Genomic DNA, 108,459 nt, shown 5'->3' with positions numbered 1-108,459 from the left:
AAGTCCATGTTTATATTAAGTTTAACATTTTAAGGATTGTAACCAGTTTTATGAACCAATAAAAAAAAAAAAAAAGTTGTAGCCTTTAATTTTAAAACTCGATATGGTACCGATACGTATAATTGTATTTAACTAAAATGACTGTATTTTTGGATATTGAAAAAGAGTAGCTACTGAGTTTCTTGCCGGTTCTTCTCGGTAGAATCTACATTCCGAACCGGTGGTAGCTTTACTTTAAATAGTTTGTTAAATGACGAATCAAAAGTGCTTGTAAAAGCCTACTTGAATAAAGTATATTTTGATTTTGATAAGGTAATTGGTTTTATTGTAATTATTAATTGATACAATATTACGATTACTACAGCTATTATAATGCACTGGTAATAAGTCAAGTAAAAATGTTCAATCAGAAGCTCAAAATCTACTAATACGGCATTTAAAAATAGATAAAAGCTTAAAGAAACAGTATTTCCCCGAATGAGGGCAGACAGACATCACTTGTTGCAAAAACAAATTATCTTATATGTGCTTTCGGGTCTCAATATTTGAAAACTCATCGAGAAAAGCATTTTGCAAACGTTGTGTCTAGAAAAATGAGAGAGCTAGCAAAATTATTAATTGAAATAAAAAAGATTGACCCATCCATCAGTGACTTGTTTTGTGTCCTTCGACCAAACCATTACGATATTATTGATGAGGCAACCAAAGTATTAGGAAAATATGCAGCGAAAAAGATATATTTGAAACACCTACGTTCGCAATGAATATGTCAACCACTTTAAAACAGTGGTGCCATATAGCAATTATAAAACAAGAACCTTATATGGATGTTGATACCGGTAAAATAGAAGCAGATTTAAAAACCACCAGATTTTAAAGATTTACAACTCATACAATCAAACTGGAAATATGATATATCTAGTCAAGCTGCGACAGATCTAAACAAAAAAAAAAATGGAGCAAAGTGACTATTGTTCCTTTAGCAAATGATTTGAAAATTCTAAAAGAATACCTAAATAAAAGATCTATGGAAGCGGCTAAAAAAATTAAAGAAAGCTTACATAATATTGCAACATACATAGAACTTTTAGAAACTGTGTATTGTAGAGTTTTATTGTTGATCAGACGCAGGCCTGGAGAATTACAAAGGATTACATTGTACGACTATTTAGAAAGTGAAAATAATGCATCTGATAAGTATGAAGAATTTGATCGTGCGCTTACTGCCTCTGAGCGGATTCTCGTAAAGAAATTTAAGAGAGTTGGGGGAAACGTGGTCGTGGAGTACCCGTTCTGTTTAGTCAAGAGGTTCAAGATGACATAAAACTATTATTGTCGGTTAGAGATATTTTTTTACTGCTACACCATATCAATTTTTGTTTGGTAATCCAGGTTATGAAAACACCATTTATGGCTACAAAGTTTTCGAAAGGCATGCTTGATTATCTGGTGCCAAAAACCCAAAAGCAATCTCGGCTACGAGACTTCGAAAACACTTGGCTACCTTATCACAAATATTTAGCATGTCTGAAAATGATAAGGAGCAGCTAGCTATATTCATGGGTCATACCAATGAGGTACATAAGAAATCGTATAGATTGCCAGATGACGTTTAACAAACCGCCAAGATATCGAAACTTTTAATTCTTATGGAAGACGGCAACGGAAGCAAGAAGAAGTTCTTAATAATGATAAAATATTAGACTATGATTTTGAGCCTTTTTTTTTTTTTTTTCACCCTGGTCATGTGCTGAACGAGGCGACTGGCGATGATTCGCTCGAACATCTTACACACCTCGTCCAGCAACACGATCGGTCGGTACGCAGATGGTGAGTCCGCGGGCCGCCCCTCCTTCCTGATCAAGACCAGTTTCCCCGTCTTCCATCGGCTTGGAAACTGGCCTCGCTCCAGACAGGCGCTCAGGAGCCCAGATAGTCGTGGCCCGAGGTGCCTCATGGCGAGGACCCATGCACGGCCTGGAATGCCGTCGGGGCCTGGGGCGGTGTTCTTGATGCGGGCCGCCGCGACTCTCATCTCCACCAGGGTCACTTCGGGCACGTCGTCGTCGTCGTCTTCCGCGTCGGGCGCATTCCGAGGCGGAACCATAGCCGGTGGTGTGTGCTCCGGTCTTGTTGGAAACAATACACTCACCACTACCTCCAGCAGCTGTGGCTGGAGACTCCGGGACAGTGGGGGAGCCCACTGGCGCAACTTGCCCCTCACCATCAGGTAGGGGCGTCCCCATGGATCTAGGTCCAGAGTCTCCAGTAACTCGCCGTTGGCCTGGGCGATGGCCAGCTGGAGTGCGCTCTTCGCCTCTCTGTAGCGAGTGTATAGTTCCGCCTCTTCTCTTTCCTGTTCGACCGCCGCTGTAAAGGGGCGGCGGCGGCTTGTTCGTCGTCGGCGGCACCTTGCGTACCAGCGTCGCATCTGTACACAAACGGTGCGCAACTGAGCGATCGACTGCGCCCACCAGTACACTTGGCGTCTGGATGGTATCGGCCGGACTCGGGGCATGCCAGCGTCGCAGATATGCGACATGCTCTCCTGGAACCACTCCGCCTCCTCGTCGATGTCGGTAGGTCTGCCTGGAGCATCCAGCCAGGCCTTGACGATTGAGGCCTCCAGGAGAGCCTCCCTGTCGAGCCGTTTCAGCGCCCAACGTGGACCGTCTCCGACACCTGCCGGGGCCGCTTGAACCGGCCCGATCGAGGTTCGGGCGGAGACGCTTAGTCGAATGTATCGATGGTCGGATAGCGTCTCGACGTCCTCCAGGACGTGCCAGTCATGGACGGTGCGCGCGAGAGCGGGGCTAACGAACGTGAGGTCCACTATTGACCCACCCCGCTGCCGCACGCACGTCTGCACCGAACCTCGATTCAGGAGAAGCAGGCCCTGCTCGACCGCCCACTCCTCCACTAACTCACCCCGCGCGTCCGTAGACGGGGAACCCCAAGCCGTAGACTTGGCGTTGAAGTCCCCCAGGACGATCACGGGACGAGGACAACTGCGACGGACGACCGTGCTCAACTCCAGGGTGATACTCTCCAGATCTGCGAGAGAAAGGCTGGGGGCGAAATATACCCCCACGACCATGATATCACCCCAGATTGCCGCGACGTAGCCCCGCCCTCGGGTGACAGCCTCGAAGGGAAGGATGTCGGCGGCAGACCTCCGAATGAGCACTACCGAGCGGTTATTGTCGCACACCCAGTCATCCCTGGGTGGCACGAAGAACGGGTCGGCGACGGCGGCCACTTCGATTGACCACTGCGCCATGCTCTGGAGCAAGAGATCCTGAGCCCTGGCACAGTGGTTTATGTTGGCTTGGAGAAAACGACGTAGGGCCATTATAAGGTGTCCATGGCCGTCGCCTCCTCCCCAGTCCTCGGCTGATCTTGTGCCGCAGCCGGTGGGTGAACCGGCTGCGAGGAGCTGGTTGCCTTCTTCCTTTCTTTTCTGGCCTTAGCCGGCGGATGAGCCGGCTGTGTCCTGGTAGTGGACCTCGCGCAGGCCTTCGACCCGATCTGGTGGTAGGCTGGCTTGTTGGACGCCGCACAGATGACGCAGTGCGGCGTTTTGGCAGGACAAGTGCCAGCCTTGTGACCGGGTTGACCGCAGCGGAAGCACATTTGGCTGCGGTCTACCCCAGCGGTGCACCGTGCCCCCGCATGTCCTCCTTCTAGACAGCGGTAACACCGATAGGGTTTTGGTGGTAAAAGCGTGACCTGCGCCGAGACCCAACCGACTAATATCCTGCCGTCCTTCAGCTTGTTGGCCGCCGCTACGGGACAGGTGACGTGTGTCGTCCCGAGACCGGAGACACCCCGACGTATCGTGCCCGCCTTCACTTGATCCGTCGGGCATCCTCCGGTCCTGGAGATGGCAGCGACGACCTCATCCGCCGTCACCGAGTCATCCAGGCCCGAAATACGCAAAACCGCGCATTTAGTAGGCCTGGACACTCGGACGTCGTCTGGTCCTAGTGACGCCCTGAGCTTCTCCGCTAGGGCGTCTGCTTTGGGACCGCTGGTGGTCCCCGAGATCTCGAGGAGGCGACCCCCGGTGGCAGTTGTTTTGCACCGGAGGCCCGTTATGCCGAGATCACTCAACGAGATCTCGGCTTTCGCTTTGGCCAGGATGCCAGCGTACGAGAGACCCCGCTCCTCCGCCCCCGGCTGCAGAGTGAGAGCCACTGCGGTAGAGCGAGGGGTCCTGAGCCTCGCTGTCTGGCGCTTGGCCGCCGCTTTCTCCTTCTGGCGCGCCTTCTTCGATTTTCTGGCAGCGCCCGCAACCGTCCACTCCGCCTCTTTCGCCTCACCGGCCTTTCCTCGAGTGCGCGGCGCCCGTGCCGGTTGGGCATCACGGGGCGCTGCGGCCTGGGCCACATCTGTCTTTTTGGCCACTTTTCCCCTTTTTTTGATGTTCGTAGTTGCTGCAGCAGCCGGTTGTGCCGGTTGGGCGGCATGGGGCGTTGCGACTTGGGCCGCATACGTCGGCGGCGCCGGTGCGCTGCGATGGTCTGCAGCTAGGGGAGGACGTAGAATCCTCCCCTCGAGCACCGAGAAACGGGCGTTGAAGCTCGCCATCTCCTGACGGATCAGGCGAGTCAACTCCGTCTCCTGCGACGACTGCTGCAGTTGCGGTTGTGGCGTGTCTCTCAGAAGGCCCACCTCCCGCCTGAGATGTTCGCGGCGGAAGTTGGCCATCTCGGCCTTGAGCTCTTCGTGTTCCTTTCTGAGGACATCCACCTGAGCTGCGAGCTTGGTGTTCTGGGCTCGCAGCAGCTCCGTCTCCTCCGTGTTGGTGCGGGTGAGTAGCACCTGGGCGCATTCCAGTATCGAGGCCGTGGCCTCTTTGAGCGCCTTCTGGCTGCAGCCGCTAAGGCCCTTCGAGACCTTGCCCACTCTTCTGATGGCCGCAACCGCGTCTGTCATTTTCCGATTGAGGTCAGAGGCAGGAAGCTCATCTGCCTCGACCCCTGAGAGGGCAGACTCTCTCGACTCCGACAGGGGGGTGGCTCTGCCTTCCACCACCCTTTTCGTCAGAGCCGCGATCTGCCGCTCGTCCTCTTTGAGTTTATCGGCGGCTGCTGCGGCCTTCGTTGCAGCCGCAGCCTCTCGCCTGGATAGGCCGATACCGGCATACTTGCCGGTAGTAGCGGGCCTTTCTTTCCGTCTCCTCTCCGTGTCGCTCAGTGCCGAATCGGACCCTGAGTCTGCGCCCTCTCTCGCGCGTTTGCGTGAGCGTTTGTTGATGCTCACCGCGCTCGCCACGCTCATGCGGCTCGACACGCTATCGGTGTCCGAAAGCGCGCCCAACCTCTCCAGTCGTACCACAGGTACCCTCGTCAGATCGGTGTCCAGTATGCTCGCGGTATGGTCGTCAATGGAAATCGGTAGTGCGACTTTGATATGATTTTGAGCCTACCTCATCTTGAGCTATCTGCGAATGACTAAAATGGCCTGATATCTTCTTGCATTTTGTGATTAAGTCTTTTAGTTCAGGGGTTTCGAGCGCAGAACGAGTGCCCTCTTAATTGATAATTTGGCAAAGCCGTTTGCATAACACGTCGAAAACCAATACCTTCAACAAAATGAAATGAAAGATTTCTTAAAGCGATCATTTTTCCGATCACATTATCCATTTTCTTTGCCTTGGGATGTGGTGTATCCCAAATTTGATTTTTTTTTGAAGATTCTTCTAAGGATATTTTTGCCTTTTGGCTTGTTGTAATGGTGTAACGGACGTAGACTGTTTTGATTTCTCTTGTTCTGTTTCTTTTTCTGCCCACAGTTCTTCGTATTTTTCGTTATGAATAGACTTCGAGTCCGAACTTTCCTTGAATAGTTTTTGCCACAGATTTTACATTTCGCAAAATTACTGTCTATTTCTACAAAAAACTGCCAAATCTCACTTGTTTTCGGCTTCATCATGTGACTTAATTAAGCAGAACAATTATTTTGCACTTATTCACTTAAAACAATCGCGGTTCAATTAGAATTTGATATATTACATAGATGAAATATTCGCAACGTTCAACTCGTACAAACAATTTGACGACAGGTTGAATGACATACGCCCGCCTGCGCCCCCACCCCAACGGCGTTCCCGCCGCGTACTCGATATCTTGATCATTTCACGCGTAACGCGCGAGTGGACGGCTGTCGGCATCGAGTATCGCTCGCGCGTTATTTCTCTATGATTTTAACGTAAATAAACCTCCGTTACAACTCCGCAAATTTTGTACGGAGGCGAAGGTACGATTTCTTGCAGAACTTCCGCAGTAACGGAGGCGGAGGTGAAGTTCCGTTACAACCCTAATTTGAACCTACCTATATGCACTAACTTACCAAATGATGTAACTTATCTTTCTACTAACCTGGTCCAAGAAAAGCAAAACGAAATTTTAAACAGTTTAGCTAATACAGTAGTCAATTTAATAGAAATTTTACCACAGTTGAGACCATCATCACTGCCTTCAACAGATATTATCCCATAAAATATCAATGTAGTAATAATGATCTCAGCTGTGGCTTACGTACATTTCAAATTGCCTACAGTATTAGTTTTTTTTTTAAGTTTCTGACTCCGCAAAGCTAGTAAATCCTTGGTGCAATGTATCCGTTTGTATAATAAAATTCTACAGCTATTTTTAATTTTGTTGATTCATACATTCATATTCGTTTGTATTTTAAATGTTTGAAAAGAGTAACTATTGAGGTTCTTGCCAGTTCTTCTGTGTAGAACCGGTGGTAGCCACTTAATATAGTTTTGTAAAATAATGTTTCAAAAGTCTACTTAAATAAGAATAATTTTATTTTGATTACTTTAATTTTGTTGTAGCATTTAAGAAACCTGATTTTACCTAAATGTTCTTTTTTTGTTCTTACCTACACAATAATACTAAATTATTTATATTATATTATATTTTAACGGTGTCTTTTATTTGATTATAAATGTTAGTGTTTTAATAAAAATTTTGTTGTAATAATAAATATTATTAAATAAATTACTTTTAAAATAATGGTGCTCCCACATTGCCGTTAGAAAATGTTTGCAAACATTTTCTAACATAATAACATTTACTCACAAATGTTGTCAATTGTTACATTTTGTTAGAAACTGTTACATGTTATAAGTGCTCCTACACTAATAGAAAATGTTTACTAACATTTTATAACATTAAAATCTGGTACTGGCTCGCAGTTTGTTTGCGTTCTGAGAGCGTCTACACGAAAATGGAAGAGGATTTGCTCATTGGAGTAGCTTTCATTTTTTGTTTAAAAAAGAAGAAAAAGCGCTCTTATTGGATGCGCCAAACGCTAAAAGCTAGAGGAAAATATAGTGCCACAGACTATCTCAAGGATTTGGGCATTGATGGTTGCTTAAAAGATTTTATAAGAATGAACAGTTCCGAATTTGAGTATCTAGAAAATTTAATTGGGACAACAATAGGCAAACGAGACACTAATTTTAGAAAATCTGTAAGTGTGACGGAAAGACTTGCGGTAACATTAAGATTTTTGGCAACTGGTAGCAGTTATAAAAGTCTTGGAAATGTGTTCAAGTTGTCAGACCAAGTGATATCTATAATCATACCAGAAGTGTGCGAGGCTATCAATGAGGTTTTACAAGAACACATACAGGTAAGTCAAACAACATTTTTATTTATTTTTATTTTTGATTACTTTTAATATGATCTAACAAAACTTTCTGAGCTGTTGTGGTGCGAGGGTGGGTACCTAACTACTACGTTGGAAAAAAACACACACATTAACAAAAATAATTTGTGTCTTTACAAACATATATTAACAAAAAATGCAACACGAGCTTATTTTTTTGCACACAATTGAGACAAATCATACTTTACTGATATTCACCTTACTGATTAAATTTTTAATAATCAACAAATCAAACATGTATTTTTTAATTTTGGATTGATCCCAACAAATCGTTTAATGATTGGGTCGAATCTTGGCTTGATTCCGATAAATTAGACGGACTCGGTGTTCTTGCGCTGGTACGAGGATGTGCAGTATTTGCCCTTGAGCTATCCGAAGAACTGGTTTCAAATGAGGGACTCGATGCGTTGTAGTATCCTCTCGAGCTACAGACAGCATTATTTTCCAAAAAAGTGGATAGATTTGGTTCAGAGTTGTATCCCCAGGAACGATTAGCAGTTGGGTTTGTAGGAAAATCATATTGTCCTATTGATGCATTGTACAAAATATTGTTAATGTGATGTTGAGCAGTATTCCTAGCATAACTGTGTTTTATTTGTTTCAGTTTCATAGAGACATACTCTCCAAATGCGTCACTTTCATCCCTGCTCTTTCTAGTTTCGTACATGTTTTGTAAAATCTTTACAGCTTCTTGTTGTATTGTATCTTTTTCAACTGGCAGTCTTCTTTTGCGAAATGGTTTTGGGGTGGCGAAAAGCGTGCCCGGAGTTTCGTTTATAGTGACAGTATTTTCTGTTTCGTTTAAACTGAGAGTGTTTTCTGAATCACTTCTGTTTTTCGTTACCGCGTTTTCTTCGTTACTCTGAAAGAATAGAAGTAAACGATAATTTCAAGTTACTTAATCTTCTGGTTTTGTTCCAGATACCAACAACACCTCAAGAGTGGCTACACGTGGCAAATACATTTAAAAGAATTTCCCAAATTGCTTAGGAAGTATCGATGGAAAGCACGTAGCCATACAAAAGCCAATTGATAGCGGCAGTGAATATTACAATTATAAAGGATTTTACAGCGTTGTACTTTTAGCGCTAGTGGACGCAGAATATAACTTTTTATACGTGAATATTGGCTGCCAAGGACGCATAAGTGATGGTGGAGTTTTCGCAAACACAAAATTTCGAAATAAAATTAACGACAATAGCTTAAAAATACCCAATGACAGCTCACTACCAGGCAGAAACAAACCTGTTCCTTATGTGTTCGTAACAGATGATGCGTTCCCGTTAGAAAAACACTTGTTAAAACCTTTTCCAGGACCACAGGATAGCAATTCTAAGGAAAGAATCTTCAGTTATAGACTGAGTCGTGCGAGGAGAACAGTAGAGAACGCATTTGGTATTTTGTCGGCCAGATTTAGAGTTTTACGAACTACAATATTATTAGATCCAGAAAAAACTACTACTTTAATTATGACATGCGTGCTACTGCATAATTTTCTAAGAAAAACTGGATCGAGCATGATTTACGCTCCATTTCAATACTATGATAGCGAAGACGAAATAACTGGTACACGTATCGATGGACAATGGAGATTAGAACAGCAGCAATTAACACCACTTGAAGCATGTGAATCCCAGGCAGATGATGGGAGAGAAATAAGAAAAGAATTCGCTGAATATTTTTCAAATGAAGGGTTATTGGACTGGGCATGTAAATACTATTAAAAGACGTTAAAATAAAACTCACCTGCAACCCTCCATCGACAGTTGAACTTGGGATATTTTTGCCCTTAAGGAACATGAGTTTTTTAAATGCAAACCATTTACTTGATTCATTAGCTCCTGCACCAGATTTAGGTTTACATTCTCGGTTAAATTGGCCTACGAGTGATCGATTTTTTTTTTCAATTACTTTTTTATCCAAATTAAATTCACTGGCAATTTCCATCCAAGCATCGTGTTTCTTATTTCGGTTTTTGTAGTCCTCTGATATCGTGTTCCACAGTACTTCTCTTGCTTGAAACATTTCAATCAATTTGTAAACATCTTCGTTATTCCAATTATAACTTGACATATTTTATTGCTTGGCGCACGCGCAACCACTAATCTATATAGGTACGCACAGCGACGCACGCTTAATTAAGCAAAGGGACTGACAAGACACCAGACAGCGCGCAGCGACCGGCATACTCTAACCCCCCCGCATCCCCGACTCACCGCATACCCCGCCGTCACCTTTATAAAAGGTTTACAAACAAAAGGTAACACATGTTTTATTTTGTTATAATTTGTTTTGTTATAATTTGTTAACTTAACGTTAATAAACATTTTCTAACATGAAAACATTTTTTAACATTTGTTATTTAATGTTAGCCAACAAATGTTTACTAACGTTACTAAACAGTTTCTAACGGCAATGTGGGAGCACCATAAGATCGCTTAGTTATCGATCAAAAACTTCGACATCGTTTCGTCAGTGCTTGTCAAAACTGTAACTTGGCTACCATTTTGTATGGAGTTAGCGATTATCGTTGTAGAAACGATTATATTCAATTCTATCACTTTAAATGATTGTCAACTTGTCTACGACTTTTCTATTCGTTTGTTTTGATCACGTGACTTAGCGCTGAGATGACGTCATGCCCATACATTTGTTTAGTTTTCTATTAGCGATTACGATTGTAGAATGTCAACTTGGCTAAGCCCTCAGGAACTGTTGAAGTGCAAAAAGTATAATAGCGACGTGAACTTTTTTAAAAAATCGATTCGCGGATTGGGATTTAAAATTTGTGTTCAGTGTTCGTGTCCAGATCCGGTCGAGATAGATTCTTGTCCTTTGATAAAAAATGCTTATGAAATCAATCGTCATTTCTGCTTTGTCATGCGAATGGTCGGCATCGGCATAAATGGAATTAGAAATTTTATCGCCTTGATGGATTTAACTGCAAACTTCAATAATAACACCTATTATGGAATCGTGAAAATCCTGCAGATTGCAGCAAAATTAATATACGAGGCCGTCGTGAAAAAAGCAGTTACCGAAGAGAAGGAAAAAACTTTGGAAGTAGAAAATCGGGGCGATATTCTGACGGTATCCGGTGATGGATCGTGGTCGAAACGCGGTTTCACGTCGCGCATGGGTATCGTGTTCGTGATTGGAAAATATACCAACAAAGTTTTGGATGTTGCTGTCAAATCAAGCTTCTGCAAGGCTTGTGCATTCTGGAAAGGACAAGAGGGAACACCCGAGTACGAGGCGTGGTTTGAGAAACATGAATCCGAATGCAACGTCAATCACGAAGGCAGCGCGGGAAAAATAGAAGTCGACAGTATAATCGAAATACTCAAGAGATCAGAAGAATTGCACAACGTGAAATACGGTTTCTATATAGGAGACGGCGATACAAAAACATTCAAGATGTTATCAGAAGCCAAGCCGTACGGTGACGATTTGACGGTTAAAAAAAGGAATGCGTTTTGCATGTGAAAAAGCGAGTATATAAAAGGGGAAACGAAGCAAGAAAAAGGTTAGTTCAACTAAAAAAGGCCAAAAAGCAAATCGAAGACAAAGCAATGGAGAGTGAACCGAAAAAAAAGGATCTCGTTCGACTACTCCGAAAACTAAAAAAAATCAAACAAAAAAAACTGCTATTGAATCGAAAAGAGCGCAATTGACGTTAAAATTATTGACAAATCTCTCCGAATATTATGACTTGGTAGTTCGTCGAAATTCCAATTCCGTGGAAAATATGGGGAAAGCCATATGGGCTACATTTCATCACAAAAACTCAACTGATGAAAATCCTCAGCATGAGTTTTGCCCTCCGGGAGAAGATTCGTGGTGCGAATGGCGCAAGGCCGAGGCCACAGGAGAGGAGTACATCCATCCACCAGCACTCGACGAAGACGTACAACAAGTTTTAAAGCCGATTTACGATGATCTAACAACGGAGGATCTCTTAGAACGATGTACGGGCGCGAACACTCAAAACAATACCGAGATCTTCAATCATTGTGTGTGGCAACTAGCCCCAAAGCACGTATTCTGCGGCAAGCAGATAGTAGAAATCGCTACGCAGTGTGCTGTGTGCACCTTCAATGAAGGTTACGACCCAATTTTAAAAATTTTGGAGACGATGGGATGCACGATAGGGCCGAGCGCCGCAGATTTCGCCGCTAAGTACAAGAATGCGCGCATCACCCAAGAAAACCGCCGGGCGTCCCTGGATAGCAAAGAGGCGAGGACAGCTCGTCGGACTGAACAATCCATTGAGCACGATCTTTTCGAAGAAACAGAAGGGATATTGTATGGACCTGGCACCGTTGATTGACCGTAAGTAAACGATTTACCTAAAATTTCCTCACTTGAAACTTTGAACGCGTTTTTCTCGAAACAGCATTTTTCAAAACGGTGTGCAACTTGGAGGGCAGAGTTTTAAAGCTATCGAGCTGTTTTTTTTACACAATATTCTTAACGTCATTGTTTATCGTGCTATGGAAGCTTTTTTTTTTTTTTGACATCTTCCTAATTTTTTGTAAAAAAATCAATATCAAAATCAATATCAAGATCAATAATCTTTTTGTGGTTTTTGTTTCAGATCAAAATTGTGACCCCTAACGTGGACACCACATAAAAGTGCATTTTCTGCAACAATTGTTTCATCATTTTTATAGATATTAATTAATAAATAAATCGATCTTTAAAAAATTGTTTTGTATTCTTCAATACCCAATTAATATACAAAAAAAAAACCAGACCGATTAGATTATATTTTCTTTAAAAAAAAATCGCGAAAAACAGCGATTTTTCGGGCTACCACACTGGAGACCTCCCTTAAATTACCAAAACACTTTTTCTAAAATTAAGAAAAATAGCAGGTAGATATTATATGTAAGGATGAACTATTTTTATTGTGTTTGACAGAAATAAGACTTAAGTCCCGGATACACTAGGGAACATTTTGTCCCGCAACATGACGCGCAACACAAAATATACGTGACGCTGCAACGTTGCAGTGTCCCACAACATTGTACGTGACGCGGGGCATGTAGCTTGCTCCCGCCTCGAGAGCGAGCGCACGTGTCCCGCGTCAGTGTTGCGCCATTTGTCACTGAGTGTAATCGCGTACGCAACGTGCCTTTAAAATGTCTGTAGTGTGGGGAAATGATACCGTGCTTTTGCTTATAGAGCTTTACGAAAGTCGTGACTTGTTGTGGGATACTTCACACCGTGACTATCGAAATAAAATAAAGAAAACTGATGCATGGGAGGATATTGCCAAGGCACTTAAATTGCCTAGAAAATAAATAGAAACCAAAGTTCATACCCTGCGTTCGCATATTGTCCGAGAAAGGAAGAACGTGAAATCGTCAAAAACTACTGGTAGTGGACGAGAGGACGTGAAGTCCAGTGCATGGTTTGCGTACGATGCAATGAAATTTTTGCTAAAGGGAGCCACAACTTCTGGAAGCTTGGACACTTTGGACAGAAACGTAAGTCATACTTTAGTTATTTTGTCATTTGTAATCAGTAATCACGGTCACATCACCTGCGACAAATTTAGCGCAAACGGGTTTATTTTTATTTATAATTTATTTATATTTATTTATTTATACACACCTCACCCACAAAACTTCACTTCTAAAAGGATTGACGTTGTTCAGTAACATTAAAAGAAAAAATATAGTACAATACTAGTTTATTCATTTAAAAATTATTCTGCCAGGGAACACGTCCTTCTTCACTCATGAAATATTCAGCAAATTTGTTTCTTATTTCCATAGCAGATTCAGGGTAGCGTCTTCCCATAGCAGTTAAATTCGACATATTAATAGAGCCAGTTTCTCTGCGCCAAGATCCTTCTAAAATATCGTGATCCACATTTTCAGAATCAAAAGTCCCATGTGGGTTGTACAGTGATCTCGATTGACTATTTCGCCTTAAAAAATTATGGAGGTATACGCACGCCGTTACAACAACTTCAGCATTAAAGGGTAGGATGGTTATGGGAGTTCGGAATATACGAAATACAGCACCTAAGATACCGAACACATTTTCGACAATTCTTCTAGCTCTTGACAATCGATAGTTGAAAATGCGTCTTGTTGTACCACGTCATGATTACCGGGATATGGCTTCATCATGTTTTCTGTCAGTGCAAAGGCGCTGTCTCCTACAAGTACGTAAGGCATATTCGGCCCATCTTGTCGTATTGAGTCTGGAGTTGGCCAGTTGAGTTGGTTATCAGCTAAAGCTTTATAAAAAGCAGTCTCTTGGAATACTCCACTGTCAGAAGATTTTCCTTTAGCACCACAATTTGCATAGATAAAATTGTAATTTGCATCGACAATACCCAATAGGACAATACTAAATTATTCCTTATAGTTAAAATAGTCACTTCCCGAATTCGAAGGAGCTTGGATTAAAACGTGTTTACCGTCTATAGATCCAACGCAATGCAGAAAATTCCATATATTTTCAAAGCTTTTAGCCTTGGTTTTCCATTCATTTGCAGTAGCTGGGACCTGTAAAGAAATAATTATACATTAAATACTATTTTTGCGTACTAATAATTAAACATTCATGTCTAACAGATGTTTGATATAATACAATACGTGTTTTATACTTAGTATATTCTTATTATAATAATTGACTTAATATTTATATTATTAATTTTTCAGAGTCCACAAAGCCAAAACTCAATTTCGTCTCCGGATGAAGATGTCGTTCTACATTCTCAATCTACCGTTCCGGAATTTCAATCTCCTCATCAACTAGAATCGCAATCTAACATTGATCAAGCAGAGCAACCCACAACCCCTGCACCAACACCTTCATCGTCGCGACCAACTCGGAAGAGGAGCCACCCCAATGAAGATAGATTGGAGGAGGCTTATGAAGTTCTGCATGCTGCTAAAAACAGAATGATGTCCCGAGATGAATTCGATGTTTATGGACAGTACGTAGGAACTGAGTTACATGCATAAAATGACGAACACAGTGTAATTATGGCTAAATATTATATTAATCATATTTTATTAGATGCACGCTTAGGAAAATACCGTACAAGTTATAATAATCAAAGCCAGTCAGTTGTATCCAGTGATATTAGCCCCGAGCCTTCTGAAGAGCATATTATACAAAATATACTTGCAAATATGGATTCCCCGAGCACTAATAGTATTGATGGCACTAATACTAATTAATTTACGTTGATCGCTATATCCATCTTGTACTCTTTAAAATTTATTTTACTGAAGATTAAAATACAATTATAAATAAAATGTATGCGTTTTCTTCAACTTACCTTTACAAATATCTTCAATTTTTTTATCAGTTCTTTACAAACTTCTGGTACTATTTTACGTATTAGTTGTTTTGACACTCGAAAAGTGTACGACAAAGAAGCATAAGAATCTCCAGTCGACAAGTACCTCAATGTAATGGCTAGTCTGATATGAGGACTAATAGCGTTCTGTAATATTGTATCCTTTTTGGCTATGGAAGGTGCGATCATTTGCAATAAAGTTTCAAAATCAGATGATGACATGCAAGTAAAATTCACAAACGATCCGTCAGACATTCGGAGATCACTTAGAATATTAACTCTTCTTTCTCGTTGTAATAAGAAATTCCGCATCCACCACCTTCTCTTTCTCTTACGTTTCAACACACTCGATATAATTACTATGTACGCAGCACTAATAGCCACAACCTCCTCGGGCGACATTTCTATAAACACTGAGAAGTGTGGTCGACAAAATGTTCCGCGACATGTATGTCGGCACATTCCACGTAGTTGTTGAGGAACATGTTCCGCAACATGTTGCTCCATTTGTCCCCTACTGTATCCGTGGACTAAATAGGACATTTTTACTATTGGCTTTTGGTTTTGGGTTATCACTTTCATAAACTAGTAAAATCCTGTATTTTGTATTAAACACTGGCCTACCCTGTATTTCTAATTGTGTTACCGCTGACAAGCAAGGCACTGTCTCCTTTTATAAAACGTCCTGAAACCGATTTCACAAAGTTACTTGCATCATAGTTTGCTTAGAAATTGAAATTCAGAAGCAAACTATAGCTGTACGCCAGCAATGACCGGGTCTGAATATAAGAAACAATTAAGTATTTAGTTGCTTGTTCACCTGATGGACTGATTAGTTTTGAGCCTGCTGAATAAGGTGGTAAGATTAGTGATGTGAATTTAGTTGAACATTGTAAGTTTTTAGATAGGTTAGAACCTAAAACTTGTACTTTAGCAGACAGAGGATACAAACATATTGAACTCTATTTAAAACAAAGAAATTTTACTTTGATGAGGCCTCCAAGTGGCAATAATGATCCAAATTTACGCAATTGGAAGTCGAAAGTAACCAAACAACTAGCAAGCCTTAGAATTCACGCAGAGAAAGTGATTCGCAGAATTGACTTTAGTATAGTGAAACATTATTCAGTTGTCAACTCTTAACTTAATTCCAGTTCTCGATAAGTGTACTGTAACAGCTTGTGCTCTTATAAATCTACAAGATACTCTAATCAAATTTTTAATTTATTATACAAATGATAGATAGCAATATTGATATAACCTCCTGAGAACCCCAGTATCTGCTCTTTGAGGAGATTAGGCACGATCCGGCGGAGAAATAAGGGAGTAAAGGGGTCTAATATTAAACAACACGAGGAAGGAACGTGATAGATACAAGCGCAAGTTTCCGTAGTAATAGTGGGCCGCCTTACGCCTTTAGTCACACGCGCGACCTTTCGGCACGTGTGGCCTCGTTACCTCGATTAGATACATGCCCAAGAAGAGTACCCTACCCTTGACCAAAAAATTACCACATCTCCGCGAGCTCTATGTAGGAAACCTAACAACAGAGTTACCTTGAACAAACTTGAATGATATTTTTTAATTTCAAATTAATTTCAAAACAACCATTCATCGCTCATCTTAGTGCCATTACTGCTTAGTGATTTTTTTTTTATTTTTGTAAATATATCAAGAAATCCACCTGTGTAAGCAAAGGTGAAGCGACAAGCTGGAATAGAATTTCTGCATTCAACAAAGAAGAAATAACACATTTCTATGATAAGCTTGACGACTTAATGGAAAAATATAAGCTAACAACATTTACAATGCTGACGAAACTGGTATCACTACGGTGATAGACGCTAGACGTTACGTTAAACCTAGATTGGTATTCTCAAAAGAAACAGAACATAAATTAGCTTCTTATCTACTCAAAAATTCATAAATATATTTTGGTTTACTACCAACAGAAGTACGAAATCTAGCTTACCAATGTGCTGAAAAAAATTCGATTTAAAAAATATTCCCCCCAGGTTGCTGAAAACAAATTATGGCTGGGCCGGACTGGTTTAAAAGTTTTATGGAAAGAAATCCTCAACTATCTCTACGAACACCAGAGCTTCATCTTTGAGTAGAGCAACATCGTTCAACAAAACCAACGTTAAATAATTCATGAATGTGAAACGTTGACGAAACAGGTGTCACGACGGTCCAGTAGCCTAACAAAAAGTTGCTGCCCGTGGTTAAAAACAGGTCCGTTCGATCAAATCTGCCGAAAAAGTAGGTAACACTTACAACATTTGCATGTGCCATAAATGCTGCTGGAAATTCAGTTCCGCCGTGTTTCCCAGAGTGAGACACACGGATCTTTTTCTTCGTGCTAGACCATTAGATACATTTGAAGCGGGCAATTCTTCTGGATAGATGACGGAACTAGAATATTTAAAACTTATGGATCATTTAAATCAACATGACCAGCCTTCTGCTGAACAGCCCGTTCTACTTCTGGATAACCACAGCTCACGTCGAGAAAGACAAAATAAACAACATAATCATGCTGTCATTCCACCGCACTGCTCTCACAATTTACAATAATTAGATGTAAAAGTTTATAGTCCTTTTAAAAACCACCTTAATCGAGTACAGGCAGCCTGAATGTAAAATCATCCAGGAAAAACAATGACGATTCATGATCTCCCTGCAAAGTGGTGATAGATTGTGGTGAAAGATTCACAGCCTTCGGCCCTAAATCCTGCAAATATCATGAGTGGATTCTTATCAACAAAGCCCTTCAATCCTGGCATTTTTTAAGACAGTGACTATATACGTTCTGATGCCACTGAATGCCCCAATCCAAAAACCCTCGCAGAACATTTCCAATTTGACACTAGACCTGGAAAATCCGGAATTATTAGATTCTGCAACTCAACTGAACATAAGCACCACTGAAATCATACAGGCAATAGAAACAGCAGCAAAACCAATACCTGACACTACTAAAAACATTACTGTTTCACCTTCTCCAAATCCCGTTTGTTCGCAAGATATAGAATGTTTAACTGGATTACAGACACCAGATTCAGCAAGTTTTCAAAAAGAAATAGAATTATCGATACCTTTTGTTGTAATCTGTGGTAAATTTATAATTATAGTCTGTGAACGTCTAGCGCCACCTATAGTTAAAAGGTGAAAATCTATGTCTGTCATGGCCTTCGTACCGATGTAGTCGATATTTTTTAAGTCTCTATTAATTAAAGTATAAAACAATAATTTCGCATTATTTATTAACATCACCAATCGCTCTAAAAAATCAAACAGAAATGGACTAGGTTTAGCCGACCCCAGTTCGAGACTTTGTTTAACGAAGACTGGATTTCAGACACAAGTTTATTTAAATAGAGATTACTGCTTTTACTATGAGATTTTCGTTTTAAATTTTGCTCGTCATTTATTTCGACACCATATTTTTGAAACTGACGTCCAAAAAATTATATCAAAACCTAAGAAAAGGAGAGAATTTATTGCAGCACTACGCAAAAAAAGGAAACTATCTTGTAAATTCAAAAGAGGTCACTAAGCATATGAGAAAACAAAAAATTTACTGAACATCTACCTTGTACAGATTGATACTATGGAAACAAAAAACAAATGCACTGATAATAAGTCAAGTAAAAATGTTCAATCAGAAGCTCAAAATCTACTAATACGGCATTTAAAAATAGATAAAAAGCTTAAAGAAACAGTATTTCCCGGAACGAGGGCAGACAGACATCACTTGTTGCAAAAACAAATGATCTTTATATGTACTTTCGGGTCACAATATTTGAAAACTCATCGAGAAAAGCATTTTGCAAACGTTGTGTCTAGAAAAATGAAAGAGCTAGCAAAATTATTAATTGAAATAAAAAAGATTGACCCATCCATAAGTGACTTGTTTTGTGCCCTTCGACCAAACCATTACGATATTATTGATGAGGCAACCAAAGTATTAGGAAAATATGCAGCGAAAAAGATATATTTGAAACACCTACGTTCGCAATGAATATGTCAACCACTTTAAAACAGTGGTGCACTATAGCAATTATGTTTGCCTTTAAAAAACAAGGACCTTATATGGATGTTGATAAGTTGTTCACACAAGTTTGTTCCGGTTTTCTTCGACGTTTCCCGAGAAATATTAGCATGGCCGGTGTATGAGGTGTCTACGGTGCTGTCATCTGCATAGCAGTGAATGTTACTGATTTGCAACAAGTCATTGATATGCAGAAGAAACAGAGTGGGTGATAGAACGCAGCCTTGTGGAACACCAGCATTGACGAATTTGAAGTCGGAGCATGCACCGTCGACAACGACCTTGATGCTCCGATCTGCCAAAAAACTGGTAATCCAATTGCATAATTTCCCGAGAAGCCCATAGGAAGGAAGCTTCGAAAGAAGCGCTTTGTGCCACACGCGATCGAAGGCCTTCGCTATGTCCAGACTGGCTGCTAATGCCTCCCCCTTGCTCTCAACTGCTTCCGCCCATCTATGAGTAAGGTAAACTAGAAGATCACCGGCTGAGCGACCCCGACGGAAACCGTACTGGCGGTCGCTAATCAGCTGGTACTCCTCTAGGTACCGCAGGAGCTGGCAGTTTATAATGGACTCCATTACCTTGGAGAACAAGGAGGTGATAGCTATAGGCCTATAATTGGACGGGTCTGAGCGGTTGCCCTTTTTAGGGATCGGATGAACCAAAGCAGTCTTTCAGGAGTTCGGGACGACGCCGAATGCATAGGATTGCCGGAAAAGACGCGTTAAGACCGGCGCCAACTCGGGAGCACTAGTCCGTAGCACGATTGGAGGGATGCCATCGGGTCCACTCGACTTATGAATATCCAAGGAAAGAAGTGCTTTACGAACTGCACTTTTCCGGAATTTAACCTCCAGCATCGGGGTATCACACCGCGGGATTGTTGGTGGTGACTTTCCTCGGTCATCCAGAGTCGAGTTCGCCGCGAAGAGAGAGCCTCAAAGATCAGCTTTCTCCTTCGCTGTATGGGCCAATGACTCACCGTCTCTGTGCAAAGATGGAAAAGAGGGCTGGCAGAAATTCCCTAAGACAGCCTTAGCGAGAGACCAGAACGCACGTGTTCCTGAAGGGAGGCGCACCAGTCTCTCGCCAATTCTGCCAATGTACTCCGTCTTCGCCTTAGCAGTCACGTTTTTGAAGGATCTAGAGGCAGAGTTATATTCCTTTCTGAATGCGCTGGTATTTACATCACGAGACGCCGATGCGTTAGCCCAGTCTTGATAGCGATCCCATTCAATAGTAGTAATAGTACTTCAATTTCGACTCTTTTTATTTTTCATGTCTAGTCAACAGAATTATGCTCGTTGGACAGTTAAATACAGTGATAATTTACAAAAGGTTGCCCAAAGTCATCCTGACTTGTTTGAACAGTTTCAGAATGGTTTTTTTAGCATTCAAAGAACTAATAAACCTTTCTCAAAGCAACCAATTGACTTGGTACTACAACAAACAATCAATGCAGATCCAGGAGACTTACAGGTAATAAACTCAGGGCACAATTAATTTACAACAAACGTAAACATTTACATGAATTTATGATAACTTTCCATTGATAAAAATTTCAAGCATAATTTTTAACATTGTAAAATTTATATTTTTTCAGGTATAATACAATTTACCAATTCCATCTCAGCACGTCAACGATGGGCTCTAAGTCATGATATAAGATCAACTGTAATTAGTAGTGTATATAAAAATTTAAATTTGCAAAAAGAACAAGATGTGACAACAGAGTTATCAAATCATAATATGAAAAATAATAGCAAGCAATTGCAACAATTTGCTGACACATTTAACCAATTTATTAATACGTTCAGTGCTGAAATCCATCAAGATATTTTACTAAATATTTTATCTGGAAAAGCGGCCTCAGAGAAAATAGAAAAAATTCTCCTTAATATTGAAAAAAAATGGTAACATACGGCGTCAAACATTCATTACAGAATATAAAGAGGATGAAAATAGATTTGAGAAGAGCATAAAAAAAGTACCACTAGACAACTTTTCTGTAGATTATGTTAATAACAAAATCAAAACGAAGGTAGGTGGCAAGGTGCAGGAAGTACGTATTCAGAGAGATCTTTTTCGGCGAATGCTTGGTATATCGATTGATCACAAAGTGGATATGTCAAAAATCTTATCATACCCCGTAACTCCAATGCCATTTTCCATGTGGCATTTCAAGGGTGGCAAATGCCACTTTTTTGAGTCTTACAAATGTAAGACTCAAAAATCCGTATTAATGAAATCTTTGGAATAAGCCGTACAACACGATCCACCTTCTCGCATTGATGTTTTGATTATTGATGGTTTTTTCTTGCTTCATGAAAAATCATGAAAAATGTGCCAAAACTTTTGGAAGTATCTCAAAAAAAATGTTACAAATGGCGACCCAATTGAAAGCAACGAGATATGATGTCATTTTTTACCAGTATTTTTCCACTTCTATAAAAGATTATGAAAGATCTCGTCGACATGAATCATCACAACTAGAATTTAATATTACTGGACCAGATCAAGTTCGTCCATCAGATTTCGCGAAAGAATTAAAAAACATACATTTCAAACAGTCTCTTGTTGAATTTTTTATACTACACTGGGCTACTGATGAGATGATTCCATTCATTGGCAATAATAACATTTTTATAAATTTTCGACAACGCCACTCTTTCATCGTGATCAACAATAAAGTTATACCTGAAATCCATGAAGATTTATCGTGTTCCGAGCATGAGGAAGCTGATACAAAGATCGTGTACCATGTATGCAACATCGATGTCCAGTCTAATTTTGTGATACGATGCTCAGATACTGATACAGCAGCCATAATGCTGGGAAATATGCATCATTTGAAAAATGGTGATTCCCACGTTTGGATTTTGACCGGCACTGGTAACAAGCAGAGGTATGTTGACTTGAATACTATCTGCAAACAATTCGGATCGTCGTTGTGTCGAAGTTTACCAGCATTCCATGCTATCACAGGATGTGATTTTAATTCAAAATTTTTCAAAAAGGGCAAGCAAAGGCCGTTTAATATTTTGAAGAAAAATGAAGAATACCAACAAGCATTTCACCGTTTTGATTCCTTGAATTTTGTTGGTGATGTAGATGAAAAAGAACTTGTATTCAACATAATACAAAAAATTATCAGTGATGTATACAACGTTCCTGGAATAATTGATGTAGATGCTGCCAGACTCCAACTGTTTATTAACAATTATATGGTTTCTGACATTAATGAAGAATTCAATCGGAAAACTTTGAAAAACTTCGATGCTAGCAACTTACCACCTTGCAAAAGTTAGCTTTGGCAACAGTTCCGACGGGCTAACTATATTGCTAGTCTTTGGAACAATGCAACTATGAAGAAGATAAATATTTTCAAACTCGAAAATAATGGCTGGACATTAAAAGATGGTACATATGATTTTCATTGGTTCCATGGAGATAAATTACCGGGTTGTGTCAGTGAGTCGCTGGAAGAACAATCAGGTAATTTATTTTCGTTTCTCATATATTTTGTGCCTCTTTAGGTTTTTTAGATCTTCATTGTTTGAATTGTTTTTTACAGTGGAAGGAAATGAGGATAATGCTGATGATGACGATGACGATTTAGATATTCAATATCAAGATTGGCTGGATGATGAATTGTCTAATTTCAATGACGATGATAATGAAAATTAGAGGAACTACTCAGAAATGTTAAAAGCTTTTTTTTTTTTTATTTTGTTTTTTTTTTATGATTAACTCCCAATAAATAATTAATCTAAAAAAATTGCTGTTATTCAATAAATTTGTTAACACTATCGAGTTTTTGATATTTCTTTAAAAAAAATATTGAAGTTTTTTCGAATTTATCAAAACAGCCTGCAGGATAAAATTCTAGAATTATTGTAGTGAAATGAGCATTTTTTTACAAATTAATTTTTAATTATTTACCGGATTTTGTAATTTTTAGCAGATTATTTTTTAATATTAATAATTAATTGATATGAGTAAACTGTAAGAGAGTGAGAGAGAGAGAAGTCAATATATCCTAATACATGACTCAATCAGTCTCATGCGCGTAGATAATGCTCTCGCGCTCCTACCCATAGAGGCATTAAAATTGAATTTAGGGGATGATTGGCCCCTTGGATCGGTCTGTCTTCTTGTAAAAGGTTTTAAAATAGTTGTCTGGTGGACATATGTATATAAAAATGGAGCATCAGAATTTACGTGAAGTTAAGTAATTATTTTGGGATCTTTAAAGCGTCTGCAAAGCAATACGGCCGACGGAAAGTGTCTGGGAGTATTGGCGACTTATTTTTAAGGATATTGCCTAGAATATACGTAAAAATCAGCTTGGAGAATTTACGTGAGGTAAGTAATGTTTTTACGTACCTTGATTACCTGATACCTGAAAATTGGCCGTCTAAGCAAGCTTTTTTTATTTTGATCATTAAATAAGGTTTTTAAAAATAATGCTATATGTGTCTGTTATAAATATAATAAATATATACATAAAGATAACCCCAGAAATATTAAGAAGTAGTTACAAATAAACTAATTTATTTTTCGTATACTTTGTAAATACTGGCGCTCGAGCGCGAGTCGAGCGTCGAGTTCCGCGCTAAAATTTGAGCTTTTTTATCTAAACGCTCAAGCCAGCGCTCGAGCGTTGTGGAAACGGCTCGAGTCCCGACACGAGGCTTACGAAGCTCGACCGTCGACTCGAGCAATTTTATACTGCTCGAGTGTTGACTTGAGCGTTATAGCGCCGACTCGAGCGTATTTACAACACTGTGTTTTTTGGCCAATCGTATATCTTTGAAGACATAACTCTCCTCTTTAGCGCAGTCGTGTAAAAACAATCGATGTTTGAATAACATCAATGTATTTTTTTATATATCGATATTACATCGATACCACTATCCGATGCATTAAATCGAAAAAAACATCGATGGTTTTTTTATGTCCATCACTAAATTATTACCACCCTTCCGGAGCGGCTCTACGCTCTTGTCGTAGCAGTTGTACTGACGCTGTTGTTGAAAGTGTAGTAATATTTGTAACTATACTAATAAAGTTTATATACTGTTGATACAAATTCTATATTTCATGAAAGACCTACAACTAAATATAATTTAAGATCCTATCGTACAGTTAATTGGCAAATAAATACTTAAATACTTGTTATTATTTATTGTTGTATGTATCTAGTACAAAATTAATAAAGTTATGCATTGCAAACATTCTCACATTTTAAAAGATAATCTTCCAGTGGATTTCTTTCGCCTTTTCTTCCAATGGATGTCTGTTTCTTCCCAGGCAGTTATCTTGGCTTTCAATAATTTGTACAGTGTACATGAGGTCTGTTAAATAAAGTATTATTAATCATTTAAACTAATAATTAAATTAGGGGGGCTGCCAAAACCCACCGAACACCACTGGTTTTACTCACCATTTATATGAATATAAAACTTCATCCGCTTGTTCATTAGTCTTATTTAAATTAAAATAACACTATCTTTAATATCTTCTAAACTGTTTCCTAAATTTCTCATAATGATAATCATCTGTAGCTCTTTCACCCTTTGCTTTCTTAACAATTTTATTAACACTTTCATCAATCACATTTGGTTCTACCTTTTTACTTTCTGGTTTTTCAACTTTTCTTTTCTTAGAATTAGCACTATCTAAATTAAATCTATTATGTTGAACAAAGTTGACTGCCATATTTGTAGGTACAAATTGTGATGGTCCATCTTTTTTGTTATGCCTTTCCCACAAAAGTTTCATTTTAGCTTCTTCAGTTGCTTCAATGTTTTTTATTTTCGCATCAATACCAAGATCTACTTCCGGAATACCACTTAGCATTTGGTTAGACAACATCTCTTCAGATCTATGTGCAGCAGATGCACGTAAGTGTTCTGGTAGCGAGAGCAAAGCTGCTTCCTCGGGTGCTAAGTATTTCAGTGCCTCACCATCATCATTATCTTTTTTGTTATCATCATTTCCTTCTAAAAATGTAATATTACTGTTAATGAATGTTCATTTCTAAATGAATTTAGTAATAAACACGAAATAATTTTTTTTTTTTTTTAAACTGTAACATTAAGAAATTATACAATCAAATAAGTTCAGTAACTATTACACAAGTGATTACATAATCAAATTTTAACGAATAAGCTAATCTTTAAATGGTGGTAGGTTTGTACATATATGGGTAGGTACCACTAACTCATCATATATTCTACTGGCAAGCACAATACATAACATTTAGATGTTATGGGCTTTGTGCTTGTTACATAGTCTGGTGATGCATTGGTAATATGAGAAATGACTTATATTTTTTAAAGTATCAATGTCTATGGGCAGTGACAACCACTTACCATCAGGTGGTAAATTTGCAGTCGGCCTAGCTATATGAAATAAATAAATAAATTTATCATACAAAATCTTTCCTAGCTATAAATTTATATTTTTTAATATATATGATTTATAATTATATTATTTTATTTTTGTGAACTTAAGCACTATGTTGATATTTTTTAAATTTATTACTCAAAAGCAGACCATCATATCATTATCTTTGCCTATATAATTTACTTTGCTTATACAATTTACATTCAAATCCATTTCTTACATCACTTATGCACCAAGAACTAAACGCTAAACCTAAGATGTTATGTATAATACACATTCAGACCGAACTAAAAACCATACCACTGATCAATATTTAAGTTACTTGGAATAGCATTCTGCTTAAGCTATAGGAATAGTATCATGACACTGTACAGTGATTAATTTTCAAATATTTTTAGCAAAATTTCTTTCTCAATTCAACATAATTATAATAATATTTTATTTCAATATTACATATCTACTATGGAGTAGTTTGATAGCAAAACCTAGTAGACATTGTTCTGCCTATGCACATATACCATTTGTTAAACCACCTACAGCAACGACTAAAGGTGAATTAAAGCATAAAAACATATATGTGGCAAATATATTAATTTTATTACCTTTCTTTTTATAATATTAGTAGACAGACAAACAGATGGGCCACCTGATATAAGATGTAAGTGGCACTCTGTCCATAGACATAGGTAGGTAATAAATATAAAATATTCCTTACATTGCCAATGTCCCAGCATCCTTAGTAGCTGAGAAGTTATATCCCTTGTGCCTATAGTTCACTAGGTATATATATTATTAATTATACCCCATTTAAAATTTACACTATTGATGCATCAAGTGTGAATTTAATATTATTGTATAAAATAGATAAACAAATTTGTTTAATAGAAAATGGTACAGCATTTTGATACATAATCAAATATTTTTGGGAAACATTAAGGACGCTTGCATTAGTATGTGTAGTGTTCGTATTTCTCACTTCTAATAAATATAAGCATTGACATTCATAAAAATAATTTTAAAATTACAATTTGTGTAAGTAGGTATTACCCTGTGGTTTTTAGATTTTCTGTTTTATTTTGTCTTATTTTAACTAGATTCTCTGTTCCCTTAAGATTGATTGGAAGAGAATGTCTTTCTGTCTTTGAGAATGTCTATTTTTGCATAATTTGTGCAAAAAAATAAATAAAAAATATACACATATATTTTGTTAAAATATCACTGATGAGTTGAAAATAAATCTACTAACACATAATATCTTAACAAATTGTAACCTTACATAGATAATCGAACTTACCTTTTCGCTTGGCTAACTGCTCTTCTATGTATTTCATCATTTCTTCATCTTCATCACGTTTATTTGTTTCAGCAGAAAATTGCGTTCCAATGCCAGTGTCGTATGCATCATCAACCTGCTTAACTTTCCCACTTTTCAAAGCCTGCATATTCACCATACCACCAGCTTTAATATTATAAGGGTCCTTACAAGTAACTTCTTCAACTAACGAAGATTTTTGTCCTGTTGCTAGAGCGACGATGCTAACACCGTTCGGTCTTTCTCGTAATTTCTGTATTTCTTTTGCCTCCTGTAGTCTTGCTAATATAAATTCCTCGTCTTCAGAATCCTCATCTTCAATTTTTATTCTTTGCCTTATGTTCTTCTTTTTTGGTTTAAATTTTATTTCCTTAATTTTGACTATGGATTCTTTAGATTCTTCCATTATATTAATTTTCTATTTGATAATATTTTACACGAATTATAATTATATTTTGACTTCAGAAAACAATAACTTATTTATATGTTAACTACAAAAAAGAATATAATCACAGACTTGAGACTTCACGCGTTCACAAGCTTGACGTTAACAGTGTTACCAACTCGAATATTAATATTATTACCTTGGTTTGAAGGATTCCATAATGAGCATATAGCCTATTTCAATGGAAGTAGGAAAAAAAAAGATAAACAAAACATAGATTTACGTATTTCATGCGATATGCTAATAACTCAGCTATAATGTGCATTACTAAGAGTTTATGATTAATATATCCTTATTTATAATACAGCACTAGTACACTTACTTACTATTTTACTTTAATTTTACTTCCAAAATTCCAACAACAGTTTTGTCGACATTCAAAACGCAATTTTTTCGCAAATCCATAGTGAATATCCTAGATTAATTAAGCTCTCGACCAATTATATCGTGTAAATAGATGCGTCAAATGTTGTTTATTTGGCTTTTTTCTTCATATGGTTGGAATAGAGTAGATATTATTTCTAAAGATTATTATTATTAATCATTGAAATAAATTAAGTTCTTTAGCTGTTCTTCAATGTTCAATTAAAATTTTGCATGTTCGTTTTGAGCTTTTTTTTTAATTCAATAACAAATCAACTCTAAAGTTAGCAGCAATAGGGTATTTTCGGTAGTGAAAAATAAATTAAAATTAAAGGAATAAAAAAGGTTTCAAATTTAATTTAATTTTATGGCAAGAAAGCGTGTTTATTTTGCCGAAATATATTTTTTTGTGGATTTTTATTAGGAATATCAACATTTTGTAGTACTTTTTCAAAAATAGTAGAATACTCTATTTTTTTTTTAAATCTTGTTTATACTTATGATTAATTTTTCATTGTTCGGATAACAAAAGTCATTTGTCCATCCTGCATTGCCGTTCACTTAAGTGCTCTATCACCAAATAGGCAAATATACTAACTTTTCTAATTTTATCAATATTATTAAAATTTATGTATGCAGCACAATTGTGTCAAAAGAACTGTTGATTTAGATAACGTATTAAAAAAATATTAAAATTACTGGATATAAACAAACATAATTATTTGTAATCTATATTTTAGAAGTAGAAATTTACTTGTAAAAATTGTATAAACAGACAATCTGAAAGGAAAATCTCTCAGAATATTAGTTTGAATTATAAATATATTAGTAGCGTATTTTATATACGTTTAAAGCAGTACCATCTTTATAAGGCGCAGCCGGGTAATGAGCTATTATTTTCAACTCTAGCTTTGACCCAGTATGTAATATGTAATTATGTATCCTTTGGGCCAATATGCTTAATCCAACTGTACTTGTGGCTCTATGGTCACTGGAAATAATCTTTCTCTGAGTTAAACTCATTGTTATCTATGTTCTTATCAGCTAAACTTCAAACTTCAAAATAAACTTTGATAAGCGGAAGATAAATAAAAATAACACACAATGATACCTTTATTTCAGTTTGATATTCAGAAGCTTAACGGCGGTTGCTTTTATAGTAGTAAATTTCGTAAAAAATATATTAGAAAATATTAAATTCGTATAATTTATAGTGTTAACTAGAACCAAAGTGTTAAATAATGGCTGGTGTCTTGTTATTACAATCTTCCCCGCCTAAATTGGAGGATATTCAAAAACGAATTTTTAATAAAGACGCTCTCGATTTCCTAGCAAATTTGCATAGAGAATTCGATTTAAAAATCGATCAACTTTATAAAAATAGGCTAAAAACTGCAGTCGTTTTAAAATCAGGTTCGCCTTTAAAATTTAAAGAATCTTCCGAAAGGAAAGACTTTTCGTGGAAGATAGCTCCATTACCTCCTAGGCTAAAGTATGTATTTTTCTCTACTTATTAATATCAACTATTGATTAGCTAAAAAAATAAAACACCTAATTAGCTCTTATTAATAAAATTAATATGTATCGCACATTTTCCTACTGCTCTTATTGTTTGTTTACAAATAAGTGTACAGTTATAATTTAATTTCTTTTCTAGTAATCGTCATATAGATTTAGGCGATGTGTCAGCATCAAATTCAGCACATTTCATTGCTGCATTAGACTCCGATGTTCAGGGTGTCCAGGTTGACTTTGACGATGGACACTGTCCAACATGGAGAAACCAATTACTCGCGTTCAACAATATCAATCTTGCAGTGAATGGTAAACTTCCTGGAGCACCAATTAGTATTACCACTTGTCCTATTTTAATGCTTCGACCTAGAGCATGGAATATGATAGATCACGATATTCTGGTGAGTATTGATTGTTTTTATTTACATATATATAAGCTGTAATATTTAACAGATTCCTATATAAATTTACAACATACATAATATATATTTTTTTAATCTTTTTAATGTTTTGCAATGAATGAAATCTTGAGGAAACATTATTTGAGGAAGAGGAAGTTTTTTGTATATTATTTGCAGGTAATTGATTATAGTTGGCAAATGACACACTATAAAACTATTCTTGAGAGTTGTATTATATAAACCACACTGCATCAACCCCAAATATATCAAATGATATATACAATGGAACATTGAATTTAAATAACAATATATATTTTTTTACCATGAAGTCTTACATATATAGTAATTTATAAAATATTTTCATATAGCTAGACATATCATGACCATGAGCAAGAATGCAAGCAGCATTAAACTGTTGAATTGTAATTTTGATTTACTAAGCGAGGCATGAATCATCTTTTTTTTGCTTTATAATATAATTCTATTTATAATTGTTTTAGATTAATGGTAAGGAAGCTATTGGTGCTCTAGTTGATTTTGGTATTCTCATGTTTCATAATGCCAAGAAACTATATGAAGCGAACAGCGGTCCATACTTTTATCTGTCCAAGTTAGAAGGTGCATCCGAAGCTCGTCTTTGGAATGAAATATTTGTATGGACACAGAAACAGCTTGATATACCTCAACAAACTATAAAAGCATGTGTTTTAATAGAAAATATTGTTTCAACATTCGAAATGGATGAAATATTATATGCATTGAAGGATCATTGCATCGGTTTGAATTGTGGTATTTGGGACTACTGTGCTTCAATTGTTGCTAAATTTGGTATGAACGTTTTTTTTTTTAATATATATTTTTTTATATAATCTCTAGACTAAAAATCCGTGCACTTGCTCAATTGCTATGTAATTTTTTTGAGTTGTTCCTTACGCTTTTAGACAAATCATATTTGTGTTATATTTGTAAATTTCAAAACAACTTGGAGATTTTTATTTCAATAAAGAGGCTTAAATGGCATTCTTATTCTATAGACATTACCACTCTAAGAAGACTCTCTAAGAAACAGAAACTATATCTTGCATCAACAACCATGTCTGAGACATTTTGTCACTGGCTCACCACCACTGTTTTACAGAACACTGGTTAGGTTAGGTACCACTCACTCATCTCGTATTCCCAGTAAACAACACAACTTAGTATTGTTCTGTACGTTAGTAAGTTAATCAGTGTAATTACATGCACAAGCTTACCAAGTAATAAAAAAAATCCTTACAGGAGATCAAAAGGATTTTTTATTGCCGGATAGAAATAAATACGTGAATATGGACCAAAAGTTTCTCAACAGTTACATGAAATTAGTAGTTAATACTTGTCACTCGAGAGGCGCTTTGGCTACTGGGGGCATGGCGGCCGCAATGCTCAAGCCGGGCACCGATGGGACTGACGAATCGTAAGTTTATTATTAATCAATAAGCTTGTACTTGCTCTTACTAGTCCGTCTGGGTAGGTCCCACCAACTCATCAGATATTCTACCGCCAAACAGCAGTACCCAGTGTTGTTGTGTTCCGGTTTGAAGGGTGAGTGAGCCAGTGTAACTACAGGCACAAGGGATATAACATCTTAGTTCCCCAGGTCGGTGGCAGATTGACGATGTAAGGAATGGTTAATATTTCTTACAGTGCTATTGTCTGTGTGCGGTGGTGACCACTTACCATCAGGCGACAGCGTTCCGATGATAAATTCTCAATAGTTTAAACTCCTGAACACGTAAAGCCATTGATTAACAGCTGAATTTTTTCGCGTCGTTTACATTTTTGCGTTCTATACGTATAGCATTTGGTTGGTTTCATAATAAATATATATTCTTATCTTGTAACAAATAATACTGGTTATAACGGCATTCAATATATGATACGAAAGATCAATACTGATAAAATACCTTTTAGAACAATAGAGAAGAACAATATACAATCCACATAATTTAAAAAAAAAATCACGTTTGCAATGAATAATGTCGTTATCGTTCATTTCTAATGCACGTCATTACAGTCTTAGTGATATAATAACTCTTATTTCCTTGACTATAAAGTTCATTTTATAATCGAAAGTGTCGTATCAATAAATAGCTTATCTGACAATTTTATGTAACAAGGCAGAGGTGATTGATTTACATACATTGTACTTACAATGAACTTTCATGTCGAGTTGAAAAATGATTTCCTAACCAATTTCGGTCACGGAAGATTCTTAAAGGAAAATAACAAAGCGCGGCATATTATAATCTTTACGAGCTTTCTAAGCTCCGTTAGGCTGCGGGCTGCTAATGAAAATATCTCGACAAAATACCTAATAACTCATTTTTGCACCGTGTCAGGGCCAGATTTACCATATGGCTTTTTGGGCTTCAGCTCAGGGCCCCCGTGGATCAAGGGGCCCCCATCTAAGTCAAAATCAAAAATAGACGATAATGCGAAAGAATTACCTAATTTTATTAAATTAAACAGATCGCATGGTTTGCAGCCCTGCGAATCCTGCAATTAATCAAACCCATTCAATTCATTTAATTCAAGTCCACATTCAGGTGTGTCTTAGGTGGGCCCCTAAGTAGTATTAGCCCAGGGCCCCCTAAACTCACGGTCCGGCCGTGCACCGTGTTTAAAAAAAGTCCCAGCACACAGTCAAAGATAAACGTTATTATGATTTAAAATTATGTAACGGGATGGCTGTAAAGATCACTGTACTCTATTCCCACCATAAGAGGAAAAAAGCTAAATAAACAACATTTGACAGCAAATTGACGCGGTATCATTCGTCGTGAGCTTGATTAATCTATGATATTCGCTATGGATTTGTGATAAAATTGTGTTTTGAACGTCGACGAAACTGTTATCGGAATTTTGGAAGTAAAATTAAAGTGGAAATAAGTAGTTAAGAGTAATAGGATTGTATTATAAAAATATATATATATCAGTAGTAGTCATAAACTCTTAGTGTACAATGTAGTCGAGTTATTAGCAAATCGCATGAAATACGTAAACCTAAGGTTTGTTTATCTTATATGCTATTTCTCGCATAGGCTGTATACAAATGTCTTTATAATTTTGTTTTCTGTTTTAAATAATAAAAACTTTCATTAAATAACACCAAGGCAATATCATTCATGATCTATAGTATTTATTATGGTTTTGCGAAAAGATGCCGTTCTTTATGTCGGCGAATATAAGTCGTTATGCGAAATAGTATTATTATAAATAAAGATCTGTTTGTAGTGCATAAAGTAACAGAGCCATTAGCAAATCGCATGGAATATATAAATATAGGATCGTGTCCTCATTTGATTGAAATACGCTATAATGGCCTTGTAATTATTTAAACTTGTAAATTTTGTAACTTAAAACATATCAAATAACAGGAATTCAATTCTTAATCGATAGTTACGTATCGATGTTGCCGTTGAGACGTTTTTCTATTCAACAAACGCAACGATTAATTTGCGGTTCGGTTGAAGTTGGATCGGAATAAGGTTGCGATCAAATCGTTATCGATATAATTTAGTAGAATTGGTTCATCAGTTACGATTAAGCTGAGGTTAGTGTGAGGAATAGTCCCAGTTGAATTGGAATAGTATCGGACACGTTTAATTACCGTTATTAGTTAGTAGAATTAGCACTCTGTTTATTGCCCTGACCTGTAACCATAGTCTTCGGGACCCGAATAAGCTAGCCATTGAATTGAAGAAGAATTTCAAACGAATAAATGTATCTCATTTTAGGTCGAAGATCATAGTGAACAAAGTGCTCGAAGCCAAGCTGAAGGAAATCGAGGCGGGCGTTGATGGCTTCTTGGTGTACGATTCCCGTATCGTACCACATGTAAATGAGGTTCGTATTTTCTTTATTATTGCTTTGTGGGAGGGCTTTGGGCAAGCACGTCTGGGTATGACCCACTCGAACATATATGACATATTCTATCGCCAAGCAGTGCTTCGTATTGTTGTGTTTCGGTTGGAACGGTGAGTGAGCCAGTGTAATTTCAGGTACAAAGGGAGTTACATCTTATGTATGTCTAATGTAAGGAGTGGATTCTTTCTTACGGCGCCAATGTCTATGGGTAGTGGTGAACACTTACCATCAGGTGGCCCATTTGCCGTCAGTCTATCATTATTAAAAAATATATGATGGTTTATAAAATAAATATTCTTCATTCAAGTAGGCTCGGCTCATAAGAGCATTTTGAATCGTAATATTGAAAATAATCTACTTATATATCTTGTTCCACCAATTCCACCAACTCGCATTGGAGCTCCGTGGTGGAATATGCTCCAAACCTTCTCCTCAAAGGGAGAGGAGGCCTTAGCCCAGCAGTGGGAAATGTACAGGCTGTTAATGACGATGATGATATTTTGCTCTGTAACCAACCGCGATATTAGTCTTATATCATATTATCTCATTTTAGAATATTAGTCATTAAAAAAAACTGGTGTGAAGTATTTAAGCTTGTTTCAAAATACGAAGTCGTAATAGTAAGTTCATGATTCGGTTTTAGTTGACGAACGATTGTTGGTTGACAATATATTCTATCTACTCACGGTTCGGGTTCACGGTTTTAGTTTATATATATATTTTTTTAAAATTACATTACGTCTTGAGAACTTCCATTGTTGTCAATTTGTTTTTTTATGTTAATTGTAAGGGAATTCAACACAATGAGTTTTTGTGTGTTTTAAATTGAAAACGCGACAAAAAGAAAACCGATGCCACTTTTTTGTGAAAATATGTAAGCAAGCAAAAAAGAAACTACAGCAAGAAATATAATGAATTGCAAATTGTCTGAAAATGTCGGTGTCGTATTGAGTCCGTGATTTAGAATGCCATGAAATGAAGTGCACAGTTTAAGCTTTGTTTATTAAAATCTTTAACTCTTATGAGTGAAATTTATGAGACTATGATATAATTATTACAAGAAAAAACCGTTGCTTGTTGTATAAATCTACAAGCATCGACCACAGATCTAATTAATCAATTAACCAATATGGCACAGCGTTCAAGGTCGTACAGTATTGAGCTACAGAATGCACCTGAAAATCGACCTGAAAACTTTATTAATACTATTCTACAGCTAGGATAAGCAATTACGATTTTAAGGTTCTTGATATTTTATACTGTTCGAGAATAGCAAAAAAAAGACAAAGATATTTAGCTACCACACTCTATAACTGTAAAATTTTATAGTCCTCGCATTCGTAACCCAACAAACATTTGACAGGTCGCCACAACGTGCCAACTGTAACTTTTGGTTCTATAAGCTGGTCGCCGTTACGCCGTTATAACGTCGACATCACCAAGAAAAGGCCCATTTTATACGACTTAGTGTCCTATAAGAGTCATGTAGCCGTCGCATAATTTACTTTTTGGTCGCATAGTGGTCGTATAGAGGTCGTATAGAGGTCGTGCCGCAGACTTAAAGTGTTTATTACCGCTGCTTTACGACATTTGATCGAATACCAGTATCCAACAAGCTTCTTACCAGACTATATTTTTGTAAAAGTGACAGGATAAAATATTAATTGTAAATTGAGTTTGAAAGCTGTCACGAACAAACTAAATTGATTGTGAACATTATTTTTTATTTATCCATCTCTGTGTTTACTTCGAAACTCATGTTCAAGGAATGTTGATCTGATGGGAAATTAATTTTATCGAGTTTTTTGCGCTAGTTTTAACTATATAATGAACGCGCTAGTATAATTAATTAAATAAATAATATTATATTGAGATTTTTTTAAGTAAGTTTTAAAAATTACCATTACACGATTTAACGTGCAGGACAAGACCTTTATACAACTTCTAAACGACGTTTTAATTTATGTCATTAATGGATTTGTAAACATTCCGCCATAGAAAACGAAATTAGAGTTCAGTTTAGTAATTGCCAAGTGTGTAAAACCTTTTTATTTGATATAATTATTGAGGATTTTTTGGTTCAGCTGTGATAAAAAATGATACGTGATATAATAAATATCGATAACTTTTTAACTAAATCAGATTTTATTACATTAATACGTTTTCTTAGATCTTTTGGAACTGAACCGGGTATCCTTTCGTTAAGAATTTTGTTTAGTTCCCTCAAAGCAGTTTGTGAAATGTTGTAATTAATTGCCCATTTTTTAGATTATAATGAAGTATATCATTTTCATGGGCTTCATTTGTGCTATCATAATAGACTATCACTAACACACAAATTATCAAACATTTCGTCAAATTCGTCTACGTTTGAATTTACTTTTATAGAGCCACAAAATGCACTTTCTGCGCTTCGATTAATACGTTGCTTAGAACTCACTAAATTTTATACGGAACCATCTCCAGTTAGCCTACAGTTAACTTGTCGCATACTTATGTTCGATATAATACAATTGGAGGTAAGAAATGATTCATAGGTTTTTTAACTTTCCTCTTAAAGTGGAGACATTTTTTTATATTTGCCCTTAGCTTTTTCTATCCATTTCAACTCTGTAAAATTATTTTTACGAAGACGCAAATGAATGGCGGTGTGTGTAATATTTAGTGTATTTTAAAACTCTTATAGGACATTCAGTCATATAAATGTCGTAAAAAAGTCATATTGACTTTAATTCGTATAGGAGTTTTATACATCACTCTAATACGACTATAGTCGGTATAAAAGTCGCGAAGACGTTTCTACTGCCACAACGTTGGTTACACGACTAAATACCGTGTAATAGTTGTATAAAACAGTCGTATAGAAGTTTCTACGACGTTTATACACGACTATAAATCGAATAAACTCTCAGCGGCACTAAATCGAATAACAGAATAAAATTACTTCTATACAACGCTTATACCATTATTAGTCGCGTAATTTCTTCTTATTCGACAAAAATGTTTGTTGGGTAATGACTCCTTAGATGCGACATTGAAATTCAACTAAAATTAATTCAAATACTAAATTGAACTCGAGTCACCTTGAAATCGCGATTGAAAATCCACAACCAATAAATGTAATGGAACATCTCCATGACTAACAAAGCTATACATGCAGTTTCAAGAATCTGCTCTTAAGAATTAGTTTACATGTTCGTTTTGGGTTCGCAATGGAAGATTTTATAGATAAGAAAAAATTTACGTGGCTAAGTTTAGTTGTCAATAGCACGGAAATGTTAACATCAATTACCAAGTTTGTAATTTGGCTCCTAATAATTACACGCTGTCAACCATAGACAATAAAATGTAATATTCCACACATTAGCTTACTTAATCACTTAATCTTGAAATGATATATGGATACTTTATACTAGTACATGTAAAAATACTTTTGAAAACAATTTGAGATTTAAAAATCCAAATGTATTTTATTCGAGAAGACGTTTACAAGTAATTTTGAATCGTCTTTTAACAGACCTATTAAAGTAAAGCTACTACTGGTTCGTAATGTAGATTTTACAGTGAAGAACCGGCAAAATACTCAGTAGGTAGTTACTCTGTCCCTACATTTGAGATACATTATGTTAGATAAATACCAACTATATCTATAATATAGGATATATTATTATTTGCTCGACGCTTTTTCATCATCTATATGTTGAATAATATGCCTTTTTATCAAAGTGTTTTTTTTTTCAAATGACTTGAATTTGAGAATCGGCAAAGTTAAAAGTATCTGCAGAATTTTATTGTAGAAACAAATATTTTGCCCCAAGAAGGATTTATTGACTATGTGGAGTCTATGTTACTTTGAATATACATAAATAAATGCATATTGTAATTTCAGCTCTGGAAGAAAAGCGGTGCAACTCCAAATCAAATTCATCGCATATTAGACCTTAAAGTAACACCAGAGGATCTATTATTGATTCCAAGCGGTGGCGTCACTATGCAAGGATTGAAGCACAACGTGGCGGTCACGATCCTATTCATTTATCACTGGTTGGCGGGAATCGGTCATTTCTTCTATAGTGGTAATGTTGAAGATTCGGCGACCGCGGAAATTTCTAGAACACAGATTTGGCAGTGGATTCGATTTTCGGTAAGTTGCCGTTTTTTTTTTTCTATAAAGATAAATAGATAAAAACAAGCATAAGGATTATATTAATTAGAATTACCGCTTAGAAGTGTTATTACGCTGCGAATCGTACGCCTATAATCATTTAATTCTTGCAGCCTTATTTGGAAGAGGATTCAAATAAACAAGTAACATTGAAACTGGTCGAAAAGGTCGCGTCGAACTTCGCTGCGCACGCGCATAAAAACCTCTGCCGTTCGAACGCGGAACGGAAACGACTCACAGCAGCTATGTACATGAGCTTAGAATTATTCTTATGCCGAAACCCACCAGAATTTATAACCAGCTATCTAAACGACAATCACAAATTCAGAACACTACATAATAAATCGCTTTTGAGTAACCTTTAGTAACAATTGTTTTGTAACGGAGAGGAGTGACAAAAATAATGTCTCTAATATAATACACTGCGAACGGTTCTTGGTTAAAATATCTTCATTTACAATTACTTATATTCGCTTTAATTTTACATCCAAAGTTCCGTAAACAACTTTCGCCGACATTCAAAACGCCATTTTTTCACTAATCCATAAATCTCGACCAATGATATTGCGCCAATTCAAAGTAGTTGATTTGTTACTCCTCTTGTGATTGGTGTAAGCTTTACGTACAGTCGTACGGGTATAGACGTGTTGTCTATGCCTTTGGTGTATCTTTTATTGACATTTATATGAACGCTATTGTTGTTGTCTGTCGTTCATATCCTCGGGTATCGTCACAAACTAAATCTTAGGAATACTATATACGATTTAATAGGACACTAATTTTGAAATAATTGGCTGTAGGGTGCCTACTGGTGTTTATTTAAAAGTTTTTAATTAAAATGAAAGATTATCTCATTAATTTAAATACTAATACTTATATAATAAATGCGAAAGTAAGTCGTTCTGTCTGTCTGTTACTCTTTGATGGCTAAAGCACTAAACCAAAGCAAGCCTCAACCCCCAAGGAAGGACATAAGGTACTTTTGTGCTTGACACCTGTAAAGTTAATATTTATGGACTAATGCTAATAATTCACACATTTTGAATAAAAGGGACCAAAAGTTTATTATCCACGAACAATTAGGGGCCATTCATTTATTACGTAAGATTATTTTCGCTTACTTTTGACGTCCTCCCCCCTATAATAAGAAAAAATAAGAATAGGAAAAATAAAATTTTATATATCTAACTTCTCGATATCTGGCATAGATTTTCAGATAATTTTTTTTTAGTCTATATTATTATAAAACCAAGGACAAAATATATTTTTTTACAATTTTTCTTTCGTTTAACTATTTGTTATTTATGGGTTTTAGTAATAACTCGTGACACATTGTTTCCAATTGTAAGCTTTAATTATACCAAAATGTTATATCTTTGTTTATGATTACTCAATAAAAAATTATAATCAATATTTTATTATTGTTTTATTCAATGAATACTATCTTTGTTTCGTTGTATTATACTTAAAATAAATATGTACGTACGCTTGAAACGATATTATAGAATAAATTTTATCTTCGGTACTTGACCGATTGAGATTGTCTCGAACGAAATGAAGGTTGTTTAAAACTACAGAAAGATAATAATAATAATTATTATTATAGTTATTAATTATTTTATTTAGAAGTGAGATGAGAGTCTTGTTAGAAAATATAACGATAAAAATAAAATATAGAAATAGATATTAACAAGTATGACGTCAACTTTATTTATTAATAAGAATAATCAAAATGTAAAATTTTATAATTCCTATTATGTAATAACAAAATTAGAATATCCATAAATAAAAAATACACATCAAATGGCACACCACGAAATGTTTATATAACGAAATAAAACATAAATGACCTTAAAACCAAATAACTTTATTTAAAAATAAATCAAATACAAGAAATGTCAAATATAAGAAAAGAATGACAATTAATCATTGTGTTATAAACAGATTCCGTATCTCATTGACGTCTAAATGTCGTCACAAGAGGTAATGGACGAAGCAGCACAACTTGCAATTAGTGTTATTTCGAATTGTAAATATTTTAATATACATATTAGCATTCAGAGGCACTTGTGATCTTTCTATTTTATGCCATTGTATTAAACCGCCGTGTAAGGTTCTACTTTAATTTATTTTAGAAAGGCTTAAAGAGCACATGGACCGTATTGTAAGTGGTCAACTTTGATCAAAGACATTGCAAATTAAAATCACGTCTTACACCGTCAATGTCTGGCTGGATATCAGACCTAAGATGTTATTTTCTCGTGCCTGTAATTATACCCATTCATTCGCCCTTCAAACCAAAACACGGTAATACCAAGAGTACTCACTTTTTTACACATAAACCCCCTTATTCATAACTACCACATGCAGGCTTTGGTCATATTACGGTACTCATAAGACGAAAATATTTTATATATTCTTCTAATCTATACAAAATGTTATTCAGTTTTTTTATAGTGTTGCCAGTTTATGTTGTCTTTTTTTTGTCTGTCTGATGACGGAATCTAACTATAAAACACATTAAAATATTAAATTCATGCAATCATTAACAATAATAATCATGTCCATTGTTTAACATTCAAAGCATGTGATTCGTATAACAGTTTATAAAAACATTATATCTAAAATAATATTTACAAAGCTTATATAGTTTAAAATTAACAGGATACTATTTTATTTGGTCATTATACATTTTAAGAGAGAAAACACGACACGTGACCTGCCAGTGTGAAGTAAAACCTATATGTGTTGAAATTGTTTCATTTATATATTACATAAAAGAAACATATTCAAATTCGACGTTGAACTCCCATCGTACAGTTGCATTAAAAAAATACAATTAATGGCTTAGAATTACAATTGTGCTATTAAACAAATATTTTTTTTAGTTTTTAAAGCATTTCTATCATGATATATCTTTAGTACATAGTTACGAATTAGACTATAACGCACTTTATTGGACAATTTTATAGTTTACTGTGTCTTTTATCGGCTGGACTTAGAAATATTAAATTCAAGCATATTAATAGTTACGGCTAAATTGTTAACATAGAAAAGCCTTATCAACTGTTGTATATGATTTAGTTTCGTTTGTTTTACTCTAAATTCGTCGTAGCGCGGGATTAACAATTCACTAACCTATGTCTAATAGGCAAGTTGTCACAAAAACTTAACATTAAAATCTGTGCCCATAACTTCTTATAATTGATCAAAATAGAAGTAATGATTTTTTTATGTTAGTTTATATAGAAGATATATAGTTGGTACTAGAAATTCTATTTGTTTTTGTTTTTTTGTTTTCGTAAATAGCAATAGAGGCCCTTTTATTGCTGGGCTGCTAAGTAGTAAGCGAGTAAGTAATAAATTTTATATTGACATACTTATCACACGGGTAAGGGCATTGATAAGTTGCATATTGTTTGATGGATTTTGTTGGAATCTAAAATGTATTTTAATAACATAAATATTGAATATGTCACATGATCAAAGATTTACGAAACACGATATAGAAATTGGTTAGATTCAAATCGCATGCCAGAGCTCAATGATATTCTACAAACATCTGTACATGTCAAATGTGAAATCGTTTTGTTTATCAGTAACATAATAAATATAAAAATGGATGTTAAACTGTTTGAGACTAATATAATAATGTACATATAAATAGTGAACTGCTTAAATTATCTATATTATTTTAATCGCCGCTAAATGGCGCTGCACCACATGGATTTCTAATCCGCTCAACTGGTCGCTCTTACAATTGATATATTCACACAGCCAGGAATACAGTGCCTGGTTTTGATTGTAAAATAAAAAATATATATTTGTATGTAGCTTATCTATGAGAAATAAATTTAGCCGTAACATACGCAACTAGCTGTGACTATGCGACATCCCACGTGTGCTGCCGGCGCTAGGAGCAACACGAGTTCTACTCCCTCCCCCCCCCACACACACTAGGACGCGAAGCAGCACGAGTTCTGCTCCCCCCCCACACACACTAGGATGCGAAGCAGCACGAGTTCTGCCTCCCCCCCAACACGCTAGGACACGGAGCAGCGTGAGTTCTGCTCCCCGCCGACGCGCTGTCGGGCGAGTGCGCGCGCGAAGTTGTTGTCGCGCACGGCGGAGTTCTGCTCCTGCATCGACAGCGCCAGCGCACGAGCCAGCGCCTCGTCCTCCGACTGGAAGTTGACAACATATATATTGTAAACAAGTCAGTCCCTTAATGACCCACATATTCGTTTGAAACATAGTGAAATATATTTATGTGGTGTCGGTGTCTAAGGGAGATAACATCTTAGATCCCATGGTTAACAGTGTAAGCGATAACAATAATTATAAGAATTTTGTGCAGTCTATGTAACATACACATACAACCACTTCCTACTGGGTGTAACAAAAACAAATCTATCATTAACATTTTCCTATGTGTATCATCCAGTGCAGAATATTATTATGCTCAAAGAAAAAAATAACATTGATTTGCTTGAATGCCTTATTGATGAATGATTAATATAATTCTGTATAGACTATAGTTGTATCATGCAGTATGCACCACTACAAAGTAAGTTTTGTGATAAATTATTTCAGATTCCCTTACCATATTTCCTTGTACTTCTGAGAATGCAGTTACAGGAGTGGAGACAGCTGTTCCATTTGTTAAATTAATTTCTTTTGCTTTTAATCGAGCCATCGCTGCATTACTGTGAAATAATAATAATAATGTTACAACAGTTGTACAAAACCTAGGTCACCCTTCCTTTATTTTACCACAGAACTGTACAGTGATAAGTTTTGCTATCAGAACTTGGTTGTAGGCATAGTTCTGTAATACTACTGTTTATAATCACCACAATAGACATCACAATTTTAAAGTTTGCTTTTATTTGAAAAGGAATAACAAAACTAACGTTTTTTCAGAAATACTTTATACAAATTATCAAAATAAATAAATATTCACTTGTACATACTTGTTCTTACACACACATTTAATTACTTGTTCATGTTAGATTTGCTCTTATTAATAAAATTAATGTTAAGAGAGGGATCACTGTTTATTTTATATAAATTTAAATTATACATACGCGGCTTGTCTTCTCTTAGCTGCTAATTTCCCTTCGCAGGAGTGATCAGCGGCATGTCGGTGACGAAGACAATAATTAAGTGCACATTCACTACAAACTAAGGGCACCATCTCTTTCGTTTTGCATCCTTTGTAGGAGCATCTATTTGTAAATACCTGTAAAATACATGATGTTTTGAGATATCATAAAAAAAAAGTTTATTTCGTAATGTACTAAGTTTTCTCGGCATATCACTGAGCATATAACAAAAAGTTTGCATAAGTGATATTTAAAAAAAAAAAAGATTAATTTAGGTGTCTAGTTAATAGTAGAAAATATTGAATATCCTTATTTTTGAAAGTGTTAGGTTTAGTTTTAAAGGTGGTTTATTAACTTGTTCGTTGAAATTCAGTTCAGCAGGTGACTAGTTACAAATTTTAGATATTCTTCATTCATCATTTATTCTTATTTGTGTCTCTGAAAATGTGTATGCAAATTCATGATGATTCAATGATCCTTTAAGATTGTAAGTTTTGAAAGTTTAACAAATAAGACCTCTTTTACAAATATAATATTATTTAGGAGAAATGAAACTATGTGCTTATATGAGTGTTAAAGTTCCATCATAAAATTATCATATTGCCTCATACTCAGTTGGACAAAAACAATGGAGTTAATTTACCTTATTTCTTCTTTCCCTTGCAGGATCTGATGTACATTGATTGTCTATGTGTGCACCCACTGCAACATCAGGAGGTTCTCCTCTCTTCCCAGGCACCGGTGCACCACAGAGTGGACACTGTGGGACTTGCACATCTCTTCCATTAGGTGCTGGACACTCATGTTTAATGTATGTGAAGTGGTCAGAGCTGCAAATGTAAACATATTTCTACTGTAATAGACTACTTATTTTTACTTACAAGAAATTGTATATATAAGTTTTCATTGTGTTGCAACAAACTATTTGAATAATACATAAATAATTCATGAGTGTATCGAAATGTTCTTCATAAACCTTGAATGCAGTTACTAATATTTTAAGGTCATAGACTAGAAAAATGGTGTCTCTAAATAAAAAAATAATACTTTTATATTGTAATTATTACTAATTGAGAATAATATGTAAATAAACAAACTGTAATAAATATTATGTTAAAAATTTCCGGATCAAGTTAGTAGGTTCTACCCACATATATATTTTTTGTAATACCTACTAAAATATTACTGTCATGATTATGACTCATTGAACAATTACTATGAGTCATATAATATTAAAGTAAATTAAAATTGTTACATATAATTTATTTATTTTTTGTCATTAAATGCGGAAATATTTCTATAGTCAAGGCTTACCAATATACATCCTTGCAAGCATCACATTTCATTGGCAGAAAGTCTGAAAAATAAAATTTTGTTTAATTTTTCTGAAATAAAAATTCTATTTATCAGATTTACTTACAATATAATTCAAAGTTTTAAAGTTTTATACAAAGATTAAAGAAAAGGTGTATAAAAGTTACTTACCTAATTTGTTACAAGATTTATATGAACAATTCTTTCCAATATGAGGAAACTCCATTGTTTAAGTGATTAAAACGATGTTAAACTTAATGCGTCTGAACCTTTTGAAAGTTTATTTAAGAATGGCGAAATAATACGAAATTAAAACAGTATATATGCTAGACACTCATGCAAAAGTCATCGTTGTTTAACGAATAAAGTTAAATAACAATGAAACGACATATTTAACTTGGAAGTTGGAACTTTTATCTGTCAATGTCAGACTGACATTTAACATATAAATATCTAGAATATTCATAGTAATATTAAGAAAAAATAATCATAATATTTATTTGTCTTGTTTTCCTTATTTTTAAATTAACAATTAAGAAAACAATATTTCTCTTTTGATTATTACAAAAAACATAAAAAGCTTAAAGTAAACCAAAGTTCCAAAGTATAAGAGAAATATTCACTATGAATTTGCGAAAAAATGGCGTTATGAACGTCGACGAAACTATTATCGGAATTTTAAAAGTAAAATTAAAGTGAAATTAAGTATTAATATTGAATCAGTATTAGTTGTATTATAAATAAAGAAATATTAATCGTAAACTCTTAGTAGTGCACAATATAGCTGAGTTATTAGCAAATCGCATGAAATATGTATTTATACAATTGTTTAGATATATTTTTATCGTTGCTACAACCTTATTTATGTAAGAAAACAAATATTAAATATAATCAAATATACATTCTTCTTTGATACTTTTTAAAAAGCGCTATTTGTTTCTGATCATATGCAAATGACCTTTTGTCCTAAATACCCGTGACAGTTATGTATGACATTTAGAAGCTGTCAACTTGTCATCGCACATCAGTATCACATATGTCTAGGGTCGGCCAAGATTTTTGATAGTACAATAAAATTGTATTTAAATAACAAATCAATAAAATAGGGTATTCAATAAATCTGGGGTTTATCGAAAATATAATCAAAACAATGAGCAAGCTCATCCCTTCTGCCGCTAAGCTCCTTAGCGGAACTTCAATCACGGTGGGCTATTTTTTATTAAAATTTAAAAAATAAGAAAAATAAATGAACCATTGTTGCCGCTATTAGTCTTGAGCTATAATTGGCGTGTGTTTGTGTTCTAGAAAGCGGCCGGCCCAGTTGCAACCACTTCGAACGCAAAATATAGTACCAAATCTGAATCTACATTTGAAATTAAAGTAAGTTCTTCTAATGTTTTTTTTTTTATCAGTGCACTGTTTCTACGTAATTACATGCTCAATATTTATTCACAATTTCATTAATTTTGATATCAGTGTCTAGTTAGTGAAAGTTTATTTAAATTATGTAACCTAACCTTCAAAATGTCAAGTGTAAACTTGTTATCTATACTATTTTAATGGAATATTTGTAATTCTGTATGAATAGTAAAATAATAAACTTAAACACTGTTTAATAACTTATTAATGATTTGAGTTAAAAAATATATTTCTTTTTTAAATATTTAGCCTTATAAACTCCACAAATTGGATAAAGGTCCTGCTCAATCAGCCACACTTACAGCTGAAGATGCACTCAAATTATATGAGAAACTGGCAACACTCAGGAGAATTGAAACAGCATCAGGAAATTTGTACAAGGAAAAGATTATTCGTGGCTTCTGCCATTTGTATTCAGGTATTTATAAACACACTTAAAATATTCAGCTGGCTTTTGATAAAAAATTGTAAAACTGTATATTATATTATTGCAACAATAAAAAAGAAGGTTAAAATTATTTTTATATAGCAAATATTATTTAATTCATCGTAATGAAAATACATATAGTTTATTTATATAAATCATTGTATTATGCTAAAAGTAAAATGTATTATTTTAAAATGCATATTTGTTTTTATGTGTATCTATATTATATATTATATTTCAATAACATTTTCAATTTTATCTCAAACTTGTTTACTCTGATATTGCTGACAGCAATAAGGCTGACTTTACTGTAGCTTTAATGAATTGAATTTTGTTCAACATTTTACTTTTTCACTTGTGTACACACAATTTTTTTCTTCAATATATTGTTATTTTTCAAGTTATCATAATTACATATATATAGATATTTATGTATGTATTTTGATCTATTTATTTTTGTTTGTTATGTTAGTATAAATCGAAATAGTAAAATCTTATGTTAACTTATCTCATCCAAGATTAAATTCACTGATTGCTATCAATAACAGCATTTCCAATTTTCATATATAACTAAAAATAGCTATCAAGGTATATTTGAAATATATGTATATTTCAATTTGATGTTTCTGTATATATTTTATTTTAGATCAGTTATAAAATGAAAGATGAGATCAATTTAAATTTCAATAAATTTGATCAGATTTTAGCCACTAAAAGGCAAACTTTAGTAAAGTAGTGTACAGTAGCCTATTCCAATCAAAGGTGTAAAGATAAACAAAACTATAGTCTATTTCAATCGAAGAAAGAATGAAGGTAGTCTAACCTTAGATTAACTTATTCACAATCTGCTAATAACTGTGCTATATTGTGCACTACTAACAGTATATATATCTTTATTAAAAACCAACACTATTATACTTTACTATTTATATCCACATTAAATTTACTATTACTATTTTAAAGTTCCAATAACAGTGTCATTGATGTTTAAAACTCCTTTTTTTATCGAAAATCCATAGTAATATAGATTATTCAAGCTCTTGACCAATGATCAATTCCATATCAGAATTTTATTTATTAAGCTTTTGTCCTTTTGCGATTGAAATATATGATAAGATTTACATGTTCATTTATATTTGCTAATAGCTCTTCTATGCAACAGTTCTTGATTAATGTTTCTTTATATATAATAAAATGGCATCACTCTTGACTACTTCTGTCCACTGTATTTTTAGTACCAAAATTCTGATGGCAACTTTGTCTACATCCATAATGAATAGATTAGATCATCATCATAGGTTATTCAAAATCTCAATCAACAATATTGCATCGCCTTAAAGTCAGAGACGTTTATTTGTCTATACTAGTCCTCTGCTTGGAATAGGTTATAGATAAAACTACCATTATCGCCAGAGACCTCTCACTGCATGATAAATGCTATGCTCGGAAGCGACAGGTATCACCTCACCTAACCTCAGGAGTTGGTCTCCAGGGTTAACGTCAGGTCGCATAGATCCCCGATGGGATTGAGACGATACCATTGGTTTTTTAGTGGGCATTCCGTTGTATTTTATTTAAACACAAAGCACCCCCTCCCCTCGTTTAATTCGGGAGAACCGCGTTAATTCGTGATTTCAGCGAAAAAAAAATCACTTTTTTTAGTTTGGAATATGTGTGTTTTGTTTTCGAATTCGTAATAAAACATTAATATCATCCTCAGGTCAGGAAGCCGTGGCAGTCGGTATGCGTGCAGCAATGCGTGAAGTCGATTCTGTTATCACTGCATATCGTTGTCACGGATGGACTCATTTGATGGGCGTCAGTCTGGTCGGTGTTCTGTCCGAATTAACAGGACGAAGAACGGGATGTTCACGAGGCAAGGGTGGTTCTATGCATTTGTATGGTCGAAACTTTTACGGAGGCAATGGTATCGTTGGAGCTCAGGTAAGATATAATTATTGAATTGTACCATTTCCCTTTCTGTTGAGAAAATTTTATTTCGCCTACTTAAAAGACGAACGCTACCTGGCGTTAAGTTGCTGTCTCCGCCACCATACACGCACATGGCAGGTGCCGCTGGGCGCGGGGCTGGCGTTCGCGCACAAGTACCGCGGCGACGGCGGGGTGACCTTCGCGCTGTACGGCGACGGCGCCGCCAACCAGGGGCAGCTGTTCGAGGCCTACAACATGGCCAAGCTGTGGGACCTGCCGTGCGTGTTCGTGTGCGAGAACAACGGCTACGGTGGGTTGACTGGCCTCTCCCGACGACTCTCAATACATTGGCAGAGCTAAATCAATACATATATTTTTTTTATATAAGTCTAACGATAAGTTTTTCAAATTTGAAGTGAAATTTCGGACCAGAGAACTGAAGGTTCTGTACCACCAGACAGATAGACAAAAAGACACCGATGTAACAACAAATTTACGGTTTTCGGATATTCATTTATACTTGTGATTATAGTACGTAGGATATACGTGACATGCATTTATCTCATTGTTTGAAATTAAGATTTTATCGTTAGTTTTGCTTGTTATCCTGTTTACGTCAGTTTCAGTTTGAATTTAATTGAAGCTGCCATGTTTCGGTTCGATAAACAATATTTTTAAATCATTATGATGAATATTAATTTAATGCCACTAATTTAGAGCCGAGATGTCCCGGTGTTAGAATTTTCATGTGCCTAATTTGTGCTTGTATTTGATCTCGTGTTCGGCGGTGAAGGAACACGTCGTGAGGACACCGGCATATGTCTAATTTCAACGAAATTCTGCCACATGTGTATCCACCAACCCGCATTGGAGCAGCGTGGTGGAATAAGCTCCAAACCTTCTCCTCAAAAGGAGAGGAGGCCTTAGCCCAGCAGTGGGAAATTTAAAGGCTGTTAATGTATGAATATAAATTTACAAAGGTATGGGCACAAGCGTGGACCGGGCCTCCGCCAGTTCCGACTACTACAGCCGAGGAGACTACATCCCCGGCATCTGGGTGGACGGCATGGACGTCATCGCCACCAGGGAGGCGACGCGGTTCGCCATCGATTATTGTACTAGCGGGAAAGGTAGGACTTTTACTATGAGGTAATATGTAGGAAAGGTTTCTGCTTTAAGTCAAGGTCAATGGCAACAGACCATAAGGAGTTAACGTCCATTTCCGGTCAATATCTTCGTATTAGTTAGTAGATAGGTGTTGAGAAGTTGGCGTAGGGTATTCTAATTTCGGTCAGATGGATATTGTTGATGCTGCTTGTTTTAAAAAATTGGAAAAGCTTAAAGAAGTTTACTTACAATGGCATAATCTAAATGTAGTTCGGTAATTGGTAAAGCGTAATTCTAACCAGCTGAACTGTTTACTGTAACCTTAACTATACATTCTCTAGCATTAACCCATTTAGCATATTTTCTACCGCCAAGCAGCAATACTTCGTATTGTGTTCCAATTTGAATGGCGAGTGAGCCAGTGTAACAGGCCCAAGGGACATAACATCTCAGTTCCCTTGGTTGCTGATGCATTGGCTATGTCAGGGATGGTTAATATTTCCAACAGCGCCATATTTTATTCAACGGTGCCGCTCACTGTCCGAGGAGGCTCACGCGTGGAGTATGTCTCGTTCCGCAGGGCCGCTGGTGATGGAGATGGAGACGTACCGCTACTCGGGGCACTCCATGTCGGACCCCGGCACGTCGTACCGCACGCGCGACGAGGTGCAGGAGGTGCGCCAGACCCGCGACCCCATCACCTCCTTCAAGGAGAAGATCCTCTCCAACGAGCTCGTTACTCCCGACCAGCTCAAGGTAATATTGATATATATGTTACCGTTTTATCCTCACACGAAGTCTCTAGTAGCCATGATTATATAATCTGTGCACTTGCAGAATACTTTTGAACTTTATCAAAGTATATCGAAAATAACATTTCTCTAGCGAAAGAGCAATACCAAAAATAAATTATGAACAATTCGACTCAGGAGTAAATTAAATGGGAACTCTTTTTTACATTCTATGTATGGAGATATTTATGTATTTCTGTCCATGTGAAATTGACTTATAAAATTGTCCTCGTCCATAAACGATATTCACATTTAACTGACATAATTGTATAACTTTGAATCTCTAAACTAACACAGTGACAAATCACGAGCAAAAATCAATATCACACAAATAAATGAGTATCAGCAGTTCCTCGGTTCCAAAAGGTTGCTAACCGTTCTGATCGCGAGCGGCTTATACGTCTTAAAATATTCTGTATTCGTATTCGTAGTATTGTAGGGCAGCGGCACGGACCCTACACACAGCCTTCTGATATACTGTCGAATTATTAAGGCTAGTGTACTAGTCGTCTTCGCGTTTGGACTCCACTTCCACTTCCCAACAGGTGGAGTGGAGTCATATGTCTGTCTGGACAATATAAAAAAAAAGATTCGAACAAAGAAAATAAGATGGTTTCATAGACAATTACTACTTTTATTTAAGTATTGAGATATTCGTAACAATTAGTTCGAAGGAAGGAGAGACAGAGGTGTTATCAGATGGTAAGTGATCAGTATCACCCCAATGTCGACGGTGACTACACTACAAAACGTATTAACCGAAGAGTGCAATCATAGAATTTAAAATACATAATTAAATGAATCCCAAAGTTTAAGTTGTGGTACCCAAAGTTGATTTTTTATGTAATAGGCACTCGGACGAGCATATGGACCACCTGACGGTAGATGGTCACCACCGCCCGTAGACATTGGCGCTGTAAAACATATTAATCATCACTTACAACATCCACGCGCCACCAACCTTGCGAGCTAAGATGTTAAGTTACACTGGCTCACTCACCCTTCAAAACATATTACAACGATACTAATCATTGCGGAAGAATATGTGGCTAGCGGCTGGTACCTACCCAGACGGAATTAGTGTAATTAATTTGAATACTACCGTACCGTAAACCTTATATTTTTTTTGAAACAGGAAATCGACACGCAAGTCCGTAAAGAAGTCGACGAAGCGACAAAAGTATCGAAGTCGGAGCCGGAGGTCGGCGTGGAGGAGCTGGCGGGCGACATCTACTACAGCAGCCTGGAGCCGCAGATCCGCGGCGTCACGCCGGCCGCGCCGCTGCGACACGTCGAAGTCGTGGCGCGCAAATAATTTTATCCGCCGTTATTCCGCTGCTAATTCGTTTTTGTATATATATTAAAATTATTTCAATGATTCATCATTCAATGAATCGAATAAAATTATATTGCCATATTGGATGACCGTTGTGGCGGAATAATAGAAATCATTTATACCTTTTGGATATATAGATCTTATAGAAATGTTAGTTTAAAATTACAAGCAACATTAAAATGTAGAGAGTTAGGATAATTAAAAAGTATCGATTGTTTAATTGATTTTGCGACGTTTTTTCGAAATCGTTTTTTTTTTTTTATTCATTGTTTATTTTTTGTTCATATTGAAACTGCCACTTTGTATGTCGTCAAAAATATACGCATGTTATTGCAATTTTGTTCTACGTTTAAGGGTAATAAATATTTATAAAATATTCTTATTAAATATGTTTTCGTTTTTATTGCTTTGATAAAATCGCCGTATCTTCCGTCCTTGAAGTAAAGAAGCTCGTTAATTAGGTTTGAATTAGGAATGAGATGAAAGAATGGATACAATAACGTAATTGAATTATTTCGTAATACAATTACACAATTAAAAGCCACAAAGTAAAGAGAAGTTGTTTTTTTTTTTCGAAAATGAAACTAAATCTTAAATTCCACAATTTATTTCGATTATAACCCTACGTATTACAAGTTGGCTAATACATTAAACGTAGTACAGACGTCCTGATTTCATCAAAATATTTCGTAATCACAATTATTTATTGAGCTTTTGTATCAACTTCATATTGCTAAAAATGCTAGAAATATTAAAGCGATTTAGATAGATTTTTTAAATCACGCAGTATACTATTTATTAGCTTATATATCTAGGCAAATTATATGAGGCATCAAAAGTCACATGATTCGTATAAAGGCACAATTCAGCTAAAATTAACAATGACTATTATACTTACTTGTATATTGTCGTTAAAATAATTCTCTATACAATTTAAAGTACATATTTTTGATAGACTTCAAGAACAGGAGAATATTCACAGTTGTTTAAAACTTCAGATATAAGTTCTCAAGGACATTCCCGCACGAATTCACGGCTCGAATCACGCTACACACTGTTCCAGGGCCGGATTTAAGGCAGGGCCGTGGGGCCGCCAAAAGAGATTTTCCACCATAATAGAGGTTCCGACGAGTTAACACTTTTAATGTTATATAATGTTTAGATATTTGGATTTAATCAAAATATCATATTACTAATTACTGTTTTAAATGATAGATACTGATACAAAGAGTAAATACATTTTTGACAACTACAAATAACTAGACGCCTCTGTTACCCAGGCCCTCCAATCCCCTGCTGCCCAGGGCCTCCACTCCTTTGTGGCCCCAGGCCAGACCTCTAAATCCGGTCCTGCACTGTTTCGTTCTCGCAAAAGTTCTAGTGTATTGTTCAAAAAGACATATTAATATATTTAATGTTTGTGCGTCCTTACACACAAAGCAAAAAAAACTGACAAAAATATGGGAAAAGGATGCGATTGACACGTAGGAGCCGCGAATACTACGTGAAACTGTTCTTGTTCTACATATACTCTCAAGTTTCGCGATCGCGCGTAAAAGTGGAGAGGCCATAACATTGTAATCAAAAAAGCGGGAAAATGGAATTTATTCTGGGCTTTTAGGTTATCTGTTGATCAACAAAGTAACGACAAAAATTTGCATTTTTTAATCACACACGATCGTGACAATTGATTGGATTTAATACAAAAATACTTTTTAAATTAATGTTTTTTAAATTTTACTTAAGGGTAACGTCTTTTACTAAAGGAATGTGAAGGATTGTAGGTACGAGAAATGTTGAAGGGAATGTTTACTATTAACTATTGAAGTTTATTAGAGTTGTAAGTAAATCATGTGAGCTACCTATAAGCTTGAAATTATTATTTAAGAACTTAATAACATTTTTTTAACGATATAAACATTTTAAAATAAGTTATTTGTAAATATATGGATTTGTATAAAATGTATTCATTGTTAGTGTTACATAGTGTTGCATCGATAGACTTTCGATAGTTAAGTTGTTAGAGATAGTATCGATAGCTCCCCATGAGCAATACTATCGATAGTATTACTTTTAAATCTATCTATAGTATTACTACTAAACTATCGATAGTCCTAAACTATCGATACTATCGATAGTAGCAATAGTAGCGCTACTACCAATAGCATTGCTTACAGAGAGCTAGCGATATTATCGATAATATCGATAGTATTGCCGCTATCGATAGTATTGCCCACGGAGAGCTATCGATAATATCGATACTATCGATAGTATCGATAGTATTGATCAATACGATACTATCGTTAGTACTATCGATATCCTGAATAATTTTCGAAGTCAACTATCGATAGTCAAACTAGCATTAGTTCTGCAACGCTGGTGTTACACAATACACAGATAAGCAACGGAATTTAAGAGGGTTATTTCTTATAATATATATATTAAGGCAATTTTTGTACATTGAGTTTGACACGCCAATTAACTGAACGAAATTATTGTTAAGATTTTGGTAAATCAATAAAATTTATATGTATTATATTAAAATGTTTTCTAAGAGCTAAATAATTACTAATATTAAGAAATTGACTAGAAAAACAAATCACGTAATTATCGAAGTCTAACTACACTATACACTTATAACAATTTATTTTATTTTAATTATTCGACTAACTTATTTTATTTATTCGAATAACTTTTTACAATATTGTTTTACACTTAGGTACATACATGCCTAAAATTAAAAATGGATGACATGAAGCAACGAAGAAGGTTCCATATTTAAAAAACTAATTTCAGAACGTTATTTACATATTTTAAAATTGAGGCAAAGGTCACCTTAAAGTCTGCCAGCATTTAATTTGAATGTTGCACTTTTTAAAACTATTCTTATTATTTTCTTATTTACAGTGCAAGAATTAATATTGATAAATATAATTATTTACTTTTTCAATAAAAATATCAAAATCTCATGATTTTGAAGGCAGTAACTTTATCATCATCCTCTTCTAAATCCAATCATACTTACCTAATAGAGGCATTTTTACAATCATGCATTTAATGACAATCAAACCGACAGATTAATTGTCAAACATCAGCCACAATCAGTATACTTATTTATATGTAAAATAAATATATAAAAATGGTATATGATCAATCGACGTTGAATCGTCCGTAGATTAAATGAATGTCCGTTGCATTTCGTTGATTCTTACACTTTTTTTTTTTAATTTAATACCCAGCAAAGGAGGCGGGAAATAGCTGGTTATTCAATATATTCTATCGTACACAATTCAAATGTTTAACTTACCTCTCCTTAAGTTTGTAAAACGCTCGGTTAAATGGATTGACTAAACACTGTACTTTCAGTGGTCTATTGCACCATCGCTTGCTATCAACCAATGATCGTTCAGATTAAAGTCAAATTATTTAGTTAACAGCAGTTCAGAAGTTTCAGTTTGAATGACAATGGTCGATTTGTTTGACAATTAGTCCGCAGCGATGTTTATCTTTTGTTATAGTTTAAGTCGGCATTAAGGAGTTCATTTGGTGTATAAGCTTAAGAATTTTCTTCGTTTTCCAAATTTTCCTCACTCTCCTCAACGAAGCCGCATTGTAACTCGTATAATCTTGCATAGATTTTCTTCAGAGCGATAAGTTCCTTGTGGGTGCCCATTTCCGCGACCACTCCCTGGTCTATGACGCAGATGACGTCTGCGTTCTGTATGGTTGCGAGCCGATGGGCGATAATGAGGCATGTCCTGCCTTCACTCGCTCTGTCCAAGGCTTCTTGGACCACCTTCAAAGGAAACAATAATAAAGTTTCATTAGCTAGAACAATAAATTCGGGATGAGGAATTTGATTGTCAGTATAATTACGCAAAATAAGGCACTTGGAATAAATTAAAATAACATCGTAAAAGTCAAAAGTTCTGATATAAGTAAAGGAGATGACACAGCTTAGTGTAATTTAACCAAAATCTTGGTTTCAACCTTTGACTTCTCATGTGCTTTATCGCTCAGCGGTATATGGAGATATTATAATGTACGTATGCATGTAACCGGAAACCATTGGAACATTGTAGTCTATCTCCATCGTTGGGCATTTACTGCATACAGTTAATTACAAAAAGCTTAAGCTGATCATTTTGTATCTTTTATCTAAGGCTATGATGAACGCAAGTGTCACGCAATCGTAGCAATATATGTGGATGCGGCGACCGAGAGCGTAGTAGCGTTAGTGGTGACGTGTGTGCGTGTGTGCGTGCGTGCGTGCGTGCGTGCGTGCGTGCGTGCGTGCGTGCGCGCGCGTTACCCGCTCGCTGTGCGTGTCGAGCGCGGAGGTGGCCTCGTCCAGCAGCAGCACGCGCGGGTCGCGCACGAGCGCGCGCGCGATGGCGACGCGCTGCTTCTGCCCGCCCGACAGCTGCGACGCGCGCTGCCCGATGCGCGTCGCGTAGCCCTGCCGGCGAGCGGTGGCGTTACTCGTGGGGGTCGTGGGGCGCTCGCTAGCGGAGTCGAGTGCGACGACTCGCTGGTTCGTTTCTCACATCGGGCAAGGCGGCGATGAACGAGTGCACGTTGGCGGCCTTGGCGGCGATGACGATCTCCTCTATCGGAACGTTCCTGGTGTTGTCTCCGTAGGCGATGTTCTCGGCGATGGTGCGGTCGAACAGCACCGGCTCCTGCGACACGATGCTGAGGTTGCGACGGAGGGTCGACAGCCGCATGTCGCCGACGATACTGTGGTCGTCTAAATACTGAAATGGTACTCTTGCTTAAGTATGTATATTACACAAATAGCTTAGTACTTTACTTAGTTATGTTTAGTTTGAAATGGTGACTGAGCCAATGTAACGTTAGGGACACTGCACGAGGGATGTCCCTAACCTCTGTTGGAATAATTTCTTAAGGTCTCTGATTATTCTCAGTGATATTCCAGCGATATACGCTGCAGTGCCGTGTTCTTAGTTTTATTTTATTCACCTTTCAAAAGTTTATTTGGGAGAGTTACGGAATATTTTTTTTTCTGGTTCAAATATAATTTTGAAACTGAATCTATCTCAAACTAGAAATTGTTGTAAGGTGGCTTCAGCGCTACAAAACGTACCACATGACCGTCGTCCGGGTCGTATAACCTTTGCAGGAGCTGTATGAGGGTAGACTTCCCGCAGCCGCTGGGGCCGACGAGCGCCACGCGCTTCCCGCACGGAATGAGCAGGGAGAGGCCGCGCAGGACTTGCACCTCGCGCCGCGTCGGGTAGCGGAAATTTATGTTCTTGTAATGGATTTTACCATCTGCTACCTAAAAATTGGGAAACGATCTACGGTCAAAAGTCAAAGCCAAATGTAGGTAATTAATGATTTTCGAGACGAACGGTCTCGAGCAGCGCGCGAGTGCACTCACGTAGGCGTCGGGCACGGAGGGCGCGTGCGTGCTCTCCACGAGCGGGCGGCGCGCGAGCAGCGTCATGACGCGCCCGGCCGCCAGCACGGCGGCGCCGAAGTTCGGCGCGAAGGCCAGCGCCTGCCCCATCATCCACGCGCCGAATATCAGCGCTTCTGACACTCTGGGTACCGTACGTATAAATACATCTCTCTGTTCAGAAACTATATTAGCGACTTGCGAGGATTCATTAATACGTAGATAGACAAGATCTAGTTCCATGACTACGAAGAGCCAAGACATCATAATCACTTAAAGGTTAATTACCATTATAGGAATCATAAAGAGAATGTATTATCGACTAAACATTATTTAACAGAGTAACATGTATAAGAGCCGAGAGCACTTCGGGTGTACTTTCGATTTCAGACTACAGTCCACAATATTAAAAGAGATCACGAGCCGTCGAAAACATCGTATTTATTAAATTTACTTCCTAATAGTTCGGCTGAGATATTCGACAGTTCCGAATGGAGTGAACGAATAAGGCATGAGTTTAGGTCGCTAAGTGTATTGTATCATGTAACAGAGAAATAATAGCAGGATAGAGACCGGCCACACCATTAGCAGTAGTATCTTTGGAAATGAAATAATCGAGCTCTCCCCAGAGGCACTCACTTGATGACGTCCTTGTAGGGCACCTGCTGGTCGGCCACCAGCACGCCGCCGTACCACAGCGACAGCGCGTAGCCCGCCACGGGCGCCGTCTGCCCGAAGGCGAACACGGCGCCGCGCCAGCGCAGGCTGCCGCGCGCCGCCCGCCGCGCGCCCCCGCCCGCCGCGCGGTACCGCGCCAGCGCGCTCTCCTCGCCGCCTGCGCCGCGCACCGGGCAGCTCTTAGCGCCGGCCTTCCCTTTCCCGTACAAGCCGTTGCCTTATATGTCTACTGCCAGACTAGCAGTTAAAAATTAAAATTTTGCTCTGTGACGGAAAAGGGAAAGAAAGCGAGATTTTTATTCGGTGATAGAGCCTAGACGATCGCGCAGATGTGTCACGATAGTTTTCATTTTTTTCTGTTCGACTTCGAGGGTATTATCGTGTAATTATTTGATTCGATAACGGCCATAATCGTAGTGGCAATAAGAAGATTGGACAATCATTATAACAACATATAATCGACATTACAGATTTAGGTTAGAACCTAGAAGAAAACAAAATTAAATCAAATTCAAAAAATTTTTTTTACAATATCTAAGAAAGCATTAGTAGTATTTAATCGTATTTCTTAAAATAAATTTCTTTGTCTGTTCCCCTTGCTTGCTTGTTTGAGTGGAAAAGAACACAAGACTCTAGGATTAATATAGATATATCAGATATATACGAGTAGCATAATTTAATTTATTAAAATTACTTACAAAACGCAGACACTGTCCTAATATTGGTGATAGCCTCCGTCGCTATTGTCGTCGCTTTGTTTGATGCTTCTCGTATTGTTGCGATGCCCTCGGCCAGCACTCGGCCTTCCAACACGACCGCAATTATGACCATCGGCACTGATATCAAGGACACTAGCGTCATGCGCCATGTGTAGTACATGGACACCATAATACCGATGAGGATGGTGGCTGATGCTTGCATGAGCGCACCAATTCGGGTACCAGTGGCCTGTGATTAAGAATAAGCGTTTTACGAATGTTTTATATTTTCGACGAATTTGTGCTTCCGACTAAAAATCATAAGTCTAGCTGCTTCGTGACTTTAACTTATTCATAGATTAGACGTTTAAGATTCAAATCATCCTTAGTCTGATGGTGTTTCTAGGTTAACATTTATAAAGACAAAATTTAAATATAATTTACACACATTCATATTCTAACTTGTAAGGACTCTTTCAACGATGTTTCCAACCTGATATAGTGTTTTTTAAAGGGTAGGAAAATATTGTTCAATATCTGAAAACATTCGATAAGATTTACGTCACAACTGACGAAACAGTGGCCTAAATGTAGTCAATATAAAAGCATTCAAATATCAATATTTAGAATATTAATCTATTTTGATCAGAGACGTGACATATAAACATACAAAATACGTATTTCCATCTTGTATCTAAAATACTTTTTTAAAATTCATCTTGAATTTTATATTTAAATATATTTTTTGTATCTTAGTATTTTATAGATACATTTTCTGATAAAATATGTTACAAAATTATCAATGCATTAATTGACAAAAAAATGAGACAAGATTCTATGGTGTGGTGACATTTATCAAAAAATTAATGTGGTCTACTCAAATGTTGCAAGTGGTTCAAGAACTGTTAATTTGGACTAGTTAATTGTGTCACCAGTATCAAAAGTGGAGTCAAAGTCTTTTAGAGCTAGATTGCAGGTGACCAACAAAACCCCCAAAAGTTTTGTGCCGTCGTGCAGCTAAAACCAAAATTAGCGACGAGTACAAAGAATATTTGAAAAAAGTTAAGATTGAGTTGAATACTGTTGAGTTTGCGTGCAGTACAGGTGATATTTGGCCTACTTCTAAAAGAAGTTATTTAGGGGTCCACTCTATAGAAAATGACAACTTCGAGGGTAAAAGTGCTGCTAAAACTTGAAGAAGATTCAAAGTGGCTCACACGTATGATAAAGTTGCAGAGATTATAGCTGATATACATTCAGACCATTACAGTATCAATTATTGTAGGAACAGTCACAGATAATGACTCAAAGAAATTTAAGTACATTCAAATATTATTTTAATACAAAAGTATTTTATCTTTAAAAATTATTTGGAACATACCTATTTTGTATCTAGTATTTCAGATACAAATCTTGAAAGTATTTTGTAGCTGGTATCTGAAATACTTAATTTGAAAGTATCTTGCATTTTGTGTTCCAGATACTTTGTAAATCACTGATTTAGATCATACACCATATCATTATTAAGCGCAAAATTGGTTCACAATTCTTTCGAACGTTTCGACGTTGTTACAAAGTAAGTTATTGTACTGATAAGATAGAATGTTATTTGTGTGGCTAATACATACACCTTGGACCGCTGCAGCGTCAGAAGCGAGCCTCGCACAGAGCGCTCCGACGCCGTTCTGAGGGTTGTCGAACCAACCAATCTCCTGTTGCAGCATCGCTCGAAATGCAGCTACCCTATATATAAATGTATTGATAGCCAATAATTCTCATCAAACATAAATCAGGATAATATTGCAACGGTAAGCATAGGTAATGAAAGAATTTAAAAGAAAATATTTAAAATATCACGTTAATTTAAAAGTTAATAGTAATATAATTAATAATTAATTTAAAAGTAAATTAATGTCGCCAAGATGTACGTTTTCTTGATGGCTGTGGCTATAGCTTACATGGCTTGTATTGTTTATTTTCTGTTTGGTCACGATCATAATAGATGTTACCAGTGGTTGTATGTGGACTGATAGTTTATACATCAAACGAAAGCTTTGGTGATCCTTATTCATCACTTTCCTTTGCGGATTATTTTCTATGTTCGTTAATTTTATATTTTTTTCATTTAAATATTTATACAGTAACAATAAAGAATTTCTTATTCTTCTATTGGAGCCTCATTTAATGGCTGCAATTGACAATTAGCATACTAATTGGACATTATTATTTGGAGTATTGTATAAATCAATTCAGCTGTTGAAACTGGTGATGATCAGCTTAAAATTGTCGGCTTTATCGATTTTTTGTCGATATTAATTATTTCGTGTGTGTTTTTAATAGAGTACAAAAGTTACCTCAGTCTAGCCGTGAGCCTCACGCCTGTGATGTTGAAAACAAAGATTTGGAAGAAAATACCGATGCCAGTGTACATTCCTACTAGTAAGAAAAGTATAGCAATGATGTTGGTACCACCACGAACATAGTCTTCATCCTTACTTTCTAATAACTGTAACAGAAAAATACTTTAGACCAAAACATGCTATCATGAGTTTTATTATATAGCGTTCAATTATTTTTAATAGATTTTAATACAGTTTTTTAAAGAAGAAGCTTAGCCAGAGTCTAGGGCTCATTGCTTGGTGGTAGGGTTTTATGGGTACCATCTGCTCATCAGATATTCTATCACCACCAGTACTTAGTATTTTTGTGTTCCGGTATAAAAGGTAAGTGAGTTAGTGTAACTACAAGTACAAGGGACATAACATCTTAGTTCCCAAGGTTGGTTTTATTGTAATGTAAGGAATTGTTACAATTTCTTACAGCGCCAATATCTATGGGTTAGGATTACCATTTACCATCAGGCCCATCCGTCTAACTAAATCATAAAAAAATGTTTAGTTACTTTAGTGAAAAAAACGGCTACCCTATGTAGCCGTTTTTTTATTGACATCTTCGAATACACTTTGGGAATAATCCTGAGTGACTTTAGATCGGGCTTTCTTTGCTCAAATTTTAAATAAAACAAACATATGATTAAATTACTTACGCCATATGTTTCACCGAAGAGTATAGCAAAACACGGAAATGAGGATCCCACAGCGATAGCCGCTATAATTCCTATGGCCATTAGATGTTTTTCCGGTTCACATAATTTCAAGATTTGCCATGTTGTCGGCTCGAATTCTTTTTCCTCCTTTTCGTCGAGAACTACGCTGTCCTCAGAACCTGAATCCTCTTCCTCCATAGAATTACTCTTCATCGAATCGAGGGAAACCATCTTTTGAAGTTTCGATCTTCTCATTTTGGCATCTGTGGTTGGATCAAAGTTAGCTGTGGATTTTTAACAGTTAGAATGTTAGTTCTACGTTGGAAAGCCTATCTGAAAAAGAATCGTGCCATAATTATCGTCATGTCGATTGCTGATGAAAGTGCGTGACCGAAATGTATGCATGTCGATACTACACTGGAGAACTAAACAATATTTTGTAAGCAGTTTTTCTACTGGTTAGTAGGAACACTTTAGCTGTTTGGAATGTAAGGGTTGATGCAATAAATATTAAATACAATGTGCAGTTCCTGAGCGTTGAAATTATTATTATATTCGTACTTACTTTTCGGGGCACCCGTGTGTCCATCAGGTGCGATGCTTGGCTCGTTCTCCAGTACCAGTTGATAGTATCGACCTCTTAGACTTAAAAGTTCTTCATGAGTACCTTCTTCTACCACTTCACCCTTTTCGATGAAAACGATCCGATTCGCATTAAGCACCGTTGCTAATCTTTAAGATGAGATTTTAGTCATAAGATTTGCGTATTTCAACTCGCATAATCAAATTGGTAAAGTTCTATGAATTACCTGTGGCTAACCATGATGGTGGTTCTTCCATACGCAGCTGCATCTAAAGCTCGCTGAACCTTTGCCTCACTCTGCGAGTCAAGAGCTGAAGTGGCCTCGTCGAGGATGAGAATTTTCGGTTTCCGGACCAACGCTCTAGCTATTGCGATTCGCTGTTTCTGTCCACCAGATAGTTGGGCGCCTCTTTCACCAATCATGGTATCATATCCCTGTTAATGTTATTTTTTGATATTCAGATAATCTCGTAGTCTGGTTTTTAAATATGATATAAACGGGTTAATGAGGTTCCTGGTAAAATACGACTAAAAGATATATGTAGCATTCAATGATGTAGTTTATCTTGTGAATCTTAATTGTTCTGAGTATCGAAAATTTGTTAAAATAAAAAAAATGTTTTATTTACACGATCAATGATCATATACAAACTTACATTAGGTAAATGTCTGATGAAGGCATGACAGTACGCTTGCTTTGATGCTATAACGATTTCTTCGTCCGTGCAGGTAGGATTGCTCATACTAATAAAAAAAGAATATAAATAATAACTTATAAATAAATAAATAATCAATAAATATAATAAATAAATATTGGACAACATCACCTACATTACACTGATCCCAATGTAAGTAGCTAAAGCACTTGTGTTATGGAAAATCAGAAGTAACGACGGTACCACAAACACCCAGACCCAAGACAACATAGAAAACTAATGAACTTTTTCTACATCGACTCTACCGGGAATCGAATCCGGGACCTCGGAGTGACGTACCCATGAAAACCGGTGTAGACACTACTCGACCACGGGGATCATCATATCCGACCAAGGATTATTAAATTGAGTTTTTGGAATATCACATGTGAATACAACTCACCGTATATTCTCCTTAATAGACCCAGCGAAAAGAACAGGTTCCTGGCCAACGACTGCGATGTGACCCCGGTAGTGTCGCACGTTGATATCTCTGAGGTCATTGTCCGATGCGGTCACGGATCCCAAGTCTGGATCGTACATCCTTTGCAAGAGCTGTAGTACTGTGGACTTGCCGCTGCCACTCGCACCGACGAGTGCTATGGTCTCGTTACGATTTATCTTCAGACTGAGTCCGTTTAGGACCTATTTTAAAAATTCATTTATTATTTAATTTGGATTAAACGTTCGCATGGTTTTTGTTACTTTATTTTAGGAACGTATAAAAGAAAATGGTCCAGCTGTTGGAATGTTATAAGCCTATAGAATCATAATACTTCAATAAACCTAACTACCGTCCCTACACCGTCAGTACGCTGTCAACACTGTATTTAGGATGTTATGAGTAACATGTCTTTAAACAGACTCACGCGACGCTTAAACCGGAACATAGTTAATATCTGATAACAGTAATACAACATCTGGGAGAGAGCTCACTCAGAAAAGACAGCACAGAGTTACCATAATGAATGTAAAAAGTATGTAAGGGCTTAAACTTCGCAACAAGAGACAAGCATTGGTGATTAGTTGTTGTAATCGTGTTAACTTAATTTACGAACTCCTCCATCTTTTAATAACTGAAAAAATACTCTAGATATACATATTATATATGATCAAGTAGCTTATACATTCATTAGATATTAATTACTCTCGAATTTTATTTTATTAAGAAACAAATATTGTAAGATATACTGTTTTGGTGTTAATATATTTAATTCTCCCGTATAACTAGCAAGTAACCGATTACCTGAACGTCAGGTCGAGCTGGGTATCTAAAATACACGTTCTTCAGCTCCATGTCTCCTTCCAGAACAGGCTTACTGCCTTCGGTCGACAAGCTGTCTATAGTTGGTTTCCTATCGAGTACAGAGAAGATCGCCCCCGCAGACGCGCGCGCGCCGGCGATCGCCTCGAGGTGCGGCGCCGTCAGGCCGACGTTCTGCGCTCCTTGGAGGACGCTGAAGAAGATCTGGTGAACACATTTAGAAGGCTGTACGAACCCTCTTTCAAAACTTATTCCCGAAACATTCCCAAAGAGAAGCGTCAGACAGGAGGATTTTGTGTTGGTGTTATAATTGAAATAACTTTATTGAAGAATATTTTGAAGTTATTTTAATGAGAATTAGTTTCCTTAAGGAGTATTCCTTCACCGCCGTTCACGAGATGAATTATAAGATCAAAAAGCACATAAAAATTCAGTGATGCTTCTCCGGAATTAAATCAGCAAGTTTCGTTAATATTTACGTTTTCTAACCTTTGGGCCGTCTTGATAATAATTAATATCAGACTATAAATTGGGATACAGACCAGAAAATGAAGTTGTAATGGTTAAAATAAATGGGAGAAGTTGGAATACCTAATATTATTAGCCATCATATTACCAATTATATATTAATAGGGACATTTAATATTATGATGCCTTTAGTTTAGTATGATGTAATACCGTATCTTGCACGGACTCAGCTGATTGAGAAAATTATGCTGACGACGAAATGATTAAATGAATTATGTTTTGCATTTAAATGTATATTTTTAAAATAAATAGCCTACTTACAATCATCAGAACAGCTGGAGTGTACACCGGTTCTTCTTCGTGTCGGCTATCCAAGATCAAACCCACACCGTACCAAAAGGCCAACGCGTATGTAGCATAGATAATAAGCCACATGAAACCACTACCTATACCCGAATACACCCCCTTTTTTACACCAGTTTTTTTCGCTGGATCAAGACGATTTTGATATCTGTAAAATGGGATAAGTTATTATTATTGGATTATTGGAATGTTTGAATGAATTATAAGAAGTCATATCAAATTACAGTGACTAGTGTGGTGATATGTATTATATTATATACCCTTATTATATATAAAGAAATAATAATAATAACGCTTGCGAATAATCAAATTTCGAACCTATCGATCTCTTTTTCTTCCCCCCCAAACGCGACCACGGTTCGGATGGAAGAGAGAACTTCCTCCGCGATGACGCCGGCGACGCTGTACGCCTTCAGCTCTTGTGACGTCAACGACGATTGAACCTGATGGTTTTATGTCATAAATATTAACCTTTGTCCAAGAGAAAATAAATTAGCCGTAAAAATTTTCTAGTATTACAAAGGGATTATATGAATATGAATTTCAAGTATATGCGTTTTTACTATTTTTCGAAGGTAACGAGTAATTATGTATTAGTAAGATTTTAAAAAAAAACATCTATGAACAAATGCTTGGTGGTAGGGCTTTGTGCAAGCCCGTCTGGGTAGGTACCACCCACTCATCAGATATTCTACCGCCAAATAACAGTACACTGTATTGTTGTGTTCCGGTTAGAAGGGTGAGTGAGCCAGTGTAATCACAGGCACAAGGGACATAACATCTTAGTTCCCAAGGTTGGTGGCGCATAGGTGATGTAAGGAATGGTTAATATTTCTTACAGCGTAGTCTATGGGCGGTGGTGACCACTTACCATCAGGTGGCCCATAAGCTAGTCCGCCAAACAATGCCATAAAAAAAAAAAAAAATTTAAACTGAAAGTTGTTTTATTTTAAATCAACTTTCAGCACAGCGTGAGTATACCTTAGCCACAATAGCCGTAGTGGCGATAATGATCGGCGCACAGGAGAGAATGACTAGCGTCAGCTCCCAGCCGTAGACGCACGATATGATGACCGCGGTAACAAACGACATCACGAGATAGATCAGCATCGGTATCTTCTCACCGATCCCTTCGCGATATTTTTCCACGTCACTGAAAAACAACACGTTATATTCAAAATCTTTATTCATCATGGAAGCATTAATTGCTTATTGATTATCAAAAATCCATCGACGTTTTGGTGAGAAACATGTCGGATTGAAAATAAATAGCAAAAAACTCAAGCAAATATTTAAAAAAAAAGTAGGCTTTGTGCACTCTCGTGCCCTTTCGTGTTTTAAAATAATATATGTACATATTAATAATATAAATGATTAGAAATAATTATTGATATACTTTTATTATTCACAGTTTTTTGTTATTTTTTGTATGGGGCTAGCAATCTTCAAAATACGCCTCTGGATTTGACGTTTTAAATCGTCTATAGAATTGACCTGTACATATATATTTAACAATATACCAAAATTCATTGTCAATTCTTACGACCCCCCACGAGATGGATTATAGCGATTCTATTCCATTCTGCCAAAACTACGTATCTTTAAATGATGTTTTGTAATCATTTTACGTTCCCTTATGATATTATATTATATCTGTGAGTGTATCTTAATATGTAGGTACAAAAGTTACCGTCACAAACTGGGAGCTTACTCTGAAACTTTAGTTGCGAAGTTCATCGAAGTGTTCAGGTCATACCACGTGATATCTTGACGCAGTACGGCTTGTAAAAACTTTTCTTTTACTCTGTCGATCTGTAATAATATTAAAATGACATTAATAGCCTAACAACCATTAAACTTTTCCCTAATCAGACGATTAACACTTTATCACACGTTCGACTATTCGAGATCACGTTCGTAACAACGGATTGAGAGTTTCATCCCAGTTAAACACCACTATTTTATACGTGCTTAATTAGTTTCTATAAATCTTTACGTGTTCGACGTAGAAAACATCATGGGAAATGTGTCTAATGTGTCGAATAAAAAGCAGTCATACGAATCCACAAACACGCATAGGATCGTATAAGTGTAATAAGCTCCAAGCCATCACCTTAAAAGGAGAGGAGGCCCACCAGAAATTGGAATGGAATCATTTACTAAATTTAATTTTAAACAAAAAGTTTAATTAAGTTATTCTATGCAACACGCCAACTACCCTATTTATTATTTGTCATGGTAAAATTAATTCAGAAATAAACAACACAATTATTTTCATAGCCTCGATTGGCGTGTTACTTTATGTTTACGGGGAGCGGCTCGTGTCGGTCAGGGTTTCCGTTAAATCTGCTCCACACCTGGCTATTAAAGGTACAATTTGTAGCCGCATAGAGTCGGTTAAAAATCAGCCGTATCTATCTCTAGCCAAAAGTCATTTATGGTGATATAAATGTAATTTAAGCGCATTATCTAACTTTATAATCTATGTAATAATAATGTAATTTAATAAAAATACCTGTCTAAGTGCGGCATAATTAAAAAGATCGACACTGATGACCCCCACAAGGAACTGCAGCACGGAGAACACCGTGCAACCGATGCCAAACGCCTGCGAGTCTTCGATCAGGGCTTGACGATTCTCTTCTCGGCTTGCGTTTGTACTGAGTTGTTGAAAGTGTATAAATATATTGTATAGTAATAGTTACATATTTTTTATAACTAAGTAGTATAAAATGACAACTACATACTTAAATTAATAGTTTAAAAAAATTGTAAGCGGACTGGCAAGTAGGCCATCTGAGGTAAGACGCCACCTCCCTAGATATTGGCCCTGTAAGACGGCGGTGTAAAATGGCGGTGACTACTTACCATCAGATGGCCCGTTTGCTAGTCCGCCTACTTATATCATAAAAAAATGGATGAATTTATTCCTCCATTGGGTACAAGGTACTAGGTACGGTAATATATCTGCGGATACAAAAACGCGTGTCTAAAAAAGATAGATCCTGTAACACTAGGTCAACAGGCCCTCAATCCTAAATAATAAAAAAAACATAAATACTAAAATTTGTACGACTAAATTGCTTTAGGATATTGAATATAATAAAACAAAGTTTCTCTATTCAAAAGGAAATTTTAAAATATATTTTGGGGATTCTTTATACCAGTAGAGGTTTACATGTAACTTTTATTAAATAAATGATTTGATTAAAGATCCTCATACTCACAGTATCCTGCCTCCGCCAAACCAGGCAATAGTGAGCGTTGGCGTTGAAGTCCCATTCATAACGGTTCGATCTATAAGTAGCGATGTGAATTCGCCGTATATGATGACACCGACGGGCACGAAAAGACCGTTCAGCGAGGCGAATATCACACCCAGGAATAGCAGAACGAACTCCCATGGCTTAGCAAATCTGAACTATATTAACATTAAATTACGTATTATTTTCAATATTTTACAAAATGACTTCTATGTTCAATAAATATTTATCTACCAATATTTTGTCGTATTGCTATAAGCTAAAGCTCTAAAACCTTGTATTTGCGTAGTAGTTGTATATGCGCAGGATAGGGGTCCTTTTTCTAGCAGTGGGATTAGAAAAATTGAGTAAGTGGTTGAATATACTCTAAAGCAAACTTGATTAACGACAATATCTTAAATCTTATTTTATTTCCTTTGGTCATGATTTTGCCACTTTTAAGTTTTCTTGTAAATACAAATATATCTTTTGTATATCTTCTATTCTTCTATGAATTCGGATACTGTTTGAACGATCACCATTAAAATGAATGTTTTTAGTCTGTGTCGTATTATTCGCACAATTGTTATTCATACCTGTGCGAAGGTTTCTGGTGCATGAACTTATAGATAGAACTTACGTGAGTCGGATGTTTATTAAAAAATGACATTAACTTGTTCCTATACTATTACGATTATTACTTTACACTACTATTAAATAGAAATAAGGTAAAATTGAGTAATTTAAATAATAAATATATATTTTATATCAAATCGCAAATCTCTTCATATATAGATCTAATCATCCACGAAGGAGCGTCTGGGTGAAATTAATTATTTTTTTATTAAATAAACTTAACAAATATAATCTAATTTGAAATATTGCTGTTCAGCTGTCGATTAGTGGATGGTAACCAGACGGGCTTGTACAAAGCCATACCACCAAGAAAGGTTGATAACCTTTCTTAATAAATGGGCTATCAAACGCGAAAATATATTTTTCAATCAGTAGATCCTGAGGCACTTTCAAACAAGAAAACTCTTCACTATTATATACTGAATAGTTATAAATAGATTTTCACACCTACTCTATAAACTTGTCTTTATCATTGATTATTATAAGAATACCCATGTAGCGTAATTGACAATGCCCTAACGCCCTAAATTTAACTTTAATTTAATCAATTATTTATACTTACTAGACTAAACCAAGAAACTGCGTCTGTTTGACTATTAGGATCCGCTCTGCAAATAAAATTGTTTTATTCATAAAATGTTATTTCTATATTAAGCAAAGTTGAATGGATATTCTAGTGAAATCTAATTCCATGTGTCATGAATCATGAGCTATGTGAAAAGCGCGACTTTGTTCGGATTCATACCGTTTAGAAGATGCCATTTCCAAGGCTATATTTTTATCCTTGCGCTGCTAAACAGATCACGATAATATAACATTAATTTTAAATCAAATAAAAATCATTGGTTATTTTTATTTTTTTTTAATTCATATATCAAAAATAACATATTATTAATTCTTATAATGAAATTTAAATACTATATAATATTTTAAACTAAATATAATACATTATTAAAGCTGATTTTATATTGTTAGATTATTATGATACATTATTTATAAGATTATGTTTTCCTTCACCAAACAATTAAAAAAAAGATACAAGTATTAATTAAGTACCTATTCGAATATTATGAGATCTTATATAACGGATTAAAATCGTAAATTCAAATTAGATTCGTTTATATTTCAATGCAAGTTGGTTTTTATTTTAGTTAAATTTATGTATGTTGATTTATGAGTAAAATACTATTTAATAATTATTTTAAACATGCTGCTGGTAATCCTAATAAATAAATTAGACCAAGATTAGCAATTATTTTCTAAGAACTAATTTCAAAAATGTTATAAACCGATTGACATCGTATCATTTAAATGTCAAAATTTATGTCGCGTGTCATTTTTTAACATATTTGCGATCAGCTTCGAGTTTGTTCTTACTATAAGAAGGGTAATTATTCCAAACAACGTTAATTTTAGTCTAATCGAATTGAGATGTATTTTGTGTCTGTTCAAATCAAAATATACTTTATTCAAGTAGGCAATTTTACAAACAATTTTGAATTGTCATTTAACAAACTATTCAAAGTGAAGCTACCACCGGTTCGGAATGTAGATTCTACCGAGAAGAACCGACAAGAAACTCAGTAGTTACTCATTTATCATACAGACTGTAGTCTCGATTATAATTATTATGAACTGCTTCGCTGGTTAGTGGTTAGACATAAGGCCAAATACGCCGAGCATCTGAGTATTAACCCTAGATCAGGCCGATAAAAAACCGTTATTGGGTTTTTCTGTCAAAAATAACTCAATGACAGCCCGGAGTCTGCAAGTTTGACTTGTCGTCCCAGAGTGAGGGAATAGAGAGCGTATCTGTGTTAACGCACACACCTGTGGTCTATAATATGTCCCATGTAGTTGGCTGGTCTCCCTTGAGATTGGCCGCCCAAGATGGAATCGTTCAGGATGACATCATCGGTTACGATTATGTATTAATTATTTTACATAACAGTATTTTAACATCCGAGGAATCCGTATAGATTCAAGTCGACCAACTTACATATATAGCTTTTATTGTACTGCCAAATTTATGTATTTATATTATCTCATCATCATCATAAATACGGAGATAATTCCATAGCGTCATAGTATCAGCTATTTCTTTCATTAGTTGTGCGTGAAACGGTAGCAAAAATGCATCCGTCCATGCTCACAAAATAAGACATTTCCAACATTAGTAGGATTGGTCATGCTCCTTACAAAAACGAAACATGTTTACCTGAACTAATATTATAAATGCGAAGGTAACTCTGTCTGTTACCTCTTCACGTTCAAACCACTGAACCGATTTAGATGAAATTTGGTATAGATATAGCATTAAGTCCCGGAAAAGGAAATTAAAGGGTTACTTCTTTTTATTTACCCCTCGAGGGAGTAAAATGGGGTGTGACGATTTGTGTGCTATTGGTAAAGTTTTATAATGCGGGTAATGCCGCAGGTTTCACTAGTATATTATAACATTTATATAAGAGTAAATTATTATAAATTGCTTCATATATAAAACTAGTTTTATCGTATCCTTGTTACAAGTCACAAGCATAATCAATTCGAACCGTTGAACGAATGCCAAGTTTCTTTGATCGATGTTAAGAGAAAATATTTACTAGAGACATTTTTTTCATTCAAAATAATGTTATTTGATGGTTTACTTCCTTAGCCGAAACTTACAAGTTTCTTAAGTCGAAATGGAAAACGAAATATTTGTAGAATTACATCACTAGTAAAATTTAAAGTTACGGAAACCAGCATTTCCATATTTCCGATATAAAAATTGGTTGGCTGTTTAAATCTCAGGCCTATATATCCACAATAACGTCGATCGATTGCTTTAGTGCTGCTTTGGAGGAGGAGAACCACCCAATAATCTTTCAACAACATGTATAATATTAGAAGAGATAAAATATTACGTAACAAAGCGAAAAAAAAATCATATAAATTTACCTCTTCCATTTCTCCCCTTAAGTTTAAATCTCCAAAAAATACTTTCATAGTAAAGGGTTACGTTGTAAAATAAACCTATATATAGTACGACAAAAAACAAAGACACAAAAAAAAAAAAAAAACGATCGACATTTGACGAATTTATTTAGTGATATGACATTACAAATTATTACGTTTGCGTATAAAATATTTTTACATAATAGCGCACTTAATTCGAATGTGATCGGTTTTACGAATTTTATCGATGCTACAGCTAAGTTGTGTCGTACTATACTAAATTCTAACTTTCCAGACTCAGTAAATATAACAGTTCGTTTGTCTGTTTGCACAATGACTTTATAATATAGATACATGATAAGACAATCGAAGAGAAGTAACTGTGCAGGCAAATATTTATATTTCAAATTATCACAAGAACAAGAAATCGTCTTCGGTAGTGTCTATCAAAAGCGAGACTTAAAACTTTAAAGTAAATTCGAAAAAAAAGGTAGGTACGTAATTAATAACTTATATTCATAAAATATATTTTATAATAATAAAATTGACACGCATTTAATTTAATAAATAAAGCTTACCCTTCTTCCTTAAACGCTCTTTCCGTTAGAAATGCAGACTGTTGAGCAAGCGAGCTGATGGTGAGCGAATTCTGGCGGAAGCTGAGGGTCAGCGCCGGCCGCTGCGAGCCTCGGCGACCCGAATACTTTGACGTGACGCTTCTAGACGACTCATTGCGTTTCATTCTCGGGTTAACCGTTCTGTAAGATAATCAAAATCAGATCACTGTAAAATATAAACTATTTCTCACTCCATCAATATGACATCAATGATAGGATCTAAGATATAGTCTTTTGTGATGATTTTTCAACAAATGTATTAAAAGTAAACAGCCGGAAAGGAAGAAAGGCTCAATGGCCAAATTGGTAATTTAGGGAAATGAGGTTTATTGAATTAAGTGTAGGCCTCATTTTTTCAAATGCATCGCAGGAAATGCCTGCAATTTCATTGAACTACGTAAGCTGGAAGTAAATGGTCCTAAAGATTATGCTGGTATTCAGTAGTAGGATATCGTTAATATTTTATTTTGAAATAAAAATTCACCATGATCGCATTCGTTTCAATTTGCAGATATTATTTTACATTAACGAATCTGCTTTGTAGAACAATGTCAAAAGTATTATTACATCATAATTATATTACACAGCGTCGGATTCAGAGGTCTGTAAGCCCCATGCCAGTCGTGGAGTTTAGGCACCTAATTATTATTTTACAATATAACACTTTTTTTTGTATCAATAACTTACTTAAAGTAAATTTTAAACTTGACTTGTTGTTTTATTTGTCGGGATTCTTTACTTTTAATTTTTTTTTTTTTTTTAATTTTATACTTTTATATTTGTGCCTTGTCCAAAATAAACATTTCTTTCTTTCTTCTTTATAGTTTCATCTATAAGACTACACATATGAATCGTAAGAGTAAGATAACAAATTACTTACGATCAATAATGTCATCAGATTCATCATAAGCACGTGTTTTTAAAGGCACGTGTTTTATATTAATCATATTAGATTGTGTTTGGACACGTGCATATACATATTTTATAAGCCACAAATTTACTTATAATAATGCGTAGACGATATGATTTCTTACAGTTTCACTTTGATTTAAATTGTCAAATCTCAGTATGACGTGTACTTTTTTGTATATTATGATAGGAACTTCTTATTATTAATCGTGTCTTATTCCAAATTATGTTTTTGTTCCATTTGCTGTTAAAACACTTGGACCTTGGAGTAGTAGTGCAAAGAGTATAATACCTCGCCCTATTTCCTCCACTGGTGACAGGAGGTTTATTTTTCGCCCAGAGGAAACGCTGGTAGTATTCTTGCCACCATTCCACGCGGTCATGATTTATATAGCAATTACATTTAATTTATATTCTTATATAGTTAAGGACTGGTAATAACTCTTATTTAAATAAATATATCTTTTTTTATACGTTTCTATGTATGTATGATTTAGAAGAAACTGAATATTTATATAATATAAACAGTTATTATACCATACATCTGAATTTTTTTAATGAACTTGCATATAATTGAACCTGTAATCTTCTAATTACTTTTTATAATAAGGAATCCAAATCCTCAAATTTTGGCGTTTATAATATTAGTAGGATATGTATTACGAATAATAAACGAAATTCAAACATTTCTTAAAAACGTACAGATGTTCAAAATTTGAAAAATTAATAATCACTGAGTACATGATTTTATACATTGATTGATTACATGAAGTTAAATGAAAATATGTCTGTAAGTTTTCATGGAAAACCCAATAGTACGAAACCTTCTCTACACGAGGCAGAAAGGCTCAAGACCGTTCTTAAAAAAAAAAACTAACATTATTAAATAAAAAAATTAACGAAAGATTTATCTTTCTACGTCCTGCGCTAATTCGAAATTCAAAAAAACTTATTCAATAATTATCTATGAATGGATTAATTCGTTAAAATGGGTTGCAAAGATCGATTGATAGAGTAGTCGACGTAGTACTGCATTGCGGCGCGACGCCTCACGCTCGGCGGCCATACAACGATTTTACCATTCTCAGCCGACTGGATAAAATAAAGAGTCGTGTATTTGAGTACATTTTAGTACGATCATTTTATTATTGTAACTTTTGATCTTTATCAAAACAGTAATTCTCAAAGTTTTCATTACAATATTATATAGACTATAGCGTTTAATTTTACTTTTATTCAAAATAAGAATATTTTATTCAAGTAGAATTCCACGAACAATTTTGAGTCGTTGTATTTAAAAGATAAAATTTTATTATATTTTACCATCGGTGCGGATTGTAGGTTCCAGCGAGAAAAAAAGCGCAAAACAACAAAACTGACAAGTTTGGTAACTACTGAAATTAAATACTCGTACTATAATAATACTATGTTTATTATATAAAATCAAATTATTTATCTCATTATGAATTGTATTTATTTTAGATATTTTAATAATGTATTTGTGAAGTTATTATTAGTAAAGTTGGAACCGAAGGTTTTGTCATTTATTTATCTTAACAAATGTATTTAAAAAACTAATTTGTTGTATTATAAGGATAAGTAATTGTCTTACCAAAGCACAGATTAAATATTAACAAAACATCTTACGTCTATTGCACTCTGTTTTTAAGTACAGACCAATTTAATAAGGAAACATGTTTGACTCTATAAGGCTCTTTAATTTTAATGAATACTTGTATATAGTTAACTATTTTTCAAGTATAAAAAAGTTGTTTTGAGAACAAAAATGTAGCCTATTTAAACAGCTTCCTTCCAAACTACCAAATAAAAAAAAAGCCGTGAAAGTAAAAATAAAGCCAGAGTATTTTTCGCATTTGGAATATTAATAATTCACATGAATACGACTGACGTCTTTTATACCACATTATATAGAACGGAATTAGGAAAAATATCCATCATATCTATGGTAACATTGTTATACATCACCATTAGTAATCAAGTAAAATATTTGTCATTACAGCCGCCCTCAGTTCAATCGAAAAATAAAGAATTTTATTTGCGCTCATTTCTAATTTTATTCTACATCTTAATGGTTTTATTAATTATTAGTTAAAAAGATATATTATAATTCTCATCTATAATCATTGATTATGCTTAATTTATATTTTTAATACATATTGTGTGATGTGATAATGCACAGTGAGACTACCTGTCAATAGTAGACCATCTGCCAAGATAATTTTGTAATGTAATATTATTTTTAATGTGTTATTGTATCTTTCTGTTGGTTCTCCTACCGAAAATAAAATAAAATAAGTATAGATGTCGTAAAAATGTTAATTGGCAAAATAAAACTAAGGTCATGCGTTCAGGCGTCACGGGAAACCAACATTTTAACCAAAGAGATAGAGTTAATTATCTTCAGACATGGCATCGAACAGTTAATTCACTTTACCACTTCAAAAATAAAATTTGAAAATAGCTGGAACTTTGTAGGAATGGTTTTAAAAGATTGCTCTGTTGTGTGGTGTTATTTCTTAGTTTTTAGCTACTAGTTGCTAAGTTATAAATTTACGTTAAAATGCTTAATAGTTTTATAGCAGTTCAATATGTTTCCGTAGTCTATTGCGCAGCGGTGTAATGTTGATGAGTTCAATATTATTAAAGTAAATTATTATTTTATTATTGCATTACCTGTACTAATATTATAAATGCGAAAGTAATTCTGTCTGTAACCTTTCAAGGTTAAACTGCTGAACCAATTTAGATAAAATTCGGTATGAATATGGTTTGAGTCCTGAGGATATATTTTTTTCAAGTAGACTTTTACAAGCACTTTTGGATCGTCATTTTACAGAGATATATTAAAAATAAAGCTACCACCAATACGGGATAGCAGATTCTACCGAAAAAAAAACCGACAAGAAACACAGTAGGTTTATAACATTCTATTTTACAATATTTGAAATACATTATGTTAGTTCAATACAATTATATATAATAAATCCTGCCTGAAAGCCAACCTGCCAATTATTAATATATGTCATATTTATTAATGTTTTTTTTTGAATATTTGAATTTATGATTCGGCAAAGTTAAAAATATCTGCGGAATAATTTTAATATAGAATCTAATACATTGATATATATTACATACATATGAGATGAGATTTAGAAGTAGACAATTTTACTACTCTTCTCTAATATAATATATTCTCTACTGTGCAGAGATACAGTAATAAGGATTTTATTAGAAAATTTCGAATTAAAGATCCTACATTCCTTTACATATATACAGACTTATACATTTCAAATATTAGGTAAACAAAAATTGTTACAAAGAGAACATCAATATATATTTTATAACACGCTCTGTCTAAGACCGACGTCAGGTCACTTAAATATGAAACTACAAGCTTATACTTAACGGGATAACTTACGACACTCTGATTTTATACGTTCTTGTCGTATATATTTGTCGCCGTCGTCACTTAAATTCAACTTAAATTAAACTCTATTATTACAGCCTACGTTATATCGAAATATGTTTTGATTTTAGTCCTAACCTTGACAACATCATCGATTGAGACTCAGCTGAGAAAGCCGAGGTGACATCTCCGGGAAATTGTATCCTAAGTGTCCTGTATCCTACATAATGCACATCGACTTAAGACGTTATTGGAATGAAGGAGGCTCAGCATGTCCGGTTACAGAGGTGACCCCGTAGAGTCTGTTAAATATATTTTAGGAATAAGGATGCAGATAAAGCTCTTATATGATATATATATATATATATATATATATTACTTGAACATAATATTTGACCGACATAGATAAAGTTAATTCAAGTATTAACTTTGAGCGACGATTGTCTAGTGTTTTGTTATGTATTTGCTTTTACCGGGTTCAGTTTTTATCAGTCAAGTACATTTTGTTTATAAAGATTATGTAACATCAACTGGCAACATTGTGAACATAATCGAATTCGTCTATTTAAAAATAGAACGAAGGTAGACGTATTTTAAGATAATTCATGCAAAACTTAGCGGTTAGCATCTTCCAAGCGTACTCGGAAATGCAAAGTGAATGGAAAAAATCGTTTAAGTGAAAAATGGGCATGTAAATGAATAATCGTACAATCGACTATAGAGACATGATCGCCAGACGGTAGACGTTTTATTTTCGTTTACAAAATTGATTTAGATCAAGGGCCGGTTAAAACTGAATAGGACTTGTTATTGTTGGACATTGTGACAAGCCAAGTGCATCTGCCAGTGCGTCTATGCTATTATTATAATCGAGTTACACGGAATTGAATCTTATGTTCGGTTATCAAATTATAGTGACGTGTTATAGTCAGGTGTGGGGTTGTGTAATGCCCGTTGACGTTCGTGGTTACGTAAGGCTTTGGACTGTGACGTCATTGGTTTTTCAACAGCAACGGTGGTTGCTCTAATGAACTAGTTTAAAAAAAAATACGAAACGAAATTATATAAATTTAATCGTCGCACCATAAACTAAAAATTAATTGAAAACAGTTTACCTACTATGAGAGAGATTTAATCTTTTAGTTTAGATATAAAAATAGTAAGGATGTAACAATATAATGATGTACAAGATATTTTTTTTCCTGAATACTTTTAATAGAGAAACTCTTTGATCAATAAAAACACGAAATAAAAAAAAAACCGGAATGAAATATAAAGTATGTTCTCTTCTGTACATGAAATATATTTATGCCAAGTATCAAGTCGATTGGTGGTTGCGTGAATGAAGGACAGACGATTAAACGCATCACACATGGCATTTATAAAACTGGTGCCTTTTAATTTCTATAGCGTAACAGAGTTCTGAATAAAGTTGAGTACATCAAATTTTTTATTCGATAATCGGTCAACAAAGGCAGACAGATTATAGTCTTATGAAATTCAGCAACGTTTTTTTTGAAAATTAAAAAGTAGTACTTTCAAACATTTTTATTCTTATTTCAAAATTTTATATTGATAAAACTTTCGTCAATACCTACTAAAGAACGAAAAAAAATATGACAAACTGGTACTATATATAGCCTTTGCCTATGTAAATATGTAAGACATATGACAAATAATATCTTTTTCCGTCTCGCATTTTTAAAATTGGAACGATAATTATTGTTTTAATATTGACAAATAACCAGTGTTTATTCGTTTTTATAAATCAGAAGAAAAAAATATTGATTTTAATTGATACTTTTTTTTAAATAAATTTTTGAAATTGCATTTTTGATTATTTTGAAAAATCTAAAAAACGTGATAACTTAAAAATGGTTCACTTTTGCATCATGCATATGGGGGTTAAAATTATTGCAAATAATCACCCCTATCACCTCCTAACGTCGAATTTCCAATAACCCTGTATATATAAATAGGCTTTTGTGTTTAAGATCGCATTGTAGGCGGCACAGTCGCTTGAATTAGCGGAGCGCTCGCTCGAATGTTCTATACAAGTTTCTCATTTTTAATCCCCGTTAAGTGCATGTGTGCATGCATTTTTATGGAAATCTAGATGAAAATAATATAAAACTAAACTAAGAATAGATTTCAATTTATCAGAACGTTGATTAAACAATTATTATTTTCTCAAAAGAGGATGATCGAAGTTGAATATAAATAAATTTGACTCATTTTATTTATAATTTATGTTATGTTATAGGGATGCAGAAAATGTAAATTAGCTATCTAGTGCTAAGTGGTCCCCATAGACACTGGCTCTGGCAATAGTATTAATTTCTATTCAAATCTAATTCTACCAGAGGATCTAAGATGTTATATTCCATGTACCTATGATTACACTGGCTCAGTCATAATAAGTTTTGCTGTTTGGCGGTAGATGTGGTAAAGTGTTACCATCCAGAAAGAACAGCCCAAAACCCCACCAATGGTGTGAAAAAAGTGACGATTACTTAAAACAATGATATCTTTTCTTTTATAAATGTGAAAGGAACTCTGTTTGTCTTTCTGTATGTCTGTCTGTTGCTCATTCACGGCCATATTTAAATGCCCTGAGCCCAATTTAATGAAATTTGATATGAAGCAAGCTTTGACATGGGTTACTTTTTTATGCCTAACGCCTGATGACGAATATTTAAAACGCGAGCAAAGCCGCGGGCGACAACTAATTGTAAATAAGTTCCAAAAAATAGTTGACGTTTAAAAATTTGATATACTAATCGGAAACCCTACAATATTACACAAAAGCCTCCTTTTCTCTCAAAGAGAAGCTTTAGAACTTCACGTTTCTCCAACTGTGATGATTCTTTAATTATGTGATTTTTTAATTTATTAAGATTTGACTCATGTAAATTACATCGTAATATTTTTTTGTTCCCACGAAATTAATAAAAAACACAATACAAGAATAAGGCACAACTAAAGTAATTGATTTCTTCTATTTGAACTTAGGTTCTTTGAATACGATTCACGTTTCCAATCAAGTCCATCTCGCCTTATTAACTCGGTATGGCAATTTGTGGATTACTTTATCGACGTGTCATTTCAATATATTATTAAGTTAATTCATATTATGTTAATTCTTTCAATTATTACTCGCCCAATATATTAAACGGGGTTGAATTATATAAAATAATATATCGTTATAAATAAATATATTATTTTAGATAAATATATTTTTTAAATTGCTAGTTGGTACTTATTAATTTATTATTTGTTAATTATTAATCAGTCATTAAAAGTTACCGTTCATTTATTTGTTCAATATTCAACTTCAAAAACAATTTAATCAAGAAATTATAAAATACTAGATGAAAACCCGGCTCCGCTCTGGTAAAATAAATAAAACTAAACAATTATAAATAAAAATATATTAACTACCGTACTCCTGCACGAAATTATTATTTGGAACACACTTTCTGAACGCACCCGTAAGCATTAAACATGGCCGCCCGTTGAACTGTCATGTTATTGAATTTCATGGATTTAATGTCGAAATATCTCAATTATACGAATCTTACGGATATATGTTATTGACTAAAAAATCATTATTTTTTAACGATCTATAATTGTGGATAGCTTTTGATCGGGTCTATCGTAGACCTGCACGAGATTATTAATATAGATGTTCTCCAAAAGTAGGATTTAAAATTATTCATAATGGCAACCAGCTAACGTTGTAAATTGGGCTTCCATCACAATATGGTGTCTAGACATACAAATACACCATTTTTTAGGGCATATAGTTAGGCGGACTGGCCAATGGGCCACCTGACGGATAGTGGTCATTACGGCCCTTTGGCAATGAAGGAATATTGCTCATATCACCGATGGGGCTTGTGCAAGGTCGTATGGTTAGATAGGTACCAAATGTTCTACAGCCAAGCACTATTGTTGTATTCCGATGTAAGCAGTATTGTTGTGTGTCGGTTTAAAGGGTGAGTGAACCACTATAACCACAGGCATATAACATCATAGTTCTTAAGGTTGGTGGAGCATTGGTTGTGTTAGATATGATTAAAATTTCATACGGCACCAATTCCTGAAGTCTTAAAAAACATTTTGCAAGAAATAGAACAATAATATGTGAAAAACATAATTATAAAATAACTGAAAGCAAGAATGTCAGAAAATATATTTGTTGTAGACGCTATGAAAACGAATGCAAAGTTATGCGTCGCCGGCGTCGTATCGTCGTGCGGTACTGTAGAGGTATTCTGCAAGAGTGTGGAATGTCATAATGTAACATGTGACATTGCCTTCAATCATTATAAAATTTATAAGACGCACACATCAAAATGGCGTATGGACTTAAGTCGGTTGTCGAATATGTTTATTTTTTATTTTTTTATGATATGGGTGGCAAACGAGTCGAAGGCCCATCTGATGTATGAAAGTGACTACCACCGCCCATGGACATTTGAAACTCCGGGGGATTGCAAGGGAAAAGCTGTTAGCGTGCGGTACCGCCACTTTATGAGTGAGATACGAAGTGATTCCAGAATAGCAAATCTAGTAACGAATGTAGCACATTTGAGACTCTTAGCGTAGCGTCATTTTCGGTCTAATTGGCCGTCGGATGGTAAGTTGGTCACCACTGCTAATAGACTCTATAAGAAATATGAATCATTCCTCATATCAGCAATGCGACACCAACCCTGGAAACGTAAGATGTGACGCAACTTTTAGTTACACTGGCTCACTCGTCCTAATGATTGGACAACGATTTATAAACTTAAACAACAATTGTTTTCATTCCGCAAAATTTAAGAAGACGTTATTTAAGTCGTGAACAAGAAAATGAAAATAAAAAAATATTGAGTTAAGATAACAACTGTCCCCATAAATTCAAGATCCCCCCTACCTTGGCCTAGTTTCATAGTAGTCAAATAAAAGCTATTTAGCTAAGCTTTTTAGATGTGATATTATAAGCAAGCATCGAATTGTTAATCAAAATGAATACAGACAAAATAATTATCAGATCTCAGTAAATATGATTTCAATGATGGAATAATTTAATCGTAATCTTCGGGCCGGCGCCGCGACGCGCCGGGATGGCGTCGTCGTCCTTTTTCTGTGCCAATTAAGTATCGTCAACCCTTAAACTATATTAGGGAACTCTTAGCACATCATTTTCAAAGTTTATTGGTAACTTCAATAAAAACTTCTTGAATTATAATAAGCAAGACTATCTTTTACGCATGTTAATTTTTAATATATTATTTATTTAATATTGCGAATATTATGCATCATGTCTGGTGTATATCCAAAACTGTATTTTCGTATTTTTCATTGCAAAAATTGTACTCCCATTTTTCAAGGAGACTCTTATTACAGGCAATACAATTGTACTTATTATTAAAACGCATTAAAAAAATTAACCGTAATATCTGTGAAAATAAATAAATTTATTATTATTAAAGTTAAAGAACTAACCCTGAAATCGTGTGGTTATTAGTCAATATAAAATATAATTTACGAGGAACGCTAGCTAAGTTTAAAATAATATTTTATCGTTAACACGTGTCAAATTCATTTGCTTTTTTTTTTATTTAAGCATATCAATCACACATATTTTAAATCAAAATAATTCAATTCATGTTTTTGTACTGTATCTATCATCCTAGCCAAGTCGTTCACTAATTGTTGTCCTACGACCTTCTCATGGTATTTTTTGGCAAGTAATATTTTCCATTATGAAAAGCTACAAAGGTTTTTGACAAATGAGGTTTTATTAAGAAGCTGATTGGTTTTCGTAAAAATAAAAAATAGCTAACTTGAATATTGTTTACGTAGGTTTAATAAAAAGCTATTTAAGTTTGTTTACTACTGCAAATGGAATTAATGTTATGGTAATCAAACTGTAACTATTATACAAATTATTGCATGCTATCAAACGCCTAAACAAAGTCGAATTGTTATTTGGTACGTGAGAAAAATATTTTGATTCTTGGAACTTCGCCAAATGTTTGAAAAGGCTGTACGTTTAACTCTCTACAGCTAAAAAAAAGGAAAAATGGTTTTCGAAGATACATTGTTAAGAATTATATTAAATTAATTATAAAAAATTAAAATAAAAACTTACCTAGTATTCTGTAAAAATTGTTATCCTGAAAATACCTATTATTTGTCAGCTCCCAAAGAAGATATAAATTTACTTCCTTCATAAGGACACTAATTATTTCTAAACTTGAAGCGGATGAAAATGATGGAAACGCGGGAAAAACGAAGCAATATGGCGACGGGCACAGGACGTCAACCCTGCGCAGATGTTGGCAGCATACTGGGTGGTTTTGGCAAAAGAGCGACTTATCTAGTGGAATAGCTGAAGTGACTTCAAATATTATATCTATATCTGTATCAAGGAAATGAACGAAAAAATTTTGGTCGTCATTCCATTGATGAATTTGTTTATTGTCTGGCGAGGCACATAGTCGTATGCAATCATAATTCTCTTCAGGGGTGAAGTATACTTGTATCGTTAATCTTTATCTAATTTTGATGGACCTGGAAGAATATGTAGTATGTTTTAATAGGGAGGTCAAAGAAAAATTCGTTATTTTTTGATACACATTAATGCGAAGAAATAACTAGAGCCTCAAGCTCCTTGAAAGCGGTTTCAAAACACTTATCAAAATAGCTTATTTTGAAGGTGGGTAATAATTTAAAACACTGGTAATTTATTATTCGTAATTAATAATTCAAATTTGTGGTAGAATATTATTTAAAATTACACACAAATTACAATAAAAAAATATTATTGTTTTGACCTAAAATAATATTAAATTATCAATAAACTTTTATCGATGAATTTAAGCCTCTTTACTTGAATTGCAAACTGCATGATTAATATCCGTATACTGAGTTCTGGGACAGACTTTTGGTATACTTCTAGCACACACTTAAGATATAATTGGCAGGAGGGATAAGGTGTCCAAGTAATGCTTTAAAACTTGAAATTTCTAATATTATTAATTAATTTTCGATTTTACAAAATGTTTTATCTTAATATCACGGGATTTATAGGAAAAAATATTTTGTATCTAAAGTGGTAAGCGAATGAATACACCGAATACTTTAATACGTTCATGAATATTTAATAAATATTATATTTGTTGACAATACTTTATATTATAAACCTACTACATAAATGATAAAACAACAGAAATAAGAGACATACAAATATTTTTCTGTTTGTGTATCAAAGAAAACAATATCTCTTCAGAAATGAAAATGAAATTTACTTAGGGAACATTCTTTGGTTTGACGACTGAGTTTTACCAGCGCATTGTGTAGAGTTGTTTTGTGTTAATAGTTTTGAATAAGTCTTTGCATGCTCGTCTGAGAGCTACCACCCACTCATCACATATTCTACCGCGAAACATAACGTTAGATTAAATTGCATAAATAATAAAAATAAATGTTAACCACGGCGCAGCTAAGCAGTATCGTACTTATTCTTGTGTTGTATAAAAACAGAAATGTTAAACGCTCATTTATTTAATTTCCAATACTAAGTTCACTTTAATTTACGACATATATTATGTTAAAACACATTACAAATTACAACTATAAATCAATATAGAAAACGTTTGACTTATTATACTTTAATCGCAAATTTACAAATTATCCACGCAATCACAATCTTAAAAATAACTATGTCTATATAAGCGAAAATTATACCAAGGACCAGTTTTACTTTAATCCAAAACGTTTCTCCTGTAATGTTTCCTTCGCTAAGGCGCCGAATAAAGTGAACTCATCTGTCGATCACGTGAAGTAAGCTCCGTGCAGGTATCACCACTTGTCAAAATAGGCGAGCCATCTTAGTAACGAATACGTTTTTATTAAAATTTTAAGTGGCGACAACATATATTTCACTAGTTGTCGCGCGTGGCTCCGCTCGCGTTTTAGCGGTTGATCGCCAGGTGTTAGTCATGCAAATGTCTATGCCAATAGCTTTTGTCCTTCCGTGAAGTTTGCTTCATACCAAAATTCATCCAAATCGGTTCCCCGTGAACCTTCGATCTGATAGAGCAACAAAAAGACAGACAGAGTTACTTTATAATATTAGTATAGATAGTATAAATTATCCATAATACGAATGCAGTGGTACTAAGAACTCATTTATGAAAAATGATTTACTCACTCTTGAAAGCCGACTCACTTTCCGATTCGATATGAAATATTACCGTTAAGTCAATGTCGTATTACACACATCGTGTCGTACAAACACTTTTTGACATTTCACCATCGTGTTCAGCGGTAAATTATGAATTTATTCTTACAGAATAGTTCTACAGTTCTTCGAGCGAACGAATACAAAGAAGTTACAAATATCTAGACACTGAAGCTTTCGCACTAGTAATGTACGGCTTATACCTTCGCTTTAACCGTGTGGGTGTTTGAAAAAAAAAGTTTTGTTCGCGGTTTTATCGGACTATGAGTAAAATTTTTAAAATTAATTTTAATTTATTTAATTAGCTTTTATGTAATTTCGTTTCTTATTTAGACTATTAATACACTACAATTTTTTTATTATTTTCATTATATTTATAATAAATTTATTTAAAAAAGAAAAATAGACTCGGTGATAGAGTTTTGTGGAAGCCTGTCTGGGTAGGTACCACCCACTCGTCAGCTACTACCTACCGCCAAACTGTAACAATAAGACGGCGTATTGGCGAAATAGAATTCTTAATATTTCTTACAGCGTCAATATCTCATCGTAATTAGGGGCGTATATATGACCACAACGCTAACCATCAAGTGACCCGTCCGTTTACCAATACCAGAACAGATAGATTAATAGAAAAAAAATAAGACATTGCAACAAGTAAACTTTTGTCGAAATACTAATACTGGAGATCGCCCATTGGCCGAAATTCAACCTCTGGTTTACAACCCATCTTCCGCAGCGACGCTAGTCAATCAATCAGCAATAAGAAGAGTATATTCACTAGCTAGTTATGCTATTTACAAATCCTTCCTTCATATATAAGATATACTTTAATATAATAGTAACCGGATAAAAGGTAAACCTACTAATTTTGAATTATTAACATTTATTACTTGTTAATATATTATAATGGAGCTGATGTTCCTTAACTTAAATAAACAAGTAACGCTAAACAAACATTAATAATTAAATGAATAGCCCACAATGTTTCACTGCTGGGCTAAGAGCTCCTCTCCCTTTTTGAAGAGAAAGTATTACATTGAAATTAAACACATGCAGGATTCTCGCGATGTTTTCCTTCGCCGACGAGCACGAGATGAATTATAAGCACAAATTAAGAATATGAAGAATGAAAATTCAGTGGTCCTTGCCTGGGCTTGAATCCGCAATCATCGGTTAAGATGTATGCTTTCTAACCACTGGGTTGAGCTCTGAGCTCTCAATTTAAAAAATTGTAAAAACTGTTCAAAAATTTAGTTTAGTTTTAAAAATTTGTAACCAGTAATTGAGCCGAGATGGCCCAGTTGTTAGAACGCGTGCATCTTAACCGATGATTTCGGGTTCAAACCCAGGCAGGCACCACTGAATTTTCATGTGCTTAATTTGTGTTTATAATTCAACTCGTGCTCGGCGATGAAGGAAAACATCGTAAGGAAACCTGCATGTGTCTAATTTCAACGAAATTCTGCCACATGTGTATTCCGCCAACCCGCATTGGAGCAGTGTGGTGGAATATGCTCCAAACCTTCTCCTCAAAGGGAGAGGAGGCCTTAGCCCAGCAGTGGGAAATTTAAAGGCTGCTAATGCAATGCAAATGCAATAATGCAAAACCAGTAATTTGTATCTTGAAAAAATTGTCTCTGCGTTCCGCCTTCTTATGAGTAAAATCCATATACACTTTACATTTCCAACTCCTTATTAGTTAGAAATGTTATAATATATTATAGTAAAGTTAAAGTAAGTATCAGACTGCAAATGTTCCTAATTTCTGGGTTAAAGATTCGTTTAAGGAGAACGTTAGGAGCTTATACCACCTCGCTACTCAATACGGTTTGGTGGAATACACTAGAAAGACGCAAGGAAGATTTTAATTCAACGTAGGCAAGTTTTCCCACGATGTTTTTCTTCATCCCCGCACACATTAAATAATTGTAATAAAATTAAGCATATGGAAATTTGAGGTGGTGGTGGTGCTTGCTTGGGTTTGAACCCTCAATGCGGGTGTTCTAATCACTGGGCCATCTCGAGTCTCATTATTTAATATAGATTAGGCAAAGTCATATGTTGTTGTATTAATAAATATCAAAACATAAATGAAAATAACTCAATTTTATACGGACTCTAATTATTCTCTAGTGCATACAATACAGGTATCACAGTAGTGTCGCCGTGCACAGTATACGAACAAGTAAATCGATAATCCGGTGGGGAAATACGGAAATGTGTAATTTTGTTAAATGACTAGAAAATTTTACATATACATATATAGATTACAATATAGCGAGAAATAATGCGCTAAATTGCAATCATATTTCACAGTTCACAATATTTCGACAGATTACAATCTGTCTCGTCAGATTGTAATCTAACGACTTTTGTAATCATACGGTGACATACATATTACCATAATATACAGGGTTGTTGATAATTCGACGTATTCCCGTTAGGAGGTGATAGGGGTGACTATTTGCGATAACTTTAATCCCCATATGCATGATGCAAAAGTGAACCATTTTTGATCACGTTTTTTAGATTTTTTCAAAATAAGTCAAAATTGCAACTTCAAAAATGTATTTAAAAAAAAGTTTCGATTAAAATCTACTTTTTTCTTCTGATTTATAAAAACGATTAAACACTGGATATTTTTCAATATTTAAACAATAATTATCGGTCCAAATTTAAAAATATCTTAATTGTAACTCAGCTACTGAACTGTTTATGAATCTAAATTTAATTTTAAATTTGTATTAAGTCCACTCTGCAAAAAATCAAGTTTCATAATACACGATAACGATAATGTACTTCTGACTGGTTTTGGTCACGACGATCGTATATTCGGTCATAATTATAGTGCTCGCGTCAAACACGATGGCAGGGCGCAGTTCGCTACGGTAGCGTTTCTTGTGTACAAATATATGCGCAGATGCACCCTCTCTCTCCTCACTCTCATAACAGTAACAGCCTTAAATTTCGCACTGCTGGGCTAAGGCCTCCTCTCCCTTTGAGGAGAAAGTTTGGAGCATATTCCACCACCCTGTCCAATACACAATGCTTTCCTTCACCGCCGAGCACTAGATGAATTAAAAACACAAATTAAGCATATGAAAATTCGGTGGTGCTTGCCTGGGTTTGAACCCGCAAACATCGATTACGATACACGCGTTCTAACCATTGGGCCATCTCGGCTCTGTCTCATAATTCGATGGAATTGCAGTCCAATACGAAATCCGGGGAGATTTCGGACATATGGCCAATGGTTTCATGTGCTTTTAAATGTAAGGTTAAGTGTTAAATTACAATTGTGGTATTCATAGGATTCGCACTTGAGGCGAAGGTTTGGAACTTTTTACACCACGCTGCTCCAATTTGGTTATCATTTCGGAAATAAATAGCAATAAGATAATTTAAATTTATTTGTTACACGCCGCCTTTATAACCGAAACGTGTAATACTCATTTATAAACATTTCAACTTTAAATTTTGCATGTAAAAGAAAGTTATTTTCTTCAAACAATTCGGGTTTGGACAAATAAGAATGGATGTTTGTATAAATAAGTAATAATATTTCTGAAATAATAATAATTCTGTCTGTCTGTTTCCGGGATTTATTTCGTAACAAAATAAAAATGAAAGTCAGTATATACCATTAGATATTTATTAAGGCTTTTTCATTGAATAAATTTACAAAATCACAATTTAATAAATACAGAATAAATGGAACAATATTTTTAGTGAATTCGCCAACACATAATAAACTTAGAAGATAAAATTTGATAAGCCTAGTAAATTATTTTATACAACTAAAATTAACTATAAAAATAATATAATATCCTTATAATTTATACTCACAATTACATACATGTAAATACCCTAACACTAGGTGAACCTGACGTTACATTATACAGGCATACCTAAATCATTTATTAGTGTAGACCACAGACTAAATATAATTCAATATATTTAATAAATAATACAAAATATTGCAAATAAACAAATCACAAAAAAATATTACATGATGGCGGCTAATATACAGTGACGTCATAAAGCTGATGACGTACAGAATATTATTGAAACACTCAAATTAACCGACGTTTAATTTTTATTATACATCCGTAAAATAATAATATTTGCCGCAGAGTATAAACGATAAAATGTAGGTTAGTAATAACATGTATGTTTATTAATATTTTTATTTAGTCTGTGGCCTAATCAAATATTAAATAGACTCTGTTAACTAGATCTTTATTGCACTAGAGTTACGATTTTAAGATAAAATTTATAAATAATAATAATAATCGACAAATTTTAGTGCGGAATTAGTGAACGCGCACATCAATATTTGAATATTTAATTAACATACGTTTATTTTAACACCAAACACTAGTCTAGTAACTTCATTGTGATGTTTAAAAAATTATAATTTCAGCGTTTAGTTATATTGTCAATAATGTTTTTAAAAAATCACGCCATTAATAGTTCTGTTTCTAAGCTTATTTAATACGCACAGTTTAGATAAGCAATAAGAATCAGCACACATATCTGTAGAATTCAATGGCATAACAGTGTACCGTATTATAATTAAAAAAAATCTTTATTTGTGTTTTTTTTTTAGAATTTTATTCTATGAGAGTTTCTGGACGTGAAGCTCTCAAATGTGAAACGTTTTTTTTTAAACTGACTCTTCCCATTGGACTGGATTGTAAGCATTTACAATTATTATTGTAGCAAATACATTTTGTAAGCGAATACATCGTAGTATTTACAAAATATTGATGGTAGATTTATAATGACACCCAGTTATACCAAGATTTACAAAATATAAAATATATATAAATATTCAATTATTTACTGTTATAAGTCTATTTACTAAATTCTAGACACGATCTGTGTTTATCGATGGTAAAATTGCTTACGAGGCGAAAGGCGTCGCTACGAAAAATTCGTTAATCTGAAGTGAACGGTAACTGATATACAATAACGATTCGTTAAATACAGGAACCGGTTATTCGTTAAGCAAAATATTATTATAAACTTGGACGCATGTTTGTTAAATTACGATAAAATATTCTACAACATTCATCGAACTTACGACTTTATGAATAATTTAAAAACATCTAGAAGATGTAAACATTGGCATAACTGAATCAAATTTTTAAGCTTTATAATTACATCTAAACTAAATATAGCCAAAGAAATATTACAATTCAATTTCAATTTCTGAAATGATAATCCAAGTGTTTAATAATCTAAATACTGAACGCTCATTGGTCGCTTATGGCGTGACCGGCTGTAACCAACCAACGACAATTCAGATTAAAGTGAACTTATAATATATTCCAATGACAGTAAGGATAAGAAAACCTTAGATTTATATTATATTCCATACGATTTGTTAGCTGTTCTCTAATATGTCCCATACAATTATTGTTCAATATATCTTAATCCGTAAAGTCCCAATGAACTACTTATATCAACTTTAATTTTACTTGCAACTTCAATAACAATAGCATTATGTTAAATTTCGACCAATGACGTAATACCAATTCAAGGTCAAATTTATTTATCTTAACTCGTCCTGCCATTGGAATAGACATTTCGGAAATCGACATAGAATTGTTTTGAATGTATTATTAAATCTTATATAATAAAATCAAACATAACATTCGGATTTTCAGAAAATTGCTAGTCTAGAAAAGCTGAGATCGCTTCATACTGAAATTAATTCATATGTAAAAATGTATAAACACAACTACGCGTCTACGATTCGAATGGACCTGTCTTTATGTTAATAGCATAGTAACTAGCAACGTATTTAATCTTTAGCACATGTTTTGTAATAAAGAACAAAACTTATACGTAGTTATTTTCATAAACACCAGTCTTGTATCAGACGATTGACAAGGAAAATTAAGCGCCCCTATTTATATATATGTATATACAAAATATCAATCAATTGATAATGTTTCACTAATTCGATTATCATTTTAATATATCATTCATTCAATTATCAACCATAGAATATGTTTTAAGTTATGAAGTATGTTATAAAAAATATTTGAATATAATTTTTTTTTTTATTCAATAAAAAAATGTTTCCTAAACGAGGTAGTACATACCTTCACATTTATGGAATATGTTAGAATGACATATTTAGGTATAAAGGTCATCGACCTGTATTATTATATATTTTGTTAAACGAGGTCACACGCTGAGTCTTTATAACAAACATTGAAATTGGAACTTTAGTACATATTTTTCAGAAACATCTGCAGAAAGGAAAATGAGGTTACATGTATGGAATATTATTTAAAAATCAACTTTATAGACTAAAGAGGATTCAAATTTGCAAAGCGAAAATAATCTTTCAACATTTTTATAACATGCTTGCAAATTTCAACCAATATGATTATTAAAAAAATAATAATGTTATCAGTCCGTTCTAATAGATTATAAGTCTTAGTACAAGTCTAAAGCATATATTGAATAATCGGAATATGTTTATTTTGATCTCTACTAAACAACCCATATGATCCAATTTTGCATGTACAGAAAGCGAGATGAGATTTTTAACCTTATGCTTATACGTATAACATTTAAAGTTCCATAACATCGAACTTACATCTAACATTTAGATACGCTGAGATGTAGTTATACGAAATTCACTATCCCTACCAGAGACAATTTAGAAAAGGACAACAGTCCCGTACATTCCTATAAGTGACTCAAATTTCTTAATTATAAAATAAAATAATAATGTTTCCACAGATTACAAAACAAAAAGCAAACGGAGAGCTCAGAACATTACAGTAAATAAAAAAAAGCGAATACAACATTCAAAGTGAACACAAATAGCCAGTAGTGCGTAGTAATTAACAATTTATTAATACGTCCTTAATTCATACTAATCAAAGTGACATAACTTTGTACGCATCAACAATAAGATACGTCGTTTAGCACGATCAGGAATTTGAATTCGCTTTTGATATCGTATTTGCTTTTATTACTCCACCGTGACGTTACGAGCGCTCCATCTTTGTGTTTTTATTTCAACATTTTTCATACATTAATTTTCCACAATAATATCCAATCACATACACTAAGTAACAACGTATTATAATAATAATTCATGTCTTTATTTGTTTTAATCGAATCATACTTTTAATGAGCAATTATAATTAAAACAAGGATAATATTATGTTGTACGCAATCTTTGAGCTAGACTCGTTTGACAGGAATAGGTATATTGTCTTTGGTTCGTCTATTAGTTTAAGACAATAGACAATAGTCGCAGGGCGTAGGGCGTCCTACATACAATGATAATTTTGTTTAATAAAATAGGTACGAGAACTTACAATTCGATCACTTTATGGTAAGTGGTCACCGCCCATAGAAACAAATCTGTAAAAAACATTAATCATTCCTTACTTGCCAGTACGCAACTAAACTTGGAAACTAAAATGTCCTTAGTGTCTATGGTTGCTATCTGGTAACTGGTAACGCCAAGTAGCAATACCTGGCATAAATGTGTTCCGGTTTAAAGGGCGAGTGAGCCGGTGTAACTACAGGCACAAGGGACATAACCTCTCAGCTCCTCGGGTTAGTGGCGCATTGGCGACGTAAGGAATATTTCCTACAGCACTCATGTCTATGGGCGGTGATGACCACTTACCATTAGGTGGCCCATTTGCCAGTTCGCCTATCTATATTATAAAAAAAAAGATAGTTAGAAATATATAATATGTATCTATTCATTCCTATCAAATAAGCCTAACGATCGAGTACATCAGAATCAAAATCAATTCATATCCAAATGTAAAAGCGTTTGTGCTAAATTTTGTTTCACTTTTGCGATAACGCGTCTAGGATCTTCCTTAGGGTGCAATTTTTTGGCAAATAATAATAACTTAATCGTTAACAGAAATCACCTCTAGCTACTTACATAGCGTATCGGTCGTGCGTGCCAATCGAAAAGATCACAAACATGTTTCAATAGAAGAACAGGAGCCGCTCCTGAGCGGTTCCGGACAGCAGCCGCCAGCCGCGCTTGATGTTCAGGTACTGGATGACGGCGCGCACGCAGATCAGGATGCCTGCAAGGTTTATTGCATTTTTAGAACAGGGTTACCGGCCTTTAAAATAAAAAAAAAACTGACACTAAAGCATTGACTGAGATTTTTTTTATATTTCATTTAATGTTGTAAACTGACGACACAAAAGTGCTTCTAAAGACTTAGATAATTTTGATTTTGAAACTTTACTAAAATGTACAAATTAAATTTATCTGAATTTCCTATTTTAGAAACGGAAATAGACAAGTACATAATTATGGGATCTCACCGAAAGCCATAATGAGCCACCAGAGCCAGGAGTTCTCGTGCGAGGCGAGCTCGGTGGAGTGCTTGACGATGAGCGTCCACTTGGCGAGCGACAGGCCGAAGCCGGCCAGCGCGCCGTAGCGACTCGCCACGGTGTGGCAGAAACACATCAGCAGCAGGAAGCCGATCCAGTTGAACAGGAACGCGACTGGTGACCACAAAGTTTAATGCACACCACGAACGCGAAGCGGTGGGGCTCCATTATGTCAAATCATAATTATTGCCTTGTCTGATTACCGACGTAAAGTCAAAACTATTGACTCTAGAGAGCTGAAATATGGAAAAATTACGTAGAGTAGAGCTTTGTGGAAACCCGTCTGGGTAGGAGCCAACCACTCATCAGATATACTACCGCTACGCAGTAATACTTTGTATTGTTGTTGTGAGTGAGCAAGTAAATACAGGCACAAGGGACATACAAGTAGTAATAACTTTAATTCCCAAGAACCTTGGAGAGGAATGGTCACAATTTCTTAAAGCGGCAATGTCTATAAGCGGTGGTGACCATTTACCATTAGGTGGCCTATCTATCTGTCTGCCCACTTTTTACATAAACAGTCCATTTTTAAGGTCAAGGACCCCCCTGTCTTTTTGAGAAGAATATTTTAGAGTTTATTCCAGCATTTTCACCCAATCCATGTTGGTTTCCTCAAAACATTTTCCGTCGAGCACGGGACAAACGGTCAACACAAATTAAGCACATGAAATGAATTCAATTCTGCTTGCCTAGGTTTGAACCCGCAAGTCATAGTTTAAGAATGACGTATTCTAACCAATGGCCCACATTGGGTCCCAAGATTTAAATTGCACATTAAGCCTGTCATTATAAATCAACTAGTGGAACTTTCGATCTCTAATTATTAATGGGCGAATCGTAATGAGGGTCGAGGTGAGACGTGTGAGCACGTTCCAAATGTCATCTATATATAATATTTTAGTTTAGAAAATATTCAGACGTGCAGACTGACCATCTGACGGTAAGTGGTCACCTAAAGCAATTAGAAGAGATAAGACGAATAAAAAAAAATCTTCGATATTGAATTGACGCAAAATCTTGAATAAATCGTTTTGAATGTCGACGGAGCTGTTATCGCAACTTTGGAAGTCAAATTAAAGTTATCTGTAGTTAAGTGAGTCGAGAACCGTTTGTAGTGGACCATCCACTACTGACTGACACATAGCTGAGCTATTAGCAAATCGCATGGAATAAGTAAATCTACGGTTATATTTTAATTTCTCATTGTATCTCCACAGATGTGTTGTCCGACTTTTGTTGAGTTACTTTGTTATAACTTGATTTAAATTATTTTAAATGTGTTGCATATTTTTATTGATGTACAACATTACAGTTTTAATTTTGAGAATGCAGTTGATGAAAATATAGTACTTTTAGACTCATATAATCTAAAAATACTATATTTCAATCTCATAATACTTTTCATGGACTCGGAATGTTTTTTCGAGTTCTTTTTTCTCAGCTGTTCTGGATGGTATTCCAGTTAGCCAAAAATCAAAATTTCTATTACGGATAGCCATTTTTTATTTATTGCCCTATATACCTCAAATCTAAGATAGTTTCATAAAACATATGTTTTTGTCAGGTAACCCTTGTACATAAATTATAGAGTATAGACTATATCATATATCACGGTACGAGGAACAGTAACTATTTAATAATATATTTATTTATTTAATTAGGTTTGCTAGCAGTTGTTACATTTTGATGATACAATTTATTAATTTACATACTAATTACTTTCTAAATGTACAACTATATTAAAGCAAACACGACATGTACGATTAATATATACATCTATAAATATATATATATTAATATATATATATATATTTTATATATTTATTAATATATAAAACTAATATTAGTTCTTCCAAGGACTAGAATGTCTAGAAAGTTTAAACTATTATTCATAATATATAATGTTAATATATCCGTCATGTCTGAGTGTATCGATGTATCTTCAGAACTTTTTGGCGCGATGCCATATAACAATCTAATATATTAAATATTATGATGACATTTTTATTGGTTTCGTACAGAAATAAAATTAAGCAATGTATAGTATACATTTTTTTGTTAAATAATTTCTTTCAGTTTGTTTTCACAGCTGAATTTTCGTTTAAAATCTCAAGAATAAAAAAAAAAAATTTCAACCGTAGATGTACGGCCTAAATAAGATTCAAATCGGGAAGCAAATTTGAAAGAGTTCAGTTATAACAGAGGCTAATGTAACACTGACATCAATAAAAATCAGACTGCAAATCACGTTAAATTATACTAAATTAAAGCAATTGAGCACTCGAATTTTGACTTCGATGTTTCTATGTCCATTACACAACATTTAACAACTAGAAAATCACACATAGAATTGCTGTTTGACGGTAAAACTGCCCCCCAGTCGAGTCCCACTACTGGCTTAGCCAAAGAGTAGCATGGGAAATATATATAATGTATATAATACGGTTAATATATATATGTCGTCGATTATGAATAATTATTAACTTGATGATTTTGTTGTATCTGTGGGGTGTGAACGCCGTCACGTGAACACGTGATCGGAATCGTTTGAAGGGACAACTTTGGAGAGCGATGAGTCGGAAGCTAAATGTTATTATAGAGAGAGATTCAGTTCGGGCCTTCCATACGGGACCGTCGGTTCACGCAACTCGGACAGTTACAATATACCTACTTTATAATTTGTGCTTGCTGATTACCTACATAAAGTACAGAACTGTCATATTGTATCGTCGTGGTTATTTGCCTGAGACCTACGCCATGAACCCTGTACCGTAAGCTCATAGCGATGCCAGACGTGCCGCTGATCTACCACAGCGCCGTCATATAAATATATAGTTAACTATAGAATATAATTAACTAACTTTTCAAAATATAGCGTGAGATATAAATCATGTATTGTTATATTAATGACTAGCGACCCGCCCGGCTTCGCAGGGTAGCAATGCGGGTTATCCCTGAGACATATACCATCGCGGACTTCTCTGAAGACCGTTTGAAGGTGTACAATACTGTAGTACATTTTTTTGATATACTGCCCACGTTTGCAATTTAATCGCAAAATATATGTTTATTTACGACATCACATTAGAAACCTCTAAAATTGTCAGTATTTTTCAACGATATAGTGCAAGTATCATACATATGTATAACCTTCCTCTCGAATCACTCTACTAATAAAAATAAACCGCATCAAAATCCGTTGCGTAATTTTTAAGATCTAAGCATACATACGGACAGACAGCGGGAAGCGACTTCGTTTTATACCATGTGGTGATGCGCACGAGGTACGTACCGAAGAACGACGTGAGGAACATGATGTCGGTGCCGAGCAGGCTGTTCTCGGGGTCCAGCGCGTCGGCCGCGCCCTCGGGCGGCTCCACCGTCACGAACGCCGCGATGGTCGGGTGGCTCGCCGGCGGGATCTGCCGCGGACACGCCCTTTGCGTTAACTTTTGCGTGGCGGGATCGTCGCCGTGACGAGCACGTGACCGAACCCGCGAGGGGTCCTTAGCCAGGAGTGCGAGTGGCTCTGCGTGTGGGTCGATTCCACGACAACAAACTGGTATCGAGTGATTGCTGTTGTAGAATCACCCTTCAGGTACGGTCTAGTTACGTCAAGCCGAGTCATTTGCCAGTTTTAGCGATGTGCCATTGGGTGTTAAAGTAAAGAATCATCTCGTATGTGGCACAAGCTTCGATGGGGGTAGATTGATATGTTTTTCATATTTGGTTCCTCACGACGATTTCGTACACCACCGAAACTTAATGAATCATACTCAAATCAAGCTAATGAAAATTTAGTGATTTGCGGATTGAAATCATCAGTTAAGATTCACGAGTTCTAAGCACTGACCTATCTCACCTCTCACTGAGTAGGCTAGCAGTAGTGATACATTATATATGCAGATATATATTAATAACAATCATCCGATAATAATATAATATATTAACTAATTACAGCCCGGTCCAATGGTATAAAGAAATAAAAAATGTATAAACCTGATGAAGTCCCTCTCCTTCCATTTGCTTCTCACGCTGCACCTCTTCATATGTAGGCAGCTTGGAGTTAGCCGCCACATCATATGGTGGGGGAGCAGAGAAGTCCGCCTGCGGTGGTGGTATATCATGGAAATTATCTGCAACAATATTAATATTACATTAATTATCTGTATATTAATACGTGAAGCAAAAACTTTTTCTCCTTTTTACCAATAAGACGCGGACGGAGGTGTATGAAATTCGGCACGATTAAAGTTTATGCGGAGGAGTGCAGAAAGCTAATATTTTTTTATAAAATATGTATTAGAAATACATTATAATAATAAAAAGATACATTACACACACTACGATACGTTTAACATATACATGTTTATCTACATAATATTTAATATGAAACATTCATTGTATACATATATACTGCAAATGATAATACAAGTCATGTCAAAAATGAAAATCAATGATCTTTTTTTTTTTTACATTTTAATTGTTTTATTGTAATGACAAAGTATCATCCTATTGAGCCTCATTTTACTCATGTATCTTTCAAATCAACGTATCTTATATTTTATTTGCTTAGAATTATGGTCGAATTCCGACCAATGGGCGACCATTATACAACAATATATATATGTAAATGATAATTTTTCGCAGAGCCTCCTCTTATACACAAAATTTACGATATTCAATAAATTTAGATTAATCCAAGCATAACCGGTGAGAAACTTAATATTTACTCTTTTCCTCATAACTAAATACATAGTCAACTATATAAAATTAATTGTGTACACCTGTATGCATATTTAATATAAACAACACAGTTTAGAATGTTACTATGAAATGGTCAAATCTGTGATGTTATAGTTCTGCTAGTGACTACAATTACCCATGGATTTTCTTAATCATATTAATTTTAATAAATTTAATTTAGTTCACAAAGACTTATTTTTTACTATATGCATATGCAGTTGGTCACCACTGCGTATAGACATTGACGCAGTAAGTATTAAAAATTCCTTACAAAGCCGATCCTTTACAATCCGAGGGTACTAAGACAGAACCAACAGCTTTATGTTCTTCCCAACTGACTGTGAATTTTGCAACATAAATACCCAATAACTTTTTATTGACCAAAGGTTGCCGCCAAGATTCTTGAGACTAGACACTAGATAAGCGAGAACTCCAAGTTGGTAAGTACAAACACTAGCAATGATTATTCTATGGAGTTACATAGTAATTTTATTGAATCATTAAACTAACAAATCTTAGTGAGTACCATAAACTTAAGTAAACTATCTAACTTATCTCTTATATAATTATATGTTATAAGTATATGTTAAAAAATAATAGCACTACCATTGAAACAATCATTGGTATTCCCGAAACAATTAGTAATTAAAAAAAAATACTTATTAAAAGCTAAAGTGATATATCACCACTTAGCCATCACAGATAATAAAACATGTTGACGTCAATGGTTTCTTAACATTAATAACATTGTCATTGTTACGAGAGACAATACAGCTGAATTTATTTTCAATTAAATTATTTTAGTTAACACCCAATCAAGCGCTAGAACAATAGCTGTATACACTATGACTAGTCTTGCAAAATAAACGGCTTATCAATGATTTGAGGATAATAAAATTAAAAAAAATATATATGAATCATAATTTTCTCTTTTATTTTATTGTAATTTTTTTTTTATTATGAACATATATTCTGTATTGGAAATAATGTGTATTTCTCCTATTGGAATCACTTTTGCTGTTTATGGATTTATCCAAGGCTTTTAATACCTTTTTAAGTAATATTAATAGGGAAAATGTAGAATCAAGTTATTATATATACTTGTCAATAAATTACGTATGTTAGTACTATATTGAGCGTATTACAAACAACTTTTTTTAATTGCATTGTGACTTACTGATATCAATAAACGGTGGAGGCATGTTATTGTCCATTGATGAAGGCAATATGACCCGAAGGTGCGCCGTAGGACATAAATTATCAACTCGAGCCTGGCTCTGCAATGAAAATACAACTGTCACACATCAAGATATACGAAAGTAATTATATAAATAAACAATTAAATTCTGTCACATACCATTTTTTTATTGTACACAAATATTTTCTCAATTGTGTCTCAAAAATATTTTTAAGGCTTTGAACGATATCTTGGATACTAGTCACTGTACATTAGGTTAACGCACATTATTCAAGGTCTTTCTAATATGTTATCAGAGCAATCACACTAGAAATTGCAACGTACAATCCCACCTCTAACTTCGACCAACAAATAAATCATAGAAATTAGAATAGTCAATAGACGACAGACCGTGAACGTCAGACGATAAATTACATTCACAGATAATAATTATGCATTTCTTTTATATATTTTTTTACTTTTTTGGCATGCTTGTATCATTTCTATATATTTGTAATTATTTAATTAAATACATGCAAGTAATTAATATATATTTGATATCATCAAAACTATATACTTTGTAAAAGTATTGCCATTTAAATATCCGATCTCTACTGAAGATTAACATTAAATAATTTAAGGAATTCGTATTTTTTATTATTAAGCACAACATATTTTTTGTTTTGTAGTTTATTTATAATATTTCACATAATTACAAAAAGCAAGCATGGTTTATATTTGATGAGTAGCAACCCATCTATTTATATCATTGGCATTATATGTAATGTCAGAATTTCAGAAGTCAGACATAGATAATACATTTATACTAGCTATAGATAGCAACTCAAGATTTAAAAGAAAAGTTTGCGGCCTCGGTCACTAGATGGCGGTTGTTAGTTTCTCATTGGCCCCATAGATGGCATTAACCTAAATTTATAATATATATTATTTTTTATTTAAGGATTTTGTGAATATTGAAAATCCACAAATTCATCATATTTAGTAAATTTGTCGTTTAACAATTATTTGACATATTTTTACAATGAAAGACTTGCATGATTGACCTTTAAATTTTTATTCCAAAATCAAAATATACTTTATTTAAGTAGTCTTTAACAAGCACTTTTGAAATAACACTGTGGAAATAACCAAAATATAACGAGTGGTGTCAATATCAGTAGTTGTTTAACTTTTCTGACCGCCTATGCTGCAGAGCTGAGTCTTCCTATCAGGGATGATAAATGAGGACTCCACTGAAGTCCGGAATCCAATTCTATTCCCAAAAACACCATAGTGTCGGCTACATCAAGACGGCCACCGTTTAAAGATATATTATAATTTTGCCATTATATTAAACAAGCCACAATCATATAATACATTTTGTCTAATAACTTTACAATTTTTTTTCACAAACATCACTTTCCATACAATGCAGCCTAAAAGAAGAACCTAAAAATATACATAATTCTAATTATGAGTAAGAACTATTCTTCATTATAACTTCTTGCTTATAATTCTATCTATAAGTATGTAAATCATTAACTATAATATTAATAAAAAAGCCTAATTGTGAGGATCATTTAAGGATCAGGTTGTAATTTGGTTCAGAGATGATGTACTTAATGTTGGAATATTAAATAAAAATCTAAGAATAATTCTGAAAAACCAATTTACTGTTGTTTGCAAGTACCTTCACCCTGATCATCCTTTGTTGTTAGGGCAGTTGATGGCTGCATTACATTAAGCACATGTTCAATAGCATCAGTTTCCATGGGTTGCAGCTGAGATGAACCTGAAAGTATAAATAGTGGAATGTAAAATTAGCTTGCAAGACTAATCAAGTGAGACACCATCATGGTATACTGTATTAGTAATACTAAATTGGTTAATACATTTAAAATACTAAAGGTAAACTTAATAATACTTTAGTCCAAGTTTATTAATAAGTAGGCCAAATAATAATATTATCTTATACAAAAAATACAACATAAAAACTTACCAATATTTAGCGTTGGAACTGCATTAGCTGTGAGTCTGTGGCTTTGTGAACAATAACATTCCTCAAAGTGGCGATATCATATTCGAATTTGGTTATAAATGTAAATGTCTCCTTTGTCTTGAATATCTTCAGCGAGCGATTTCCATACATTAAATTTTTCTAGATGTGGGTATTGTGGTTTAGGAAATCGATGCAATGGACCTGCGAAAGATATATATAGATAAAAGATATTTGATTTTGTCCGAAGGTTTACGTATCCTCAAATGTTCATCAAAAAGTTCATCAAATGAAAACAGTGGTAGGCACTGGGCCAGTATTTTACCCAAACATAAACCAATGTAGTTTTAAATTACTCACCATCGTTTTTACAACCAAAATGACACTTGAATCGGGAGTTTGATGGCATTTTCACAAGTCAAATAAAATTTAGCGCGATGCACAGCGAACGATTCAGACAATTTTAAACTTTTGGCGTTTGCCGTTTGGTTAAATTCGTTACAAATTTTTATAATTTAAAATGCTGTCAGCACCATGAAATTATTAGATTTTTTATATGACAACAAACAGAAGCATTTTCGAAATAAAATAATTTCGTCATCTGAAACATCTATTAAATAATAAACCCTATTAAAAAAATAATTAAAATATTTTTAGATCTTAATGTTTACTACTATGCTAATGTCATCTAGCGAGCGCATAAACAACAACAGTTTTAAAGTTTAAGGGCATTGACTAAAAGATGGCGCTAGTTTCTATACATTTCTTTTTTTATAATTAATGTACTAGAGTTGCATGCCACTGGTCAGACACTTCAGGTTCAGACAGAACTCTGTAGATCAAAAATGAAATCGTTCAATTTATTTTAGTCGTGTACCGAGTTGATTTTTAAATAAAATTAAAATATTTATATTTATTTAATACCCGGCCTTTTCTATCCAACATGAAAAGTGCATTAATGGTGGCTGAAAAGCCATCGTTAGCCCAAAATCTTGCCAATATACTTAGTAATGGCAAATGCAACACCAATAAAGGTTTGTTTTCATAAAAGAGTTCTGCTTGTTTTTATTATATATTTATAATTTTCAATAATTTTTAGGTTCAAATTCAGCCTGTGCGATACACGAATGGAATGGCACATTTAAGAATGAACCGGTCCGATTTAAAATGACGTCTGTTTGTGGACATGTAATGACTTTAGATTTCACCGGTAAATATAACAACTGGGACAAAGTTGATCCCATTGAACTGTTCAGCTGTCCAACAGAAAAGAAGGAAGCAATGCCCCGTCTTAGGATACCAGCGTTTTTAGCCCAGGAAGCAAGAGGTTGTGACTTTCTTATTTTGTGGTTAGATTGTGATAAAGAGGGTGAAAATATCTGTTTCGAAGTAAGTATATGACATTGAAAGCAGAATATTTGTTAAATATATTTTTTATAAAAAAGATAGGCAGATGAGCAAATGGGCTATGTGATGGTAAATAGTCACCACGGCCTATAGATATTATTGCTGTTAGAAGTTTTAACCATTTCTTACATCACCAATGCGAGACTAACTTTGGTAACAAAGTTGTTATGTCCCTTGTGCCTGGTATATATTTATACTGGTTACCTCCACCTTCATACCTAAACATAATAACACTAAGTATTGCTGTGATACCTAATGCTTAGAAAACCCTTATCTTTTGTTTTTAGGTCATGTCCTGTGTCCAGCCATATATGAAGGGTGATGTTTTATCTCCTCAAGTGACATATCGAGCACGTTTCTCTGCTATTACAGATAAAGATATAAAGGCAGCCATGTTGAATCTCGTTAGGCCTAATGAAAATGAGTCTCGCAGCGTGGATGCACGGCAAGAACTTGATTTACGTATTGGCTGTGCATTTACACGATTTCAGACAAAGTACTTTCAAGGTAAGCACTGTAGTTGTGCTAAACATTGGGACTCTCGGACAAAGTGTGTACATTATCACTTAAATACTCTTAAAAGAGATATTTATTTTGAAGTCACATGCTGATACTTTTTTTTATTCCTTAGTGTGTGAAATTCTACTAAATGTGATTTAAGCTTCATTGTGACTACTACGCCCCGGTGGATCTTAGCTTGATATTTTTTAAAATCAAAGATTACCCTAAATGAAACCACTAGATATTTTGACTATCGCATCCAAACAAACAAATATCTGGTTTATTTACTAGTATAGATATATATTTTATATAAGTATATTATTATATAAATTTTATTGTTTACTTGCAGGCAGATATGGTGATCTCGATGCATCTCTTATATCTTATGGTCCATGCCAAACACCCACTCTTGGTTTCTGTGTCCAACGTCATGACGAAATTCAGACTTTCAAACCAGAAACCTATTGGGTTTTAAGAGTGACAGCTTCGACGAGTGAGGGTCGTGAACTACCATTGGAATGGAAAAGAGTTAGGAGTTTTGAGAAAGATATTGCCAATATGTTCCTCGCTGGTATTAAGGAAATAAAAGAGGCTACGTAAGTGTGATAATAATTTTTATTTTAATTATTACAGATAAAGTTAGTGTCTTTATATATCTTCTTGTTTTGTGTTCTTAAGTTTTATATATTAGTAAAGATTTGAAGTTATTTTTAATTTACTTATTACTGGTCAATATTTTTTATACAATAGCGTCATAAACGTCCAAGCCAAAGAGAAGGTGAAGCCTCGGCCTACAGCCCTCAACACCGTGGAGTTAATGAGAGTGGCCAGTGCTGGACTGGGCATGGGGCCACACCATGCTATGCAGGTATTTATTAGAATACAGCCTGTCTGCACAATGTCTTGCACATTTTATGAAAGATTATCCAGATTTTTGTGGTAGTGCGCGTGTCTGACGCCGTGTTTCCACGGATTTTGCTGTGGGGATGATATTGATAAAAATCTAAACTTAAAATATCTTTTAACTTAACTCTCGCAACATGCGGCTTGAGTCGGATTGACTCCATTCTAATTGGGATAACACTGGGAACAGCAATGATCCCTGTCAACTTCAAGAAACTACTAATGCTTACGAGGCATAAGTCAGCACAACCATTGGATTTCTTCTTATAAATTTGAAAACTAATAAAAATGGTAGGACGGTAATGAATGAACAAGCCATTAAAAGAAATGTTGTAAATGGTAATCAAATAAATCTACTATCAGTAAGCAAATACAAATTGTTTTGTGAAACAGTTTGTAAATCACATAAGAAACAGTATATTTTCATAGTGAATATATATATTTTTACGCTTTTTTTTTCAGATTGCAGAACGTCTCTATACTCAAGGGTATATTTCATATCCCAGAACTGAAACGACGAGCTATCCAGAAAACTACGACCTAATGTAAGTTTATCAAGAGAATATCAATTTTACGGGTAGCCGAGGCTTCACTACCTGTAAAATTGGAGGACCTGACCCGTTATATTCTCTATAAAAATATATATATATTTGGCGATTACAGGGGTACGCTTCGTCAGCAACAGAACTCGTCTAAATGGGGTACAGAAGTTCGCGCCATTATCGCAAACGGTATTAGCAAACCCAAGAAAGGCCACGACGCTGGCGACCATCCTCCCATCACACCCATGAAACCGGCTAGTAAGCTTTTATTATTGTTTAGTTTAGGAAGGCAGATGAGAAAATGATAACGATCCCCCCTCCCCCCCTTAATGTTAAGTGGTCGGATTAAATTCTTTAACAACTCATTCGAAGCACCGTCATCAAATTAAACCGTAATAATGCGATAAATGATAGACCTTTACTTACCCGATTTCTATTGTTGGGACACTCACCCAGACTAGCACAGGGTTGTCACAAAATCCTACCTTTCGTTATTTTTTTTTATAATCAAGTCGGAAGGAGAGTTGCGCAAATATATATTTATTTTTAAATGAGAGCCTGTATAAGGGGTAATTTTAAGAAATGACATTTGAACCTTTTTCGGTCAGGTATTTTGACAATGTTTCTTTCTTTTTCTTTCCAGCGGAGTCTGAGCTAGAGGGCGATATGTGGCGTATCTACGACTACGTGACGCGTCACTTCATAGCGACACTGTCAAGGGACTGCAAGTATTTATCAACAGTAATAACATTCCAAGTGGGCTCTGAAACATTCACGTACACAGGGAATACGCTCGTGGATGCTGGATACACGGAGATTATGCACTGGCAGGTGGGTTCACAGGATCGTGGGAGCTTTCAAAGTCGTACTTGCAAATTCTTGACAGAAATTTCCAAACATTTTCTAACTGATAATTGTATTTTCTAATAAACCTTGTAATTAAATTGAACCCTAAGATAAAACCGGCTTTAATAATGCAATGTTTCCAGGCCTTCGGCAAAGACGAATTCGTGCCCGTCCTCGCCGTGGAGGACGTCCTCCGCGCACACGACCACCGCCTCGTGGAGTGCCAGACCTCCCCGCCGGACTACCTCACCGAGTCGGAGGTACCGTCGAAGTCATATGTAATACTCAGTAGTTCGGATGTTCGCAATGACGTGATCGAAACTATTTAATACTAATGTTTCAGGTAATCACTCTGATGGAGAAGCACGGGATCGGCACGGACGCGTCTATCCCGGTGCACATCAACAACATCTGCCAGCGGAACTACGTCAACGTCGGCAGCGGTAGGAGGCTCGTGCCCACCAGCTTGGGAGTGGTGCTGGTCCACGGTTACCAGAAGGTGGGAATCCGAATTTAGTCAACGAATATAAATTATTCTTTAGAAGAATAACCCAAAATCAAAACGTAACGATATATATTACGCTGTTTTACTCAATGCCCTCACGCATTTATAATATCTTCCAATTTTATTTATTAGTTAAATATAAATTGTGTACATATTATTAATGATTTCTGTAATATTACTAATTCCAATTAAGTATGCATACATACAACATGTGATATCTAATAAATAATGATACAATGTAATATAGAAATATAATTCTATTATAAATACTATACAATATTTAAGCACAACACTGAACGCCAGAAAAAGTATAGTAGACATATTCGCCTTCATACTAAAATACATAAAAAAACCGTATACACGGAAACAGTATACACAATTATATTTTATGAATGTTCATAATAATGCGTAATTCTGCACGTCATAACAACGAAACGTACGTCGGACAGATCGACCCGGAGCTGGTCCTGCCGACCATGCGCTCGGCCGTGGAGGAGCAGCTCAACCTGATAGCCGTGGGCCGTGCCGACTTCCACGCCGTGCTGGCGCACACGGCCGAGATATTCCGGCGCAAGTTCCAGTACTTCGTGCGGTCCATCGAGGCCATGGACCAGCTGTTCGAGGTCAGCTTCTCGTCGCTGAAGTCGAGCGGCAAGGCGCTGTCGCGCTGCGGCAAGTGCCGGCGCTACATGCGCTACGTGGCGGCCAAGCCGGCGCGCCTGCACTGCTCGCACTGCGACGACACGTACGCGCTGCCGCAGCACGGCTCCGTGCGCATCTACCGCGAGCTCAAGTGCCCGCTCGACGACTTCGAGCTGCTCAGCTGGTCGGCCGGCAGCCGCGGCCGCAGCTTCCCGCTCTGCCCCTACTGCTACAACCACCCGCCCTTCAGGTGCGGCCTTGCTCCCTTGTACAGACAAGAAACTCTTAGTGGTATTTGTCGTTGATAAATATTCTGGTTCGCAGGGACATGAAGAAGGGATTCGGATGTAATTCCTGTACCCACCCCACGTGCCCTTACGGCGTTAACTCTACCGGGGTGTCCGGTTGTGTCGAATGTGATGGAGTGTTAGTCCTCGATCCTTCCGCTCCGAAGTGGAAGCTCGCTTGTAATCGGTAAGTATAAATACTTATGGTTAGGTAATGGGGTCTTAATTTTTGATTACTTAATAACATACATACATATGTACAATAATAATAATTACATAACTTTTTATCGACCTGGGCTTTATCTAGCCACTCGACTAACTTATGCTATAAAATGAGGGACTTATGCCTGTATTATTAACTACATTTAGCAATGTAGTCAGACAATTACTGTAGAGGTGTTCTGTAAGAAATGCAAATTATGACGGACAACCACACAGTCGAGCAAACGAATCTTATCATCTATGCCTACTTAAGCTATAAGAGTTATGGCTGGAAACTTCGTCTTCCACCACACTAGCCAAGGCTCGCTCCGACTAGTTCAAAGTGATGATTTCCATTTCTTTCCGGGACTTGGTTAATAAATTTAATTGGTACATAATAAGTAACGGGAGGCACGGTGTCCGCAGCTGCGATGTGATCATCAACATCTTCGAGGAGGCGTCCCGCGTGTCGGTGTGCGAGAGCGCGTGCGGCTCGTGCGGCGCGCAGCTCGTCAGCGTGGAGTACCGCGCCGAGCGCACGCGCCTGCCCGCCGCGCTCACCGACATGACCGCCTGCCTCTACTGCGAGCCCAGCTTCAGCGCGCTCGTGAGTCCCGCACGCACACGCACACGCTCCCACACACACGCACACGCGTCACACACACACACACACGCACACAAGCACGCGCCTGCCTCTACTGCGAGCCCAGCTTCAGCGCGCTCGTGAGTCCCGCACGCACACGCACACGCTCCCACACACACGCACACGCGTCACACACACACACACACGCACACAAGCACGCGCCTGCCTCTACTGCGAGCTCATCTTCAGCGCGCTCGTGAGTCATGCGCACACGCGCACACCAATGCACGAGCACGTGTACCGAACTTCCGCCCCCGCAGGTGGAGAAGCACCGCGCGGTGTCGTCGCGCGGCGGCGGCGCGCGCGGGCGCGGCGGGCGCGCGCGCGGCAAGCACCGCAACAAGCAGCCCAAGGACAAGATGGCGCAGCTCGCCGCCTACTTCGTGTGAGCCGCCCGCGGCCCCTGCGTCGCCTGCGTCGACTAATGTTTCCTGTGTTCTACCCTACTCGCTTAACCGTATTGATGGCATTATAATTAGTTGGGTGTCGTTTGGGCAGATCTCGAAAACTCGAATTTTATAATAAATTTATAAAATTTGAACTGAAATCTTTCCTCGATCTAACGTTGTAGGGTTTAAACCGCGATGTTTTCTTTTGCCCCCACCTTTCGACAGAGTTGAGTTACAGATGTCGTGGTCACGAGTTTACTGTCCGGACGAATTATAAAGTACTTGATCGCGCCCAAATCTAGTAAAAAATACAGAATCTGTAATATAATATCCGAACTCCAATGACTACTACGTGATACGATTTTGATGCACTTTACGCTTTCAATATAATCAAGTGGATAAGTCATATATTTCACTTCCTGAATTCTCACTTCACCACAGCTCAACATTTAAGCGAGTATATACAGAAACAAAAAAATACAATAAACACCTTAGCTGAAAAGGCAAGCAAATGGTTCCGTACTAACTAAAAACGACTAAGAATTTTAATAAAAATCAAGTGTGGGATGAGTGCGCCGCGATGTCACATACCATTTATCTGATTCGGCCCTAAATGTATTATATATTTAACATCGTACTTTAATTTAATAATACTTTTAAAAAGTAATATTGTATATTACTCAATATGACAGTATGATATTGTGTTTTTTTTTAGTACTTTGTGAAATTAATAAAAAAATACTAATTATTATGTTGTTTTATTATGAAAAACCAGCACTTCGATTGTGTTAGGTTATCTCGGCTCAAATATATTTTTATATTAAGTAACCTTTTTAATTTCTTACGGTAATTCGATTATTTTACCTTTTTTTGCTTAAAGGTTATAAAATATCCCTATGCTAAGTAATATCACTTAGTGGTTTTCTGGCCAATCCGAAAGGCAGGACGAATAAAGATAAATAAACAAAGTTGCCCTTGAATTGACGTGTCATTATTGGTTGAGATATAAAATAATCTATGGA

General features: G+C 35.4%; 7 protein-coding genes and 1 long non-coding RNA gene across 12 annotated transcripts; 3 read left to right on the top strand and 5 right to left on the bottom strand.

Moving 5' to 3' along the window:
- Positions 1 to 23,916: 23,916 nt before the first annotated feature.
- Positions 23,917 to 27,305, bottom strand: LOC113400685 (splicing factor C9orf78). 2 transcript variants are annotated; one of them, XR_010309516.1, is made up of 3 exons: positions 26,773 to 27,305; positions 24,514 to 25,072; positions 23,917 to 24,424 (listed from the first exon to the last, which is right to left on the bottom strand). XR_010309516.1 is itself a non-coding variant. In XM_026640336.2 (2 exons), the coding sequence occupies exons 1-2, from the start codon at positions 27,194 to 27,196 to the stop codon at positions 24,582 to 24,584; spliced, it is 915 nt and encodes a 304-aa protein (XP_026496121.1). In that variant the 5' UTR covers positions 27,197 to 27,305; the 3' UTR covers positions 23,917 to 24,581. The 2 variants fall into 2 exon arrangements, 1 of the variants encoding a protein (XP_026496121.1); XM_026640336.2 differs by having other exon boundaries at positions 23,917 to 25,072.
- Positions 27,306 to 28,648: 1,343 nt separating this feature from the next.
- Positions 28,649 to 38,868, top strand: LOC113400684 (uncharacterized). Its single transcript, XM_026640335.2, has 7 exons — positions 28,649 to 29,090; positions 29,256 to 29,514; positions 30,015 to 30,342; positions 30,793 to 30,967; positions 33,291 to 33,399; positions 37,310 to 37,564; positions 37,699 to 38,868. Exons 1-7 carry the CDS (start codon positions 28,840 to 28,842, stop codon positions 37,948 to 37,950), a joined length of 1,629 nt encoding a protein of 542 aa, XP_026496120.2. The 5' UTR covers positions 28,649 to 28,839; the 3' UTR covers positions 37,951 to 38,868.
- Positions 38,869 to 41,555: 2,687 nt separating this feature from the next.
- LOC113400718 (AN1-type zinc finger protein 2A) lies at positions 41,556 to 44,413 on the bottom strand. The gene is made up of 6 exons (XM_026640369.2): positions 44,176 to 44,413; positions 44,005 to 44,047; positions 43,334 to 43,520; positions 42,673 to 42,827; positions 42,189 to 42,291; positions 41,556 to 41,769 (listed from the first exon to the last, which is right to left on the bottom strand). The coding sequence occupies exons 1-6, from the start codon at positions 44,228 to 44,230 to the stop codon at positions 41,629 to 41,631; spliced, it is 684 nt and encodes a 227-aa protein (XP_026496154.2). The 5' UTR covers positions 44,231 to 44,413; the 3' UTR covers positions 41,556 to 41,628.
- Positions 44,414 to 45,000: 587 nt separating this feature from the next.
- LOC113400717 (probable pyruvate dehydrogenase E1 component subunit alpha, mitochondrial) lies at positions 45,001 to 51,403 on the top strand. Its single transcript, XM_026640367.2, has 8 exons — positions 45,001 to 45,208; positions 45,310 to 45,384; positions 45,673 to 45,841; positions 47,571 to 47,794; positions 47,921 to 48,092; positions 48,763 to 48,912; positions 49,470 to 49,645; positions 50,816 to 51,403. Exons 1-8 carry the CDS (start codon positions 45,155 to 45,157, stop codon positions 50,993 to 50,995), a joined length of 1,200 nt encoding a protein of 399 aa, XP_026496152.2. The 5' UTR covers positions 45,001 to 45,154; the 3' UTR covers positions 50,996 to 51,403.
- A 3,056-nt stretch (positions 51,404 to 54,459) lies between these two features.
- LOC113400714 (multidrug resistance protein homolog 49) lies at positions 54,460 to 82,353 on the bottom strand. 3 transcript variants are annotated; one of them, XM_026640363.2, is made up of 24 exons: positions 82,147 to 82,353; positions 71,627 to 71,806; positions 68,674 to 68,719; positions 67,461 to 67,654; positions 66,749 to 66,893; positions 65,945 to 66,045; positions 65,215 to 65,386; positions 64,552 to 64,676; positions 64,192 to 64,381; positions 63,385 to 63,606; positions 62,542 to 62,783; positions 62,100 to 62,187; positions 61,670 to 61,878; positions 61,426 to 61,592; positions 60,861 to 61,144; positions 60,169 to 60,320; positions 59,443 to 59,557; positions 57,815 to 58,064; positions 57,078 to 57,273; positions 56,421 to 56,583; positions 56,124 to 56,318; positions 55,564 to 55,773; positions 55,329 to 55,475; positions 54,460 to 54,812 (listed from the first exon to the last, which is right to left on the bottom strand). In XM_026640363.2, exons 2-24 carry the CDS (start codon positions 71,788 to 71,790, stop codon positions 54,573 to 54,575), a joined length of 4,017 nt encoding a protein of 1,338 aa, XP_026496148.2. In that variant the 5' UTR covers positions 71,791 to 71,806; positions 82,147 to 82,353; the 3' UTR covers positions 54,460 to 54,572. The 3 variants fall into 3 exon arrangements, with proteins under 3 accessions (XP_026496148.2, XP_026496149.2, XP_064074525.1); XM_026640364.2 differs by having other exon boundaries at positions 60,861 to 61,123; XM_064218455.1 differs by lacking the exon at positions 82,147 to 82,353 and adding an exon at positions 68,857 to 68,903 and having other exon boundaries at positions 71,627 to 71,710.
- Positions 82,354 to 91,055: 8,702 nt separating this feature from the next.
- Positions 91,056 to 98,996, bottom strand: LOC113400719 (NEDD4 family-interacting protein 1-like). Its single transcript, XM_026640370.2, has 6 exons — positions 98,756 to 98,996; positions 98,576 to 98,675; positions 96,652 to 96,788; positions 95,945 to 96,074; positions 92,578 to 92,763; positions 91,056 to 92,330 (listed from the first exon to the last, which is right to left on the bottom strand). The coding sequence occupies exons 1-6, from the start codon at positions 98,756 to 98,758 to the stop codon at positions 92,227 to 92,229; spliced, it is 660 nt and encodes a 219-aa protein (XP_026496155.1). The 5' UTR covers positions 98,759 to 98,996; the 3' UTR covers positions 91,056 to 92,226.
- A 1,155-nt stretch (positions 98,997 to 100,151) lies between these two features.
- On the bottom strand, positions 100,152 to 100,985 carry LOC113400711 (uncharacterized). Its single transcript, XR_010309522.1, has 3 exons — positions 100,932 to 100,985; positions 100,575 to 100,700; positions 100,152 to 100,367 (listed from the first exon to the last, which is right to left on the bottom strand). It is a non-coding gene; the product is annotated as an uncharacterized LOC113400711 (long non-coding RNA).
- A 411-nt stretch (positions 100,986 to 101,396) lies between these two features.
- LOC113400716 (DNA topoisomerase 3-beta-1) lies at positions 101,397 to 108,090 on the top strand. Of its 2 annotated transcripts, none has more exons than XM_064218456.1 (14): positions 101,397 to 101,605; positions 101,671 to 101,960; positions 102,266 to 102,485; positions 102,829 to 103,075; positions 103,230 to 103,347; positions 103,845 to 103,927; positions 104,046 to 104,182; positions 104,568 to 104,755; positions 104,914 to 105,030; positions 105,114 to 105,269; positions 105,725 to 106,167; positions 106,242 to 106,391; positions 106,832 to 107,128; positions 107,309 to 108,090. In XM_064218456.1, the coding sequence occupies exons 1-14, from the start codon at positions 101,515 to 101,517 to the stop codon at positions 107,568 to 107,570; spliced, it is 2,799 nt and encodes a 932-aa protein (XP_064074526.1). In that variant the 5' UTR covers positions 101,397 to 101,514; the 3' UTR covers positions 107,571 to 108,090. The 2 variants fall into 2 exon arrangements, with proteins under 2 accessions (XP_064074526.1, XP_026496151.2); XM_026640366.2 differs by having other exon boundaries at positions 106,832 to 107,012; positions 107,309 to 107,566.
- Positions 108,091 to 108,459: the final 369 nt, after the last annotated feature.

This window comes from Vanessa tameamea, chromosome 22, assembly GCF_037043105.1.
Source record: "Vanessa tameamea isolate UH-Manoa-2023 chromosome 22, ilVanTame1 primary haplotype, whole genome shotgun sequence".
Lineage (NCBI taxonomy): Eukaryota > Metazoa > Arthropoda > Insecta > Lepidoptera > Nymphalidae > Vanessa > Vanessa tameamea.
The sequence above is the reverse complement of the archived record's forward strand: the minus strand, read 5'-3'. Positions and strand labels throughout refer to the sequence as shown.

What these genes read in the sequence shown, in the direction of transcription:
- LOC113400685 (XM_026640336.2), bottom strand. Translation starts at nt 27,196, where the DNA reads ATGGAAGAATCTAAAGAATCCATAGTCAAAATTAAGGAAATAAAATTT. An exon ending in GCAGTTAGCCAAGCGAAAAG is followed by an intron (nt 25,073 to 26,772) that starts GTAAGTTCGATT and finishes TTACATTTTTAG; the next exon opens with AAGGAAATGATGATAACAAA.
- LOC113400718 (XM_026640369.2), bottom strand. Translation starts at nt 44,230, where the DNA reads ATGGAGTTTCCTCATATTGGAAAGAATTGTTCATATAAATCTTGTAAC. An exon ending in TAAATCTTGTAACAAATTAG is followed by an intron (nt 44,048 to 44,175) that starts GTAAGTAACTTT and finishes TTTATTTTTCAG; the next exon opens with ACTTTCTGCCAATGAAATGT. An exon ending in GCTAAGAGAAGACAAGCCGC is followed by an intron (nt 42,292 to 42,672) that starts GTATGTATAATT and finishes ATTATTTCACAG; the next exon opens with TAATGCAGCGATGGCTCGAT.
- LOC113400714 (XM_026640363.2), bottom strand. Translation starts at nt 71,790, where the DNA reads ATGAAACGCAATGAGTCGTCTAGAAGCGTCACGTCAAAGTATTCGGGT. An exon ending in TTTGGCGGAGGCAGGATACT is followed by an intron (nt 66,894 to 67,460) that starts GTGAGTATGAGG and finishes TCAACAACTCAG; the next exon opens with TACAAACGCAAGCCGAGAAG. An exon ending in TCGACACGCACAGCGAGCGG is followed by an intron (nt 54,813 to 55,328) that starts GTAACGCGCGCG and finishes TTTCCTTTGAAG; the next exon opens with GTGGTCCAAGAAGCCTTGGA.
- LOC113400716 (XM_064218456.1), top strand. Translation starts at nt 101,515, where the DNA reads ATGAAAAGTGCATTAATGGTGGCTGAAAAGCCATCGTTAGCCCAAAAT. An exon ending in TCAGACAAAGTACTTTCAAG is followed by an intron (nt 102,486 to 102,828) that starts GTAAGCACTGTA and finishes GTTTACTTGCAG; the next exon opens with GCAGATATGGTGATCTCGAT. An exon ending in AGCCCAGCTTCAGCGCGCTC is followed by an intron (nt 107,129 to 107,308) that starts GTGAGTCCCGCA and finishes CCGCCCCCGCAG; the next exon opens with GTGGAGAAGCACCGCGCGGT.
- LOC113400717 (XM_026640367.2), top strand. Translation starts at nt 45,155, where the DNA reads ATGAGCAAGCTCATCCCTTCTGCCGCTAAGCTCCTTAGCGGAACTTCA. An exon ending in ATGGTATCGTTGGAGCTCAG is followed by an intron (nt 47,795 to 47,920) that starts GTAAGATATAAT and finishes CGCACATGGCAG; the next exon opens with GTGCCGCTGGGCGCGGGGCT. An exon ending in TTATTGTACTAGCGGGAAAG is followed by an intron (nt 48,913 to 49,469) that starts GTAGGACTTTTA and finishes CTCGTTCCGCAG; the next exon opens with GGCCGCTGGTGATGGAGATG.
- LOC113400684 (XM_026640335.2), top strand. Translation starts at nt 28,840, where the DNA reads ATGGCTGGTGTCTTGTTATTACAATCTTCCCCGCCTAAATTGGAGGAT. An exon ending in CCATTACCTCCTAGGCTAAA is followed by an intron (nt 29,091 to 29,255) that starts GTATGTATTTTT and finishes TTTCTTTTCTAG; the next exon opens with TAATCGTCATATAGATTTAG. An exon ending in ACCGATGGGACTGACGAATC is followed by an intron (nt 30,968 to 33,290) that starts GTAAGTTTATTA and finishes ATCTCATTTTAG; the next exon opens with GTCGAAGATCATAGTGAACA.
- LOC113400719 (XM_026640370.2), bottom strand. An exon ending in AAGGAGAGGGACTTCATCAG is followed by an intron (nt 96,075 to 96,651) that starts GTTTATACATTT and finishes TGTCCGCGGCAG; the next exon opens with ATCCCGCCGGCGAGCCACCC. An exon ending in GTTCCTCACGTCGTTCTTCG is followed by an intron (nt 92,764 to 95,944) that starts GTACGTACCTCG and finishes TGTGGTCACCAG; the next exon opens with TCGCGTTCCTGTTCAACTGG.